Source organism: Hakea prostrata, chromosome 7, assembly GCF_041222555.1.
Source record: "Hakea prostrata isolate BN-2017 chromosome 7, UWA_Hpros_2, whole genome shotgun sequence".
Taxonomy (NCBI): domain Eukaryota; kingdom Viridiplantae; phylum Streptophyta; class Magnoliopsida; order Proteales; family Proteaceae; genus Hakea; species Hakea prostrata.
In genome coordinates, this window is record NC_142606.1 from 6,360,803 (window position 1) to 6,504,981 (window position 144,179).

General features: G+C 41.4%; 2 protein-coding genes, 1 long non-coding RNA gene, 3 other non-coding genes and 2 pseudogenes across 6 annotated transcripts; 4 read left to right on the forward strand and 4 right to left on the reverse strand.

Moving 5' to 3' along the window:
* Window positions 1–49,911: 49,911 nt before the first annotated feature.
* Window positions 49,912–51,342, reverse strand: LOC149009295 (protein ANTAGONIST OF LIKE HETEROCHROMATIN PROTEIN 1-like; annotated as a pseudogene).
* An 11,570-nt stretch (window positions 51,343–62,912) lies between these two features.
* LOC149009296 (uncharacterized) lies at window positions 62,913–64,632 on the forward strand. Its single transcript, XR_016174592.1, has 3 exons — window positions 62,913–63,523; window positions 64,051–64,171; window positions 64,335–64,632. It is a non-coding gene; the product is annotated as an uncharacterized LOC149009296 (long non-coding RNA).
* On the forward strand, window positions 64,329–64,397 carry LOC149009297 (small nucleolar RNA snoR60). The gene has a single exon (XR_016174907.1). It is a non-coding gene; the product is annotated as a small nucleolar RNA snoR60 (small nucleolar RNA).
* Window positions 64,491–64,560, forward strand: LOC149009298 (small nucleolar RNA snoR60). Its single transcript, XR_016174905.1, has one exon. It is a non-coding gene; the product is annotated as a small nucleolar RNA snoR60 (small nucleolar RNA).
* Window positions 64,633–65,371: 739 nt separating the features above from the next.
* On the forward strand, window positions 65,372–65,494 carry LOC149009299 (small nucleolar RNA snoR83). The gene has a single exon (XR_016174929.1). It is a non-coding gene; the product is annotated as a small nucleolar RNA snoR83 (small nucleolar RNA).
* A 2,393-nt stretch (window positions 65,495–67,887) lies between these two features.
* On the reverse strand, window positions 67,888–108,413 carry LOC149009300 (zinc finger CCCH domain-containing protein 44-like). Its single transcript, XM_089161077.1, has 7 exons — window positions 108,395–108,413; window positions 107,443–107,921; window positions 107,057–107,295; window positions 106,233–106,312; window positions 92,063–92,250; window positions 69,443–70,286; window positions 67,888–68,057 (listed from the first exon to the last, which is right to left on the reverse strand). The coding sequence occupies exons 1-7, from the start codon at window positions 108,411–108,413 to the stop codon at window positions 67,927–67,929; spliced, it is 1,980 nt and encodes a 659-aa protein (XP_089017203.1). The 3' UTR covers window positions 67,888–67,926.
* Window positions 72,811–73,826, reverse strand: LOC149009301 (NDR1/HIN1-like protein 6 pseudogene; annotated as a pseudogene).
* LOC149009302 (uncharacterized) lies at window positions 73,947–90,675 on the reverse strand. The gene is made up of 3 exons (XM_089160782.1): window positions 90,436–90,675; window positions 74,399–74,541; window positions 73,947–74,228 (listed from the first exon to the last, which is right to left on the reverse strand). Exons 1-3 carry the CDS (start codon window positions 90,673–90,675, stop codon window positions 73,967–73,969), a joined length of 645 nt encoding a protein of 214 aa, XP_089016908.1. The 3' UTR covers window positions 73,947–73,966.
* Window positions 108,414–144,179: the final 35,766 nt, after the last annotated feature.

A 144,179-nucleotide genomic window follows, 5' to 3' on the forward strand; every position in this document is an offset into this window, starting at 1 on the left:
GTCATATGGTCTCGTACTACATATGGTCCGGATATTTCCCCTCACGCCTAGTGCTCTGTTGGTTCAATACCTTCCCACCTATGAATGGAATCCTCAATGGAGGCATCTGTTGGACCCCATTCATTAACCTAGTGGTCATCCACATATAATGGACAGGATGATCTCCATGTCCTCTCACGGGTCATGGTGGCGGCCTTTTTTCGGTGTCTTTTCTTAAAACTGTATCGTTGGTACCGTCGTTCGCGTTTCGTTCGTTATTTTGATCTTTCATCATAATCTTTTTCGGCGTTTCGTTCCTCTTGCGTCCTTCCTTCGGTCGTCCCGGCGGCCCGCCCCCGGCCCCACGGTCATTTCACCGGTCTTGAGTGTCCATGAGCCCTTATCTATTATATGCAACCCTACCTCTCTATGATGATAGTGGGCCCTGCTTGACATACGAGGACCCAGCCACTAACATCACGGGTTAACCGGCTTCAATACCCCCGCCGAAAGGGTAGTAGTACTCATGAGGTCACCTAACCAAACACTTCTAGACATGCCCTAAATATGTAAATTAGTAATCGGGAAAGAGCCAAGGGCACCATAGGAATGCGTCCCATACCGCCTCCTTTGGTATCCTATGGCAGAAATGCCAAAAAAGCATTCCCCATTCCCAACTACAATAAAAACAATCATATAATGTCACTAGAGCAATGAGTGAACCCATTACCCTAGTAGAAAATACAAGGTAGAAGAAATAATAATATTTCTCCTCTCATACAATCACATTCCATTTCATAACAACAATAATAGATTTCAAAGCAAGGAGCAACATCAGAAGTAATAATAAACATAAATCATAGCAATTCATATTTAACAAAAGACATAAAATAACCACAAGATAATACTAAAGCAATACAAGATATCAATAATGAAAAGTAACTGACATCATTACACATGTAATATAAAGTTAAGTATATTCCTCACCTTTTACTTTATTCTTCCTCCAATGATCAATAATTCCTTCTCACAAATTAGTGACTAAAGATATATTAACCTATTCATGCAAAAGAAATAATTATCACAAATTAGAGCCAATTTGGGTTTCAAATGATATCCTAAAATCTTCCCACAAAAACCCAAATCTGAAAATTAGGTTAAAAAGGGTAGTTCTCAACCTCACTAGTGAATAGTTTTTAATTCGTCACCAATTCGAAGTCTAAACGAAACGAAATTTTGGGGAAAGCTAATTGACAACAAAAGGATCTTACGGGTACCTTCAATTTTATTAAATTTGACCAAAATCAAAATGCCCCAAATTTGACTCTCATAAATCACCCGTGGGTGACCTAGAGAATCAAAATTCTAAAATCTTTTGCAAGAGGATAAAGCATTACTCCCAAACTCAAGGGAAACATTAATATAAGAAAATATAAGCATCTAGGGTACCTATCATTATTCCCTTTCACAGATCCCTCAATAGAAGAGAAAAGATATCACTCCCACAAACTAGGAAGGGACATTAATACAATAAAGGAAAGCAACCAAGATACCTAACAACCTTCCCTTTCAAGATTCCTCAAAAGGAAAGGAGAGAAAATACTCACAAAATTGTGAGTAAGAGAAGCATTAAAGAAAACTAACCTTTCGTAATGATTTTGCAAAGATTCGGATCACAGACACCTTCGGAAGAATGGAAATCGCTCCTCTCTTTCGTTTCTCCTTTTCTCCAAAGTTTCCGCCTCTTTTTAGCCTCCAAAAATCCATTTACGGATGAGATAAAACATAAATAGGGTTTAAAAATCCGAATTTCCAATTTTGCCCCTAAATAGAAAATAGGGTGGGGGTTGGTTCACCCAAACGGCTCAAACTTCTGGCTCAAGGTTGGACCCCCAAACGAACTCCGATTTTGATGATCTTTGGCTCGTTGGAAAGGTCTTTCGATGATCTTCGATTTGATATCTTATTTATGTCAATTGGATTCTCCATCACTGATCTACAGATATTCCAAAATTACCCTTTTTACACTATCGAGACTAATCTTCTCTCTTCACTTAAACTCTAGGAGAGTTTTGAGTCATTATAAGGGTCATCTACCAACATTTGTTTAATTTCCAATCCTTCGGGCTCGAATTGAATGGTCCAAAATTGTCGCCGAAACAAGGCCCAGGTTCTCGGTCTTAAAACCACGGGTTAAAGGGGTAGAAATCTGGGGGATTTCACACTTGTCCCAATGGAGGTATTAGCAGAATCAAAGAGATATACAGAGACTTCAATGAAGAAGCAAACGAAGAAGGCTTGAAGAGCAATCTTGATCTAATAGACGAAGTACGGAGCATGTCAGAATATTGAAATCAAAGATATCAGAACCGAGTAGCTGGATACTTCAATGCTCGGGTAAAAGATAGAAGACATCGTGCGGGTGACTTAGTGCTCCGCAAAGTTGCGGCATCAGACCCAAGAAACCAAGGCAAGCTCTCACCAACATGGGAAGGGCCATATCTCGTCGAGCAAGAGACAAAACCAGGGACTTACAAGCTAAAAAGCTTAGCCACAGGCGAAACGATAGACCGAACTTGGAATTCCATGAATCTCCAAAAATTCTATCAGTAGAAGTAGTCAAGATGTGTAGCATTTGCAAGCAAGTTGAAAGACCATTTGACTCTCAATAAAGTTTACGTCTCCATTTTTGACATCCCTTTTCTTAAAAAGAAAGTTATAGCGAAGATCACACGAGCATTTCTTCAAAAGAACCCATAAGAGTTCTTGACAAAATTCAAGAACCCTAGAGTGTTCCTAAGAAGAGCCCAGGAGAGTTCTTAACAAGTTTAAGAATCCAGGAGGGCTCTTCAAAGCAACAAATAACCCAAGAGAGTTCTTGACAGAGTTCAAGAACCCCAGAGTGTTCTTAAGAAGAGCCCAGGAGAGTTCTTAACAAGTTTAAGAACCTAGGAGCGCTCTTCAAAGCAATAAAGAATCCACGAGAGTTCTTGACATACTTGAGATAGAATTTCTCAAAGGCGACACACTCGAGACCTTACTCAGGTAGCCACTCGGGAGAATTTTTCCACTTATCATGAAAGTCTAAGGAAGGCTCTCATGAACTGGAATTTCTCAAAGGCGTCACACTCGGTAAGCCTCTCGGGAGAATTTCTAACCTGCCAAGAGTACTCAGCACATCACAACCTCTAAGGCATTCCGCTAGGGGAGTGACTCGGGTTACTCGGGACAAGTCAAAGAAGCACAATGCCTCAGTGGGAAGCAAACAACTACAAATTACAATTCCAAATACTTTGCCACAAGGACCAATATTACAAAAATTCCAAAGAGAATTCCAACGACAATTCCAAAGAAAATTCCAAAGATAAACAAAAGTTCAAGTATTCAAGTTTCTCAAAGACAGAAGAAAGAAAAGGTTAAGTCTTTCAGTTCTCAAGAGGATTCCCAGATTCGGGAAGCTTGTCATCATCAGGCCCATCATCACCAGGAGCTTCTTTCTCATGACTCTCTCTAGAGCCCACCTCTTCATCTTCATCAATATAGAGAAGAGGATCGGGAGGGCTAAAAGGTTCTTTGCATTCAATCCCTTCAGGTACGGCTCTTTCAAGAGTCTCATAAACATTACCATCCAGCATCCCGGCCAATTCCTTTGGGTTAGGAATGTCAACCCGTCGAAGAACTTCTGTGAAAGCATTAGGCCGAGATGATAGGTTGAAGTAGAGAGAGCCAATTGAAGTTTCTTGAACTGAGAAGTGCCAAGGTAAGAAGTAATGATTTCCTTCTGGACGACGTCGGGGACCTCGTCGGCACTAAGGGGAAGTTTTCCTACCCGAACTTCAGAGCGAAGCTCAAGGGCAATAGACTCCATTTCGGCCTTCTCACGTGCAAAATTTTCCTTTTCTTTAAGGGCCTCGTCCAAATCATTCTTCATCTGAGAAAGTTCTTCTTTAAGGGCTGACTTTCTCTTGGACACCTCCTTTAGCTTTAGACCCTTTTCTTCATCCCGTTTCTTCAGAGCCTCAACTTTCTTGATAGACTCAGAAAGTTCCACGACAGATCGTTCGCGAGCCTTCTCAACATCCCGAAGCTGGTTAGTCAGATGCTCAGAGCGAATCATGCATTCTCCCATATAATGCACGGTTCCTGAGAAATACCTGAAGAAAATTTGGAATACCATATTACAGAAGTTACTTAGAGAGCTACATAGGAAGAAGGAAAGAGAATTACCTATAGGCGTTGGCATAAAACTTGTCATCCGAGAGATCTTTCAAATGTTGGCGATCAAACGGGATCATCCCTTCAAGAAGTCAAGTCCTACCTGCGTTAGGATCTCCCAGAACGGTGTCACTCGAGGTTAAGTCCCACCCAGGAACGAACACGGGAGACTTTCGGGATTCTCCCTCAGCAGCATCTTCACCATCCCGAGGCCTCTTGGAAGGTCTACCCGAGCGGCTGGATGGGGACGCCTGAGGGATGCCTATCTCGGGAGGGCCTCCTCCAGCTGAAGAACTCTTCTTGGCCGTCTTCTTCAAATGGCCCGAAGGCTTGGACGAGTCGGGAGCACTGAGGGCTTGGACGACGGGGCCAGTCTCTTTTGCTCCGCCTTTCTTCATTGGCTTTCGGGCAAAAGCCTCCTTGGTATTCCCACTTGTAATGGCCCGGAGAGCATTGATATCCAATTTGCTAGCCACTGCGACAACAAACGAAGAAGATTAGAAAATGCAAGATAAGAAAATTCACAAAATTGAAGAACGTCAATGAATAAGGGGCTCACCTGGAGAAAAGCCCCACAACTGAAGAATAGACGGATACTCAGACAAGTATCCATAAAATGCGGCTGAATCTCCTTCAACCTGGATGATCTTTTCTAAAGCCGCTTCTTCGGCGGCGAACAACTCAACAAGATTATTGGGTTCTTTAAGATCTGATTTGGATTTCTTCACAAAAGCAGTCGGGAATGGCGGCGGGACTGGGGGCTTGCAGAAAAGAAAGTGATGTCTCCACCCCTTGGTGGACGTAGGCATAGACCCCAGCAAAATAATGTTGTCCGACTAGTCAACCGCGTCAGTTGCCCGACGATGAAGAGAGAGCCAACCCCCTTTGATTGACTCTTAACTTCAAAGAAACGTTGAAGAAGGGGGAATGTTGGTTCAACTCCAACATTATAACAGAAACCAACAAAGCAAGCGACATTTCTCCAACTATTTGGAATAAGGTTAGAAGGAGAAATTCCATAATGAGTTAGAAGGTCTTCAATAATTTTCTGGATGGGAAGGCGAAGACCTCCTAAGAAGGCATCATAATAAAGGAAGAAGGCCCCATCAGGGGGCTCTACAACCCGACTGGACAGAGACGGGAGCAAGAAGGAATAATCCTTTGGAATCTCACAGAAATCCCTCAAACGATTAAGATGGTTTGGGGTGAGATCTCCGGGATAGAATTCGGGACCCGAGAGCTTGAGGTCATAGTCAATATGAGAAGGCGTTTTTGGCTTGTTCCTTTCTTCAAGAGTTGCCTCTTCAGAAAGCAACTCAGTAGGGAGAAATGGTGGCCAACGATTCCTGCAATCTTGAGGACTAGAAAGGGGTGGACGAGGCGAATAATGCCTTTGACTAACAACTCGGAATTTAGCAAGAGACTGACTAATACTATCAACCTCCTGCTCAGCCAAAGAATCCACAGAAGGATCAAAATTGACTAAGTCCATTCCTAAATCAGAGCATAGGGGTTCTTGGTCAAGAGGGTCGTCCCTAGCTAGGTTAGCCGCTACTCTCACAATATGAGGGTTAGGAGAATCCGAGAAATCATCTTCGCTAGAATAATGCATAAATTGAGTTTGGGAAGACATCTCGAGACTGGAGATCTCAGTAGTCGGGACCTCCATTCGAGAGGTGGCTCGGGCTATTTCCTTGCCTTTTCTTAACTTATCCATAATGCAGAAATGACAAAGGAAAGAAATGGAGAAAAGTTAAAGATTACTTACTGGTTGAAGGATTGGAATAGCAGGTTGGAGAAAGCAATAAGCTAGCAACGCAGTCAGGATACTCTAGAGAGAATTTGCAAGCAAAAAAGTGAAAATGAGGATTGAACCTCTATTTATAGTGAGGAGTAGGAAGATGAAAAGACGCATCCAATGGTTGGGAATCAAGCAAAGCGATGGTCGCGATCCAACGACCAGTGATTAACAGACACAACGGTTGAGATTGAGGGATTCAAGATCTCAATCGAACGGCCCACGATCGAGTATATCAACGGCTGAGATAACGTAACCATTAGCATATCAGGAGCTACAATAAATGTGAATTAACACAATGGTTGGGAGTTACAAACCCCAACTTTGAAGAAAGGCTTTGGAGAAATAATGAATATTATTCAAGATGATGTCTTAAAGTTTACCCAAGAGAAAGGAGACTCTCTAAGAAGCCTGAGAATAACATTCCATACGTTCGAGAAGTCAATCGCACGGAATGGGGGGCTCTGTTGTGGACAATAGAAGTCCCGAGTGACCCCCTCGGGAGAGATACACACCCTCTCGGGATGATGTATCTCTTCCCCCACAAAGGTCCCGAGTGACCCCCTCGGGAGAGATACACACCCTCTCGGGATGATGTATCTCTTCCCCCACAAAGGTCCTGAGTGACCCCCTCAGGAGAGATACACACCCTCTCGGGATGATGTATCTCTTCCCCCACAAAGGTCCCGAGTGACCCCCTCAGGAGAGATACACACCCTCTCAGGATGATGTATCTCTTCCTCCAGAAAAGTCCTGAGTGACCCCCTCGGGAGAGATACACACCCTCTCGGGATGATGTATCTCTTCCTCCAAAAAGGTCCCGAGTGACCCCCTCAGGAGAGATACACACCCTCTCGAGATGATGTATCTCTTCCTCCACAAAGGTTCCAAGTGACCCCCTCGGGAGAGATACACACCCTCTCGGGATGATGTATCTCTTCCTCCACAAAGGTCCCGAGTGACCCCCTCGAGAGAGATACACACCCCTCTCGGGCTGATGTATCTCTTCCTTAGGAAGCCACAATCAAAGCAGGTCTCAGAAGACCCTCTTGACTAAGTCAAGGAGAGTTAGTTACGAATAACTACTCAGCATATCTGTTCTGAGAATTGGGGGGATGAGTCAGCAAGATAACGGATCTATCTGGTGCAAAAAAGGAGCCGTTATTCCAAGGATACTCCACTCACTCACCAACAGTCGATCCGAAATTGAAGGAAGCGCCGCCTCCAGTAACTTCTATATAAACCCATTTCTCACATGGAGAAAGGTACAAGAACACTATCTGAGTCATTTATTCATTACGTTCTTGAGAACTCTCTCAAGAACTCTTATTGTTGCCTAGGCTGACTTGTGCGTCGGAGGCGGTTCCCCGGCCAAAACTAGGCCGGACCGTTCTTGCTCTCTTTGTGTGTACAGGCATCCTAGTTATTCCAACTTGGTTGGAGAACTCTAAAGGCGGTCATCTCGATACCCGGCCTTCATAGAAGTTCTAGACGCAACACTTACGTACTTGAGGAAAGTTGTGGCCGAGCTTGTGTCTCCAAGTATGAGACCGTTGTTGGAGAGATAACCAGAAGAGGTACCCAACATTGTTCCTATGATGGTACTTAATGTAAGGCTTATCATAGCTAAATAAATCACACCCCAGATATTGATATCACAGCTAGTGCATGCTATGCTTGTGTTACTCCCACCCTGCAAAGTTAAACCAGATTAATTTCAAATACAAATTCATCAGAATATAATTTGACTGAAGAGGGGATTGAAGCATATATTCATTCATCAAACCTGGATCATCATATGGTGAACCCATGCTATCCTGTTGAGGTTCTCATAGCCGATTACTGTTTTTTCAGGAAATCTTAGGAGGATTCTATAGAGGAGGAAGAGATGGTAAATGAACATAATCAAGAGCTAGCCGAGATGGGACTAAGACCAAGTCCAGGTTTGCTTGTGAAAACTACATTCGCTACCTCTTCTGACCTTGTCAGCTTTTTTTGGTTATCAGAGAACAGAAGAATACCGATCCTAAATGCAGAGACAGATCAATCAATCCAGCATAGTTGTGTAAGTCAATCGATCTCTACAAGCACTGCATGTGAGCTCTCTTGTGAAGAATTTAAGGGTTAGGTTGAAACTTGGAATATTCTTGGCCACCAGCTAGATTGTTGCTTACACTAAGTGATAAAATAAACCCATATGAACTCACGTACGTTCCTTACCAATTACTCTCCCTCAACGTTGTTTCTTGATTTAATTAATGATAAGGAGAACGACTTGCAAAGGTACGTAGAAGATCAAAACTCTCATAAGAGTCCACCTAATCACGTAATTGATGAGGCATCTAATGTGGACAACCTTGTTTATAGTTCATAATTACCTATCTAGTCATAATAATAAGAATCCAATTGGTCCTTTATTATTAAAACCAAAACTAGAATTGGATAACAACGTTGACTGATCCTAAAAAAACATGGGTAATTTTCATATGGACCCCTGAGGTTTGGTCTATGTCATTTTTGGCCAAAAAAATTGATACTTTGCATATGCCTCCCTTGTGCTATAGAAAAAATCAATTTAAGGACAAATTATCGTTTCTATGACCAATTTGCCCTTATTCTTTTTTTTTTGGCAAAATTCATTTGGACCCCCTGAAGTTTGGTTTATGTCATTTTTAGTCCAAAAAAACTGAAACTTTGCATTAGCCTCCCCTATACTATAGAAAATGTCAAGTAATAATTTGTCCTTAAATTGACCTTAGCTATAGCACAGGGGAGGCAAATGCAAAGTCTTAACTTTTTTGGACTAAAAATGACATAAACCAAACCTCAGGGGTGCAAATGAAATTTGCCCAAAAAATAAAAATAAGGGCAAATTGGTCATAAAAATGATAATTTGTCCTTAAATTGACTTTTTCTATAGTACAGGGGAGGCATATGCAAAGTCTCAATTTTTTTGGACTAAAAATGACATAGACCAAAGCTCAGGAGGTCCATATGAAAATTACCCAAAAAACAAATATATAAAGATTCTTGCGGCAATGGATCATAGGAATTTCTCTAATGATCAAATTTCAAGAGCAATCAAGTATTGTTCTAATGCCAGATTTCCTCTTCAAAGCTTCTTCAGCGGCCAGATTTCAACTTAAACAGGTGTGCGAATCTCTCGCTTTCCAGTTCACCACCAAATGCATGTTCACCTCCCATGAGCTCAAGTGCAACGGTAGCCTCACAGCCCACATCGATAAGGAAGGCCCAAGGCCCAATTGCCCAAGTCCTATGAGATCCATCAACATCTATATATTGTAGCTAGGTGGCCCAACGAGTAGTTTCTTAGACCCTTTGGATCATTTTCTTTTTCTCCTTTTTTGTGGTGGTGGCCAACTTTGCATGGACTTTATGTAGATTTCATTAAATCTCAGCAGCACAAAAGAATGATTTGGTTAGGATTGAGGAAAAATCAATTTATTTCACTTGAGTCGGTATAATCTACCGATGTTCTTTAGTGCGGTGGAGATTTGATGGAGCACACATGATGTCCATCCAGTGTTACCAGGCACTAGCACGTCAAATCCACCAGTCTAGCAAGATCAAGTGAGATCTACCTTATTTATTAGTGATTCATTTTATGTATCTTAGTCACCACCCATATGATTCATTTTCTAACATAGTAGCGGATTCTCCAACCCAAAGGGCACAGTCTCTTAGTAGCATGATCGACTGGCCCATCTCCACTCCTTGGATTGTAGATCATTCTATGTCCTCGGCTTTGCTATTTAAATAATGAAAAAGAAAATCACTGGAAATCACAATTTTGTCCAAGAAGGGAAAGTCATTATTCTTTCATACCCTTTGTACATTTTCACTCCTATGCCAGTATGGTCAATTTTAGGGGTAAAAATGTTTAAAGAGGTGAAAAAACATTATTTTAGCTAGTTTCAAATGAATATTGTTCCTTTGACTAATATTAAAAATCCTATTGGACTAGAATCCCAAGATGTCGGCGCTGAATGCTATTCACACGGTAATCATCATGACAATACTCTTCCGACTTTAAGATTTACGGAGTCCAGAACCTCTCCATTCAAATTGGCCATAGAACTATACACCCACACTCCCATTAGAATGTGATCCACCCAGATTTTAGCATTTTCGGAGTTCAGATCTTCTCCACCCAATCTACAGATGCAGCCATACACCCGCATTCACCCAATTAGATTGTAAAATTTCCGAAGACAAGACCACAAACGAGAAGATACTATGACTAATATTGGTGAAAGTCTACCATACGGATGATGAGGTTAAAGATGTATCAAAATCTATTTGGAGGGAAAAGAGGAGACGCAGAACAGGTCCCAAATAGAGGAAGGAGATGACTCATGAAACAGTTGAGATGACCGTGATGGTGATCATCTGACTAAGCTTTGCTGTTACCCTCTTATCTTTTAGGTGTATTAGAACCTCCTTTTTGCTGCTACTTAGTGGCAAAAATGTTCCTGAAAACCCAATGGATATCAAATTGGATTGTTCGTTTCTTTTTGGGTGTGATGATTGTTCATTTCTGCTGTATGAGTTTTCCTTGGTAATATCGGCTGTATGAGTCAAAGATTGTGTAAAGCTATCAGGGATTCTGGTTTTCTGCTTTTTCTGGCTAGCTCGTTGTATAGAGGTGTTGTATTTTTCTGTCAATCATGTACTCACAGAATGTGATACATTTCTCCTTTTTATGAAATTCGAAATGAGGTTACATGATACTTAAGAGGTCGACCGTGCTTATAACATGATTTTGTAACTTCTGCGTGGAAGATGTCAGTTGAGTTTTCTTGATATATATATATATATATATATATATATATATATATATATATATATATATATCATACTACTATTATAAAAGCATGTACTCTACCTTTTTCGCAAATCTTTTTCTGTCATTTTCTACCCTTATCATTGTTTCAAATACCAATAATGTTGTACTATTTGTTATTTCTTTACTTATTTTTACAAGGATAATTTAGACATTTTAGTCATAAATTATTATTAATTTATCAATAATTATAATCTCTTAATTTCTCTCTCGATTTATCTCTCGACCTCTCTCAATCTCTCTCAAAGTCTGTCGCTCTCTATTCCCCTCTCCCTCTCCCTCTCAAACTCTCTCTCAATCTCTCTATACCCCTCTCCCTCTCCCTCTCAAATTCTCTCTCAATCTCTCTCTCTCTCAATCTCTTTCAAAGTCTGTCGCTTACTATATCCCTCTCCCTCTCAATCTCTCTCTCTCTCAATAATGTTTTTTTTTTTTTGAATTAATCTATTTAAGTTTTGAGTTTTGGACTTCCATTCTCCTGCAAATTTCAATTGCATGATCTATTTCCTTCGGCTTAATTTCGTAGTTTATTTTCTTTTTTCCGAGATGGGGTTGGAAGTTGTATTTTTTTTTTATTAGGTTATTGATGCGTCCAAAATCTGCTCAGCCCTTGGATCTCCACGTGATGTCCCTGCAAAACGAAAGCGTCAGATGTGGCCCGACCGCTGGGGTCGGGAGTCCACCTCCGAAGGCTAAGTCAGTTGATGAACTTAATCACAAACGGCTCTGCTAGAAGCGCAGAGCTAAGGAATGAAGAACTGGGAAAGGTGATCTAGATAGCAAATCGCTGATAGTTTAGGTCTATCAGTATGTATTTGAACCTGAGTCTCAGATAGTATTCTTTTCCATCCCCTCACCTTGTATGGTAGTGAGGTTTATATAGAGTGTACCTTCGAATCTCCTTCGTTGGATGCACTTGAGCCTTCTTCGGGTAGTCGTTGGATCTTAACAGTTAGATCCGTTGAGCAATAGACTTCTACTAGTTTGGACTAGTAGAGGACTCCTGAGATAACCTTTAGGTTATGTGATGTTTATCCCTTCGATAATGATTATCCGCAGCCGTCAATTCGAGTATGCCATCATTAGGGTGATTACCCTAATCCATAAGTAGGATTAGGGCACGCTTGCAGCCGAATAAGCTTTCTTCTTCAGCAAGCCATCTTCTGGATCCGGTTTGCTCAGGAGCGAATCGGTTCTCTCCGTCTCGACCGGGGTCGAGGGTCGGACCAGGTATGAACCCGGTCTGATCATAATCCCTCCGTATCACGAGCCCCCCGGCACTAGCGTTCGGTTGATCCCGAGGGCTTGGTTTTTAAACTGGGTTCGTCGTCGATGATAATCTCTGCGTGCTTCATTAAATGTCATATCACATTTAATGCGGTGGTCACTTTTCCTCGAGCGTTGTGAGTGTAAGGCCACATATCTCCTTGCAGTTGATCTGTTGTGGCTCACGTCATCCAAGTGACGGTTTCCGAACGCCTATTTCGGATTCGTGAGTTCAAACTTTCAAAACGTCTTTCAATCTTGATCGCTGATTTTGAATCAATCTCGATCGTTCGATTCCCGAACACTCGTGTGGGAGTTTTAAAAGCGGTTCGTTGTCTTCGTAGGTTTCATTCTTCCCTGTCTGGAATTCGAACCTTTGTTGTCCGCTTCGCGCCTTCCCGCTCTCAAGCTTCCGTCTCACCGAATCAGTAAGTTTACTTGGTCTTTTTCTTTTTGTAGTTTATCGAAACGAGTAATGGCGGACGATAGGGCTTCTTTAGTACCCGAGTGTTGGTAATAGCAGTGATGCTTTTGCTTCTCCTGCTCCCGAACAATCGGATAGTGATAACAAAACCCTAATCGTCCCTCTCGGCGCGAGTTCGCTGAAGTTTCTCAAAAAGGTTTTGAAAGAAAAACCGAAACTTCTCCCCGTCCTTCTCGAGTCCGGATCTTCCAAGATTGTCGAGTCTTCTAGGCAGCCTCAAACCTCCGGGTCCAATGGTGGACCCGGCTCTGCTCCCTCCATTTACAATGAGGAAACCCTTCTTTCAGCTGTCCAAGATTTTGATCTTCCTTCCTCATATCAGGTTAGGGCTCCCCACCCCGATGAGATGGTTGATTCATCCCTTTCGGGTGAATTTTCTCTCGTATATAGATGCACCGGAAAGCGGGGTTCGCTTTCCCTTTTTTAATCCTTTGTTCTCCGTAGCTTCGAATCATTGGAACATTTGTCCCGGAATGCTCCTCCCCAATAGCCGGCATCTCATCGTCGGCTTCTTGGGTTTGTGTTTTGAGCTTGGCATTACGCCATCTCTTTCTCTCTTTGTACATTTTCATGTTCTTTCTATCTCCCATCCTCCCGGATGGGTTTTTCTGTCCAAACGCAATAAGGCTGAACTTGATTGGAGGGGCAGCATCCTTGTCAAAGGAACTTGCCCTTCTAACCACAAAAGATGGCACGAACGATACTTTTTCTGTCGAGCGCCTCCATCAGATCTTAACTTCCCAACCACCTGGAGGAGGTGTACTTCTTCTTCCGAGAGTAACTGAGGCCTTCCCTTATCCAGAGAAGACGAGGCGGCCATCAGGAAGATCAAATCCATTCCGTGGTATCAAGAGATACATGGATTTGAAGTGGAGTATAACTCCATCCTTCAGTACTGGGGCTTGGCTCATTGTGAGCTTCTAACCATCATCCTTTAATTTGACTGAAGTGATATGTTTTGAATTCTGACTCTTGTCCTTCTTCTTTGCAGTGCCTCCAAGAATGAACCCTGAAAGCATGCGGGTGAAGGCCGCTAGGGCCGTTGTGACAGCCGAGCAACGATCGCCCAAGGTCTTGACCGTAGATCAAGAGGCTTCTCTTCCCTCTCCCGATCCCTCTTATAGGGGTATCCGGAATATTAGGCCCGTAGCTGATGCTTCGGGTAAAGGGAAGAAACCGATGGTGGAGAGGTCTAATGTCTCTTCCTCCGCCCGAACCAAGAGGAGGCATGACACAATTGATGCTCCCTCCAACAAAAAATCCAAAGCTTCAACGGATGGTGAGGAAGTCTTCACCCCCTAGTGGACCCTGAAGCTGACCGACAGGGTGACTCGGGGTCCCGAGAAAGCTGCAGAATGGAGCTCCCTCGCTCTTGCTCCTTCGATCGCCAGGAGTTTGAAGCCCCGGATGACACCTCCCTTGTTAGTCAATCTACAAGGTACCGGTCTTCTTGCTTAGTTATTTTCTCATAATTCCTTATGACTTCTTCTGATATTTTCCGCCTTCCCAGGAATGCTGTGTTGAGCTTTTATCAACACATGGAAGCATTGAGCCGGGTTGGTCGCACCAGCTCCTTGCTGCAAACCTGTGAAGAGAATTTGGCTAAAGCCAATTCTGAAATAGACCAGCTGACTGCAGCTGCCGTGGAGCTGCAGAAAAAGCATGAGGAAGAAGTGATCTCCCTTAAGGAGGCCCTCGAAGCGTCGAAGATTCGTGCCGCTGCTGCCGAGCGCGAGGCCAGGAAGCAAAAAGCAGCTGCCACGTTGTTTGGTGACAGGCTTGAAATCAAATGTAGGGAGCTCGAAGAACATCTGAAGTTGGCGATCCCTAGCAAGCCCGAGCATATAAAGCCAGAGCTTCGGAAGGAGTGCATTCGGAAATACCTGAACATCGTACCTTTCTCCGAGCTGCTAGGTCTCTACAACCTTCAAGCTTATCGCATGGGGCAGAACGACGTTTGGGAGCGAATCCTTGGATCGATCCCTGCCTTCGACACTGCTCCCTTTCGTGAAGTGTGCCACAAAGAGGTCTTCGGGAAAGTTGGTATGGATCTCCCGGACTGGGCTCAAGAAGAAGATGATCCTTTTCCAGCTGACCCTCAATATGAGGCATACCTGACTGACGAGCCGGCACTTCCAGAGGAGAAATCACAAGCCGAGTCTCAAGTTGCTGCTGTAGAGGACTCAGCCGATGCCATTCTTGAGGAAGGCTCTTCTAATGATCCTGAGAAAAGTCCTCCCGACCAGGGTCCCTCGGGCAACAATGAAGAAAAGGCTTAGGGAGTTATCTTTTTGTACAGATTTACCCTCTATTTAATGAATAGACATTTCTTTCTCATGTTGGCCTTTATATTTCCCCATCTCCTGCCGAAATCTTGCCTTGAATATCAAAGTATTAATGGTAAAACTTATCACTTAACTTTTCATTCCTCGCCGAATAATAATCTTGTAGAAATATTGTGAAGATGCGTTTCGGGAAGATGCATTAATCTTCCCCACTACTTCATTTATTGCAAAGTCCGCACGTTTCCCTTCTGCGAAGTTCAAACGTTTTCCTGCCTTTGTATACCATTCACTGTTTCCAATGAATCGGAAATACATCCATTATTTTAATGGCGGTGCGACGATTGGAGGTATCTCTGCATAAGATGCTCGCTTCCACATGTTTCCATGTGACATCCCTCCGACCGTTGATCTTGCTTTCTGCGGATTTCGAAGCATCATTTCGATCTAGGTCGTCGGTTGTCCTTAGCCTTCAACCGTCGTCTTAATACCTGAGGCTATTTAAAGCCTTCGTGGGTACTCTCCATCTATCCTGACTACTGCAAGTTAGATTTGCTAAAGTGCTAAAGCGACCTTTCGTCCTTCGGCATGCTTCCATATTCCTCGTACTCCAACAACAGCTCTATCAACTTCTGAACAAGTGAGTTTTTTGATTACTCATCTCTTTCCCCACTTCCCCCCTGAGTAAACTGCACAGTAGTTATACTTGGGGTTTAGTTTGTTGTTTTGTCAGAAGTTATAGAAAACTAGGGTTTCCCCCTTGTTGTTGTCGTTTGTTTCGTACTTGATACGGCTTGTTTTTTTTTGCACAGTGGCTCCCAAGATCAACCCGAACTTTATCAGAGCAAAATCTTGCAAGAAAATCGTTCCGTCGGTGGTGGTTGGGGCTAGTGTGGTGGTTTCGGCTAGTGAATCCTCCAAGCGTAAGGCGACTGCTGCCGGTGAATCTTCAAGTCAGATTCCCGCAGTTTCTGTTGATGCCGTCCCTGAGCCTCCTTTGCCCGAAGTGATCACTCGTCTTTCCCAGGAAGATCTTGATCACTCCGTTGCCGATGGTGCTGCCGGTGCTCTCGCTGGTGAGCTCGTTGGTGCACCCCCGAAGGAGACTCTTCGGGCATCCGAGGCAACTATGTTGGCGTCTGATGAAGGTGTGGTCCCAGCAGGTGCTGCTCCTATTTCTAACTCTAGTGCTCTTTTGGCATCCTCCTCCTCTCCTTCCGAGTTGGAGGATTTTGCCACTAGGAAGCGCCATCGGGTGACAAGTGATGCAGCTCATCCTTCTCATCCTTTGCCTGAATTAGTGTCAAACGAGTTTGACAGAGCGTTGGAATGGTGTACTGCTGCTCGAATGACTTCGAGAGAGCGTAGTTCTTTCCAAACTTCCAGGATGAAGTCTTTACGAAGTCACCGGTGATGTAAGTCTTTCCTCATTATCCTCTCGATTCTGAAAAATTACTTTTTTGCTCCTAGCTAACTTGGAAGTTGTTTGCAGGAGTCTTGCTGGTAACTTCCACAACCAAGTGGAAGCAGTTTCTAGGCTCGATAGATTGAGCAATGAAGTTTCTAGGCTTCGGGAAATCTCTGAAGCTAAAGATGTTGAGATTGCTCGCCTTCGGAATCTAGCTTGGGAGGTGGCAGGAGAAAAAAATTCGATGATTGGTCGTCTTCGGTCGACTTGGATGATGCCGGGGAGAAGATCCGACGATCGGAGCGAACAGTTGGAAAGTCAGGAGCCAAAGGATTTGAAACGTTACCCGAAAGGCAAGCTATCGTTCCTTTGCCCGAATCCCTTCCAACTGATGTTCGCAGAGCCTGCGTCTTCAAGTATTTACACAGTAAGCCTTTTGTTGATATGCTGAATGCTTATAACTTGCAAGCATACCGGGATGGTGAGAATGAAGTATGGGAATCAATATTAAGGAAGGATCCTCATTTTGATACGACTCCCTACAGTGCTGTTTGTCATCCTGAAGTATTTACCGACCTAGGTATTCCTCCTCCCGATTGGACCAAGGATAAGATTGATCCTCCACCTTCCGATCCAGATATTATGCAATATCTGGAAGATTCTCCTGTTTATTCTCCCCTAGAAGAAGTCAATTATGACGAGCTTGTACTGAATGCGAGTTTGGTTGAGGACCATACTTCTCCTGGACAAGCTGGACAAAGAGTATGAAATTGCGGAGGATTTTATGCATATCGAAATATTTTTGTAATCCTCATTTCTTCTCTTCTTTTCCTTGAATCCCCACCAATGGTTGACTCATATGTTTGTTCTAGCAAAGTCGCGTCGATCTTGTATAACTTCTTAACAGTCACCTATGATGACTTTCTTTTTTGATCGAAGATTGTATCCAGCTCTTGTAATTGTTTTGATACTGGCCTCTTTGGATCTTTTGAAGAAATAAGAAATTACTTTATCTTGAACTTTGCTAGCCACTTGAATCGTCGTTCCATTAGGTCTTAGTTGTTTGAAACAATGCCTTTACTTAAGGATTTCCAGAGAAATACAATAAGTTTGAGAAGGAACTCACTCGGGTTTTAAACCGATGCCTTTACTTAAGGATTTCCGGAGAAATACAATAAGTCTGAGAAGGAACTCACTCGGGTTTTAAACCGATGCCTTTACTTAAGGATAATTCAAAAATTCAATAAGTCTCGAAGGAACTCACTCAGGTTTCAAACCGATGCCTTGCAAAAGGAACTCACTCAGATTTTCATCCGATGCCTCGACTTAAGAAAGTTCGAAAAATTTCCATAAGTGTTGAAGGACCCACACGAATTTTCATCCGATGCCTTATAGTTGGATCTTGTTCTTGAATGTGGTGTATGATGCCCCCCAATCAAAAGATAGTTTGTTGAAAGCCAAAAATTGCATTGATTGAGTTGAAAATGATTACATCGCGAACAAAATTGAAATCATCCTCAAGGATAAAACTTTTTGAGATGCCTAGCATTCCACGAACGATCCAACTCTTTCTCGGGTATTGATGTTCTTCAGCCTGTAAGCTCCTCGAACCGACCGGTTTCACAACCATATAAGGTCCTTCCCGGGAAGGGTCCAATTTTCTTTGGTGACGCGGGTCGGAAGCTAGGGTGTTTCTCAACACCAAATCTCCGGCTAAGTACCGACGATTCTTCACTCGAGTATTATAATGAGACGCTATCCTTCTTTGATAATGTTGAGTTCGTGCTATTGCCTTTGCCCAAACTTCGTCCAACAAATCAAGACTATCAAGCAGTCCTTGTTCATTTGCTTTTTCCTCGAACTCACGATCCCGTAACGTCCCCGCCATTATCTCCACTGGTGCCAATGCTTCGGATCCATATGCCAACCTGAATGGAGTTTCTCTCCGTGGGTGTTCGAACCGTAGTTCTATAAGCCCACAAGACATTATGAAGTTCTTCGACCCAAGAAGCTTTGTCAGCTTCGAGTCTTCTCTTTATTCCTTCCAAAGAGCGTTTGGTTAGTAACCTCTACCTGTCCATTGCTTTGGGGGTATGCCACTGAGGACATACGATGCTCGATCATATATGTTACACAGAATTGCTCAAATTGTGGACAATCGAACCGAGTACCATGGTCGGTGACAATAATCTTTGGAATCCCAAAGCGATATATGATTGATTCAAGCACAAATTTCTCCACTTTTTTCTCGAGTAATTGCCGCCATTGCAATCGGCTTCTACCCATTTTGTGAAGTAATCAATTGCTACTATCAGATATTCCCGTCCGCCTGATGCCTTGGTGAATTTGCCCATGATATCAATTCCCCACATTGCAAAGAGAATGGGATTTAGAATTGAAGTCATAGTTTCCGCCGGGCGCTTCGATATCTTGTAGCATGAATTTGACAGCTTACCACATCGACGAACGTACTCCATAGCAGCCTCTTGGACCTTAGGCCAATATAACCCAAGTCTTAGAATTTTGTGGGCCAGGGCTCGGCCACCCATGTGAGCTCCACAAATTCCTTCATGAACCTCAGCCAAAGCTGATTTTGCTCCTTCGGGGCCTATACATCTCATAAGGGGTCCAACATAAGATCTCTTGTATAGTCTCCCATTCTGAATGACAAATCTAGCTGATAGAATCTTGATCAACCTTGCCTCTACTGGATCCTCGGGTAATTTGTCATCCCTTAGATACTCGATTATTGGATCCATCCAAAGAACGTTCGCTTCAATATAAGAAATTTCTTTCTCATGATAACTTGGAAAAGTTATCTCTTCAATGTAGACCGAAGGGTCTAGATTCTTTTCCTTGGCATTGGTTAGTCGGGATAGCTCATCTGCCACTGAATTTTCATTCCTCGAAATCTGAGATATCTTCAAATTCCGAAATTGGTTTTGAAATGCCTGCACTATCTCTCGATATTTCTGCAAGCGTGGTTCTTTAATGCCATACTCCCCCTGGACTTGGTTGACTATAAGCTGAGAGTCACTATAAATAGTAACATCTGCAATAGATAATGCTTTTGACAACCGAAGTCCTCGCTATCGTAGCCTCATATTCTCGCTTCGTTATTACTTGCATCAAATGCGAATCTCAAAGCATATCGAATAATAAATCCTGCTGGACTTTTTAATAGAATTCCAACTCCTGCTCCATCTTTATTACTCGAACCATCCACATATACCTCCCAAGTGGTTGGTATAATGGGATCCTCAATGGTGGGTTCCACTGGTGCAGTAGTTTCTACTACAAAGTCGGCTAATGCCTGAGCCTTGATTGCAATTCTGGGCTTAAAGCTCACTTGGAACTCGCTGAGTTCAACCGACCAGGACACCATTCTTCCAGACAAATCAGGTTTGTTAAGAACTTTACTAAGAGGAAAAGTTGTAAATACCTCAATTGGATGAGCCTGAAAATATGGCCTTAGCTTCCTGGCGGCCATCATGAGAGCCGAGCCCGCTTCTCAATCTGCGAATATCTCGTCTCCGCATCTAGCAACACGTGGCTTACATAGTAAATCGGCCACTGTTTTTTATCTTTTTCCCGAACAAGTACTGCACTGACCGCCGAAAGGGACGTCGCTAGATATAGCTGTAATATTTCCCCCTTCTCCGGTCCGGACAGGATCGGTGGTTGTCCAAGTGCTTCTTTTAATTCCTCGAAAGCTTTCTCGGCACTCTTCAGTCCACTTTGCTTCCTTACCGCCCTTCAGGTCTTTAAGTGCCTTGAAGAAAGGCAAACATTTTTCTCCGGACTTGGAGATAAATCGATTTAAAGCAAAGCAACTCTCCCTGGCAAACACCGTACATCCCGAACGGTTTTGGGAGCCTCCATATCAATCGAGCTTGTATTTTGGCAGGATTAGCCTCAATTCCCCTCTCGTGATACCATGAAGCCCAAAAATTTGCCCGAGGAGACTCCAAAGGCACATTTTTCTCGGGTTTAGCTTCATTTGATGTTTCCGCGATCTTGAAAAAACCTCGATCAAATCTGCAATATGATTTGCTTTTGTAAAGCTTTTCACTAGCATGTCGTCAACATAAGCTTCAACATTCTTTCCTATCAGCTCTTTGAAAATCTTGTTGACGGCCCTCCGATATGTTGCTCCCGCATTCTTCGGGCCAAAAGGCATGACCTTGTAATAATAGCTCTCACGATCAGTCATGAAAGCCGTATACTTCTCATCCTCTTTATTCATAAGGATCTGATTATACCCTGAGTAGGCATCCATGAAACTTAAAGTTTCATATCCTGCAGTCGCATCTATCAAAAGGTCAATCCGAGGCAACGGGTAGCAATCTTTTGGGCAAGCTTTGTTTAGATCTGTGTAGTCTGTACACATCCTCCACTTCCCATTCGCCTTTTTTACCATTACCACGTTGGCCAACCAAGTTGGGCACTCAATTGGTTTTATGAAACCAGAATTCTTAAGTTTTTCAACTTCGCTTCGAACGGCTTCATACTTTTCAATGGAGAAATTTCTTCTTTTCTGTATCAATGGTTTCGCCTTAGGGTCTATCCAGAGTTTGTGCTCTGCAATGGCCTGATCGATTCCGGGCATGTCCTCAGCAAACCATGCGAATACATCTTTATTCTGTTGAAGAAATAACTTCAACTCATCTTTAAACTCTTCCAGCTGTTCAGACCCGATATAAGTAATCTTTTTCTTATCTTCGGTACACAGCTGGATTTGCTCCAGCTTCTCCACTGGTTCGGGTCTTTGCATCTCTGTCTCTTCCCGATCATCTCGAACTTCTATAGGCAGGGCAGTTACCTTCCTCGGGCCCTCCTTGTCTTTTAAATAGGCAACATAACACTGCCGAGAGATCTTCTCGTCAGAGGAGACTTGACCAATTCCCATATCAGTCGGGAATTTTATCTTCAGGTGCTTTGTCGAAACAATAGCACCTATCTTGGATAAAGATGGTCGCCCGAGGATCATATTATAGGCTGGTAGTTCCCGAACCACCAAAAAATTGATTCGGACAGTTGTTTCCTTAGGAAAACTTCCAATGGATAAATCCAACTGGACCGATTCTTCCGCCACTGTAGACGACCTTGCAAAGCCATATAGATGTGTGGATGAAGGTTTCATCAAGTCCTGATCCACCTTCAATTTTTGATACACTTTGTAGGAAATTAGGTCAGCTGCAGACCCTGTATCAATCAAAACTCTATGCACTTCCCGCCGTGCAATCTCTACCTTGATGACTATAGCATCATCATGAGGTAAAAAACATCTCTTTCGTCTTCCTCGCTAAAGGTGATAGAATCTTCACCATTCAGCTTCTTCCGCTTCTGCGTCTCTCCGGTTCCAACAAATTTGGATTTTGTTTTCAGACTCCGGAGTGATTCGGGCTCTGGTCCCCCGAAGATGGTAAGGACCGGTGACCGAGTAGCTTCAATCACCTCCTTGCGTTTCTTAGACTTCGGGGCCTCCCTTGATCGTTCCGAACTAACTGAACGATCCCTTTTCGGAGCAGCCGCACGTGGCTCACGTGGCTCCTCCCTTCTCCCGCTAACAAAATCGGACAGATGTCCCCGAGATATCAATCTCTCAATATCCGCCTTCGAGATGACGGCGCACATTAGTATAATGACCATAGTCCTTGTGGAATCGGCAATACTTTTCCCGATCCTGCTGCTCTCCGGGTTTCAAAAGAATTTTAGGCGGCCACTTTAAAATATTTTTTCTTTTGAGGATATTCAAAATATCAGCCCGAGGAGCATTCAATGGAGTGTACTCACTTTTACCGGGGGACCTTTGGCGCCAAGGCTGGGATTTTCCAACCCGATCGTGAACATTTTTCTTTGGCTTCGCTTCGTCGGGGAGCCTTTTGTTCCTTATTGGAGACTTTATTATCTCCTTGGCGCGCATCTAGAATCTCCATGACTTTAGCTTGCTTTTGGCATCTCTGTACCAACTCAGCATAAGTCGCAGGCATATCCCGTAGTAATAACTCCAGGAGTTTCCGATTAGTGAGTCCCGTGAATAGAGCAATTCGGCTACTTGTTCATCCAAATTTTCTATCTCCATCGTCACTTTGTTGAATCTTTTCGAAACTCTCTCGATTGATTCGCTCTTTCCTTGTTTGACAGTAAACAACGTTTCTTCCGTTTTCTTGACCTGTATCCCACTCTGGAATCGCCCTATGAATTGGCGCGCCAATTCGTCAAAGTTTACGATCCTTCCAGAGGAGAGGTTAGAAAACCACTTTTGTGCTTGCTCCGATTAGAGATGAACCAAAAACCGCATAAAATTTCATCGAATTACCTGAAACTACCATGGTTTGTTGGTAATAGCCGATGTGAGCTGTTGGATCTCCGGAGCCATCGAATGTTGAGAAGGTAGGCAAACGGAAGTTATGGGGAAACCGATATCCCGCAATTGGCTCAGCAAAGGGAGTCTTCCGAATGACTGAGTAAATATCCTTAGTTATTCTTCCCTTAGCCAACTGCCCTAATTTCTCATTGATGTTGGCCAATTCTTGACCAATCTGGGTCGGGTGATCTTCAGCAATATGATCACGACCTCGATTAACACGATCATCCCGTGCTACTCGATCATCACGAACAACCCGTCCTTCCCGAGCATTCCTCTCGTCGCGAACTGCTCGATCATCACGAACGGTTCTTCTGACAGTGGGCGAGTGAGTTCTTACCCCTGTATCCAACCTTGTGTTTGAATCAGTTGTACTCTCTTGCGGTCTGTCGAACCGATCGTCTCGCCTTGGTTGATCATCGATCCTCCGAAGTCCTTGGTCTCCTTCACGGAAATTCTGATCAATATTCCGGTCTTCAGCCAGTCTCTGGTCATGTGGCAATGCACGTCTCCCTAAATCGCGCTGATCAGGCTCTTGTGGTACAACCAATCGTCTGGTGAGCATGCGGAGTGCTTGGATCACCTCCAAGAGTTGAATCTTTACCTGATCCAATTGATCTTGGATTGTATCAGGAGGAGGATTATGTCCTCCCTGCCACCATCCACCCACCTCGATAGGATTTTGGCTTTCATGGGGAATATCTGGATTATTCACTCCAGGGATCTGAACACCGGAATTGCGTTGTGCAGCGGCTGCTGATCTAGTCACCATGGCTTTTCAAGTTGTTTCCCACAGACGGCGCCAATTGATGCGTCCAAAATCTGCTTAGCCCTTGGATCTCCGCGTGATGTCCTGCAAAACGAAAGCGTCAGATGTGGCCCGACCGCTGGGGTCGGGAGTCCACCTCCGAAGGCTAAGTCAGTTGATGAACTTAATCACAAACGGCTCTGCTAGAAGCGCAGAGCTAAGGAATGAAGAACTGGGAAAGGTGATCTAGATAGCAGATCGTTGATAGTTTAGGTCTATCAGTATGTATCTGAACCTGAGTCTCAGATAGTATTCTTTTCCATCCCCTCACCTTGTATGGTAGTGAGGTTTATATAGAGTGTACCTTCGAATCTCCTTCGTTGGATGCACTTGAGCCTTCTTCGGGTAGTCGTTGGATTTTAACAGTTAGATCCGTTGAGCAATAGACTTCTACTAGTTTGGACTAGTAGAGGACTCCTGAGATAACCTTTAGGTTATGTGATGTTTATCCCTTCGATAATGATTATCCGCAGCCGTCAATTCGAGTATGCCATCATTAGGGTGATTACCCTAATCCATAAGTAGGATTAGGGCACGCTTGCAGCCGAATAAGCTTTCTTCTTCAGCAAGCCATCTTCTGAATCCGGTTTGCTCGGGAGCGAATTGGTTCTCTCCATCTCGATCGGGGTCGAGGGTCGGACCAGGTATGAACCCGGTCTGATCATAATCCCTCCGTATCAGTTATATATCCTGGTTGCTGGAATTCTTGATAGATTTTTGCTAGGTTTTTGTTGTTGAGATTTTGGTATGTTCTATCACTAGAAGTGTTAATACTTAAGTTCCTCTTTGTCTGTTAGCTCAGCTTCCTTTCCAACCCCCTTCTTCGTGAAGCATGTAGAGAAATTTTGTGCTTTTTTTGCGAGGAAAAGTTCCAAGAGACAATGCTGATTATTTGGGCATGTTACATAAGTTAATGCATTATACTTTTGGTTTAGAAAAGGTTTTTCTTTTGTCCAGGGCTTCGGAGACTTAGGCTGGAAGTGCTATAACTCTTTATTGGCAGATGAAATTGAGATGGTAGTTGCTCATGACACTTGGGCATGGAACGTCTCTTTTCAGCTAATTGTTAGCATCACTAAGTTCTATAACAATATGCACCGATTAAAAATTGATTACAGTTCTAAAACAGAACAAAAATAACCTCATAACTATTAATAGAAAATGCCTTAAGTTTTCTAGAGGCACTATGTTTAAAAGCAAGAGAGAGTTTCTACAGGCACTATGTCGAAAAGTGAGAAGAATAGAACATTAGTATTGCAATATAGAGATGAAATCAATTAGCTGTTTTTGGATATTACGGTTTCTTGTTTGGCAACTTGTCACTATTTTACGTACTGGTTTGTATGTACTCATGAACGTGATGGTTAGATGTTATTTGTTTGGAATTGTCAAATGTATTACATGAGGATGACTGGATATAATAATGTGAGTCAATCAGCATTATGGAATGCGTTTCTGTTTGTGGATATTTTCTTTGCAAGATATGTTTTTGAATATGCTTGGTTTTTGCTTATTGAGGCCTACGTCTTTCAGTGCTTTCTCCAATGAAGAAGATTGCAATCAGTTTGGTTGAGGGACTATTAGATTTGCCTCTGGAAATCGATTGACTTAAATGTTATTGGGAGATAGGCTTGAACTGCAGGATGCTAACAGTTCAACCTCCACTACCATCATCAAAGCCTTTGTTGACCTATTTTTATTAGGCTAAAGTGAATCTAGGAGGTGAGAAATCTCTCGCTTGATCTCTCTCGAACCTCTCGATCCCCTCAATCTCTCTCAAAGTCTCTCGGTCTCTCGATGCCTAATCCTCTGTTGCGGAAGGCCTTCACCCAACCCTGAAATTACACGAACCAACCTCCTCTTCCACTAGACCTCTCAAAGATAGCTGATCAAACCATTAAATTGGGCGGCGGACTGCGTCAGGTATGTGCTATTGTACCGTTATCTTTTCGTTTTTTTGACAAAGAGTAATAGTAATGTTGAAGTCTATTTTTCTCCTTTGAACCCTAACCATTGTCCTTTCAAAGGCGATTTCTCCTCTTTGTCTTCTCTGTTTCCAGTGCCAATCCATTTTCTACATCGGGGTTGCAGTGGCTCATCTTTCTCCATCTCCTGGTGCAGGGATTGTGAGAGGCAGAGCAATTAACTGTAGGTCAGTTGCTCATCATGTACATCGGAATGGCAACCCTCTTTTGAATAACTGGTTTCTCATCATGTTTGACTTCCGTTTATTTATTTCCTTTTCCATTATTTCCTTCTCTTGATCGGTAAACAGCATAAATCAACTAAATCTTGTTTCTCTAATACATAAAATAAATTGTTCTTTCTGCTGATTCAGAATTTTCAGGGTTCCAATCAAATCAGATTCCTATAAGTTGAATCAGTGGAGGGTAATTACCTCACGTTGCTTCCTGGAAGCTGCAAGATGCAAGATTGTGTTGCCCTGTTCGTCCTTCCTGTTTAGGAAACTCTTCTTCTTGAGTCTCTTCAACATCTCCACCAAGACTCCAAAGGCATCCAATTTGTTGTCTTTCACAACAAGGTGAAGTGTAGTCTCACCTTGAATCTCCCTTCTCTTGCAGATTTATGTTTCTGTTGGTGGATTATTCTTTGCTTTTATTCACTTTGTTAATTATTTAGAGATAGAGAAAAAATATGTTACAATATTATTCCTACATTTTTAGTTAGGATATTGAATTTAAAAATGGGGTATTCCCAATATTCGGTTAGAATGAAGGATTAGAGATTATAGAAGGCACGACTCTATCTTTCCTTTAATTATGATGCAGGCCATTTTCCTTAGAAAATTATCGTTTTTCCACTTGTGGTTGCTTTTATTTTATTGCATATCAAAATATCTCACAAAATAATTTTCAAGATTTCACTCTCTTAATCCTTCATACATGGTCACGTGCATTTGCACGTGTGTAAGTTTGCTAGTATATATATATATAAATATATATTAATAAAGCTATTGGGATTTCTACTTCTCTATTCAGCAGAAATTGAGGTCAGTTGCCATCCCATTACCAAGGACAGACAAGGTCATGGTCTTGAAAATTTACTATGAATATTGGCGGCACACAAACCATTTCAGTTGAAAAAGGTTTATGATAATTAAGTTCCTCTCTGGATGTGGAATTCATATTAGATTTTTCCACTCTTTGAGGGTCTCCTAGGTCGTACCATTTTCGATCACATTGAAACCATATTGTATAATATGATTTTTTTTTTTCATTTATATCCTTAACCATAGTGTTTTATACTTGTATTCACAATATAATACATTATGGTTTCAATACGAAAACAATATGTAAAACTGGCCGTATATAAAATTAAATGGTATAACGTAACTTTGATGTATACGTGGTATAAAATTTTTTTTATAGATGAAGTAAAAACAATATTCCCTACGAAAACAACATAAATATTACGAAATTTAAGTATATCATAATAAAAGCTCATTTTAAAAAATCGTATCATACCATTTTTAAATGATTTAGATTGATACATCTGAGTACCAAATTGACACCCTTACACTAGGGCTTATCCACTACTACGTGTTCCAGTACCATACTGCTCTTGTTGCCTAACACTTTTTTTTTTTTTGAATGAGGTTCATCTGGGCCAGCTTGCGCGCACCACGATTACATCCTCAAGGCGCTTTTTATATAATTAATTAATATAGATGGGGCTTTGCCCCTGGCCCCGAGGGGATTCGAACTCTGACCTCCTATGTGGAAGCGTTGGGCTTTGCCAACTGAGCCACCCCTCGGGATTCCTTGTTGCCTAACACTTTGCAAGTGCAAAAGTATACTCAAAATCCTAGTTCCTAATAATATATTTCTGTCCACATTGTTCCCCTCCCATTGACCCCTCATGGGACTTTCTCTCAATCATCGTTGCTCTCTTGTAGGATTCCATCTTCGTGGCATCTCATTATTGCATCTCTCAATCTACAACCGCAATCTTCACGGCAAACTTAAGAACATTGTTACCAACTACCTAAAAAATGTAAATGTTCTTAAAATAGTGGAAATGATTTTTTTTGTACATATTTGAGCATAAATACTTGTGGGTTATTAAATAGATCCTAAATTGATTGCATAGATGTCGATTGAGAGTGACCGTGATGCAATGCTCCAATCCAAGGGTGAAAAAGCTGATGGAAACCGTTGATTTTTTTTTCAATTATAAAAGTGAGAATATTAACCAACGGGAGTTGGTCCAAGTGGTAAGCAACTTGGTCCGCTTAAGCAAGGTTCCGGTATCGAAACCTTGTGGATGCAAAAAATTCCCGTTGGAAGACTCACCCCCCCCCACCCCCCCCCCCCCCCCCCCCCCCCCCCCCCAAACACCACCCACCCCCCCGCCGCCGGGAAAAAAAAAAAAAAAAAAAAAAAAAAAGAATATTTTTTCTACTCTATCTATTTTTTTTTTCACAAAAAAAAAAATTTTTGTTGTTTTAAAAGCCCCCTTCCCCCCCCATTTTTTTTTTATAATAATGCCCCCCATTTTGCCCCCCCCCCCCCTTTTTTCCCCCTTTCTATGGAGCGTCATTAATGCGCTCCACCGTGCAGCCGGCCGTCCGATTAGATCGGCGGCTGGCATCATCCTCCCATATAAAAAATGAAAATATATTAAAACCCACCTCATTAAGTGTGTGAACGTAGTTCGGTTCGGTCTGATGCAAACCCAGCGGTCCGTCTGGACGGTTCGAGTGGGTTAGTATAAGCTGGGTTAATACGTTTTCATATACTACACATCCAAACCCTATACGTATATACAATCCAAAACAGTATATACGATTTCAAATTTTGAAATCAAAATATACGATTTTTCAAAATCTTTTGAAAAACACAAAACCCAAACTGTTCAGCTCCAAACCTCATTTTGTGATATCGATAGAAGCTCTAACGCATCTTGGAGAAGAAGAAAAAGAAGAGGTTGAACAAGAATCCAACTCGTTCCAGCATTTTTCGTGTTACACCTGATTTTGAAGAAGAAAACGCCCTAATTTCGTTTAGGGCCCTGATTTCAGAGAAAGCTACGATTCTTGAGGAACTTTGATCGCTTTTTTCTTTTTTTTTTTTTTTTTTTTTTTTTTTTTCTTGATGGTTGTTGCTTTTGTTGGTAGCATCGATCTCTGATTCTGCATCTCCTTCCTTAGTTAGTTAGTTTCCATCACTTTTTTGGTCATCTTCGGTGGTTCTTGCCTTTTTTTTTTCTCTTTCTTTTGGATCCTCTCATGGCTTCCTCACCTACGATCTCTGGTTATGCATCTCCTTCCTCATCTACGGTGGCTCGGCAGCAGTTTGTTGCTGCTTTAACTTCATATTGCAAATTTGGATTGCCAGTGTGTGGAAATAGAACTGAAACGGAGCCTGATATCGGAGTGTCAACACCTTTACTTAAGAGCACATACAGTACAACAGAATATTGTAGGAGTCATTACCTCAACGGAGGTTTGGCAGCACCTTGCTGCTTTTATGTTAATGTGTAAATATATTACTCAGTTACTCTGCTTAATGATCGGGCAACTAAATTTCTTTTCTATGCTGAATCATCTCCTGGAGGCAGCTGAGTTTCACGAACTTTTATGGCTCGCAGTGTGAAACGGAGCCTGATCAATTTAATACTTATCTGCAAGTTTGATTTTTCATGATTATTGATTTGAGGGCCTCAGTGCTCAAAGACTGATGTTCTTGATGCTTGTTACAGAATATCTGTTTGATTTTTCTACTCATAGCACTCTTTTCGTCTAAAGTTATTGCATATTAACTTGATCTCAACCTATGCAGTTTGGAGCAGGCTACTGGATTAGCTTTCCGTTTTGTCATTGACGATCCAAAGATGCAAAAGAGATGGCAGATCTTGAGGATGAGATAAAAAGATACAGTGATTTTCTGCTTATAGATGTTGAAGAAGACTAATTAAATCTGCCAAATAAAACGTGAGACTTGAAACTCTTTGAGGCTGCTCTTAGTTTTTCAAATTTGTTACTTGCGATCTTTTTTTTTCTTTAATATATTTTATTCTTATTTTTCGTCTTCTCATTTTCATATTTATTGTAGATTGGCGTTTTTCAAAGCAACCTATGATCAATTTGAAGCAGATTATTATGTCAAAGTTCGTGATGACATCTATTTACGACCAGGTAAGTGCCACTTATGCATTGCAGATTGCATTTAACTGATTAGTTTGCTCATTAAGTTTTTGTTGAGGTCTATGCCTAGTAAGTTGCATATCTCGAAAGAATCACAGTGGCTTTAACTTCTTTTTCATTTACCCTCACCTAGTCGGTGATAGGCAATGCATATAGGTGTGCAATAATTTGCATGGTGTACAAAAATCCAGTTGCAAATACTGGATGATTTACATTTTAAAGGTTGAGGGTTCAATTTGATACAATAAATTTCTGTAATGGCTGTAATTTTCTCAAGTCTCTCAGAATAGGCATGGGCTCTATGCATTTTCAATATTTAGAGTTGTAGTTCAAGTAAATATTTTTGTTTGATATTCTTTGAGTGTTTTTTTGTTGTTTTCCTGTTCCCGTATCCACTAAATAACTTGGTTCCTTCCTTCATCATTTACAACTCCAACCCTCTATCTGTGGCAGTAAGCTTGTGCAAAACTAGAGCCTCTCCGTAAGATTGCGACTTCATTATCTTTTGTTGTGTACTCTAATAACAGTTAAGAATGTAATACTTTTGCATTCTTTTCCGTTGCTGGCTAATACATGCATATTAGAGTTAAACCCCACTATGTTAACGACACATTCTAAAAATCTGCATTAGTGTCTATACATACAAATATAGCCATAGAGAGGGGGAGGGTTTCTTTGGTAGTAAAATCTGGTCTTCTAGAAATCTCTTGTCCGGTCCTGTAAGTTTTTGGGTGTTCTCTGTTCCTCATTATGGGTCTTGGTGGTTGGACAAGCAGGATGAAACTTTGCCAGCTCTACTGTGCTGTCCTAACTTGCTTTTAGAACCACTCCAAACAAAAGTTGCTTCTCTCTTGAGATTTTATTTTTGGATGAGTAGCCCCTAGGAAGTTGAATTCCTAAGCTTTTAATTATGGGACCTGGTCCTTGCTAATTGAGCTACTTCCTTGTGGTTATACCTATGTGAGGGCCCGGTAATCTTGTTTCTTGCATCACTAGGAGAAAGTGGGGTCTGTAGCATTGTTTCTGACAGTAAAGAGGCTATTGGAGTCAAAGGAGAGTTTTTAGGCAATAATTGGAAGTTATATGCTGTGAATGATGGCATGACCTTTTGATATTAAATGTATGACAGTCACAGATAATGATAATCAATTAATTTGAAGGACTCCCCAGATCACTATAAATTGAAGCCCTCATAAAAGGTCAGATGAGATGCAATGAGGATGCCTCAAAGAAAAAGAAAATAAAAAATAAAAAAAAATCTCTTCTTTGCAACTTCCTTCAGATAATGTGTGGAGTAAATCAGGTTAGTTGTAGTTGTCAATGTTCCAAGGCAGGATAAGATTCATCCATGTATGTCTGATTGTTAGCTCAGTTATGAATAAATACACATTTTAGTGCAAATATTTTGCTATTTGAAATCCTTTCTTTTGACGCTCTTATTCTGGATGATGATCCCAGATGTGTATTGTTGTTTATGTTATGTTTTTCAGCAAATTCTTTCATCGCTTGTGCTATTATTCAGTTGGTGTCTTTAGTATTTCAGGCTAATATTATTTTGATGAGCAACAGATGCAGAGAGTGACAAAATACCAATTATAGCACATAAGCCCTTTGTGAGAGAACTGAAAAGTGAATTTCAATATTCCCATGTCTTATCTTTGTTGGGGGAGATCCAGTGGGAATGCTTATGACAACTTGCTAGAGATTTAGTTTTGAGGCTGTTTTAGTGTTACAATTTTGTGAGTGTAACTTTAACTCATGTTTATGAATATACCCCAATCACATTATATTAACTAGAGTATTTTGTACTGGTTGAAGTGACTAATCATTCTCTTTCTTTGCCAAGTGATTGACTAATGACTTCAATCCTTAAAGAATGGTTTAGCAGCGGCTATATATGATGCACAACATTTTCCTTCTTGTCCAGTTGTCAAATGGAGAACTTTCTAAACAACACATTGGAAAAGTGCATCTACAATGGAAGAGCTGCTCCGTGAGGCTGATTTGGTGAGGTCTAATATCTGGTGCTCAACTGGGACATTTAAAGTGTTATTAGTATTCAATATGTATATTAGATAATCAATCAGTGTGCATATATTTACAAACTTAGATTTTCATAGTGTTAAACTTGCACTGTTGGGGCTTTTCCAATAATCTAAAATCAGATAATCCAATTCTAATAAAATGGTTTTGTTTATGCTCTTTACAGATAAGTCTTCATCCTGTGTTGGACAAAACTACTTATCATCTGATCATCAAAGAGAGGCTCTCAACAATGAAAAAGGTGAGTTATCAATACAGACTACTTTTTCCCAAGATTCAACTGAGTATGAGCAGCATATAAATTTAGAGAGACAAACAATATTCTTTACAGGAAGCGATCCTTATGAACTGTAGTAGGGGCCCTGTGGTTGATGAAGAAGCTCTGGTTGAGCATCTAAAAGAGAACCTATGTTTAGAGTTGGTCTTGATGTCTATGAGGTGACTCCCATGTCCATGAGTTTGATTCTTTGTTCAGGTCAAAATTCCAAGTCATTTTTTGTTCTCAACCCCTACTGTTTGTGGCTTTTTCAACAGGATGGGCCTTTCATGAAGCCTGGACTTGCTATCGGCAATGAGTCTGGCCTTGTAGAGAATATGCAAGAAGGAAAATGACAAGTATATCTTCTTCTTTCTTAGATGTAAGCCGATTGATGGAATTGGATCTTCATTTGTGCTTACAAGCTGAGTTGTTATATTGGTAGAATTGGATTTCAGTTGTGCTTACATTTTGGATTGTTGGTATATGTATAACGGAAAGTAGCACATTTACATTTGTAAAATTGAATTTGGATTGATGGAATTGGATCTTCATTTGTAAAATTGAATTTGGCTTTTTCGAACCAATTTTTTTTTAATTAAAAAGATTATCCCGACATTATCTGTATCATTGCATTGATTGAAGGATATTGGTTGAAGACTTTCGATGATCTTTGGCAGTTTGTATTGTTTGATCATATTTGTTTTGTTTTATTTTGACATACTTGATCATAAAACTTTGTCTTAAGAAAGGGGTTAGAATTATAGATCTTCATATTTGACTCACTAATGTGCTTGTGGACCTGTGAATTTGGTGTAGTTGTGTGATCATTTATCCGGAATGGGTGGATGCTATTGTGAAGACGGGTCATCTACAAGTATGAAGCAACCCACTCCATTATGTTACTGTGGGCAAGGGAGGATGTTGCTGCTGACTTCAAACACAACAAAAATCCAGGTCGGAGATTTTATAGGTGCCCAAATGGTGTAAGGCATCCACATTCTTTTATTTGGGTAGATGAGATGTGTGGCAGTGAAGCAGCAACGTACGTCCATTGTAGAGCTTCAACGTCGTATGACAATGTCAATAGTAGAGGACAATGTAAACGCCCTACGTTCAAAGTCAGTACTGTAACATAGACAAGAGGACAAGAGTAAAGTGGTTGGGTATTACTGAAATTTTATTTTAACAAAATGTATTGTATCTATGTGAAAGACTGATCACATTGTATTTCAAGGGTTGTAAGTACTTGTCAAAACAATTTCACCTATAATATATGATATTGTACAAAATCAATTATATAATCTTTCATCTATTGTCCATATGACAGTTAGACTGTGATGAAACAAATAATTGAAACCAAAATATGGTTTTTTTTTAAAATTATTGATTCCCTTTTATTAGTGATACAACAGGCTTTAAACATTATTGTAAGTCTTCAATTTATAATTTCAATGACTATAACAGTGTGATGGAACATATTAATGGTATGTTGTGTGGTTATTACAATTCACCAATATTGGGAAGTTTGTGCCAGTTCATCATGTGAACACAGATAGCAAAGGGGCTGGTTCCCTTTTAAACGGCACCAATCCGTTTCATCTCTGTCAACACAGAGACCAAAGGGGTTGGTACCCTTTAAAAGGAACCAACCCATTTCATCACTGTGAACACAGAGACCAAATGGGGTGATTCCCTTTTAAAAGGAACCAACCCCTTTCATTATGTGAACACAGAGACCAAACGGGCTGGTTCCCTTTTAAACGGCACCAGCCCCTTTCGTCATGTGAACACAGAGACCAAACGGGTTGGTTCCCTTTTAAAAGGAACCAACCCCTTTCGTCATGTGAACACAAAGACCAAACGGGCTGGTTCCCTTTTAAAAGGAACGAACCCCTTTCGGCATTTGAACACAGAGGCCAAACGGGCCGGTTCCCTTTTAAAAGGTACCAACCCTTTTCAGCATGTGAACACAGAGACCAAACGGGCCGGTTCCCTTTTAAAGGGTACCAACCCCTTTCGTCATGTGAACACAGAGGCCAAACGGGCCGGTTCCCTTTTAAAGGGAATCAAACCGTTTAAGCATGTGATCACAGGGACCAAACGGGCCGGTTCCCTTTTAAAGGGAACCAACCCGTTTTGTCATGTGAACACAGAGGCCAAATGGGCTGGTTCCCTTTTAAAGGGAACCAACCCGTTTAAGCATGTGAACACATAGACCAAACGGGCCGGTTCCCTTTTAAAGGGAACCAACCCGTTTAAGCATGTGATCACAGGGACCAAACGGGCCGGTTCCCTTTTAAAGGGAACCAACCCAGTTTTGTCATGTGAACACAGAGGCCAAACGGGCCGGTTCCCTTTTAAAGGGAACCAACCCGTTTAAGCATGTGAACACAGAGACCAAACGGGCCGGTTCCCTTTTAAAGGGAACCAACCCGTTTAAGCATGTGATCACAGGGACCAAACGGGCCGGTTCCCTTTTAAAGGGAACCAACCCGTTTTGTCATGTGAACACAGAGGCCAACACAGGCCGGTTCCCTTTTAAAGGGAACCAACTCATTTAAGCATGTGAACACAGAGACCAAACGGGCCGGTTCCCTTTTAAAGGGAACCAACCCGTTTAAGCATGTGATCACAGGGACCAAACGGGCCGGTTCCCTTTTAAAGGGAACCAACCCGTTTTGTCATGTGAACACAGAGGCCAAACGGGCCGGTTCCCTTTTAAAGGGAACCAACCCTTTTCAGCATGTGAACACAGAGACCAAACGGGCTGGTTCCCTTTTAAAAGGAACCAACCCATTTCATATATGTGAACACAGAGACCAAACAGGCTGATTCCCTTTTAAACGGAACCAACCCATATCATGTATGTGAACACAGAGAACAAACGGGCTACTTCCATTTTAAACGAAATCAACCCTTCTTCATCACTGTGAACACAAAGTATCAAATTCCGTGTTACCAAGTAATTAAAAAAGTATCAAACCCGTTTTAACATAGACGAAACGGAATGGGTCCCTTTTAAAAGGAACCACTCCGTTTCATAAGACTCACAGACGAAACGGAATGGTTCCTTTTTAAACGGAACCACTCCGTTTCAGAAGACTCATTTACCAAACGGAGTGGTTCCTTTTTAAACAGAACCAATCCATTTTATAAGACCCATAGACGAACGGAATCGTGCCTTTTTATACGGAACGACTCCGTTTCGTCATCCTTTATAGATAAAACGGAATGGTTTCTGTTTAAACGGAACGACTCCGTAACGGAATCATTCCGTTTAAAAAGTCTTCGTATTTGGGCACAGAGGCTAACATTGGACGTTGGCAATGACAAGAGAATACCATATGAAGGTGAGTTTTGGTGAAGGTGATGTCACTAGTAAGGTATTTGATCCTCTGGCATTAAAATGGTATTTATGATCTTGGATTATCCGGATCCCACCTAGTATCACAACCTTCAAGAATGGAAATTTTTGAACCATAAACAAGATTTGCTACACAAAAGTATTTGTACACATTCAATGAGTCTAGTTGGTTAACAAGGAGAATACAATGTTCATATCAAACTAAATGTTTATAACAAACATCAAATCCATACCTTCCCGCCAACTGTGGGATGACGAACCAAGGTGTCAAAACTGCAGGAATTCCAACCAGAACCCTACATGTCAACAACCGAAAACCTACATCGGGACATCGGTGTTGTCCAATTCCCATAAACCATTCCAACCACCAGCAAGCAGAACAGCTGAAATCTCCATAAGAAAAAAGACCACACAAATTTAACAAACAACAACAGAACATGAAGTAACACAGGACATTGAGAAATGCTATCTTCAATGTCATCTTCACCTTCAAAATCAGTGCAATGATGAAACTGCTATCTCAAACCCAATCAACACTTTCTCAGTTCAGGCATGAAGGCAATGTAGGTCCATGGCAAACAACTGCAACCACAATATAAATGACAACCAACAAGATGACTATCAATGCGACCCTGCAAAAAAAGTATATAAACAGTCAGTGGAGCCATCAGGAAGCTGGCCAATGTAGCAACGAATTTAAGAGCTCATTTCTCTTTTCACTAATACAATCTTTTGTTTTTTTTTTGTTTTTTTTTTTTTTGGCAGGGGTGGGGGGTTGTATGTCACACACACACAGATTGCATCAGAACTGAAAATAACCAAATCACCACCCACCCCCGAATTTTTCTTTTACACCACCAAGAAAAGAAAAAAAATAAAAAATCAATAAGGTGAAGATATAACTTGACATTTGCTATTCAGCTCTGCTGTTTTTCCTCTGAGATTGTCTGCTCTGAGTCTAAGATTGGATCGGTAGCTTGATGTTTAAAGTCCAAGAGGCCTCATGCCTTACTCTAATTTGTATTGACACAACCTCAACCTATACATTGTACAAAAAGATTTCAGTGGTCCTTATTGAAGAAACAAAACTCTGGGCATGGCTTGCTGTGGAATTTAAGAGCTCAAAAAGTTGATATGTTAATATCAGAACCTAATAGTGCAACATTATTATCAATATGAGCTGAATCTTGTCCTTGTCCCACACTTTGTTTCTTAGTTGTTGGATTTGGGTCCTTTTCTCGATCGGCTCTTTCCGTAGAAAATTAAAGAAAAGAAAAGAAAGAAAGCAAGACAATTTGATCTCAGCTTGAAATTAACAACTTGCAGGAAAGCATAAACATGGATGCTACCTGGATCCCAATTAGTGTGCCATAGAAAACCATAACAAGAAGATGGTAGGAAACCTTTTCAGAATTTATGAACGTGAATCATGTACTAGAAGATTTGTACCCAAAAAAAAAAAAGTCATGTTATTGGATATCCACCAGAATAAATAAACATCAAGTCCAAGACTAATTTACATGTGAAATTACAAACAAGAGAGCAATTTGATGAGAGCGGACCCAAATGAAATGTGTAGTATTGCTTTTACTAACAAAAGGAATTCTACAAAACTGAGACAATGACATGGTGTGAATGAAAATCTGTTTTGCTCTGTTAAACACTTCTATTGCTTTCCTCATGGATTTACTCTGTTAAACTACAGATAATTATAAAATAATACTAATTTCTGCACCCATTTGACAATACCCACTTGTTATTATTAAGTAAGCCAAAGGTTGCAATCAGAACAAAAACTTCAGGTTCAATCATAGTTCTACTAGATCATGTCCAAGCAAGCCTAAATCCAGAATACAGCTGCAACAAGGATGGCTGTTGCATTGAAGGGCTTGGGCCAGCTCCTTGTTGCCCATATCGCCATTGGACCCACTGTTGAACATGGATCACCCAAAACAGGGGCTACACATGCCATGTGTAGTTGTGTACTCACCTTAAAAGAGGGCAACAAGTGAGGAGTTTTTCCCCGATTGGAAAACTTCGGGAGCTTGAATGACTTCATGCACTAGTTGGACATCTCTACCTCATAGCTTAATGTCTTAAGTTGGATACTTGAACAATTAGAACCAATAAAAATTCATAGACACACATACACAAAAAGATGTCTATTTAACCAAAGGAGTCTTATGTAAAATTTCTACTTGAAACATTTTAGACCGAAAGACCATAAAAAATGAGCAGATTATTTAAGAGATTTCAATTGTATAGGTCACCAACCCTATAAGAACCACTGAATTCAATAATTGTATATGCCTTGTGGATTACCTTGTATAAAAGCATGAAGCAACATTCAAGCCCAACTTTGCATTAGGATCAAATGAAAATCTGCCATAATGTGAAAGGTCATACAAAAGTTTGGAAACTTCACTGATATCCAGAACATTTACACACAGTAAACGTCTACCAACCCTAAACCAGAAGCAAATGCTACTTACATGTCCATTTGATTATCTAATATACATATTGAATACTAGTAACACTTTAAATGTCCCAGTTGAGCACCAGATATTAGACCTCACCAAATCAGCCTCACGGAGCAGCTCTTCCATTGTAGATGCTCTTTTCCAATGTGTTGTTTAGAAAGTTCTCCATTTGACAACTGGACAAGAAGGAAAATGTTGTGCATCATATATAACCGCTGCTAAACCATTCTTTAAGGATTGAAGTCATTAGTCAATCACTTGGCAAAGAAAGAGAATGATTAGTCACTTCAATCAGTACAAAATACTCTAGTTAATATAATGTGATTGGGGTATATTCATAAACATGAGTTAAAGTTACACTCACAAAATTGTAACACTAAAACAGCCTCAAAACTAAATCTCTAGCCAGTTGTCATAAGCATTCCCAATGGATCTCCCCAACAAAGATAAGACATGGGAATATTGAAATTCACTTTTCAGTTCTCTCACAAAGGGCTTATGTGCTATAATTGGTATTTTGTCACTCTCTGCATCTGTTGCTCATCAAAATAATATTAGCTTGGAATACTAAAGACACCAACTGAATAATAGCACAAGCGATGAAAGAATTTGCTGAAAAACATAACATAAACAACAATACACATCTGGGATCATCATCCAGAATAAGAGCGTCAAAAGAAAGGATTTCAAATAGCAAAATATTTGCACTAAAATGTGTATTTATTCATAATTGAGCTAACAATCAGACATACATGGATGAATCTTATCCTGCCTTGGAACATTGACAACTACAGCTAACCTGATTTACTCCACACATTATCTGAAGGAAGTTGCAAAGAAGAGATTTTTTTTTTTTTTTTTTTTTCTTTTTCTTTGAGGCATCCTCATTGCATCTCATCTGACCTTTTATGAGGGAGTCCTTCAAATTAATTGATTATCATTATCTGTGACTGTCATACATTTAATATCAAAAGGTCATGCCATCATTCACAGCATATAACTTCCAATTATTGCCTAAAAACTCTCCTTTGACTCCAATAGCCTCTTTACTGTCAGAAACAATGCTACAGACCCCACTTTCTCCTAGTGATGCAAGAAACAAGATTACCCAGGCCCTCACATAGGTATAACCACAAGGAAGTAGCTCAATTAGCAAGGACCAGGTCCCATAATTAAAAGCTTAGGAATTCAACTTCCTAGGGGCTACTCATCCAAAAATAAAATCTCAAGAGGAAAGCAACTTTTGTTTGGAGTGGTTCTAAAAGCAAATTAGGACAGCACAGTAGAGCTGGCAAAGTTTCATCCTGCTTGTCCAACCACCAAGACCCATAATGAGGAACAGAGAACACCCAAAAACTTACAGGACCAGACAAAAGATTTCTAGAAGACCAGATTTTACTACCAAAGAAACCCTCCCCCTCTCTATGGCTATATTTGTATGTATAAACACTAATGCAGATTTTTAGAATGTGTCGTTAACATAGTGGGGTTTAACTCTAATATGCATGTATTAGCCAGCAACGGAAAAGAATGCAAAAGTATTGCATTCTTAACTGTTATTAGAGTACACAACAAAAGATAATGAAGTCGCAATCTTACGGAGAGGCTCTAGTTTTGCACAAGCTTACGCCACGAGATAGAGGGTTGGAGTTGTAACAGACAGAAGGAAGGAACCAAGTTATTTAGTGGATACGGGAACATGAAAACAACAAAAAAACACTCAAAGAATATCAAACAAAAATATTTACTTGAACTACAACTCTAAATATTGAAAATGCATAGAGCCCATGCCTATCCTGAGAGACTTGAGAAAATTACAGCCATTACAGAAATTTATTGTATCAAATTGAACCCTCAGCCTTTAAAATGTAAATCATCCAGTATTTGCAACTGGATTTTTGTACACCATGCAAATTATTGCACACCTATATGCAATGCCTATCACCGACTAGGTGAGGGTAAATGAAAAAGAAGTTAAAGCCACTATGATTCTTTCGAGATATGCAACTTACTAGGCATAGACCTCAACAAACTTAATGAACAAACTAATCAGTTAAATGCAATCTGCAATGCATAAGTGGCACTTACCTGGTTGTAAATAGATGTCATCACGAACTTTGACATAATAATCTGCTTCAAATTGATCATAGGTTGCTTTGAAAAATGCCAATCTACAATAAATATGAAAATGAGAAGACGAAAAATTAGAATAAAATATATTAAAGAAAAAAAAAAGATCGCAAGTAACAAATTTGAAAAACTAAGAGCAGCCTCAAAGAGTTTCAAGTCTCACGTTTTATTTGGCAGATTTAATTAGTCTTCTTCAACATCTATAAGCAGAAAATCACTGTATCTTTTTATCTCCTCCTCAAGATCTGCCATCTCTTTTGCATCTTTGGATCGTCAATGACAAAACGGAAAGCTAATCCAGTAGCCTGCTCCAAACTGCATAGGTTGAGATCAAGTTAATATGCAATAACTTTAGACGAAAAGAGTGCTATGAGTAGAAAAATCAAACAGATATTCGTGGAACAAGCATCAAGAACATCAGTCTTTGAGCACTGAGGTCCTCAAATCAATAATCATGAAAAATCAAACTTGCAGGTAAGTATTAAATTGATCTGGCTCCGTTTCACACTGCGAGCCATAAAAGTTCGTGAAACTCAGCTGCCTCCAGGAGATGATTCAGCATAGAAAAGAAATTTAGTTGCCCGATCATTAAGCAGAGTAACTGAGTAATATATTTACACATTAGCATAAAAGCAGCAAGGTGCTGCCAAACCTCCGTTGAGGTAATGACTCCTACAATATTCTGTTGTACTGTATGTGCTCTTAAGTAAAGGTGTTGACACTCCGATACAAAGCATCTTGATTTAATTTGGAAAGTAATCATGTTTCAGTTCTATTTCCACACACTGGCAATCCAAATTTGCAATATGAAGTTAAAGCAGCAGCAAACTGCTGCCGAGCCACCGTAGATGAGGAAGGAGATGCAGAACCAGAGATCGTAGGTGAGGAAGCCATGAGAGGATCCAAAAGAAAGAAAGAAAAAAAAAGGCAAGAACCACCGAAGATGACCAAAAAAGTGATGGAAACTAACTAACTAAGGAAGGAGATGAAGAATCAGAGATCGATGCTACCAACAAAAGCAACAACCATCAAGAAAAAGAAAATGAAAACAAAAAAAGAAAAGAAAAAAGCGCTCAAAGTTTCTCAAGAATCGTAGCTTTCTCTGAAATCAGGGCCCTAAACGAAATTAGGGCGTTTTCTTCTTCAAACTGCTACTGCTTCTTCTTCTTCAAGAGGCAATCGAAATCAGGTGTAACACGAAAAATGCTGGAACGAGTTGGATTCTTGTTCAACCTCTTCTTTTTCTTCTTCTCCAAGATGCGTTAGAGCTTCTATCAATATCACAAAATGAGGTTTGGAGCTGAACAGTTTGGGTTTTGTGTTTTTCAAAAGATTTTGAAAAATCGTATATTTTGATTTCAAAATTTGAAATCGTATATACTGTTTTGGATTGTATATACGTATAGGGTTTGGATGTGTAGTATATGAAAACGTATTAACCCAGCTTATACTAACCCACTCGAACCGCCCAGACGGACCGCTGGGTTTGCATCAGACCGAACCGAACTGTGTTCACACACTTAATGAGGTGGGTTTTAATATATTTTCATTTTTTAAATGGGAGGATGATGCCAGCCGTTCGATTAGATCGGACGGCCGGCTGCACGGTGGAGCGCATTAATGACGCTCCATAGAAGCAAAAAAATTTGGCCCCCCCCTTTCCTAAAAAAAAAAATATTTTTTTTAAATTTTTTTTTCCAACGGGTGTTTTGTGGGGGGGGGCCCCCCCCCCCCCCCCCCCCCCCCCCCCCCCCCCCCCCCCCCCCCCCCCACAACAAAAAAAAAAAAAAAAAAAAATAATATATAAAAAAACCCCCCCCCCCCCCTTTTTTACCCCCCCCCTTTTTTTTTTTTCATTAGCCCCCCCCCCCCCCCACCCCCCCCGGGGGGAGCCCCGGACCTGATGTGTTGAAGGGTAATAATGTATGGGGCAAGTGGGCAACCGCTTTAGTTTCTTGAAAGTTTCGATTCCATCATTTACTAATTTAAAGAACATTTGTCCCATGAAAAAATGATCATGATTCAACGTCGTCCATTAATATTGAGTTGCCTATGGTCAGAATTCAAATTGGTGGTGAGATTCGTTCTCGACCACCCCTTTTTTTTTAATTATAGTTTGTGTAGTTCAAAAAATAAACAAAAAAATACAAAACGAGAGGTCGAGATCGAAACTATTGATTCTCACAATTTGCAATTCAGTAAAGAAACACGAGATAAATGATCTTAATTGGTCAACATAAATAAATGATTTTTTTAGGGCACCTCCTTAAATGGGGGCTAAATTCTTGACAGCCCCCTTAAAGGCATTTAATATCACATTGTTCCCCAGACATAATTCAAGATATAAAGTTACATTGAACATTAAGTGTGGGTTGGAAAATAACCATATTACTCTTTGTGCGTAGAGATGTAAACGTGCTCTAAACCCAACCCTAGGACCTAGGTAGGTAAAGGGATTCTTCACCCATCTTGGATGGAGTAACCCTTCTACATCCCCCAGTGAAAAAATAAAATGCAAATTAGACGACACCCGCTATAAAGGGGGTAAAACTCTTGACTACCTGCTATTATTTTTTAAATTACATATACCCACACTCAAAATTACAAGGTTACCTGCAGTAATATTTTCAGTTAAGTGGATGTGTAAAATGACCAAAATACCCTCTAGGTAATAAAATGACAATAATATCCCATTTTGGATTCAGAAAATTACACTAATACCGTCACCGTAAATTTATCAATCATATAGTTGAAATAAAATTACAAAAATACCCTCTTCTATGCAAAAATTACCAAAAAAAATCATCCAAGATGACCCTTGTAAGTAACCAGTGAAATCTACTATTCCAAGGAATCTTCGCTTCACTTAAAATACTTACTTAAATCTTTTCATGAACACTCAAAATTATTATAATACTCTTAATCCCCCTCTAAAAACATGGCAAATGCCAAAAGTCTTCGGAACCTTCACTTCAGTACAAGCTGTGTTTGGTAGCCAACAATGACAATACATGCAATCTCAATCAATGGAACAACAATAAATGATATCAGAACAATGTACATTAAGAAAACAATATAAATATTACGAAGTTTAATTGTACTATAATACAAATTGGTTTGGAAAAGCTGATTTGGACCGCTCATTCTAGTACCAAATTGACACCCTTATTAGGTTCACATGCATCCTCTACAATTCCCACTCCCTGCAATTTTCTGTAATTCATTTATAAGATTGTGATATGTGACAGTCAATAATCCAATGCTTAGTATTAGAACCCAATTGAGAACTGAATTTAATAAATTATTAAAATTAATCTTTAAGAAAAAAGGAAGAGATGAAATTAGGAGAAATTTTAGGAAATTTTTTAGATTCAATATTTTAATTGAATTTTGAGTGTAACCGTTAGATTATTGACCGGCATGTATCACAATCTTAAATATGAATTATAAGTAATTGCAGAGAGTGAGAATTATACAGTATGTAAATTCCACCCGCTTATGGAGCTTGCCTACTACTATACGTTCTGGCACCGTGCTGTCTTAGTTTCCAATATTGAATTTTGGTGGACACTATTCCCCACCCATTGAGCCTTTGTTAGACTTTTTCTCTCTCAATTGTCGTGCTAATGTTCCCCACCCAGCACTGAAGCACGACCCCTCTGCTTCTTGAAGTCCCATTATTGCATTTTCTCTCAATCTGCAAGTCGAATCTTTACAGCAAATATGAGAATAGTAAACGCCTAAAAATTGTCACTGCTTTTTAAGAAAAAACGCTTGATGGGTTGTCAAATGAAATTAAATTATTGAATCTTTTGGTGTCCGATGAGAATGATTATGAACAGTGACATTTTTTAAGAAAAAAATACTTAATGAGTTTTCAAATAAAATAAAATATTAGTTTACTGAATCTTATTGGTGTCGGTTGAGAATGATCATGATCCAATACCAATCTAATAATGCGTGTAAAAACTGATGGAAAGCTTTGAATTTTTTTAATTATAAAGATGAGAATATTTTAAGAAGTTTATCTTAAGCAAAGCAACAGATACTTTGACGTCAAATAAAATTCCGGATCAGAACTTAAGGTCGAAATTTTAGTCCGATGTCTGAATTTTTTCGGTTGACGGCGATGTGTATTAATATATATATATATATATATATATATATATTTTTTTTTTTTTTTTAAGCAGTGACGTGCATTAACCAAAGCAAGTTCCAACTTCCAAGAAACTGAGCAGGTGCTCGTGTCTGGTGTCTCTATAAGAAGTATTAAAAGACGAGATAACCAGATCTCCCGAGGTGGGCCTCGGCAAATTAGAAAGACGTAGAGAAAACAGATGAGAATCCCTTAGGTGGCGTTTGGTTCCGCAATTTCCTGGAATCCGCTTCTGTAGGGAATCATGAGTCTGTGGAATTAGGTTCTCTAGAATCATATTCGTAAAAAAAAACTGTTTGGTTACCCTGATTCTGGAAAGTGAATCTGTCTGAAAAATCATTTGGTTACCCTGATTCTGAAAGTGAATCTGTCTGAAAAACTGTTTGGTTACCCTGATTCTGAAAGTGAATCTGTTTGAAAAACTGTTTGGTTACCCTGATTCTGTGAGTAGATTCAACCTGAATCACTTTGAACAACCATTTATTACTGGGTTGAGGGCTAATGATATGACAATTTTTTTCTTTAATTTGGATAAATTTTTTTCCCTGTTAAGTATAATATATAATTTTATATAAGTGTAACTACATAATATAAAACATGGCAAGACCAAAACTTTATGAGAGTACCAACCACCACCACCAACAGCTTCAAGTACTGGATCCAATGTTGCATGATATTGCACTTCTAAAATGTTTATAGTTGGTGAGAATATAAATATGGCTAAGAAGATTCGTAAAAAATGTTTGTAGAAAAAAAGTGATTCAACCAAATTGAAGAACGTCCACGAAAGAAAGCCATCAATGGAGATCTCTTGGAAGATCCAATTAATAGTGATGGATGTAAATCTTTGGCAAATCTTGAGTTTTGATATATCACACCAGTTTTCTTTTATGGAGACCTCACAAATGCTTTGGAAAAAAAAAACCCTCTTGACGTTTTATAGATTATGACTGAATTACATTCCAATACTTAACCTTTTAAGTGGGTAAATGAATATTTTCTTTACTCATCTTTTCTTCTTAGAAGTTAGACCTTGCTTGAAACTGCTCACCCACCACTGGAAACTTGCTCTGTTAGTGATTACCGCTCTTATCTTTCTCTCTCTTATCCTTCTCTCGCCATAAATCACCCACCCAAAACCCTTCAAAGTTATAAAAAAAAAAAAAAAAAAAAAAAAAACGTGCATGCAATCTTTGGTATTGCACTAAATAGATATTATTGATGTGATTATCATAGAGCAGCTAAGTTGGTCTCATTTAGACCTCAATATAATCTTATACAAAGACTTGTTATGGTAATCTCATCTTCTCTGAAATTTGAATGCCCTATACAATTTTTGTAGGGCATCGGAAACACCAATAGCAACATTTATCACAACAACAGCAAGCAAAAACAACCGGCAACTGAGAAATATTAATGTACCCTTACAATACATGTTGAAAAGACAAATGTTTTTACCTATTTGTTGCAAACAAAAATACATAACAAGAAAGTAAAAAAACCCACACACATAAGAACAAGAATCCATGATACAACATTGTGATTCGATTTGACAGAATTTCAATGTGCATGATATCAGTAGGGGCTCGGCACGCAACACCCAAATTCTTCTTGTTGATGTCATACGATGCTGAAGCTGTAGAACCCTCATCCATTGTATGAATCTCAGACATATTATCTAGCCAAATAAAAGAATTTGGATGGTTACTACCACTTGGGCACCTATAAAATCTTCGACCTGGATTTTTCCTAATTCTTGAAGTCATTAGGATCATCCTTCCTTGCCTACAATAGCACAATGGAGGCTGTTGTTCCATTCCAGTTGAAGTTTGATCTTCACAATAGTAACCACCCATCACTTCACCTGTAAAACAAATTCAGTTGGTATATATCAAATAAAAAATATTTTAAATGGAGAATCTCTAGGCTGTAAGCTGAAAATATATTAAATAAAGTTTTTGATGTTCTATTTTCTTAATAAACTAGGTGATCCCTGCCACTAGCATGACATAAGTACATGGCTTCCCTTCTTTCTCCTGTTACCTCTATCTCAAACCTCCATTTTCGAAAAGTGATGCAGGTAAATCAGTAAGAGTGGACTTTCTCAATTAGAAATGAGTCCATGGGCTGTGTTCGATACATGTTGGGCCTTCGGTAATGAGGTATGCTAGGTTGAGAAGAAGCAAAACTAGACAGAATCACATTGAAACTAAAACACGGAGAAAGAAAATGTTTTTGGAACTCTCAATCCATTCAACTGGTGGGGATGCCATATATAGAATCGAGGCCTTAATGGGGCTGGCTAGTTAAAATTTCAAAGCAAATTGATGGTTAGATTGGGAAAACCAAGCAAGGACAGAAACAGAAACTATACACCCAGAATTAGAAACTTGAGAGAAAAATAACTAGAATTCGCAGTCGCAAGTGGCTGGTTGGGTGAGCACCAGTCTTGAACTGAATCCAGATTGGAAGGAGTGCAACAACATACTAATAATTGTAGATTATTTGGCCATAGGTTAGAGAGAAATGCATGTCTGCTCTGTGGGACACAATGGATGGAATACGAATCATATGCAAGTAATATAAAGCCTGTTGAATATCAGTGAGGAACAAAACAGAGATAGATATAATGGTGAGTAGAGATCAAAGTCGCCCAAAATAGATCTACGTTGGATGAGGAAGCTTGTTAGGAAACACTGCATGGTAAAGGAACAAAGAGAAAAGAAGAAGATGTGAAGATGGAAATCAATAATGTCCAAAGGTCCATCTATGGGTATAGCAAAAGCTTCACCAGTTAGGAGCAGCTGATTCACCACAATGAATCCACACTCATGTATGGCATAGATTCTCAAATATCCAATTTGTGGACAAGTGAGCCCTTTCTCTTAATCTATTGTTAATATGTACATGGTACATCAGTTCTTAGTAGCTGTCACAATAAGGGGGAATGTTTGTTGTACTATGAGTTACTAGCTAAGTCTTAGAATTCCCTAATAATCTGTTTGCTCTCCTATAAATAGAACAAAGCGTCACCGCAATAGACAAGTTGAATCTTTTGTGGTTCAGAATATCTCCTTCTCCAGTGTTTTCTGTTCTCTTCTCTGTCTTCCACTCTGCAAGTGATGGTGTCTGATCCTGATTAATTACAGGGGTATCATAACCAATCCTTGATAGCTGTTCTGAGAGTTGTCCAACGTTTCTGGTTTTTAGTGTAAATCCTCCAGCTATGTTTTGACTTTGCATTTCTGAAACTCTATTTGATTGAACAAGAACAAATAGCTTGTCAGAAGATTGATTTGTATGAAAATTATAACTGCTACTGCTGAAGTGAAAATAAAACATGTAAGCTTGGTCTTCATATCAAAAAGAATTCGAGTGGAGACTAAATCCTCCATCAATGAGGATCAATGAGGATATATCACCAATACCTAACCCCTCACACTGATAACAAACAGCATACCTTAGCTTTAACAACAACAGACACCATCTCTTTAAAGTAAAATACTTATGTGGCCCTTCCAGCTTCTGCATGTAACAAGAGAGGTTCACATGATGTTTGTAATTCTCATTCCCTTCCAGCATAACTTCTGCATTGGCAGGGGATGTTCACATGATATTTGTAATTCTCATGCTCTTCCTCAAAAAGAATACATCCAGCAGAAAGTTAAGGCATGAGAACTGAAATCTAGGAGCAACCAATCTATATGATCTTTTATAGAACACGTGGGCATGCAAGCTCATCAGAAAACCCTACTACAGAAATGGCTAAAAATAAGAACTGCCACAATAAAATGTTTTATCTGGAAAACCAGGAACATGAGTTTAGATCTCAGAATAGATACCCTTAACTCTGGGCAAATTCTTCCGTCTCATTAAAGAATGGGAAGAAATTACATGTTTAAATGACTAATTCACCCATTCACCAATACCTAACCCCCCACACTGATAACAAACAGCATACCTTAGTACACACAGAAATCACTCAACAACCATTACAATTTTCACATGAGGATATATCTTAAGCTCCACTTTGCAAAGAATGTATTGGCAGGTGAGGCAATAGATACCAACAAAGGAATAGGAGTTTATGATTCAACTTACTGAGCACCACCTTGTTGTTATGGCAAGACATGAAAAAACTAAGCAGTACTGCATAACCAAAGTCATAGCTATTTCTCTTTGACAGAAAGATACAGAACAGTCATCAATATCAATTAGTCTTCATTTAAATAAACACCTAAATAAAACCCAACTAACTAAAATTAAGGAAAAAGGTAACAGCATAGTTGTCATAACAAGTAATTAAATATCCACATAGTTTTGTACCCGAAATGAAAAAATATCCACATAGTTAAGCTGAACCCAACTAAGTAAAATGTTAATACCCTAAATTAAATCTTAAAGTCATGTTATCAAAACATCATGATTGTTTGGGTGATTCAATAGCACTAAACATCAGCCATATTTATCTAAGAAGTACTTGATGACGCTTGGCCTAGCCTCCTCTTTCTCTGAAAGTAGTGCATTCCTAAACCGGATGTGATTTCCGAAGAGGTCTTTTGCACGCAGCCGAGCCTCGAAGTCAAGCTCTGCTGCATTAATGGCATTTTGTAGAAGTTCATCCTTGTCTTGACCTTCTCCTCAAGCCGCTTCTCGGCGGCGGCGCCTTCTCATGGGAAAGTTTCACCATGTCTATGAAAGTAGCAGAGATATTCTCCAAGGGAGCCAATGCTTTATCAACTGCAGTTTTCTTCTTCTTCTTGTGGGAATCATGAGACTGCTCATCACCTCTTGGCCTAATTCGAGAACGACTACTCTCATGTGGTGTAGATTGGGTACATGACATGTCAGGTGTAGTAGTCCGAGGCTGAAAACTGGAGTTGCCAATGTCATTGTCATCCAATTGGATGTTGAACTCATAAGCTTCATGTGAATTCAGGTGGGAGTCATTGAAGTAGTCTGTAGCTGTTCCAGCTTCAGTGCAAGTTGCCATCTCATTACCTAGGGCTGCAGCAACCTCTAAGTGAATGGGACGCACTGAATGGTCCTTCCAGTATTTTTGCTCCTTCTTCTACAAATACAAATTATACATTTTCAACTTTGAATCAACTATATTAAAACTTCACATTCACTCACTTTTTTCTTCTAATGTGCACAGCAGCGAGGAAAGTGTTTTAATCTATAAAAATTGATGGTTTGTCAATATAGTTGTTACCTTAACTTTAGACCAAAAATGTGGGGCAGCTTCAAACCTCTTCTCACTTGGATTCCATCCAAGTCCACTTTGTTTTTGCAAGTCTGATAATGCTCGCAACCTAGTTTTCCAAATCCTGAAATGGTTGTGGCATTGCTCCCAATCATAATTCGAGCCATGCTTTTCAGATATTTGTCTACTAATTCCCAACCAATGCTCTTTTCTGAGTCCATTGTCTCCTGCCCTACCACTGCCATGAATTTGTAGGAAAAACTCTAGTAATGAAAGAGACACCTCTATAGGCCATGAGGCTATGTCTCTTCCTCTTGAATTTGATGTATTTTGAGACTCCATCTGGTAAAATCATAATTGAGGGACAAAAGTAAATAGATATGATGCATTGCTAGTTATGATCAATCAAATACATATGGTACAAACATAATTGCAGCAATCATATGATGACACTAGTATTCATGATCAGTTGCAATTCTAACATTTGAAGCTAACATTTGAAGCAATCAAAACGGAGACATGAAATAATACCACAAAGTTTAAGACAAAGTAAAACAAAATAAGGTACAATCCAAAGTCAAACTCAAACAGTTGGAGTCATACAAATTGAAGTACATTAAAAATTTAATCATTTCATTCTGACTCAGTCTCTGATCCCATGTCTTCATCATCTGCAGCATTTGTTGTTGCATATGCATTCCACATCTGTATTGCCAAGTCATTCCGGAATGCTTCTGCATCGAATGACTCTGCATGGTTCTCTTCATCTTCATCAGAATCACTACTTTCCTCATCTTCCTCCAACTGTGGTGCAGAAGAGGAAGCAGTTGTTGGCCCTGACCCCTCCCTCGACTCCCCGAGCAAGCCATTCCTCCTCTTCTTCCAATGAGTTGTGGTTTAAAATGTGGTTGTGAAGCAATACACAAGCTATCACAATCTTAACTTGAGTTCTGAAAGGAAACTCCGCTCGAGTTGCCAATATCTTAAAGCGACTCTTCAACAAACTAAAAGCACCTTCAATGACGTGGCGTAACCTTACGTGCCTCAAGTTAAACAACTCCTTTTCATTTTTGGGTCTTAGATTTCCCCTCTTCCATTCCTTCAGATGGTACCTAACATTTCGATATGGCCTCAAAAAACCTCTTTGGTTGGCAAAACCAACATCAGCAAGATAGAATTTACCATTTGGAACAACTAATCTTCCATCTCCTTCTCTATGGAGAGCATCATCCAAAATGCGGGAGTCACATGCAGACCCTTCCCAACCAGCAAGTATATACGTGAATTTTTTGTCATGGTCGCATGCAGCTAAAATGTTTTGTGTAATAAGACCCTTCCTATCTCGAAACCTCCTATGTTTTTCAACAGGTACCCAAGCTGGTATATGAGATCCATCAATGGCTCCAACGCAATCTTTGAAGAATGGGTAGAAGGCTGTGATGGTTACACTATCTTCGGATGTGTGGTGAGACTAGGGGTTTTTAAAAGCAACGGGTGCAGTTTCATCATTGCATTTAACACTTTATTAAAGTGTCGACTCACTGTCTCCCCAGAATGCCCAAAACGGCTCTTTAAAGTTGAATTTTTAATGTGGTGTCCAAGACAATGTAGAAACATCGTTACTTGTTCCTCAACTAACACCAATTTGTTGTCTTCTAAGTGCCCCGTCGTACGCAATAAATTCACCAAGTGGTAAAAGGATCTTTGGCTCATTCTTGTTTCTGAACGACATGTATTCTCGGTGCCACCAATAAAACGTTGGGTTTCAAGAAACCCACGTCGGACATCTACTCGATATGGTTGCCTCTCACCATATGTTATTCTAATATATTCAATGATTGTGAGAACTGCTGTTGCCACCATAAGAAGTATCAAGTCATCGTCATTCATGTTGATCTAGGTGAGGGTGCCTTATCTAAATTTATGCCCTGAAATAGATGACCCACCAACAAGATTGAATACCTTATTAATAGCAAAACATACAGATTAATAACCATTCAATCAAAATCAACCAATCCACCAATGATAAACTCATATAGTCCCCAGCATTGACAATAAAACCATCCATCCATTCCCCCCCCCCCCCGATCAATAAATAAGAACTGAAACTGCATATCCCAATTAAAATAAAAGAACACAAGTCATTCGTTTGATTCCTGAATTTCAAATTAGATATAAAACTCAACTGCCAACACATAGCTCCGACAAGTCAAGTAACATGGCTAATGAATTGATACAAAACCACAAGTAAAACAAGCAAAACAGATGCATAGTGTTTTGTTGAAAGTATGAAAATATGTATACATGGTCTTCTAATTTCTTGGCTACGTACGTAAGACTCTAGAGCAAGCTACTGATCAGATAACAGAGACTGCTTAATTATACGCAGATCTATACCTGCGAAACCCACTTTAATTTATATGCTCAAATAAGATTTTATTATGTACGGTGCTGGTACGCGAGCATCCACTTACTTTGTTCTCCAACATCTGTATTAGAAAGCAGCAGCAGCTAGGAATATATATGTTATTAATAGAATTTATGTATGTTAATTAAGGTTAAGGACACATATTAATCATGGGTTTCTTTTCCGGATTACAGAAGATGACCCATGTGTGGTTTTCAAATCTTATCCCAAAACCCACCCTTGTAATTCAAGCTTTCTAGTGATGCATGGTTTAAACCAATTGTCTATATATAGAGAGTCTCTCCTTGTTTGGAAAACTCATTCATTCATCTGCTGCTTTGATAGCTAGCTAGCTACAGAAGTTACAAGTTCGGCAATTACATAATTTTAAGTGTGAGGAGCAAAAAAAATATGGAGAGTACCCGCAAGCAGAAAGGTTTCATGGGAGGTAAGCTTCTCATCAAGTATTTGTTCAACAAAACAGATGCATAGCCAAGGGATATTATTGTTTAGAAATAAGTCAAAAACCCTTCATTAAGAAACAAAAGAGATGGCCATTCTTCTGGATTTTGCATGTATAAGAAGGAAGATTAGTTCCACATCTAATCAAGTCTGTGAACCATAATGAGCCAACAGGAGTCAACATAACTCATTAAATTGGATTTCTTAAACTTATGCAAGTAGGGGAATAAATTATGCAGGAGCCAAAGTAAGTGTCCTAAAGACCATGTGCAGAAATGATGCTATAGACAATTAAAAGGAAGAAGCAGAGGGTTTCTATTCTTTTTGTGTGTCTAATTTTTTTTTTTTTTTTTTTTTTTGGGTGGGGGGGGGGGGGAGGCAAGTTGGCTGCATTTGTAAGAAATTTAATTTTCATAGACACAATTGAAACAGATATAAAGATAGAAATTCACACCATATTGAACAAATTCACACAGCACTCTATACATTTTGGTTTCTATAAGCAACAACTGCTAAATTCAAAACAAAAATAGGAAATCAAAGAGAAGAAATGAAATGGACTAATTCATCTTCAAAATAGATCTGAAAAGAAAATAACCATAACCAATATCGATATTCATGTAGAAGAAAGGTCTCCAGTCAGATCTTTGTACATTGATGTACACCACTTAAATCAGATACTCAATCAACATGGATACAGGTGGGAATATATCTCCACCTGGGGTATAGGACCCACACAAAAAAATTTAAGAGAGATGCTTACTTGCAAGGTCTTAGCCCAAAAGGAGCGCATTATGTGGCAAATAATGAACATATACAAACAAAAGAATGTGTGGTGGTTATAGATGAACCCATCTGGCTAATCAGTAATACATTTGAAATATGGCTACAGGGGCATACATGGAAGTGTATTTGATTAAATTGAGTCTTTCCATGTTACACAGGCTATTTATCCCATGGGATTATCCATGGCTACAAGGGTTTTAACTTGCTGGAACCTCAGACTGAGCATTGTAAGAGGGTTAGATCAAACCCATCAATGGCAACGTTCTTGACCTCTTACCAATGCCAAATGCTAGCCCTTGGCCTCTGAATTAGTTCCAGTTCCTTGACCACAACTCATAAGATAACTAATACTGAATTGACTGTGTTACCAACCCCACCTTGTTGTTGTTTTCCCTTATCAAGAGATTCAAAAAGCATTGAGAGGTTTCAGGATCCCACTTTCAACCACTTGCTGATACTATTAAAGCTGGACAAATCAAATTTTTATATACAACTCAAATTTTTGTGAATATGTAGACTTGAATGTCTCCTACCAACATTAAGTTTCTCCCTTTGAAAGAAGCTTACTAGCAGACAAAGAAGAATTTTAAAAATCTAAGGACTATGAGAGGATGCATGAACTGACTCGAAAGTAAAAGCACCGATCTGCACCAGATCTAAAAACTTATATTGTAAGAATAACAAATAAAATTACAAACACATTATCATTTTCAATGGAAATGGTATTTGAAAAAATTACATGTATATTTGATAGTTTAGTTATCACCTATCAATACAAAATGAAATAAAAGATGCAACCGCAAGCCAAAACCAAACAATGGATCGGATAACAGGACATTAGAGCTTAACAAAGAATAAATCATAGATTGCAGTGAAGGCATATAAGAGAGAGATGTTACCTTTTTGCAGAAATGGGTGTGAATGAAGCTTAGAAGAATAAAAACCAATGGAGCTCAACGAAACACCAGTGCTCGACGACAAAACGGAAGCCGTAGCAGAGACGAAGAGGTGTTGAGACAAGCTGAGCCCTCGAAGCTGGAGATCAACAAGCTGCTCGCCGATGACGATGACGGAACGGAAGCCCTAGCAGAGACGAAGAGGTGTTGATCAAATTTGTTGTACAATGACTCAATAACATGAACCTCTTACCTATAAGACTCACAAACCTTACAGAACCATGCAAGAGAAGCGTCAATCTTCACTACAGAAATCACCGAAACACACAGAAGAAGAAGAAAAAAACCCCTAGAAACAACACCCTAAACCCTTCAGTGCACAAGATTTTTTTCCCCAACAGGAAAAGCGATGAAAATGAAAATGATCCAAACAACTGGGTACTATACTCTCTTCAATCAAAATAACTTGAAAAAGGAGACCCGGAAATGATGATCCAAACAAGCTGCTCGACGATGACGATGACGATGACGGAACCGAAGCCCTAGCAGAGACGATGATGACGATGACGAAACGGAAGTCCTACCAGAGACGACGATGACGTGACGGAACGGAAGTCCTACCAGAGACGAAGAGGTGTTGATCAAATTTGAGACCTCGAAGCTGGAGATCAACAACCTGCTTGACGATGACGATGACGGAACGGAAGCCCTAGCAGAGACGAAGAGGTGTTGAGGATCTTTCACGACAAAAGTGATTCTGAAAGTGAGTCGATCTTATTTATACCCCCGCTTCAAAACGATGAGTCTATTTGGAAACCACCTCAAGAGGTGGTTTCCAGTGGATTTCATTTTTTAGGCAAAAACGTGGATCCGAGCTGATTCATGATCCCCTTAGAATCGGACTCATTTTTAAACCAAACACGTTTTTTTGTTGGACTCATGATTCCCTGGAATCTAATTCCAGGGAATTGCGGAACCAAATGCCTCCTTAGACATGCTAGTTGACTATGACCTGGCAAGATTCGGATTTGAAAAATTATGTCTTTTCTCAGTATATTGCAACTGCCGAGAGAGATGGGGACGACTTCAGTGAACCTCATTGTCTTGTCCGGTGCGTGGAAATGGCAATCTCGCCAATAACATTTTCTCTTCTTATTTCATTTTACATTTACACACCTGACGCCACTAGTAGCGAAAGCAGGAGAACCAAGCGGCATTCTTCTTGCATCAATCGTCTGTCTGTCTTCTTCAGACCTATGTTACTCATCTCCCACCGACCGATAGAGCTTCTTCCTTCGTTGACCGATCCAGAATCTTATCCATCTACTACACCTGCAAACCTTTATGGAGCTCCAGCTTGGATCTTCAAATTATGATGTCTTCATCAACTTCAGAGGTGAAGGCACCCGTAATTCCTTTGTTGGACACCTTCACATGGCTTTAAAGCATCGGGGAATCCATGCTTTCATTGACAGACAAGATCTATGGAAAGGAGAAGATATTGGAGCGGCACTTCTCGGAGCAATAATAAACTCTAAGCTTTCCATTGCTGTCCTGAGTGAAAGATACACGAAAAGCAGCTGGTGCCTCAGGGAGCTCACTCAGATTTTGGAATGTCATACAACTGATGGTCAAATCATTTTTCCCATCTTTTTTCAAGGTTAACCCATCCAACGTCGAAATCAAAACTGGATGTTTTGAGATTTCACCTCAAAGACATAGGAAAGAGGCGCCTGAAACTCTAGAGAGATGGAAACAAACCTTGGGAGCGATTGGAAACAAGAGTGGATGGGATTTCAATGATGGGTCAGTCTAATTTGTCTCTCAATTAGTTAAAAAGCCAGCATTACATATATGTTTCATCTTGTATGTTAAAGTCATTTTTTTAATCACTCACAAATTTCTAGTATCACAGCAGTGAAAAGAAACATGTCTTGATAAAAGTTTTCTAACCCCAAGAAAACTTGTCTTGATAAAAATTTTCTAACCCCAAGAAAACTTTATCTAGTTTAGATGTTACTTTACTAGGCTTGGTGTAAAATCCAGCTTTTACCTAACCTTGACCCGACCCGGTCATTGGTATGTTTGTAGGTCCAAAGACCCGAAGTGGTGGTAGGAGGGACTTATGGGCCCTACTGGTTGATGACGTAATGTCGGGATTCCAGTTTATGGACATTGATGATGCTGCTCCTTCCTTGAGCACATTACCAGTGCTAAGTTAGAATCTGCGCACTGATGAAGAGCGAGACAGTTGAAATAGCAAACGGACTCCTGTGCATAATCCGAAGGTACTCCCTGAAACTAGACCTCTTGAGTGAACTGTAGGAGAAAACCCCATGCAATTTGACCTTGTATAGCCCTCCAAGTCCGCACCTAAAGTTGCTGAACTATTCTGTAAAATTTCTGCAGAGATTGTTTTGATCGATACTATTGGTCGATACCATCGACCAAAGGTATCGACCAACAAGTCTGCTGAGCCCAGATTTAAAGATTCTTGGAATATTCTTTTCTATTTATTTATTCCTCGAGATTGGAGCCCTATTCTCGCGTCTTTAACATCTGGGAACGTGAGAGAGCCTCCCAAGAACTCCTCCTTGGTAGTGGTGAAGCATCTTCTTCATCAATCATTGCCAACCACTCATTCATACTTTCTTGTTCCACTTTAAAGGTATGACTCTCTCTCCTAATCACTTTCTCACTCATCTTTTCTTTATTTTACTGTTGGGACCATGGTCAAGGTGCTGCAACCTTGCATACACCTTGCCATGAACCTTCTAAACCCCATACAATGATGTTTTTACCAATATGACTATGATTGATTCACCTCATGATCATTGACTACACATTTCCATGATTTATTGCTTACCAACTTGCTTTATTTACCAAAACTGAGATGAAGCTCGTGATTAACCTAATCTATACCTTGCATATGTGCTCCATGTTACTTCTAAACGATTCCCTACCTAATCCCCCATGTTTTCCCCTAATTTGCATTGAGTTATAGCCAATGCTATGATCTACAACTCTTAACCTTAATATGTCAATTTGGGGATTTCCAAATGGACCATTGGATTATGAAAGTTTCTTGATAATTAGTGTCCCCATGTTGTGCTTAGACTATCCTCCAAGTTTCATGTCAATCCGAGACCCGGAAGACCAAATCGGGCAAGAATCCGAAAAGCCAGCTTGCTGTCCTGGAATTGATTTGGTCGATACTATTGGTCGATACTATCGACCAAATGTATCGACCAATAGAGTTGCCGTCGACAACTTTTGCCCGATTCCGATTCGTTTGATCTCCGATTGTTCTGATTTCTTCTCTAACCTTTCATATATGCTTGTTTAGGACTTTAAGACTATTTGGGCCACTGCTTGTGATCTTGGACCATTCTCTTCTCCGATTCAAGGTAAGGATAGTTATCGATGTAATTACCTAGGATATGGAAATCTTGACTTGGTATTCCTAACCTAGTAAATATAGTTTCTATTTCATATTCTTATCGTGTTAGACTTGCTACATATATCTTTTTTTGTGTTTACATTATATTACTTCAATGTTTTATCATGTTTATCAATTTCAATATATGATGACTTATGTCAATGTCATGAATTGAATGTTTATTATGACGTTGTATCTTGTGAACTGATATGATGAACTTGGGCATGTGATTGCTTAAGTATAACTTGGGATTGAGGGGTACCCTACGGGTGCTTCTGTCCTTGGACATCGGAGGGAATAGTATGGGATGTTCTCCGAAGGTGTCCATTGACGCTTTCCCGGGTTATTGAATGACATACATATGATTTGTCTAGATGTATGGCTAGGATGTCCCCATCATATCAGACCCGATTCGGAAGGGCATTGAGACCGAACAACCCGTGGTAGTAGTGTGGATTTGTGGGCGCTCAAGACCGGTATCCACTCCGTGAGAGGACATAAATTGCATTACGGTTACCCGAAAGGGGCCATTTATTGGTAGGGTTATAAATGGCTAGACTTGGGCTCACGGGCACTCAAGACCGGTGAAATGATCCGTGAGAGGGACGTGAGAGCTTCCCGTTTACCATTTGTGGATGACCAATAGGGTTGATGAGTCCGGTGAGTAATATCCGTGACTCTAGTGTGAAGGATACCGGAAAGGATCCCGAGAGGGGAGGAATGGAAGTATCTGGAACTGGCATGATATGATTAAGTAGATGACTTGCATTGGGCTAGGCTATACCCTGACATGCGCCAATACTTAGACCAAACGGTGATGTGAGAGAGCGGTGACCGAAACCCCCAACCATGGATTTGTCCGAGAGGGATGCAGGACCCAATTTCCCCCGGTGATGAGTGACTGAGACTACCTAAAGAAGTATGGTGCTATGACTTAAAGCATGTCTACCATAGATGACCAACATACTTAGAATAAAGTCATATTGCATTATATACCTCATATCATCTGCATCGTTTTATGATTATCTTGTGGTTTATGTTTGGTGGGATAACTTCCTTGCTTGAGTTCTTTTGAACTCATTCCTTTTCTGTTGCAATATTTTGTTAGGCTATTCTACAGGTGATTACTCTGATGGCACCCTCCCTGAGGCGGACCCGGATACCTCATACTACCATCCGGAGGCTGGCTACGTTGAAGACTTCGGTGACCATACCGAAGAAGATTACCAGGCGTACCAGGGTTAGCCCCAGAGTTGTATGGGAGCAGTCATGTTGGGTCTCCATGGTCCTCCACTTTGAAGAAGATATATTTATTATGGAGGAGACTTATGAGTAGTTACCCCTTCTTTTGTGATAGTATACTTAGAAGAATTGTAATAACTTTAACTTACCTTTATAACTTGAGACTTGTACTTAACTAAATTTTGACCTCACTTCCGTTTGGTGAAGGAGTGGATTCCGCCCACTACCTTCTTAATTTATCTGATTTGATATTTATTTCCGCACTCTGATTATGTCTGACACCTTATTTCTGAATTCCATGATCATTCATTGTTAGTTTATGATTATTATCTGTTCATGATTGTATTATCGTCGATGTGGATTATGTGGTCCCTGAACTATGGATCTTCGGGGCTGTGGATCACATCCCGGGTATGCCAGATAGGGTACCGGCTGGGTGGATGTGACACTTGGAGTTTCATTCTAGCTCTTTTGTGATCTTGATTTCCTTCTCTACTAATTGTAGGGATGATGAATCAAAGTTGGTTGAGGACATTGTTCAAAAAACTTTGATTCGACTGAACATTAATGTTTCTTTGATTAATACCAAAAACCCGATTGGACTAGAAACCCATATAGAATCCGTGTTATCTCTTTTGTCAAATACATCAAATGTTGGCTCCAGGGATGTTCAGTTTATAGGGATATGTGGTCCAGGTGGCATAGGGAAGACTACCATAACAACAATAGTTTACAATTGCATCTCTAAAAAATTTAGCAAGAGTATTTTTATTGGAGGTGTTAGGGAGAAAGCATCGGTAGCCAATGGCATCGTTTGTTTGCAAAAGGAACTTCTTTTTGATGTCACTCCCAAAGAAGCAATAATACGGAGCTCTCAAGAAGGATCGAGATTGATTAAATAAAGGTTTCAGAATATAAGAACTCTGCTCATTCTTGATGATGTGGGTGATCGTACACAAATAGATGCCTTGGCTCGTAATCTCAACTGGTTTTGTTCTGGAACTAGGATAATTGTAACAACTAGAGATCAATGTGTTCTTGGCGGAGTTCCTAAAAGTTGTAAAAAGATATTTGAGCCTAAGGAACTAAATGTGCAAGAGAGTCTTCGACTCTTTAGTTTGAATTCATTTTCAATGGATGAACCTCCTAATGATTATAAAGTTCTTTCAGTTAATATAGTAGCCACCACAAGAGGGTTGCCCTTAGCCTTGGAGGTTATTGGTTGTGATTTATCTATGGTAGAAAATAAAGAAGAATGGGAATCCAAACTTCGGATATTACAACAACTTCCTGATGATACTGTTTATGAAAAGTTGAAGACAAGCTTTGATAATTTGCATGATATTGAGAAATCCATGTTTCTCGACGCTGCATGTTTTTTTATAGGATGGAAGGTGGAAACTATAATTTCCATATGGGAAGTTTGTGGCTTTGAGCCTAAAAGCCGTTTGGAAGTTTTGAAGAGAAAATCCCTCTTAAGGACTCAAATGTCAAATTATGAATGGAAAACTGAAACTTTGTGGATGCATGACCAAATTAGAGACATGGGAAGGAGAATTGCCTACAATCAAAGGCCTGACGATCCTAATTGCCATAGCCGATTATGGTCTCATGATAATATCATGAAGGGATGTAAGGTAATAGCTACTCAAAGTGACAAAATGCATCAGTGGCCTAACGGAATCTTTGACTGAGCTTTCCTTGGTGTGGACGAAGATTAAAGCATTGCCTGATGATGTTGTACTGTTAAAGAAATCGGAGGTGTTGGTTCTTTCTGATAACCATGAACTACTGCATCTTCCCAAGTCAATGGTGAGTATGACATCTTTGCGTGACTTAAATCTTTATGGTTGCAAAGGGTTACTTTCCATACCGGAGCTGCCGTCTAATTTAATTAGATTTTGTTTCCGGGAAACAAATTTGGAAAGCATACCATATATATAGAATCCGAAAAACCTGAAGTTCATTGAGATTGGAACTCATTATGTAATGGTAGACAAGTTTAGGGGCTTTGTGGAGATGTGCAGGATCGGCGACGAATTCAGTGAACTGATTAGCAAATTGGGTGGAAGCTGCTGTGTGGTAACAGTACCAAATCATTCGAGGCTGACACAAGTCCACCAGGTCCTTAGTTTACTTCTCCTCTCGATGTAGCTAGGAATCCTTATTAATGATTTAGTTTATTATTTTCTGGTTGATAACGCTAGTACAGAGGCTGATTCTTTTCCTCTAAACTACAGGAAACAATTCTGGGAGATAGAGAGATTTGGATACCTTTGCAACGAAAGACAGCTGAGGAAGGTTGCAAATGTACCCTGGACATTGGTGATAGTGATGTCTCTAGCAATTTCTGTAGTTGTAGATGTTTCCTGATCCCTGACGATGATGAGATCAAAAGCAGTCAAGTTGGTTATACATGTTTCTCTTTCTCTACGTGTAAACATTTGCCTCACGCAGGGTTGTCTAGAATGTGAATCCCAAATGGTCGTGGGGGGTGGTGGCGGTTATAGAGGTGATTGTTATGGAGGAGGTTATAGAGGAGGTGTCGGAGTTTATACAGAACCTATATTGTGTTATGCATCTCGTGATACCCAAAGAACACTGGATTATCAACCATGGGAGCCGGCAAAAGGTAGTATCGATATGGAAGTTGCAGGTTGTATCCACAAAAAAAATAGAAAAATTGAGCATGAAGTCAGCCTGGCAATTAGGGAAACCACCAATTTTTACCTTCCAGATGGTGTTATAGAATTCATTCATGAACACCAAGGGATTGATTGGTTCGGGGTTCCGCTAGAGGGCAGAGATACCATTGAGGTAACACATGTATTTCCCACGTTGTTGGGAGGCCTAAAACATAAATTTACCGGAATTCTACAGTGTAAAAGCGGTGAATTTATTCCTGATCAAAGAGGGGCAGACGATGTTTGACGATGAATGCCATTCATATTCATAGAATCATATTCATGTGGTGAGCATGATAGGTTTCTTCAGATTGTAAGACATCCCGGGAAGCCATGGTTTGAAGATAAGATGATGAAGATGTTGCACAGGAATCGAGTCTGGCGAAATGGAGATGCCAAGGTTGGTGAGATAATAAAACATATCTCTATTACGTGATCACATAGCATTTAAACTCACATTTTAATTGAATAATATCTCTTACTTTCCCTCTTAACTAGTAAATATATCAATTATTATCTCTCTGTTAATTTTTTTATTTAAATTCAATTTTTACTGTTAAATATTTTCTTATATTCCAAACTAAACATATTTTAATTTAAATCTTAAATTACCTTCAATTAAACTCCAAATCATCTTCAATTAATTTTATTATTAAAACCCTCAAATACCGGTATATTATTTATTTAAGTCTTTCATGAGAAACGCTTGGAATAAATGGCCTCAAAATAACGTAAGCTAGTGGTATTCGTGTTTTATTTTCTCTATCTTAGAAGTTTTCTTTCCATTTGAGAATATTATTGAATGTTATCAATTAGTAATATGTTTATTCATGTTTTTGTTTGTTTCACAGCTATTGCAACAATTGTACGATCTCAAACTCAATGATTGGGAAATACTTTATGTGAGAACTCTTGACTTCTCGAGATTTCCTCAATTGCAGAGGCTGGATCTTTCTTGTTGCTTAAAATTGGTTACTTTGCATGAATCCATCGGGAAGCTAAAACAGCTTGTTTCGTTGGACTTGTCTCGTTGCCATAATCTTAGAGAACTCCCTGACAGTACATGTGCATTGAGTTCTCTCAAGAAGTTTTTCCTTATGGATTGCAGTTCACTTGAGGAACTCCCGTGCAATATAGGTAGGTTGAGCTCTCTTGAGACACTTGATCTTGATAATTGCTGCTCCCTCAAAGGATTGCCTTGTTCCATGAGTGACCTAAGAGAATTGACTTACCTCTCCTTGAGGGGAATCAGGATCACAACACTCCCTGGTGATATTGGACTGTTGAACAAGTTGGAGGTGTTAGATCTTTCTAACAACAGTGTACTAGTGCATCTTCCCAAAACAATGGTGACCATGACGTCTTTGCGTCGGTTATGTCTTTCTGGATGCCAAAGCTGCCTCCCAGTTTAATTCAATTTTGTTGAGGTCCTGCGTAATTAATGTGCAAGACCGTCAAGCCGGCTGTCCGATCTAATCGGATGGCTGGATTCATCCTCCCATTAAAATATTCAAAACCCACCTTTATTCCTTGTTTTTTGCTGACGGTTCGGTTCAATGAACGACCTAGCGGTCTGAGTTGGGCAGTTCGAGTGAATGGATAAGTAAAGTATTGGTATTACATACCAATTAGTTAATACTTTTTTAAAACACAACATACATAATACACGTATATACGAATTCAAAAACCAGTGGTTTGAGTTTAGATTTTCAAAATATTTTGAAAACACACAAAATCCAATCTAGAACCGCCCAACCCTCATTTCGTGATTTCGACTCTGATGCATCTGGAGAAGAAGAAGAAGCAGGAGCCAGGAGGTTGAAGAAGCTGTTGGTGCAAGAAACGGTTAGAACAGTTCTTCGATTTTAGGGTTCCTGCTTCTCAAGCTTGAGTTTATGACGGAGAAACATTAGGGGCCTCCACCCAAACCCCTTTCCTTGACGTTGAAGCATCACAGCCAGTTAAAGAAGAAGAAGAAGCAAAAGAAAAGGATTCCGATCTTGATCGAACTCTCCGAAGGTTGGAAACCTTCCTCTGTTTCTTTGGTTTCCACCACTCTTCCAGGCTTTCTATTAGCTTGGTCTGCTTACCTTCTTCTGGGTGTTTCGGTCCCTGTACTGATACTTCAGATTTCCGACTGTTCTGGGTGCGAGAATTATCAGATCTTTAGTTTCGAGCTCGATGCCATCGTTACTCAGTCTTGTCTTGCCGCAGTCTCTCTGGCCTGTGCTTCTCATAATCTCCGTATGGAATTCGGGACTTCCTCTTTGTTGATCGTTATCACGGCCATATGCTCCGATTTCGCAAGGAATATATTGACAAAATCCAGGTGAGCGATTACTCTACATCCCACCCAATCCTTTTCCTTAGAATATAACTGTCTATTTCTAATTGCTCGGGTAATTCTCCCCCATATGTATTTCATCCCTGTTATGCTTATCAAACAAAAAAATACGTTTATTTCAAATGGATACATCTTGATCTTTTCTTTCCTTTGTTTTTTTTTCCTCAGAAATTCTCTTTCATCTTTTCTCTGATTTGCCAGCTAATTCTAGACCCATCATGAGAGCTCCTATGGTTGAACTTTTTCTGCTCACATATTAATCATTTGTTTATTATTTCCTTTCTTTGTACCTGCCCGGTCTTGCTACCCTGTAATTGTATTGATAAGGTTGATTGGTATTCTTTTAGTTTTCCATGTTTTATCTGTTCATTAAATTTTAGATCTAACTTCTGTCTACCCATCTTTGTTAACATTCCATGAAGATCTTATGATGAATTTTAGATTTTGTTGTTCATCTTTAAAATATTCTCTCTTTTTATTTATCTTTAATCTTTGGAGGTACTTTCTTGCAGTGCGATGTCTAGATGCATTTTCTGAGTTATGATTCTTGGTGAATGAGGGGTTTGAATCTGTGCTGGCATACCCCCAAGAATAGTTATGCTGTTTGATTTTGGGATTTTCCATGACCTTCAGGTTGGCTATGTGTACTTTTCCTTTCTATCCACCCCCACAATAGAGTATTAATGTATTCCCATTGTATATAATACACAATCTGTTTTTCATAAAAAGATATTATGTTTTGGAGATCACAATATATATACATTACTTATTTCACTCTGTTTCTGAAATCAAGCAGATGATGAGTTACTCGGATTCCCCTTCAGACATTTGGATGATGTAGTCTCGAGTTTCTGATGCAAATGCCTATTCTGAATTTTGAATTTTGTTTTAGTTTCATTGTTGTGAATGCTTGTATTATACATTGGCTTATTTCAATCAGTTCTATGAGATCAAGCAGATGAAGAGTTACTCGGATTCTCCTTCAAGACATTTGGATGATGTAATCTCGAGTTTCTGATGCAAATTCATGTAATAACCCCTGAGTTATTTTCCCCTTATATTTGCTATATTGAAATTTAAAGCAAAGAATGTCATGGTTCACTCCCTTGTGCTTGTTATTAGTCACTTATTTGCTCAGAAGAAAATGCCCTTCATATATTTTCTTTTCATAGGCAAAAAGAATTCAGCAGTTATTAGGCTAAAATTTTATTAAATATAATTTTGGTAAGATTCTTTGTGTTTTTAAATGGTAATTTCCTATATGAGGATGAGATGCTGCCTGTTTTAACCTCAGACTTTATTACCTTTAGTATTTTCTCTACTCTTCTGTTATTGTTTATTATAGCGAGAGAAGAGTACAGAGTTGATTGGTAAGGCTTTGCGCTTCCCGATGCTTTGTAGTCCACTTTCCCCCTAGTCATTTCCTGCAGTAATCATCTCACAGATCTGGTGGTCATCTAGGCTTGTTTGGGTACGAGAGAAATTTTTTTGGGTGTGAGTAATTACCTTCCTAGAGTTTGTAGTTCTCCTACGACCTTGATTATCCAAAAAAGGCTTGGAATAGGTTGGTTCCTTGCACATTTCATCTCTCTTGCTCCCATGCATGCTAACCATAGAGCGGATCTTAGAAGGCTGGATCTAACTTTGATGACCCAATACTAGTTTGTTTTTCTTGTTGGGGATCTATTGCAACTTATTCCTTTCTACCCACCCCCACAATAGAGTTATTATTATCATGGATTTTCATCATTTTGCTGACACATCGTTGCCCATTCTTTGTATTCTTCTTGATGCTAATGCTTCTTAGAGAAATGCATTAGTCTTGCCTCCATAATCCCAGATAAAACTATTTGTGGTGTTTATCTGATTCATGGGAGGCCAATATTAACCATGGAAGTTTCGCTGATAACACCTTTGTAATTAAATGGTGTTTTACTAGTAACTTGCCAAACATGATGGGTTCTGCTCCCAAGTGTCCCAATTTTCTTATAATCCTTTCGTTTTGTTGGGTGACTTGACCACGATGGAAGCTATTAAGATTATGCGCCTAGTTTACATTTAGAAGGGTGATGTCTCAATCCTGATATGGTGAATGGTCTTGTCATCCTCAAATATAGTTGTCATCCTTAAATCCAATCATGAATATATCAGCCTTGTTGGGTTCAAGGTTGGCTGTTTTCTATGTAAAACATATAACCAAGTAACCAACTTCCTTGTTCTGTGTCAGTTCAATCCTCCGCTGAAGGAGGGATCTTCTGGGAGGTGTTTCCCTCATGTAGTTGTAGAATTTTCCAATGGTTTAGTTATCCACTTGTCATTTTGTTCAGCTCACCCCTCTTCGGTGTGCTTTCTAATTCTCTCTCTCCTCAATATATTTTATTCCACATCTCTGGACTCATTCTTCAAATCATTTGTTTTTGGGAATGAGATACCCAACGACCGTTAACTGGACAGTTGGTTGTTTCTATTTTCTCAAGGTTCTTTGGAGTATTAGACTTAGTTGTCCATAACACGGATAAGGACAATTGGTTCCCATTCTTTGACTTTGTTACATGGCTCCCGCTACTTGGTTACACATGTTTCCAAGTAAAACGAATGGTTTTTCATTATCTTCAGTCGCTGATCTAAGTTGTAGGTTGATTGTTGTAAATTTGAAGTCGGTCAGTGGTATAATTTATGTAAATCAAAGGGGAGAATGAGAACTGAAACAATATGAAAGGTAAAACCCTGACCCTTTGCCCCCTCTCCCTCCCCCCCCCCCCAAAAAAAAAAAAAAAAAAAAAAAAACCCGAGAGAGAAACCGATCCAATTCTGAAATGAAACTCTATGACCTGCTAACTTCATTCTACCATAGAATGAATAAATGACTCAGATAGTGTTCTCATACCTTTCTCCATGTGGGAGATGGGTTTATATAGAAGTTACATGGAGGCGGCGCTTCCTTCAATTTTGAATCGACTGTTGGTGAGTGAGTGGAGTATCCTTGGAATAACGGCTCCTTCTTTTTTGCGCCAGATAGATCCGTTATCTTGCTGACTCATCCCCCCAATTCTCGGAAACGATATGCTGAGTAGTTATTCGTAACTAACTCTCCTTGACTTAGTCAAGAGGGTCTTCTGAGACCTGCTTTGATTGTGGCTTCCTAAGGAAGAGATACATCAAACCGAGAGGGGTGTGTATCTCTCTCGAGGGGGTCCCGAGGGGGTCACTCGGGACCTTTGTGGAGGAAGAGATACATCATTCCGAGAGGGTGTGTATCTCTCATGAGGGGGTCACTCGGGACCTTTGTGGGGGAAGAGATACATCATCCCGAGATGGTGTGTATCTCTCCCGAGGGGGTCACTCGGGACTTCTATTGTCCATAACAACTGCAATACAATTTAATGTCAATGAATTCAACATGTTATGTATTGATTAATTTCGGTTCTTGATTGATCTTTCATGACAGATTGCTATGATTTAGTTAATTGTAAAGTTAATTGAATCTAGATGCTTGTTGAATGGTGTGGGTTAGCTTTATCTTTAATTAGATTGAGTTAATTAGTAGTTGGGTAGGAGTACCCAATTACCTTACATTGCCATGATTGAGATTGGGTTTAAATTGCAATCGTATTTCATTTCTTCATAGGAATATGCAGATGTTGAATTAGGATGCTAAGCATATGTGTATGGGAAAATACTATTATGCCATTTCATTCCAGGTTCTTGATATATTTTGGGCTGTAGTATTACTTTAGTATTTGCATTATAAAATTCAGGCGAAGGGAAATTGATTCCCAACACTCTTTTCATTCACTAAGTTCTTTCTATTGCTCATTCTCCATTTCGGTTATTTAGGTTAATTACCTGTTATTAGATTATTTAGTTCTTCAATCACAAAATCAATCTTGTTAATCTTGTTTAAATCACTTTTACTTTTACATTGAAAGTTAAAGATAGAATTCTCCGAGGGATCAATACTGTACTTATTATTTATTACTTGATTGTGATACGCACACTTGCATAACATCTTGAGATACAAGCAACACATATCAATTTCAAAGTTAGGGTCGAGCTGGAACCATATATATATATATATATATATTATATATATATATATATATATATATATATATATATATATATACACTTGTTTTCTCTCAAATCTAAAGCCACCACTATGTTTAGAAGGTCTAAAATAGGTTAAATACCAAATTCCAGCCCAAATTGAGCCTGATATCCACTGAGATGGGCTATCGAGTTGGGTCGGCTTAACCGGGGATTTTTACCAAATCTCAACCGAGATCTCAACTTTTTGACAGATCTAGATTGAGATCTCAAACCATAGCAGGGCATTTAGAAGTGTTAATTAGAACTAATCAAAACTTTTTGTTCAAAATGGGAAATTGTTATCCAAAAATTCTTACCTCAAGAATGTTATCATCTGACAACAAACGAATACAAGTCTCCTTTTTCATATTAGAAACTTGAAGGATGATCTCTGCATTGGAATTCCCCATCCCTGAGGCGTTCTTTATGCCTAACAATAAACACATAAAAAATGAGCTGCGACATGTTCCATTGATGCAAAAGGACAAATCTGTGGTCTGAATAAAAAAACTAACAATGTAATTTTTACTTTGTTATTCAATGGTACACATTGACTTGCAGCAAGAAATACCAAGCTAAAGCTAATGAAACTCACCTAGAAGAACTGCAAAACCTAGATGGCCAACTCAAATTTTCACAAGCCCTCACAGTCACAGTCACAGGCAGGTCAGGTTAAAACTTAAAACTCGCTGACTAGCAAGCGGGCTTGGGTACAGGAAGAAAGGAATTAAGCAACAAGTTCCAAGTCCCTAGGCTAAAACTAAAAGCCACAACACCCAACACAAAAACTTCACAAAACGAGACAAATTTTTCAAAGTTTAAGAGCAGGTTACGGTTGAAAACACAGGACGACAGAAATGTAATCCAACCTCATAGTGCCACCAATGACAAGTTTGAAAGTCATATATAAATATAATGATCAAATTCAAAATAATAATAATAATAATAATAATAAAATCATTAAGAAAAAAAAAAGACAAGAGGATTTGCAGCAAGAAATAGCTTGTGGCTAAAGATTCCAATCATTCCAGCAGGCCAATAAAGATTTGAATTATATAAGATATAGACATAGAGTTAACCTGATATTGAAAGTGATGATACATAGAGCAACCTTCAAACTAGTCTTGCATAGTTATGCACATCAAAGCGTACTAGCATCTCTTAGTGTCTGTCCTAAATTTCGCTGAGACACCTCATAAAACCAGCTTCCCAATACAAACAGCATTATCCAGGAGCATTTACAGAAAAAATAATCAAAATGTGTTTGATTTTAACATTAACAATTGGGAATCCAAAATAAGTTTACCTTATGATGACACGGTCATGGTAAACCACAGATTTATAGCATTTAATAAAATGTACAAACAAATATTTATTGTTTGACAGAAGTCTTGTTGAACCACAAATTGACATAAAATAGGAAGAATCAAAGACCTTAAAAAACATATGTAAGTTTAATTACAGTTCAAAGTCACTCCATTTCCTACTAAAAAGGTGGTTGCTGGGACAGTAACAGATCTACCTGCGTCACCTATATCATCATCAGCTATCATCCATATTATAATGGAGCCAAGATACACTAAAGGCATGTGTTGCTGAAATCATCAAATTTGTGCCCAACATGCATCAGACAGGGCACTTCAACCACAGGTACCAGTGCAACATAGGTAAAATATAGAAAAATGAGGGACCTGCCTCATTGGTGAGTATCATTTATAAATATTGACTAATGGATAGATAACCTTAACAGTTCAAGGCAAAGTACAATTCCAATAAGAGGTCATCAATAAAATACAAATTTACAAAAACTATTACCTGTAACTTGAACAAGCTTGTGAGAACATCTCTGCAAGTAGTCGTTGGGATCACATTTGACCCTCACAAAACTACTGACCACTTTCTCTTCAAACATCTCTGGATTCTTTAAAAGAGACTCAACCAAACTCCTCTTCAAGTAAACCAACTTAATATTTCTAGGTGTTATAGATGCAAAACAACTTTGTGGAACTTCCAAATCTTTTTTTCTTTTCTGAGGTCTTTCTGAGCTTGATATCCTCCGCTTTTCACTGGCTTTTGAGGTATCCTCTTCCATGTCCTCTGAACTGCATTTGAATTCATCTTCCTCTGAATCTTCCATGTTCTCAGAAAATTGTGATTCCAACAGGTCATCAATTTTATTTCGGCTGATGGATTTCCTTCCAAAAATAGAATGTAACCTTTCATCGCACAGAACCCTTTTCTTCCTCACGGGATGCATGAGACTGTTCTTATTGACATATTCTCTGATGATAGAACTCACTTCATCTGGAGAAAATTGTTTGCTAGTATCAATTCCTACTGAAGTAAGAAATTCAATAAGTTGCTTTGAACCCCACCCAATAAACTCCTTCTTCGACCTCACCTTCCTTTTCATCATCTTCATTGAAAAATAATTCTGCCCCTCAGGTTCCTCCATCCATTGCAATTCTCCATCTTCCATTGTACCATCCATCTTCTCACAATCAGAATCCAACTCACTTTGATAATTATCACCCTTTTTCAAGAGGTTATATGCCACCTGGAGAGCTTCCAATTTTAAGTGTTCTTTTTTCTTTACAATCTCCCAATACTCCATAAATAAGAACTCACAAGTTTCTCTGTCTTTAAAATCGACCTTGCCCTGAGGATACCAGGAGAAATTAAAGCCAGAAACATACCACAGGTTTAATGGAATGTTCCAGTCACATGCACACTAATTATCGTATCATAGATGACCTATAATTTTCAAGTCAGTAAGCACAAGAGTTCACTTATAAAATTTTCAAAGAGTAGCATTTTCCAAAATGTAAGCTAGAACCAATGGTGGCAGATGAGGGAACATCATCTAAGACGTTAAGATCATGAATAGTAAATACCAAGACTAAAGCAGTTCATGGGCAAAAAATAATATGCCAAAAATGTACACTCAAATTCGTCATTGGGGGGAGTAGAATTGCCAAAGGCATTCGTGTTTGAATAGCCATGAACAGGTCATATCCTAAATACTGAATTGGTAGGGTTCCAATTAGGGGCAGTATGGATGACCAGAGAGCTTATTCAGGCTCATTTGTTATGTCTGGTGACAGTGCATTTCCCAAGGATACACACCCTTCTAGAATAGTTAACCACAAGAATGGCTTCAACAGATGATAAAGAAACATTATTGTGCTGCAATGCCCTCATCAAGGCTAATCAGAGCAAGAAAATTTTGCAAGGCAAGAAACACATGTAATAGAATATTGTAAATTCGTAAGTTTATCAAATACAAGATAAGGACTTAAATTGGTCTTGAGATTATAAACACTGAGTTTAACCTTAATCTCCACAGCTGAAACTCCACAACCAGAGGTTGAACTCTCTCTACCAATCCAGATGCTCCTTCAAGAGTTACTGCCAAAGGAGATTGATAAGGGCAACAAGGCTAAAATAGTGGAGGACCAAGAGTTGACTCAAGCCCTTGATGAAGAGGATGGGAAAGCTGAAGATGGTACCACAAAAGCTTACAAGGAAAAGATTGAAGCAATAACACTAGCTGGAGATGTGCCTAAAGAAGACCTCACGGACATAGCAACTGATTTTGAGCACGAGCACATCGACTTTGTCATGCCACCATGGTTCTTTGAAAAGAAAATCCCCAGAATTGAAGACTTCATTGTTAGTGTTCCTACATTGCCCAAGTTTTGCCTAGGAATGGTACAAGCTGCCACTCACATGTTACTTCCCCCCCCCCCCCAGCCCCATATAATTGCAAAATTTGAGGACAAATACACACTGAAGAGAAGTGCCTTCACGAATTTTACGGCTTTAAATCCTTTCCCCTGCTCACGCGGGTTTTCCATCAATCTCTGCTCCAAGTCAAGTATTTCCTTGAAGAGATCTCAAGAGAATTGACCAAGATTTGCATGAAAGGCGTATGGCCCTCACCCATTCATCGGTGATGAATGTTTTCAAGGGGAGAGCTGATGAAATTCAGGAGGACCCCTATGACCCAAAATAGCACCTCGCCTCAGCATCCTATGGCCTAGTCCAGCCACATGGAGTCTTTTTCATCAATAGGGGCATTTTGGTCATTTTTGACAGTCCTAGTCCAGTCCAAGTTGATCTGGTTAGATGCAGAACTTTATCAGGAGTCCAGTCCTATTTTTATTTTGTTATTTGAGTCAGTCCTTGTTAAGTTAAGAAAGAATCCTAGTCAAGTAAGGAGTAGTCAAGTAGGAATCTTATCCTAAAACCTAGTCAAGTAAGGACCAAGGAGTAGTCAAGTTGGAATCTTATCCTAAAAAGGATTCCTTCTCAAAATAGGAGTCGTCCTAATTTTTGCAATTTTATTTATTTAGTTAGGAGTTCTCTTTTTGCCTTGCCTTTTAAGTTCAGTCCAAGTAGGAGTCCTTCAGGTGGCGTTTGGTTCCGCAATTCTGTTGAATCGGGTTCAGAATCATGTTTCTAGGGAATCATGAGTATGTGGAAGTAGGTTCTGTAGAGTCAAATTCCTAAAAAAAATCGTGTTTGGTTACCCTGATTCTGAAAGTGAATCTGTCAGAATTAGCATTTGGTTACCCTGATTTTGAAAGTGAATCTGTCAGAATTAGCATTTGGTTACCTGATTCTGAAAGTGAATCTGTCTGAATTAGCATTTGGTTACCCTGATTCTGAAAATGAATCTGTTTGTTATTTTATTTGATTAACCAAATACCATAACAATAATTTGTCAAAATTCAATACATCAACCATGAAATTATTGAGCCACATTTATAAAATCCCTCTCTCTTATCTCCATTTGTATCTGAGCATGGTTGACTCCATTGAATGCAATTAGTATTTAAAAAGTTATCTCAGTCTGAACGAAAACTACAACTGGAAAGCCTCAATTACCACCAATCAAATAAAAAGTTGTGAATGGTGAGGTCATTTACATTGAATTGTTCATCAATACATTTAGTACTTATCATCCCTTCCCACTGAATTCTTGGTATATGAAAATTTAACAACTAGAAGGGTGAAACAGAGGGCACTGTTGGAGTTTCTTGCAAGTGTGGTAGATATTTATTGTCCTTGTGGGATATGAATCTCATGTAATGCCAGCATAGAAAAATTGTTCTTGTGTGAGTCCAAAATTGACTTTAAATTTTTTTCTTAGGCCTGGCACAACACAGAGGCCACTCAATTGCAAGATGGGTTTGGATCTGAAAGCATTTGTATATATTATTCACTAAAAAGATACAAATGAAGTAGAAAGATACCTAATTCCTACATTGGGAAAATATGAGTCCCTCTAATATGAAAGGCCACAAAGTGACAACATAAGATGAAAAAAATAACAATAATAATAAACTAAAAATTAACAATAAGAGAAAAGAATATATCTTAAGCTTATTTCATCCCAAAAAAGGAGAAATAATCTAAAGCTTAAGCTTCAATTTACAGTCACTAGTTTTAATGCTAATCAAATTATTCTGACTCAAGCTATCCACCACCAAATTGCACCTGACATTGGGCTTCACCTTTATAAGTTTCAGTCTTCCAACTTCAAACTCACTGGTACTTTAGCATTAAGAATCAATGGAATATTTCCTGTCTGTTGTTGTTGAGATAATGCTTGAAGAACAACATTTCCATTGGGAATCTGACCTGTTAATTGAACATCAAGAACAGTTGTGTTCTGGTGACCCTGATAGAATTGTGGTAAAGACCCTTCACATAACTTAGTGTTTGTGTACCAAGCACTAATGTTGCTTCCATCTTCATAGTAAATTCCTATTTTCTTGTTTGGGTTTGTTGCTGTAAGCCTGACTACAAATGCAGCAGAAAGGGTCATGTATGTGTTGATCATGAACTGATTGATTCTCAGACGATCTATGGAGTATGAAGGGACCTTTGGTTGAAAGACAAGATAAAGAACACCAACTATAGCTGCAATGATAAGCACTAGAAGTAAGAGAAGGCCAAATGTACAGCACAAGCATCTGCAACAACTGCAACTTTTCTTTCTTGGTGGATTCAAGTGCACCACCGGAAATGTCCGCCGGAGCAATGGTGGAGTAGGAGGAGGACAAGGAGGGGGAGGAGGGTGTTGCTCTACTGGGTCACCTTTCTCTGATCTTGTTGAACCCTCTGGATCTAATGGCACAGTGGGTGGTGGCACTTCTGGATCCACTGGGTGTATTTTATGATGTTCAGCCATTGCTAGGTTGAGATCTCTTCTGAAACAAACAGTGATGGCTTCTGAATCCACTGGGTTTTGTGTTCTCTTGAGAATATTGTATGGTTTCTTGTTACTTCTATTTAAGGGTTTTGTGTTTTCTTGTTTGACTTGGTGTCTCTTCAGGAAGTGATGCAGTGTTGGGAGTAGGTATAACCTTCCACACCTACTCTAAAGCTGAAGTGTATGGGTGGTTTACCATAATCAGGAAGAGGATCAGTTAAATCTGAGTCAAGATCATCGCCCCATATGAGCTCCCTCACAGTTGCAGAACCCCGCACATCACTTTCAATCACACTAGTTTCAACATTCTTCTTAAGCAATCTCAATCTATCTGGAAGATCGGTAAGAATAACTTCAGCACCAAGAAGAGCTGCAATACAGCTGAAAACAGAGAAGAACCATTAGTCTTTAAAACTAGACAAGAAGACATCGGTTAAGCAGATAGAAAGAGAAATTAGAAAACTAATATCCTTCTTGAACAGAGGAATACTCTGATACAGATTGCTCATTATTATTAGACATTAAAAGTTGAAGAAATTAGATTATAATACCCTACTAGTCCACAGCCGGCACCCAATTCAATAACCTTCTTGCCTTGAAGAACAAGCTTCCCTGAGTCCACAGCTTGCTCCAAGAACTTCCCTACAACAATGCCACTGTCCCACATCACTGCTCCAGTTACCCCTGGTGTGCTCTACAAGTTCATAACCATTAAAAAGAAGAGAAACTTAAGAAATTTCAAATTTTGTAAATAGATTCAATGAAGACTTTATTACATCAATCACATACAGGTAAAATATCCCAAAAAATACCACCAACAACAGCAACACTAGAGACGCACAGAACTACCCATTAAAAGACTATTATCATCTTCATCAGAGTTAAGCTAATTATCTGAATTTGGCCCAATGAATCCATCTGGTATTATTGGGTGATGCGTCCAAAATCTGCTCAGCCCTTGGATCTCCTCGTGATGTCCTACAAAATTAAAGCGTCAGACGTGGCCCGACCGCTGGGGTCGGGAGTCCACCTCCGAAGGCTAAGTCAGTTGATGAACTTAATCACAAACGGCTCTGCTAGAAGCACATAGCTAATGAATGAAGAAACGGGAAAGGTGATCTAGATAGCAGGACGCTGATAGTTTGGATCTATCAGTATGTATCTGAACCTGAGTCTCAGATAGTATTCTTTTTGGTCGATTGATCCGTCTCTCACCTTGTATGGTAGTGAGGTTTATATAGAGTGTACCTTCGAATCTCCTTCGTTGGATGCACTCGAGCCTTCTTCGGGTAGTCGTTGGATCTTATCAATGAGATCCGTTGAGCGATAGACTTCTACTAGTTTGGGCTAGTAGAGGACTCCTGAGATAACCGTTAGGTTATGCGATAGTTATCCCTTTGATGATGATTATCCGCAGCCGTCAGTTTGAGTCTGCTGTCATCAGGGTGATTACCCTAATCCATAAGTAAGATTAGGGCACGCTTGCAGCAGAATAATCTTTCTTCTTCAGCAAGCCATCTTCCGGCTCCGGTTCGCTCGGGAGCGATTCGGTTTTCTCCGTCTCGACCGGGGTCGAGGGTCGGACCAGGTATGAACCCGGTCAGATCATAAACTCTCCATATCACGAGCCCCCCAGACCAAGAGTTCGGTCGATCCCGAGGGCTTGGTTTTTAACTGGGTTCGTCGTCAAGTGATGATCTCTGCGTGCTTCATTAAATGTCATATCACATTTAATGCGGTGGTCACTTTTCCTCGAGCGTTGTGAGTGTAAGGCCACGTATCTTCGTTGTAGTTGATCTGTCGTGGCTCACGTCTTCCAAGCGACGGTTTCCGAACGCCTATTTCGGATTCGTGAGTTCAAACTTTCAAAACGTCTTTCAATCTTGATCGTTGAGATTCCCGAACACTCGTGCGGGAGTTTTAAAAGCGGTTCGTTGTCTTCGTAGGTTTCATTCTTCCTGTCTGGAATTTGAACCTTTGTTGTCCGCTTCGCGCCTTCCCGCTCTCAAGCTTCCGTCTCACCGAATCGGTAAGTTTCTTGGTCTTTTCTTTTTGTAGTTTATCTGAAACGAGTAATGGCGGACGATAGGGCTTCTTTAGTACCCCATGTTGGTGATAGCAATGATGCTTTTGCTTCTCCCCGCTCCCGAACAGTCGGATAGTGATAACAAAACCCTAACCGTCCTCCTCGGGCAGAGTTCGCTGAAGTTTCTCAAAAAGGTTTTGAAAGAAAAACCGAAACTTCTCCTGTCCTTCTCGAGTCTGGATCTTCCAAGATTGTCGAGTTTTCTAGGCAGCCTCAAACCTCCGGGTCCAATGGTGGGCCTGGCTCTGTTCCTTCCATTTATAATGGAGAAACCCTTCTTTCAGCTGTCCAAGATTTTGACCTTCCTTACTCTTATCAGGTTAGGGCTCCCCACCCCGATGAGAGGGTTGATTCATCCCTTTCGGGTGAATTTTCTCCGTACATAGATGCACCGGAAAGCGGGGTTCGCTTTCCCTTTTTTAATCCTTTATTCTCCGCAGCTTTTTGAATCACTGGAACATTTGTCCCGAAATGCTCCTCCCCAATAGCTGGCGTCTCATCGTCGGCTTCTTGGGTTTGTGTTTTGAGCTTGGCATTACGCCATCTCTTTCTCTTTTTGTACATTTTCATGTTCTTTCTATCTCCCATCCTCCCGGATGGGTCTTTCTTTCCAAACGCAATAAGGCTGAACTTGATTGGAGGGGCAACATCCTTGTCAAAGGAACTTGCCCTTCTAATCACAAAAGATGGCGCGAACGATACTTTTTCTGTCGAGCGCCTCCATCAGATCTTAACTTCCCGACCACCTGAAGGAGGTTTACTTCTTCGTCCGAAAGTAACCGGGGCCTTCTTATCCAAAGAAGACGAGGCGGCCATCAGGAAGATCAAATCCATTCCGTGGTATCAAGAGATACATGGATATGAAGTGGAGTATAACTCCATCCTTCAAGATCGGGGCTTGGCTCATTGTGAGCTTCTAACCATCATCCTTTGATTTGACTCAAGTGATATGTCTTGAATTCTGATTCTTGTCCTTCTTCTTTGCAAGTGCCTCCCAAACGAACCCCGAAAGCCTCGGGTGAAGGCCGCTAGGGCCGTTGTGACAGCCGAGCAACGATCGCCCGGGGTCTTGACTGCAGATCAAGAGGCTTCTCTTCCCTCTCCCGACCCCTCTTACAGGGGTATCGGGAATATCAGGCCCGTAGGCCGATGCTTCGGGTAAAGGGAAGAAACCAATGGTGGAGAGGGCTAACGTCTCCTCCTCCGTCCGAACCAAGAGGAGGCATGACACAATTGATGCTCCCTCCAACAAAAAATCCAAAGCTTCGGCGGATGGTGAGGAGGTCTTCATCCCCCGGTGGACCCCGAAGATGACCGACGGGGTCACTCGGGATCCCGAGAAAGCTGCAGAGTGGAGCTCCCTCGGTCTTGCTCCTTCGATCGCCGGGAGTTTGAAGCCCTGGATGACACCTCCCTTGTTAGTCAATCTACAAGGTATCGGTCTTCTTGCTTACTTATGTTTTCATAATTTCTTATGACTTCTTCTCGATATCTTCCGTCTTCCCAGGAATGCCGTGTTGAGCTTTTATCAACACATGGAAGCATTGAGCCGGGTTGGTCGCACCAGCTCCTTGCTGCAAACTTGTGAAGAGAAATTGGCCAAGGCCAATTCCGAAATAGACCAGCTGACCGCAGCTACCGTGGAGATGCAGAAAAAGCATGAGGAAGAAGTGATCTCCCTCAAGGAAGCTCTTGAAGCTTCGAGAATTCGTGTCTCTGCTGCCGAGCGCGAGGCCGGGAAGCAAAAGGCAGCTGCCACGTTGTTTGGTGACAGCCTTGAAATCAAAAGTAGGGATCTCGAAGAACATCCGAAGTTGGCAATCCCTAGCAAGCCCGAGCATATAAAGCCGACCTTCGGAAGGAGTGTATTCGGAAATACCCGGACAGCGTACCTTTCTCCGAATTGCTAGGTTTCTACAACATTCGGGCTTATCGCATGGGGCGTAACGACGTTTGGGAGCAGATCCTTGGAACGATCCCCGACTTCGACACTCGCTCCTTTTCGCGAGGTATGCCACCCGCAGGTCTTCGGGAAAGTTGGTATGGATCTCCCGCACCGGGCTCGGGGAGTAGATGATCCTTTTCCAGCTGACCCTCAATATGAGGCATATCTAGATGACGAGCCGGCACTTCCAGAGGAGAAATCACAAGCCGAGTCTCAAGTTGTTGCTGTAGAGGATTCAGCCGATGCCACTCTTGAGGAAGGCTCTTCTCATGGTCCTGAGAAAAGTCATCCCGACCAGGGTCCCTCGGGCAACAATGAAGAAAAGGCTTAGGGAGTTGTTCTTTTGTAAAGATGTACTCTCAATTTAATGAATAGACATTTCTTTATTCATGTTGGCCTCAAAATTTCCCCGTCTCCTGCCGAAGTCTTGCCTTGAATATCAAAGTATTAATGATAAAACTTATCGCTTAACTTTTCATTCCTTGCCGAATAATGATCTTATAGAAATATTGTGAAGATGCGTTTCGGGAAGATGCGTTAATCTTCCCCACTACTTCATTTATTGCAAAGTCCGCACGTTTCCCTTCTCGCGAAGTTCAAACGTTTTCCGCTTTTTGTATACCATTCACTTGTTTCCAATGAATCGGAAATACAGCCATTATTTTAATGGTAGTGCGACGATTGGAGGTTTCTCTGCATCAGGTGCTCGCTTCCACATGTTTCCATGTGGCATCTCTTCGACCGTTGATCTTGCTTTTTGTGGATTTCGAAGCGTCGTTTCGATCTGGGTCGTCGTTTGTCCTTAGCTTTCAACCATCGTCTTATACCTTAGGCTATTTAAAGCCTTCGTGTGTTCTCTCCATCTATCCTGACTTCTGCAAGATAGATTTGCTAAAGTGCCAAAGCAACCTTTCGTCCTTCGGCCTGCTTCCGTATTCCTCGTACTCCAACGATAGCTCTATCCATTTCTGAACAAGTGAGTTTTTTGATTTCTCATCTCTTTCCCCACTTCCCCCCGAAGTAAACTGCACAGTAGTTATACTTGGGGTTTAGTTTGTTGGTCCTGTCGAAGCTTTAGAAAACTAGGGTTTCCCCATTGTTGCTGTTGTTTATTTCTGTACTGATACGGCTGGTTTTTGTGTTGTTTTGCATAGTGGCTCCCAAGATCAACCCGAACTTTATCAGAGCAAATGCTTGCAAGAAAAGGGTTGCGTCGGTGGTGTTTGGGGCCAGTGTGGTGGTTTCAGCTAGTGAATCCCCCAAGCGTAAGGCGACTGCTGGCGGTGAATCTTCAAGTCAGATTCCTGCAGCTTCTGTTGATGCCGTCCGTAGGTCTCCTTTGCCCGAAGTGATCGCTCGTCTTTCCCAGGAAGATCTTGATCACTCCATTGCCGATGGTGCTGCCGGCACTCCTGCTGGTGAGCCTGTTGGTGCACCCCCGAAGAAGACTCTTCGGGCATCCGAGGCAACTATGTTGGCGTCTGATGAAGGTGTGGTCCCAGCAGGTGCTGCTCCTATTTCTAACTCCAGTGCTTGTTTGGCATCCTCCTCCTCTCCTTCCGAGTTGGAGGATTTTGCCACTAGGAAGCGCCGTCGGGTGACAAGTGATGAAGCTCAGCCTTTGCTTGGTGTAGTTCATCCTTCTCATCCTTCGCTCGAATTAGTGTCAAACGAGTTTGACAGAGCGTTGGAATGGTGTACCGCTGCTCGAATGACTTCCGAGAGCGCAATTCTTTCCAAACTTCCAGATGAAGTCTTTACGAAGTCACCGGTGATGTAAGTCTTTCTTCATTATCCTCCCGATTTTGAAAAATTACTTTTCTCGCTCCTCGCTAACTCGAAAGTTGTTTGCAGGAGTCTTGCTGGAAACTTCCACAACCAAGTGGAAGCAGTCACTAGACTCAGTAGGTTGAGCAATGAAGTTTCTAGGCTTCGGGAAATCTCTGAAGCTAAAGATGTTGAGATTGCTCGCCTTCGGAATCTAGCTTGGGAGGTGGCAGGAGAAAAGAATTCGATGATTGGTCGTCTTCGGTCGGACTTGGATGATGCCGGGGAGAAGATCCGGCGACCGGAGCGGACAGTTGGAAAGTCGGGAGCTAAAGGATCTGAAACATTACCCGAAAGGCAAGCTGTAGTTCCTTTGCCCGAATCCCTTCCAAATGATGTTCGCAGAGCTCGCATCTTCAAGTATTTACACAAGTAAGCCTTTTGTTGATATGCTGAATGCTTATAACTTGCAAAGCGTACCGGGATGGTGAGAACGAAGTATGGGAATCAATATTAAGGAAAGATCCTCATTTTGATACGACTCCCTACAAGTGTTGTTTGCCATCCCGAAGTATTTACCGACCCGGGTATTCCTCCTCCCGACTGGACCAAGGATAAGATTGATCCTCTACCTTCCGATCCAGATATTATGCAATATCTGGAAGATTCTCCTGTTTATTCTCTGCTGGAAGAAGTCAATTATGACGAGCTTGTACCGAATGCGAGTTTGGTCGAGGACCATTCTTCTCCTGGACAAGCTGGACAAAGAGTATGAAATTGCGGAGGATTTTCTGAATATCAAAATATTTTTGTAATCCTCATTTCTTCTCTTCTTTTCCTTGACTCCCCACCAATGGTTGACTCATATGTTTATTCTAGCAAAGTCGCGTCGATCTTGTATAACTTGTTAACAGTCACCTGTAATGACTTTCTTCTTTGATCAGAGATTGTATCCAGCTCTTGTAATTATTTTGATACTGGCCTCTTTGGATCTTCTGAAGAAATAACAAATTACTTTATCTTTGAACTTTGCTAGCCACTTGAATCGCCGTTGCATTAGGTCTTAGTTGTCTGAAACAATGCCTTTACTTAAGGATTTCCGGAGAAATACAATAAGTCCGAGAAGGAACTCACTCGGGTTTTAAACCGATGCCTTATACTTAAGGATTCCGGAGAACAAGTCGGAAGGAACCCCGGGTTTTACCGATGCCTTAAAAGGACCGGAGAAATACAAAGTAGGGAAGGAACTCACTCGGGTTTTAAACCGATGCCTTATACTTAAGGATAATTCAAAAATTCAATAAGTCTCGAAGGAACTCACTCGGGTTTCAAACCGACGCCTTGCAAAAGGAACTCACTCGGATTTTCATCCGATGCCCCGACTTAAGAAAGTTCGAAAAAGTTTCCATAAGCGTTGAAGTGTTGAAGGACCCACACGAATTTTCATCCGATGCCTTATAGTTGGATCTTGTTCTTGAATGTGGTGTATGATGCCCCCCAATCAAAAGATAGTTTGTTGAAAGCCAAAAATTGCATTGATTGAGTTGAAAATGATTACATCGCGAACAAAATTGAAATCATCCTCAAGGATAAAACTTTTTGAGATGCCTAGCATTCCACGAACGATCCAACTCTTTCTGGGAATCTATGTTCTTCAGCCTGTAAGCTCCTGAACCGACCGGTTTCACTACCATATAGGGTCCTTCCCAGGAAGGGTCCAACTTTCTTTGGTGACGCGGGTCGGAAGCTAGGGTGTTTGTCAACACCAAATCTCCGGCTAAGTACCGACGATTCTTCACTCGAGTATTATAATGAGACGCTATCCTTCTTTGATAATGTTGAGTTCGTGCTATTGCCTTTGCCCGAACTTCGTCCAACAAATCAAGACTATCAAGCAGTTCTTGTTCATTTGCTTTTTCCTCGAACTCACGATCCCGTAACGTCCCCGCCATTATCTCCACAGTGCCAATGCTTCGGATCCATATGCCAACCTGAATGGAGTTTCTCCCCGTAGGTGTTCGAACCATAGTTCTATAAGCCCACAATACATTATGTAGTTCTTCGACCCAAGAAGCTTTGTCAGCTTCGAGTCTTTCTCTTTATTCCTTCCAGTAGGCGTTCGGTTAGTAACTTCTACTTGGCCATTGCTTTGGGGGTATGCCACCGAGGACATACGATGCTCGATTATATATGTTCCACGAAATTGCTCAAATTGTGGACAGTCGAACCGAGTACCATGGTCGTGACACTGGACCCAAGCGATAAGATTGACGCCATCTCCCTTTCCCCCGCGGCCCCTTTGTGGCGCCCGTCCCGCCCCGATGCCTTGGTGAATTTGCCCATGATATCAATTCCCCACATTGCAAAGGGAATGGGATTTAGAATTGAAGTCATAATTTCCGCCTGGCGTTTCGATATTGTAGCAGGAATTTGACAGTTACTACATCGACGAACGTAGTCCATAGCAGCCTCTTGGATCTTAGGCCAATATAACCCAAGTCTTAGAATTTTGTGGGCCAGGGCTCTGCCACCCATGTGAGCACCACAAATTCCTTCATGAACCTCAGTCAAAGCTGATTTTGCTCCTTCGGGGCCTATACATCTCATAAGGGGTCCATCATAAGATCTTTTGTATAGTCTCCCATTCTGAATGACAAATCTAGCTGATCGAATCTTGATCAACCTTGCCTCCACTGGATCCTCGGGTAGCTTATCATCTCTTAGATATTCGATTATTGGATCCATCCAAAGAACGTTCGCTTCAATATAAGAAATTTCTTTCTCATGATAACTTGGAAAAGTTACCTCTTCAATGTAGACCGAAGGGTCTAGATTCTTTTCCTTGGCATTGGCTAGTCGGGATAGCTCATCTCCCACTGAATTTTCATTCCTCGAAATCTGAGATATCTTCAAATTCCGAAATTGGTTCTGAAATGCCCGCACTATCTCCCGATATTTTTGCAAGCGTGGTTCTTTAATGCCATACTCCCCCTGGACTTGGTTGACTATAAGCCGAGAGTCACTATAAATAGTAACATCTCGCAATAGCTAATGCCTTTGACAACCGAAGTCCCGCTATCGTGGCCTCATATTCCGCTTCATTATTACTTGCATCAAATGCGAATCTCAAAGCATATCGAATAATAAATCCTGCTGGACTTTTTAATAGAATTCCAGCGCTGCTCCATCTTTATTACTCGAACCATCCACATATACCTCCCAAGTGGTTGGTATAATGGGATCCCCAATGGTGGGTTCCACTCGGTGCAGTAGTTTCTACTACAAAGTCGGCTAATGCCCGAGCCTTGATTGCAGTTCTGGGCTTAGAACTCACTTGGAACTCACTTAGCTCAACCGACCAGGATACCATCCTTCCGGACAAATCAGGTTTGTTAAGAACTTTACTAAGAGGAAAAGTTGTAAATACCTCAATTGGATGAGCCTCGAAAATATGGCCTTAGCTTCCCGGCGGCCATCATGAGAGCTAGAGCCTCGCTTCTCAATCTGCGAATATCTCGTCTCCGCATCTAGCAACACGTGGCTTACATAGTAAATCGGCCACTGTTTCTTATCTTTCTCCCGAACAAGTACCGCACCGACCACCGAAAGGGATGTCGCTAGATATAGCTGTAATATTTCCCCCTTCTCTCGTCCTGGACAGGATCGGTGGTTGTCCAAGTGCTTCTTTTAATTCCTCGAAAGCTTTCTGGCACTCTTCAGTCCACTTTGCTTCCTTACTGCCCTTCAGGACTTTAAGCGCCTTGAAGAAAGGCAAACATTTTTCTCCAGACTTGGAGATAAATCGATTTAAGGCAGCAACTCTCCCTCACAAACATTGTACATCCCGAACGGTTTTGGGAGCCTCCATATCAATCGAGCTTGTATTTTGGCAGGATTTGCCTCAATTTCCCTCTCGTGATACCATGAAACCCAAGAATTTGCCCGAGGAGACTCCAAAGGCACATTTTTCGGGGTTCAACTTCATTTGATGTTTCCTCGATCGAGAAAACCTCGATCAAATCTGCAATGTGATTTGCTTTTGTAAAGCTTTTCACCAACAGATGTCGTCAACATATGCTTCAACATTCTTTCCTATCAGCTCTTTGAAAATCTTGTTGACGGCCCTCTGATATGTTGCTCCTGCATTCTTTAGGCCAAAAGGCATGACCTTGTAATAATAGCTTTCACGATCAGTCATGAAAGCCATATACTTCTCATCCTCCTTATTCATAAGGATCTGATTATACCCTGAGTAGGCATCCATGAAACTTAAAGTTTCATATCCTGCAGTAGCATCTATCAAGAGGTCAATCCGAGGCAATGGGTAGCAATCTTTTGGGCAAGCTTTGTTTAGATCTGTGTAGTCTGTACACATCCTCCACTTCCCATTCACCATCACCATGTTGGCCAACCAAGTAGGGCACTCGATTGGTTCTATGAAACCAGAATTCTTAAGTTTTTCAACTTCGTTCCGAACGGCTTCATACTTTTCAATAGAGAAATTTCTTCTTTTCTGTATCACTGGTTTCGCCTTAGGGTGTAAAACCCAGCCCTAACCTTGACCCGGAAACCTTGTTATTTGTAGGTCCGATGACCCGGAGTAAAGTAAGAAGTCAGCTTTGGGCCATCCCAGTGGAGGACTTGGTGTCTGGCTTTGAATCCATGAGAGTTGATGATGAAGTTCTATTTATGGAAACTGAATCTTGATGAAGATCGGATTAGTTGATGGACTTGGAGTGCTCTCTATCTTGGTTTGAAGGCATTTCTACCTATTAGGTAAGTCACTTGACTTGTGTGCAAAACCCCTTTAGGATTGGATTTGATCTGGGCCTTCAATTCCCTGTTTTGGACTTGCTGTCAACATTGGTCGACTAATTGGTCGACTGGGCCAGTCGACCAATCCACTCGACCAATGAGTGCTGTCTTTGGCAATTAGGTTTTTCTTGCTCTATTTAAGTCCAATCTCGAGTCCACTTCGTATTTGCTGCCTCCAAACTCTTTGGAACGAACCAAAGACCTCTGCAAGTCATCTCCCTTGCATCCTTGGTGTTTTCTTGACGGATCTTCGTCGAAACTCTTCCTTTTGCATCAAAAGGTATGTCTACTCTCTCTTCTTCTCCTCCATCTTTGTTTTTCTTTCCTTTTTGAGTTGAGATAGTAGAAGAGATGCTGCATTCTCTGTTGCAAACATCTCTGAACATGTTCTCATGATCATCCTAAGGATTTGAGGCTAGAACAATGATCTTAACCATGATCATTGCATGCTTTTGAAGGAATCATGATCAAACCATGATCTAACCTGGTTAAACTTCTGATTTGAATTCTGATCTCTTTGGATCTTCTATATTGATCATGTTAGTAGTTAATTACTGTGTTTTCTTTCCATGATCCATGATCTATCAATCTCTAGTTGTTCTCTTCTACCATACTATGTGTTTTTCATGAAGCATGGTAGTTACATATATGGTAGGTTTTATTTCCTTATTTAGATTTATGCTTCTAAGCCTTTTTCCTTGAAGATCTAAGTATGTTTTCATGATACCTTTACCTGAAGCAATGATCCATCCTCCTATTGTTCTTGTCTTTGATTTCTATTTCGAATTCATCAAGATCCATGGTTGATCTAATTATGGTAACTTTTTGTTTCCTAATTTGGATCTTGATGTCTTGATTTGATTGGTGTTTTGAGGTCCCCTATATGTTAGAATACTACTGATGTAGTTTACCCCTTGATTAGTACCCTTTTGAACCACCAAATTCGGATTTCATATCTTAAAACTCTGTTTTTAGGCTACTGTCTGCATTGGTCGACTGATTGGTCGACTAGGTCAGTCGACCAATCCACTAGACCAATGAGTACAGCAACTCCAGAATTGGTCTGTGTTGGATGTTTTGGTATCTTTTCTGTTAGGGATCTTTCCTAATATGTTGTATATACTTGTTTAGGACCTTCTTCTCAAGTTTGCCAAGATCTTACTTGATTTCTTAGGATCCCTTTGCAAGTTATAAAAGGTAAGGATGGTTATTTCCTTAATTACATAGATAGCATGAATCTAGTTTCTATATTTGAATATCATTGACATGTTTCCTAAATTAGATTCTTACAATGATATACTACTGTTGTATAACTTTGATTACAGTAGCATTACTTGTTTATGATTAATTGATTCATGAATGATTTATTTACCAATTATATACAAGTTGATTGTACTTATTGATTTCTTTCCATATATGAAGTTACCATATATGTGATGATATGAATTGATGCATGTGTATGCTTAAGTATGGTTTGGAAAGGAGAGGTGTCCTTTTGACACTTCTGTCCTTGGACTACTATGGGAATATTATGGGATGTTTCCGGAGATGCCCTCTGGACACCTTCCTAAACTGTTGGATGACATATCTAGGATTGTCTAGTAGTGTTTGGCTAGGATGTCCTGTTATGTCGACCCTAATCGGAGGGGTATTGAGACCGAACGACCCGTGGTAGCAATGGGGGTTCATGGGCGCTCAAGACCGGTAACCAACCCGTGAGAGGACAGGAATCACATTGTGGGGGCCATTTATTGGTAGGGTTGCATATGGTTAGACTTGGGCTCACGGGCGCTCAAGACCGGTAACCAACCCGTGAGAGGACGTGAGAGCTTCCCGTTTACCATATGTGGATAACCAATAGGGTTGATGAGTCCGTAGTCGGGGACTATGAGGACTCTAGTGTGAAGGATACCGGAAAGGATCGTCGGGGACGAGGAATGGACGTATCTCGGATCCGACTTGATGTAACTAAGTAGAAGACTTGCATATGGCTAGGTTTTACCCCGACATGCGCCAGTACTTATACCAAATGGTTGTGAGAGAGTGTGTTGACTTAACCCCCGCCATGGTTTGTCCCGAGGGATGAAGGACCCATTACCAATCGGCTGCTCAAGACCGGTGAAATGATCCGTGAGAGAATCCAAGATATCTTAAATGGTTGAGGATGTGAGTGGACTTTCCTAAAGAAGTACGGTGCTATGACTTAAAGCGTGTCTGCCAATAGAGACCAGCATACATAGAGTTAGATTCATTCATTCATTGCTTGTCTCATGTCATATTGCATTTATGTTTGTTCTGGAAATTCTGCCATTTATGTTATTATGGATTTTAATCGCCTTTACCGAGTTTCTTTGAAACTCATTCCTTTATTGTACAATGTTTGTTAGACTATCCCGCAGTGACTGAGTACTATGACGGTCCCTATGAAGAAGCGCAAGGCGAAGAGGCATATCTCCAGGAAGGTGATTGCGGTTACCACAATTACACTGAAGATCTCGCGAGTGGTTATGCTCCGTACGATGCTTAGTCCGACCATTGAGTGGAAGCGTCCTTGTGCCATTTATGAGATTTACACTTATAAGGATGTTGTCTATAAAGTGGAGAACAATTTAGTTACCCAATGTACTTGCTACTGGGATTAGATTTTGTCCTCGGTACACAGCTGGATTTGCTCCAGTTTCTCCACTGGTTCGGGCCTTTGCATCTCTGTCTCTTCCCGATCATCTCGAACTTCTATGGGGAGGGCAATAACCTTCCTCGGACCCTCCTTGTCTTTTAAATAGGCAACATAACACTGCCGAGAGATCTTCTGGTCAGAGGAGACTTGACCGATTCCCATATTAGTCGGGAATTTTATCTTCAGGTGCTTTGTCGAAACAATAGCACCTATCTTGGATAAAGATGGTCGCCCGAGAATCATATTATAGGCTGGTAGTTCTCGAACCACCAAAAAATTGATTCGGACAGTTGTTTCTTTAGGAAAACTTCCAATGGAAAGATCCAACTGAACCGATCCTTCCGCTACCGCAGATGACCCCCGCAAAGCTATATAGGTGTGTAGATGAAGGTTTCATCAAGTCCCGATCCACCTTCAATTTTTGATACACTTCGTAAGAAATTAGGTCAGCTGCAGACCCTGTATCAATCAAAACTCTATGCACTTCCCGCCGTGCAATCTCTACCTTGATGACTATAGCATCATCATGAGGTAAACAAACGTCTCTTTCGTCTTCTTCGCTAAAGGTGATAGAATCTTCACCATTCAGCTTCTTCCGCTTCTGCGACTCTCCGGCTCCAACAAATTTGGATTTGGTTTTTAAACTCCGGAATGATTCGGGCCCTGGACCCCCGAAGATGGTAAGAATCAGTGACCGAGTAGCAGCTTCAATCACCTCCTTGCCTTTTTTAGACTTCGGGGCCTCCCTCGATCGTTCTGAACTAACCGAACGATTCCTTTTAGGGGCAGCCGCACGTGGCCCGCGTGGCTCCTCCCTTCTCCCCGCTAACAAAACGGACAGATGTCCCCGAGATATTAATCTTTCAATATCTACCTTCAGATGACGACAGTCATTAGTGTAATGACCATAGTCCTTGTGGAATCGGCAATACTTTTCCCGATCCTGCTGCTCTCCGGGTTTCAAAAGAATTTTAGGCGGCCACTTCAAAATATTTTTTCTTTTGAGGATATTCAAAATATCGGCCCGAGGAGCATTCAATGGAGTGTACTCACTTCTACCGGGGGATCTTTGGCGCCAAGGTTGGGATCTTCCAACCCGATCGCGAACATTCTTCTTTGGCTTCTGCTTCTGCTCAGGAGCCTTTTGTTCCTTATTGGAGACTTTATTATCTCCTTGGCGTGCATCCGGAATCTCCATGACTTCAGCTTGCTTCCGGCATCTCTGTACCAACTCAAGCATAAGTCGTGGGTATATCCTATAGTAATAACTCTAGGAGTTTCCGATTTGTGAGTCCCGTGAATAGAGCGATTCCAGCTACCTGTTCATCCAAGTTTTCTATCTCCATCGTCACTTTATTGAATCTTTTCGAAACTCTCCGATCGATTCGTTCATTCCTTGTTTGACAAGAAACAAGGTTTCTTCCATTTTCTTGACCCGTATCCCACTCTGGAATCGCCCTATGAATTGGCGCGCCAATTCGTCAAAGTTTACGATCCTTCCCGAGGGGAGGTTAGAAAACCACTTTTGTGCCGCTCCCGTTAGAGATGAACCGAAAACCCCGCATAAAATTTCATCGAATTACTCCGAAACCGCCATGGTCTCGTTGGTAATAGCCGATGTGAGCTGTTGGATCTCCGGAGCCATCGAATGTTGAGAAGGTAGGCAAACGGAAGTTATGGGGAAACCGATATCCCGCAATTGGCTCAACAAAAGGAGTCTTCCGAATGACCGAGTAAATATCCTCGGCTATTTTTCCCTTAGCCAATTGCCCTAACTTCTCATTGATGTTGGCCAATTCTTGACCAACTGGGGTCGGGTGATCTTCAGCAATACGATCACGACCTCGATTAACACGATCATCACGTGCTACTCGATCATCACGAACAGCCCGTCCTTCACGAACGTTTCTCTCGTCACGAACCGCTCGATCATCACGAACGGTTCTTCCGACAGTGGGAGAGTGAGTTCTTACCCCCGTATCCAACCTTGTATTTGAATCAGTTGTACTCTCTTGCGGTCTGTCGAACCGATCGCCTCGCCTTGGTTGATCATCAGTCCTCCGAAGTCCTTGGTTTCCTTCACGGAAATTCTGGTCAACATTCCGGTCTTCAGCCATTCTTTGGTCACGTGGCAATGCACGTCTCCCTGAATCGTGTTGATCAGGTTCTTGTGGTAAAACCACCCGTCCGGTGAGCATGCGGAGTGCTTGGCTCACCTCCAAGAGTTGAATCTTTACCTGATCCAATTGATCTTGGATTGTATCGGGAGGAAGATTACGTCCTCCCTAGCCATCATCCACCTCGATAGGATTTTGGCTTTCCTGGGGAATATCTGAATTATTCACCCCAGGTATCTGAACACCGAAATTGCGTTGTGCAGCGGCTGCCGATCTAGTCACCATGGCTTTTTCAAGTCTTTCCCACAGACGGCGCCAAATGATGCGTCCAAAATCTGCTCAGCCCTTGGATCTCCTCGTGATGTCCTGCAAAACGAAAGCGTCAGACGTGGCCCGACCGCTGGGGTCGGGAGTCCACCTCCGAAGGCTAAGTCAGTTGATGAACTTAATCACAAACGGCTCTGCTAGAAGCACAGAGCTAATGAATGAAGAAACGGGAAAGGTGATCTAGATAGCGGACGCCGATAGTTTGGATCTATCGCATGTATCCGAACCTCGAGTCTCGAGATAGTATTCTTTTTGATCGATTGATCCGTCTTTCACCTTGTATGGTAGTGAGGTTTATATAGAGTGTACCTTCGAATCTCCTTCGTTGGATGCACTCGAGCCTTCTTCGGGTAGTCGTTGGATCTTATCAATGAGATCCGTTGAGCGATAGGCTTCTACTAGTTTGGGCTAGTAGAGGACTCCTGAGATAACCGTTAGGTTATGCGATAGTTATCCCTTTGATGATGATTATCCGCAGCCGTCAGTTTGAGTCTGCTGTCATCAGGGTGATTACCCTAATCCATAAGTAAGATTAGGGCACGCTTGCAGCAGAATAATCTTTCTTCTTCAGCAAGCCATCTTCCGGCTCCGGTTCGCTCGGGAGCGATTCGGTTTTCTCCGTCTCGACCGGGGTCGAGGGTCGGACCAGGTATGAACCCGGTCAGATCATAAACTCTCCATATCATTGGGTTTTTACAATGGTTCACGGGTATATAACCTCCTTCAATAGTAATCATTTTTAGGTTCCTAAACTCAGAAAGTTGTCAGGGTTACATCACAAGAAAGTAGTAGAGCCAAGGTAGCAAAAATATTGGAAAAAAAAAGGACTAAAAGTGTTCGATTTCAAAGCATACCATGGACGAAGGCGACTGAGAAATAGTGAGACGATGCCCACAAGCCTCCAATTCAAGCTTAAGAGAAGATTGGCATACAAAGGCATTTTGCTTAGATAGGGTTGCTTGTTGAATCGCCCACAACACAAAGATCTCCTCTGACGAGTCCTGAACGAGTCGAACTGGGTCTCCATAGGAACCTATCTTGACCAGAGTCTCAATTTCTTCTTCTCCATCGAAGACCACCATCACTGAATCCATTATGCTGCGAACTTCTCAGTCCAGGGTCTCAACCAGGTGCCGTGACACCGATTTGCTTCGGTAAGAACAAATTACGCAGAACCAAACGGATGAAAAACCTTCACGGAACTGCAAGGAAGAGAGGAACGAGAACCAGATGGAAGAGATGAGCGAGTTCAGTAGCTGCGATGGAAGAGAGGAACCCTAGCTGCGACGGAACAAACTTCGCGAACGAGAACGAGAAAATGATTCACGATGGTTTTCAACCCCTATTTATACGTGGGTTCCAAAAGGTGAGTCTATTTGGAAACCACCTCAGGAGGTGGTTTCCAAGTGATCCTAAATTTGTGTGTTAAAAGTGGATCCTAGCTGAAGCTAGGTTCCGACTCAACTTTCAACCAAACACAATTTTTTTTCAAATTTCATGATTCCCTGGAATCTAATTCCAGGGAAACGTAGAACCAAACACCACCTCAAGGTACGCTATAGACACAGCCTAAACATGTAATAAGACAGTTTTATGTTGAATAAAAATTGATTGGAAGAGAAATCGAGTGGAGAGTTTTGTGGCTTCCCTAGGGCAGAAAACCCTGCGGCTGCATCGGTTTGGTGTTTTATTCAGCAAATTTTCATTCCCCTTCTTCTAAAACATCCCCTTCTGGATTCATCACCCCTCCCCCCCCTCCCGAGTCTTCGATCCCAACCCTAAACACCCACCAAAACCCTAGAATCAGAAAAGCCTTCTTCTTCCTTCCTGAACCCTAAAATTCAATAGCTCTCATTCCCCTCCATCAAATCCCATTTCCCTTTAGGAAACCTCACCCCATTCCCTTTCTTAGCGCTTGACCCTAATCCTAAGCCTAGCCACACCCGAGAAACCCTAGAACTAGAAACCCTAATTTCTAAAAACCCAAAACCCTTGAAGCTTGAATCTGAACTTAGAAATAACAAAATTCAGATTAGGTTTCAATAATCCCAAGCTCATAAACCCTAGCCGAACCCTGTCTGCCCCTCCCACAAACCCTAAATTACCTGAAACAGCCCTAAAACCGCAACCACAGGGTTTAAGAAACCCTAATGGCATGTTGATTCTCCTTATTAGATCCAGGATTCTGGCCTCACCCCAGTGACGTTACATCAGATTACAAGAAACCACAGAAAGAGTATACAAGTTAGATACAAGTTTTCTCCTATCAAGCCTCTAGCAAATCATTACAATTTTTGTTATCATAAGAATTTGTAGAATAAACTTCAAGTTTTTGAAGAACTCTTAATTATGGTATTGTCAACACTGAGAGTTTACCTTTACAAATTAAGAAATCCTATGAATAATTCCAAAAAGAGATATATAAACACAAATATTGTTGAAGTTTAAGGTATAATAAATCTTATAAGAAAGGTAGCATACCCCATCAGAGTCAATATCCACATTTTCTTCTATGAGTAGAGCAAGCTTTAGGCAGTTGTTGCAGAATCCCTTGTTTCCTCTAACTTGTACAAACTCCGCAACTCTTATGCAACGTTGGCAAACAGCATTTGGACAGCAAAAACAATGAAATTTGGGTTTCTTACTGCAAATGAAGCAGGAATGCCAACCTATAAAATAGAAGTTAATCTTTGATACTTCCAATATGAAAAAAACTGAGAATTATATTGCCCCAACAAAAATTTAGTAGTAACTAGTAAGACATTATCTGTTACTTAAAGTACAAAGCCCGTGTGGAGAGTAGGAAAATTGAACAGAAAAAGAGTTTGAAGGTGGACACTTACGATGTTGTTCAGTCAGGCTAATAGGCTAATTTGTCTTGAACATATCCTCAGGCTTATCCTATTTTGTTACCATGGTAATTATATTTCTGTCCTCATCTCTAAAGACAAAAAATAGAGGAATCAATGTAGTGCACGATACTCTCCAACTAATAAATTATGCATCCTGTGCCCAAAATTCATCTCTTCTTGTATGACTCCACTATTCAACATCAACAGTGACTGCAAAGTAGACATCCTTGGCCCAAAACTAACCTATTCCCATGATTGCCATCATCCATTCAATTGACCTATACTGCTGAGTACTTTCCACTGCAATAGGAGGCCCAAAAGGAGCACTATTCACAAAAGAAGATTCACCATTTGTTGCGTCTAGAACTTCTTCGAGAGCTGGATATTGAGAGGACCACCTTAAGAGCTCTCCAACCAAGTTGGAATAACTGGGATGCCTGCACACACAAAGAAAGCAAGAACGGTCCGGCCTAGTTTTGGCCGAGGAACCGCCTCCGACGCTCAAGTCAGCCTAGGCAACAATAATGGTTCTTGAGAGAGTTCTCAAGAACGTAATGAGTAAGTACTCAGATGAAAGTTCTCGTTCCTTTCTCCATGTAGGAGGTGGGTTTATATAGAGGTTACCTGGAGGTGGCGATTCCTTAAGTTCTGGATCGATAGTTGAAGAGTGAGTGGAGTAGTGGAATAACGGCTCCTTCTTTGTCGCACCTGATAATGCCGTTATGCTGACTCACCTCCCCAATCTTCGGAATAGATATGCTGAGTGTTTATGCGTAACTAACTCTTCTTGACTTAGTCATAAGAGTCTTCTGAGAAATGCTAGAGTTGGATATAGATATATATTTTTCCCAAGTGTGGCACTTCTCCAACGAAGAAATGAACCTGCCCAAGAGGGAGGTATCTTTCCCGAATGAGGCCCTCGGGACCTTCTTCAAGGATGAAGTGAGCCATCCCACATGGGAGGTGTCTCTCCCGAATGAGGCCCTCGGGACCTTCTTTAAGGAAGAAATCAGACAACCCAAAGGGGTGCATTTGTCCCGAGTGAGTCACTCGGGACCCTTCTCCAAGGAAGAAATCAGACAACCCAAAGGGGTGCATCTGTCCCGAGTGAGTCACTCGGGACCCTTCTCCAAGGAAGAAATCAGACAACCCAAAGGGGTGCATTTGTCCCGAGTGAGGCACTCGGGACCCTTTATGAGGGAAGAGATGCACCAGCCCGAGGGAGGTGTATCTCTCCCGAGGGGGGGGGACTCGGGACCTTAGTTCCCCACAACAGAGCCCCCCATTCCGTGCGATTGACTTCTCGAACGTATGGAATGTTACTCCCAGGCTTCTTAGAAAATTTCCTTTCTTCTTGGAGAGACTTTAAGACGTCATCTTGAATGATAGCCATTATTTCTCCAAGGCCTTCGTAACTCCCAACCATCGTACTAATTCACATTTATTGCTGCTTCTGATATGCGAATGGTCATGTTTTCTCAGCCGTTGATTTACTCGATCATGGGCCATTTGATTGAGATCTTGAGTCCCTCAATCTCGACCGTTGTGTCTGTTCATTGTTGGTCGTTGGATTGCGACCTTTCATGTGCCAGATCTCAACCGTTGCTTTGCTTGATTCACAGCCGTTGGATGTGTCTCTTCATCTTCCTCCTCCTCACTATAAATAGAGGTTCAATCCTCATTTTCAATTTTTTGCTTGCAAACTCCCTCTGAAGTCCCCTGACTGCGTTGCTTGCTTTCTCCAACTCGCTTATTCCAATCTTCAAACCAGTAAGTTTTCTCTAACTTTTCTTCATTTCTTTCCTTTGTCATTTCTGCATTATGGATAATTTAGGAAAAGGCAAGGAAGTAGCCCGAGCCCCCTCCCAACTGGAGGTCCCGACAGCTGAGATTTCCAGTCCCGAGTTGTCTTCCCGAACCCAATCCATGCATTATTCCGGTGAAGATGCTTTCTCAGGTTCTTCTCACTCTCGTATTTTGAGAGCAACTGCTGACTTAGCTAGGGACGACCCTCTTGACCAAGAACCTCTATGCTCTGATTTAGGAACCGACTTAGTCAACCTGGGCCCTTCTGTGGATTCTTCGGATGAGCAGGAGGTTGATAGTATTAATCAATCTCCTGGTAAATTCCGAGTGAGTCAGAGACATTATTCGCCTCGCCCACCCCTTTCTCGTCCTCAGGATTGCCGCAATCGCTGGCCACCTTTTATTTTTTTCTGAGTTGCTTTTCGAAGAGGCAACTCTCAAAGAAAGGAACAAACCCAAGATGCCTTCTCACATTGACTATGATCTCAAATCTTCGGGTCCAGAATTCTATCCCGGAGATCTCAACCCAGATCATCTCAAGCGTCTAAGGGATTTCTGCGAAATTCCAAAGAGTTATCTCTTCCAGCTCCCGTCCTCCTCTAGTCAAGTTGGAGAGCCCCCGAGTGGGGCCTTCTCCCTTTATTATGATGCTTTCCTAGGAGGTCTTCGCCTTCCAGTTCAAAAAATTATTGAAGACCTTCTAGTTCATTACGGAATTTCTCCGTCCAACCTTATTCCAAATAGTTGGAGAAATGTTTCCTGCTTTGTTGGTTTCTGTCATAATGTTGGAGTCAAACCATCATTCCCCCTCCTTCAGCGTTTCTTTGAAGTTAAGAGTCAATCAAAAGGGGGTTGGCTCTTTCTTCTTCGTCGGGCAACCGACGCCGTGGATTGGTCAGGCAACATTATTTTGCCGGGGTCTATGCCTACCTCCACCAAAGGGTGGAGACATCACTTTTTCTTCTGCCAGCCCCCGGTCCCGCCGCCATTCCCAACTACTTTTGTGAAGAAATCTAATTCTAATCTTAAAGAACTCAATAATCTCATTGAGTTATCCGCCGCCGAAGAAGCGGCTTTAGAAAAGATCATCCAAGTTGGCGGAGATTCAGCCACAGTTCACAGATATTTATCTGAGTATCCGTTTGCTCTTCGCTAGTGTGGGGGCTTTTCTCCGGGTGAGCCCCTTCTTCATTGATATTCTTCAATTTTGTATATTTTTCTTATCTTCGCACTTTCTGACTTTCTTCGTTTGTTGTCGCAGTGTCTAGCAAATTGGACATCGACGCTCTTCGGGCACTTACCACTGGGAATATCAAAGAGGCTTTTGCCCGAAAGCCAGTGAAGAAAGGTAGTGCTACAAAAATGGTCCCGCCGTCCAGGCTCTTGGCGCTCCTGGCTCGTCCAAGCCTTCGGGCAAGAAGACTGCGAGGAAGAGTATCTCTTTGGGAGGAGGGCCTCCTGAGATAAGTGTTCCCCAAGCGTCTCCATCAAGCCGCTCGGGCAGGCCATTGAAGAGGCCTCGGGAAAGTGAGAAGGCCGTCGAGGAGGACTCCTGAAAGTCCCCTGTCTTCGTTCCCGGATGGGATCTGACCTCATCTGACATAGTGTTGGGGGACTCTAACGCTGCCAGGTCTTGGCTTCTTGAGGGGATGATCCCTTCGGACCGAAAGCATCTAAAGGATCTTCCAGATGACAAATTCTATGCCAACGCCTACAGGTAATTCTCCGTCCTTAGTCCTTTATAGTTCTCCAAGTGATTTCTGTTACATGGTATTCCGTATTTTCTCCATGTTCTTCTCTAGAGGGGCGCATTATATGGGCGAGTGCATGATTCGTTCCGAGCATTTGAAGGATCAGCTTCAAGAGCTGAAGGCAGATCAGGAACGAAGCGTCGCCGACCTCTCTGAGTCTATCAAGACTATTGGGTCTCTGAAGAAACGGGACGAAGAGAGGAGCTTGAAACTGAAGGAGATGTCCAGAAGCAAGGCAGCTCTTAAGGAGGAACTTTCTGAGGCCAAGGAAAATTTGGAAGAGGCCCTTCAAGAAATGGAGAAGTTGAAGCGCGAGAAAGCTGAGATGGAGACTATTGCCATGTAGCTTCGCGAAGAAGTCCGAGCTGGTAAACTTCCCGTCAGTGCCGATGAGGTGCCCGAGGTTGTCCAGAAAGAGATCATCACTTCTTACCTCGGCACTTCTCAGTTCAAGAAACTCCAGGTGGCTCTCTCTGCTTCTACCTACCGCCTCGGGCTTAATGATGCTTTCACTGCTGTTCTCCGACGGGTAGATATTCCTAACCCGAAGGAATTAGGCGGAATGCTAGACGGTAGAGTTTATGAGACTCTTGAAAGAGCCGTACCCAAAGGAGTTAAATGCCAAGAACCTTTCAGCCCTCCCGATCCTTTTCTCTATGTTGATGGGGATCAAGAGGTGGGCTCTGGAGGGAGTCTTGAGAAAGAAACTCCTGGTGGCGATGGGCCTGGTGAAGACAATCTTCCCGAACTTGGGAATCCTCTTGAGAACTGAAAGACTTCAACCTTTTCTTGCTTCCGTTTCTGAGAAACTTTTGGAATTTTTTATAAACAGTGTTGAATTTTGCGCAACTTTGCGCTTTCTGTAATATTGGTCCTTGTGGCCAAATGTTTTGAATAGTAACTTAACTTGCAGTTGTTTTATTCAAACTGAGGCATTAAGCTTCTTTGTTGACTGGTCCCGTGTGTCTTCTCCCCTAGCGTAATGCCTTAGGGTTGATGATGTTTTGATTTCTCCCGAGCCTTTATTACAAATGGTCCCGAATTTTGTCCCGAATGAAGGTCTTGGAGAGAAATGTGTCTCATGGAAAAAATTCCATCTCATGAGAGTCTCACTTGGATTTTCACAAGAGGTGGGGAAATACTCCCGAATGGCTACCCGAGTGAGGTCCCGAGTGTAACGCCATTGAATAATTCCATCTCATGAGAGTCTCACTTGGACTTTCATAAGAGGTGGGGAAAACTCCCGAGTGGCTACCCGAGCGAGGTCCCGAGTGTAACGCCATTGAATAATTCCATCTCATGAGAGTCTCACTTGGACTTTCATAAGAGGTGGGGAAAACTCCCGAGTGGCTACCCGAGCGAGGTCCCGAGTGTAACGCCATTGAATAATTCCATCTCATGAGAGTCTCACTTGGACTTTCATAAGAGGTGGGGAAAACTCCCGAGTGGCTACCCGAGCGAGGTCCCGAGTGTAACGCCATTGAATAATTCCATCTCATGAGAGTCTCACTTGGACTTTCATAAGAGTTGGGGAAAACTCCCGAGTGGCTACCCGAGCGAGGTCCCGAGTGTAACGCCATTGAATAATTCCATCTCATGAGAGTCTCACTTGGACTTTCATAAGAGGTGGGGAAAACTCCCGAGTGGCTACCCGAGCGAGGTCCCGAGTGTAACGCCATTGAATAATTTAAAGAGATGGATGTCGACAATGAAGACGTGGATTTATTGAAAATCAAATGGTCTTTCGACTTTACCTGCAAGTGTTACATATTTGGACTAATTCTATTGATAGAATTTCCGAAGGTTCATGGAATTCCAAGTTCGATCAATTGTCTCGCCCGTGGCCAAGCTTTTTATCTTGTAGGTTCCTGGTTTCATCTCTTGTTCGACGAGATAAGGCCCTTCCCATGTGGGTGAGAGCTTGCCTTGGTTTCTTGGGTCTGAAGCCGCAACTTTGCGGAGCACTAAGTCACCCGTACGATGTCTTCTATTTTTTACCCGAGCATTGAAGTATCCAGCTACTCGGTTTTGATATCTTTGATTCCGGTATTCTGACATGCTCCGTACCTCGTCTATTAGATCAAGATTACTCTTCAAGCCTTCTTCGTTTGCTTCTTCATTGAAGTCTGTATATCTCTTTGACTCTGCCAATACCTCCACCGGGACAAGTGCTTCAGTGCCGTAGGCTAGCCGAAAAGGTGTTTCTCCCGTAGGAGTTCTAGCCGTGGTGCGATATGACCAAAGGACGCTTGGTAATTCTTCCACCCATTTGGTTCGACTTGTCTCCAAACGCTTCTTTATTCCATCTAAAAGCGTCCGATTGGTTATTTCAACTTGCCCATTGCTCTGTGGATATGCCACGGATGAAGTTCTATGCTCGATGTGATATCTTTCACAAAAATTCTTGAAGCCGGCTCCGATAAATTGCTTTCCATTGTTGGTCACAAGGATCTTTGGAATTCCAAATATGTAGATGATCCTTTCTTGAAAGAACTTCTCCATTTGTTTCTCAGTAATGGATGAGAGAGGTTCAGCTTCCACCCACTTAGTGAAATAGTCGATTGCCACGACCAAATATTCTCTATTGTTGGCGGCCTTAGGGAGCTTTCCCACCAGATCCATTCCCCACATGGCGAAGGGAATCGGACTGGAGACAGATGTAAGAGGGACAGCCGGAGTCTTCGGAACAGATGCATGAAGTTGACATTGCTTGCATTTTCTGACATATTCCACGGCATCTTTCTGAATAGTCGGCCAATAAAGGCCTTGGCGTATTATTTTATGGGCCAAAGCTCGGCCTCCCATATGCGCTCCACATATTCCTTCGTGTACCTCAGCTAAGGCATATTGGGCTTGAGAAGGGCCAACACACTTTAGAAGAGGTCAGTGGTGATCTTTTGTAAAGCTGTTCTTCAATAATGGTGAACTTCACTGCTTGATTTTTAACTTCCTTAGCTTCCTTGACGTCTTCTGGGAGGATATCATTCTTCAAATATGCTATAATTGGGCTCATCCAACTAAGCTCTTCTTCAATGTCCATCGCCTCGGCCTCCCGAATGCTAGGAATTTCTAACTGTTCAATATAAACGGCTGAGCCTAAAGTCAAATATTTGGATAAAGCCAACTTAGATAACTCATCTGCTACTTCATTTTCCTTTCTCGGAATTTGCTTTATCTCAAGATGATTGAAATAATGGCGACAATCATCAATTTTGGCTAAGTAATTTGCCATTCTTGTTTCCTTTGCCTCGTACACGCCACGAACTTGATTCACGATCAACTGCGAGTCGCTTCGGACTTCCAACTCTAGGACTCTTAAGGCTCGGGCAAGTCTTAATCCTGCCAGTAGGGCTTCATAGTCGGCCTCATTATTAGAGGCTTTGAAGTTGAATCTTAAAGCATAATGAATAGTGAATCCATCCGGGCTGATTAGCATTAGCCCTGCTCCACTCCCCGAAGAGTTGCTCGAGCCATCAACATGCAAAGTCCATAACTCCGGACCGGGTGAGTTTTCTACTCCCGAACTGGGCATGCTATTCTCAAGAATAAAGTCGGCCAGAACTTGTCCCTTTATGGCTGGACGAGTTCTGTACTCAATTTGATATTCGCTTAACTCAATAGCCCATGTGACCATTCTTCCGGCTAAGTCTGGTTTCTGTAGTATCTTCTTCAACGGGAAGTTGGTCAAGACTACAATTGGAGGAGCTTGGAAGTATGGTCTGAGTTTCCGAGATGCGATTACTAGTGCTAAGGCTTGTTTATCCACATCCGGATATCGTGTCTCGGCATCTATTAAAACATGACTTATGAAATAGATAGGGTTTTGTGATGTACCTTCTTCTTTTACTAAGACCGCGCTTACTTCCGCTGGAGAAATGGCTAAGTATGTGAATAATTGTTCTCCCGTTGAAGGTCAGGCTAAGAGAGGTGGAGTCCCGAGCTTCTCCTTCAATTTCTCGAACGCTTTCTGACATTCATCGGTCCATAAGGTATCCTTTGCCTTCCCGAGCTCTTTAAGAGCTTTGAAGAAAGGCAAACATTTCCCACCCGACCGTGAGATAAATCTGTTTAAGGCTGCTACTCTTCCAGTTAGGCATTGGATGTCTCTAACCGTCCTTGGTGACTCCATCTCGAGCAAGGCTTTGATTCTCCGGGTTTGCCTCAATTCCTCGTTGAGATACCATAAACCCAAGGAATTTTCCGGAAGAAACTCCAAAAGCACATTTCTCTGGATTTAGCCTCATCTGATATGTTCTCAAAGTATCAAAGACTTCTTCAAGATCTTCTAGATGACTTCTTCGGACGATACTCTTTATAAGCATATCATCCACATATACTTCCATATTTCTTCCTATTTGGTCTTTGAAGACTTTGTTTACCATTCTCTGATAAGCGGCCCCAGCATTCTTCAATCCGAAGGGCATTACTTTATAAAAGTAACTTTCTCGATCCATCATGAAGGCCGTATCCCTCTCGTCCTTGGGATTCATCATTATCTGATTGTATCCCGAGTAAGCGTCCATAAAGCTCAATACTTCATGTCCTGCTGTGGCGTCGATCAAAAGGTCGATCCGGGGAAGTGGATAGCAATCCTTTGGGCGTGCTTTATTCAAGTCTGTGTAATCTGTACACATTCTCCATTTGCCGTTGGCTTTCTTCACCATGACTACATTCGCCAACCAAGTTGGGCATTCTATGGGTTTTATAAAACCCGATTGCTCTAGTTTCTCCACTTCGGTTCTGATGGCAGCATGTTTCTTGAGCGAAAAATTCCTTCTTTTTTGGATCATTGGAATTGCATCGTCCCTGATCCATAAGCTATGTTTTGCAACTCTTCGATCTATTCCGAGCATGTCTTCGGCTGACCACGCGAATACATCTAGGTTGTTTTGGAGAAACTTGGTGAGTTCTTCCTTGAATTCTGTAGGTTGTTCTGAACCAATCATTGTCCCTCTCTCGGGAAGATCCGGATGAAGTTGAATTCGCTCAAGTTTCTCAACTGGTTCGGCTCTCTGCATAGCTTCTTCATCCCGGTCATCCCGAATTTCAATACTCATTGTATTGCCCGATCTCTCGGGTTTTTTGACTTTCTTAAGATAATTCACATAACATTGTTTGAAGAGTCGCTGATCAGAAGAGCACTCCCCGACTCCTGCTGTGGTCGGAAACTTCAACTTCATATGTGTTGGAGAAACCACCGCCCCTAAGGCGTTAAGAGTTGGCCTCCCGAGTAAAACGTTGTAAGCTGAAAGGTCCCAAACCACCATGAATGTTGCTTGGACGACTGCATCCCGAGGGGAGGTCCCGATCCTTAGATCCAATTGGATAGTCCCTTCGGATATGGCGGACGACCCGGCGAACCCATATAAGTGAGTCCCGTATGGAGTCATCATCTCGTCTTCAAATTTCAATTTCTTAAATGCTTCATAAGATAGTAAGTCTGCGGAAGATCCCGTGTCCATAAGAACTCGGTGAACTTCTCGATTTTCCAATTTCACTTTGATAACTATAGCATCGTCGTGAGGAGAAGTGACACCCTTGAGATCTTCGTCGGTGAAGGTTATTGGATCTGGGCATAAGTCATTTCTTCGTTTTCTTGGCAACTGCATCAATCCAACGAACCGTGCCTTTTGCTTCGCCTTCTTAATGGATTCTTCCGTCGGATTTCCCAAAACAATGTAAATGGGGGAAAACTCCCGAGTGTCGGGTTTCTTCTCGGGATTCTTATCTGCCCTCTCGGGACTTTTGGATCTGAGTCTTTTAGTTGATCTAGGTGGGGACTTCTCTCGATCTTGTCGCTTCTTCTGAAGATATTTTTCAAGATGCCCTGCTTGGATGAGCTTCTCGATCTCGATCTTTAGATTTCTGCACTCATCCGTATGGTGGCCGTAGTCTTTGTGAAAGCGGCAATACTTTGTCATGTTCCTATCTTCGGGTCGGGCTCTTATCTTGCCCGGCCACTTCAAGTTTTCGTTATCTCTGATCTGTAATAGAATTTCTGACCTCTTAGTATTAAGAGGTGTAAAGTCTCCATTGGCGAGTCTTTCTTTCCAAACTCCCTTTTTGTCATCTCTTGCCCGAGCATTTGAATTCTGACCTCTTTCTCCATAATTCTTCTTGTCCTTTACGCCTCTTGTGGACTCTTCTCGGGCTTCAATAACTTCTGCGGCCGTTGCTTGCTTTTGGCATTTCTTAAGAAGTGCTCCATAAGTCCTCGGCTTGTCTTGGAGCAATACCTCGAGCAAACGTCTTTGGGTTATTCCACTCCATAGCGCATTGTACGCTACTGTGTCATCCAACTCTTCTACCTCAATAGCCACTTTATCGAATCTGAGAAGATAGTCCCGAACGGACTCATTTGGTTTCTGCCTAATGGCAAAAAGGCTATCTGCTGTCTTCTTACTCCCGATGCAACTTCGGAATCAGGCAATAAATTTTCTCCCGAGTTCTCGAAAGTTTTGGATGGATCTTGGCGGTAGGCTAGAAAACCATTTTATCGCTGGGCCTTTGAGAGATGCCGGGAAAGTTCGGCATAATAGCTCATCTTCTCAGCCAATAACAGCCATGACAGATTTAAAATAACTAATATGTTCTCGAGGATTGGACTTACCTTCATAGGGAGTGAATGTCGACATGATAAAGTTCGGTGGAAGAGGTGCTCTCATGACTTCTTCTGAGAAGGGTTCTCTATCAACCACATCATAGTCGTCATCGAGGTCCCGATCCTCAAGCCGTCTCTCAATGGCATCTAATCTTCTCCCGAGACCATGCGCCTCTTGACGTTCTTGCGGAGACCGAACACTTCCTAGATCAGAATATTGGGAAGTTGGTCTATGAGAAGATCCATATTGACTAACCGACCCTCTCGAGTTATTAGATCTAGAATGGCCTCTTCCGGTGCTTTTGCCTTCTTGTTCCCGAACTCTTTCATTTCTACGCTCCCTTCTGGGTAAGTCCCGAGTCTGTCTAAGCCCCGCCAAACGATCGAAAACACTTCCCCTCGTCCGATCTCCTCGGGGAAGTGGTTCTTCAATATGAACTCCTTAAGATCTTTCTCCAACCCGTTCGGCTGGTCGCCTTGGTATTCTGGGATTTCTCCTTTCTTCATTCACCGGACGTTGCCTATCCCGAGTTTGACGGACGGCTTCACGCCTTTGTCCCTCTTGGGAATTTCTGGGGGGTCCGGATGGTACCCCGATCTGATGGACTAAGCCTCGAACAAATCCTTGGAGTTCCAACATTTGTTGTTGGACTTCTCTTTGCATATTCTGCAAATCGGCCATTGTCGCTGGAATTGGAGGTTGACTCGAACCGCCTTCTCCAAATGGAGTTGGAATAGTTAACAGGGGATTCTCCGGAACTCCTTCTTGACCTTCCTCTGGAATAGGAATTTGTCGATCTAGAGAAGGGAGAGTTTGTTCTTCAACACGTCCGTTTTCTGTCTCCCTTTCTCTCGCTCGAGTGAGAATTTGAGAACTTGTCACCTGAGGTGTGGTACGTCTTGTCATGACTTTCTGTGACGTTTCCCACAGACGGCGCCAAATTGTTGCGTCTAGAACTTCTTCGAGAGCCGGATATTGAGAGGACCACCTTAAGAGCTCTCCAACCAAGTTGGAATAACTGGGATGCCTGCACACACAAAGAAAGCAAGAACGGTCCGGCCTAGTTTTGGCCGGGGAACCGCCTCCGACGCTCAAGTCAGCCTAGGCAACAGTAATGGTTCTTGAGAGAGTTCTCAAGAACGTAATGAGTAAGTACTCAGATGAAAGTTCTCGTTCCTTTCTCCATGTAGGAGGTGGGTTTATATAGAGGTTACCTGGAGGCGGCGATCCCTTAAGTTCCGGATCGATAGTTGAGGAGTGAGTGGAGTAGTGGAATAACAGCTCCTTCTTTGTCGCACCTGATAATGCCGTTATGCTGACTCACCTCCCCAATCTTCGGAATAGATATGCTGAGTGTTTATGCGTAACTAACTCTTCTTGACTTAGTCATAAGAGTCTTCTGAGAAATGCTAGAGTTGGATATAGATATATATTTTTCCCAAGTGTGGCACTTCTCCAACGAAGAAATGAACCTGCCCAAGAGGGAGGTATCTTTCCCGAATGAGGCCCTCGGGACCTTCTTCAAGGATGAAGTGAGCCATCCCACATGGGAGGTGTCTCTCCCGAATGAGGCCCTCGGGACCTTCTTCAAGGAAGAAATCAGACAACCCAAAGGGGTGCATCTGTCCCGAGTGAGTCACTCGGGACCCTTCTCCAAGGAAGAAATCAGACAACCCAAAGGGTTGCATCTGTCCCGAGTGAGTCACTCGGGACCCTTCTCCAAGGAAGAAATCAGACAACCCAAAGGGGTGCATCTGTCCCGAGTGAGGCACTCGGGACCCTTTATGAGGGAAGAGATGCACCAGCCCGAGGGAGGTGTATCTCTCCCGAGGGGGGGGGGGGACTCGGGACCTTAGTTCCCCACAACACCATTAATGGTCAGAAAGGAGAACCTCCATTTTTTAAAAATTTTTGTCAAATGGCAGATGCATATGTGGTTACTAACGGACTGTCCTAGTGTTTCTTGGTATAAGGTTAGGAGGATTTTGTAGAGTTTCATTTAGGAAAGAATCATGTTTCTGGATCTTTGTCGTGTTTTCAGTCTCCTCCTTACACTTCTTTTAGTTGTTGATATTGTCAAGAACTGGAATACTGGATATGCTTAAATGATCTTTCTCATACCATCAATATATTTCCATGCTCTTGATCAAATAATTCATGCACTTCACAAAGTATCTCCGACTAGGAATCCTTTAGAACCATAGCTGCCAAGGTGCATCAAGGCAACCCCTGGAGCCACGCACCATCAAAGCACCTAGATGCCCCTTTGAAAACTATGTTTAGAAACCATTGCACCAATACAACAACTTTCATGATATGCAACATAAGGGCAACCTTAAAAGGAAAACATTTACAAATTACAAGTAAGAGACAAACATGAAGTTTCTTTTTTTTTTTTCCGGGGTTGTTTGGGAAACCAAGGCAATAGTTGGAGCCAAGGAACCACCAAAGCACTTCACACCTAGGCAATGCCTTGATAACTATGTTTAGAAGCGATGGCACAAACACAACAATCACAATATGCAAGAGACGGTCTACTTGAATGGAAAATATACACAGGGTGTAAGAGGCAACCATGAAACTGCTAATTGGGGGACAAAATAGAGAAGAAGAAAGCAAGAAAGACTCAGAGATGTAGCAGGGGAAGAGGGAGAGGAACACTCATAAGAAGAAGAGATGATGAGAGAGAAGGGGGGCTGCAAAAATACAAACCTTAAGCTTTAGTTCATGTTTTCTATTTTATCCTCAATAAGCTGATTACAGGTGTTTAAATAATAAGAAAGACACACTTCAATAACAAAACAATTAAAGTAGGATTCTTTCCAATTTAAAACTAACTAAAACTGATCCTAAATACCCTACCCAAATAAAAAATCAGATTACATAATTATCCCAATGAATAATTAAAAATCCTACATTATCTTTGAAACTCCCACACAGAACAGCATCTCTTATTTTATTTCTTTGCATGCTGGACTTGGGGCTCACCAGATAGGAAGAATAATCTCCTAGGTTAATATTCACGTTACTGTAGCATGAACAAGAACCAGTTGTGCTGCATCAAGTGTTCCTCTATTAAGAAAAGTTGTTCACGGATTTCATAAAAAAGATCTACCTCACTCGATCGGCACCCCAAAAAAGGATTTGATGGGATCCAGCAAGAGAAGAAAAGTAAGGAAGAGAGATAAAAAGATTGAAGAGTCCATAAGGCATCGTTTGTTTGCAAGATAAAACAGGGTGAGAAAAATAAACATGCGGGACCCACATTTAGTGAGGTGAGGGAATAGGAAATAAAAGGATTTTGTGGAAAAGTTGTAATTGTGGGTCCCACTTTTATTATATCCCTCACTTTCTCACAAAGTCCCACTAAGTATGTGGGACTTTTAAGAGGGATGGGGTGGAAAAAGTGGGATGGCTTGTTAGCAAGACAAGTGGAAGCTTGTTTGCCCACTTTCCCACCCCACTGAACCAAACAATCCGATTTTGAAATTTTTTGTAAAAAGTTTACTGTTTCCCACCCCATTTTTTATCTGACAAACAAATGACACCTAAGAAGGGGGGGGGGGAGAGAGAGAGAGAGAGAGAGAGAGAATAAAAACTGCATGCAAATGAAGTAAGCAAAAAGAAGTGAGAAGCTTACTGCATGTCCAACGTTCTCCAGTTTCCAAGAATGTATCATCCTTCCCCACACATTGAGGATGATAAGCTTTCAAACAATGCCTGGAAACAAGTATGAAGATGCATCTTTAATATAAGTACAAATTCCAATAAAGTAATTGGAAAAAAATTATTTGCAATACATATTGCTAATATATATCAAGCAACAAAGAAAGATAATCTACATTATATATTTGAGAAAACGGTTATACGAGTGAGCCATGGTTTGAATCTACAGATGAGTCTTTCGAATCACCAGAGAGTTTCGGAGAGGTCTTCTCACGTTCAAAAAGTGTTTAGGAGGCAGCCGTAACTAAGAAACTTGAAGTAGGGTTTAAATAGAAGTGAAAAACCCTAAAATTGCATTTTCTCGGATTTAACAATCCTTTGGTTGAGTGCTTGGTCGAGTGGCCCACTCGACCAAGGAGTCGACCAAGGCAGACAGTAAGGCCAAAATAGGGAATTGGAGGATCAAATGGGCTCTAAACCTCAAGGGCTTTTGCACACACATCAAGTGACATATCTAGTGTGTAGAAACACCTTCAAACCAAATCAGATAACACTCCAAGTCCTTCAACTAATCTCAACTTTAGACAGGTGCAGCTTCCTTTCCAAATCTGCACAGACTTCCAAGTATGGAACTCCATCATCAACATCCATGGGTTCAGAGTCAAACACCATGTCTTCTATTGAGATGGCCCATAGTTGGCTTCTTCCTTTACTCCGGGTCTTCGGACCTACAAACAACCGGGTTACCAGGTCAAGGTCAAGGTTAGGTTAGGGCTGGGTTTCACAGTAATGGCTTGCCTTTGAGGCGTATGAGCTTTGGCTCTAGACCCCTTCAGCTCTCCCGAAAGCCTCTCAACTTCCCACTCCAACTTACGGATGCAATCCTTAGCACCATCCAAATCCGAAGAAAGCCACCCGATTTCAGAATTCTTCACTCGGGCAACTTCCCAAAGATTGTCATGAAGGCGAGCAATCTTAGCATCCTTGGCTTCGGATATCTCCCGAAACCGAGAAAGATCACTACTTAAGCTACTAAGCTAAAAGGCTGATTCCACTTGCTTGTAGAAGTTATCAGCAAGGCTTCTGCAATACCGTAAGAGTTAGTCGGGAGCAGAAAATATTTCAGAAGGAAAGACAATGAAGAAATATTTACATCACAAATGACCTTATAAGCCTAGAACAACATTAAAAGCTCTGTTCTCGGCGGGCATCTGAGCAAAAGTGCACCATTCTAGCGCCTTTTCAAAATCGCCCGTCACCAAGTCATACCTCTTCAGCGACCAAGAAGGCTTGTATACTTCATCATCAGACCAGGGACACTTCCTCTTGGAAGCGGCACCCTCGGCCTCTTGGAAAACCTCCTCCACTATCAGAGGAGCAGCATCCATGACTGTTGGAGGCTTGGAGGAAGATGCCAACAATGTGCCAACCGAGGTTTTGGAGACCCGAGCGGCAACAAAAGGACCCACATCTTCCTTAGTAGGCCGAATGGTCTCCATCATGGAAGAAGATGCAAATGAGGCACCAGCTAAGGCTGTGGGAGTCTGAACTTTGGAAGAATCAACAACATCAACCTCTTCGCGTCGAGTAACCTTTATTTGTAATGGAGTAGTCTTCTTGGCAGCCTTTGCCCTAACTGCATCCAAGTTAAGCTTTGGAGGCACTGCAGGGAAAGACGGACATCACCAGTTACAAAAGGTCAGCAAGCAAAAAAGAAAAAGGGAAAACCCTAGATTTTTGAAATTCAGAAATACCCTCTAATATTAGAAAGGGATATTCCAGCGACAGCTCAGAGCTTCTAGAATGAATAACCCCAAACAAACTACTTTGGAGTTACTCAGGGGAGAGAAGTCAAGAAACCAGACGGAAAAGAACGAGAAAAGGGAAACTTACTTGTTCAAGTTCTATTTAGAGTGTCACTACAAGTCTTTAGATAGAAATGCAGAAGCAGAAACAACGAAGAGAAAGTATTCAGACGAAGAAACAACTGTTTGAGCAAAGGACAAAGGCAAGTTTGAAGCACACCTGAGGGATTTAAAAAGCCCTAGGGGGTGATGCGACGGGTTAGGGCTCGTATGGATCAAGGGTCAAGGAAGAGGGACGATTCAAATACTGGAAACCAAATCCAAGATTAACGGTCAGGAGACAACGGCATTTCAAATTCAAAACGTAAAGTTGTCCCAAGTCCACGTGGAGCGTTGTGCACCTGATTCGAAGGAGCGCAACTAAAAAAAAAAAACCAACCGTTGCACCAATATTAAATGAAAAGAGCCTTTTAATTTCTTGGGAAGGATAACTCATAAACCAATATGAGGAGACGTTTGGTTTTCGTCATAAAGTGGGTGCAAACTCGGAGAGAAATGCTCCAAGTAAGCCACAGAGGCTTCGGATAGAACCGAACCATCTCTAAGGCAGGGGCGTATCCCAAGATTCCCGTACGTCAACCTCAACCAAAGTTCCCGAACATCAACTTCGACCAAGGTACGAAGTTATTTCAGAAAAAAATTCTAGTTCATATCCGAACGTGGCTCCGAAAGAAGAAAAGGAGCAAATTCTCTAAGTACATCAATAACATAATCCTACTAGTTCATCACAACAACTATTGCAAGAGCTTGAGGATAAAGAAAGAAAAAATTCATTTCATTATCCAAGGGCCATGGGGGCCAACCCTTACAAAAACAAAAACAAAAACGAAAAAAATATTTTAGGGGGTTGTTTCCTATTTTCCTTGAACAGGCTCTACAGAAGGATCCGCGGTAGGAGTAGGTTTTTGAGGCTCCTCGAGGACAGGTGGCGAATCACTAAGAAATTCCTCGATGTCTGGATTCGCCGGGTAAGGATCCTCATCTTCCTGAGCCCATTCAGGGAGAGGCAACTCAAGCTTCCCAAAGACTTCTTTGTGGCAAACACCCTGAAAAGGAGTCGTGTCGAAAGAAGGGTCTGCCGTGAGGATAGCCTCCCATACATCGTTCTGCCCCGCTCGGTAGGCTTGAAGATTGTAAGGAACCATCAAATTGCTGAAGGGGACACTGTTCAAGTACTTGCGAATGCAGTCCCTCCGAAGATCTTGGGAGAGATGTTTAGGTTTGCTAGGAACGATCGTCTTCTTAAGACGTTCATTTTCAAGGGCCAAAATCTCAACCCAATCGCTACACTCGGAGGCGAGCATTTTCTGCTTCTTCGCTTCATGTTCCAAAGCACCAATACGGCTAGCGGACAAGTCAAGGTCCTTCTTCAAGGTGTCGACTTTCGCATTCTCCTCCAACACGGCAGCTTCCTTCTTCAGCCGATCAACTTCGGAATTCGCCAGCGCCAACTGTTCCTCATAACTTTGGAGTCGGGAGCCACCACGACCAATTCGGTTCAGAGCCTCAATGTGCTGGTAGAAATTCACCACGACAGTCCTAAGAAGGTAGACAATTATCAAGAAGTCCTAGAAAGAGTCACAAAGTAAACAACAGAAAACCAAGGAAGTGAATTACTTGGTAGAGAGACGAACGAGCGTGTCGTCACTCAAAGACTCAAGGGCCTAATGGTCGGCTGACATTAAGCAGAGAGAACTCCACTCCGCATCTTTTTCATGTTCTTGCGTAACCCGGTCTGACATACTCAACGTCCATTGAGGAACAAATATTTCCTCAGAGTCTTGGCTTTTCTAAGATTTCTTCAAGACGAAAGCCTTTGTCGGGTCGTGTTTCCTTTTGGTTCAGGCAGGAGAGGGAACTTCTGCCTCTTTCTCAATTGGCCTTTTCCCTTTTCTCGAGGCTTCACCCATTGGTTTCAGATTCCTGATACCCTTGTAAGAAGGGTCCGAAGGAGGAATGGCAGCAATCTCCTCTAACGTTAGTGTCCGAGGAGACCTTTTCTTTGCGGCCACAACCGCCTTGGCCGCCTTTGCCCGAAGGGCATCCGGGTTAATCTTGGGAGGCACTACAAGGAAGACTAAAAGTCAGATAGTGGAACAAGGCTGCAATACATTTAGAAAAATAAATGCAACGGTTAGAAAGCTCACAACGAGCCAGCCCCCAATATTGAAGAATCGGAGTATATTCCATCTCAAAACCATGTATCTCTTGGTACCATGGAATTGACTTGATCTTCTTGGCAGCTGCTTCTTCGGCTTTGGATAGAGGAAGGACACGGTTACCCTCAGAATATGAAGAAAGCAGCTTCTAGATGATCGGGAAGTTAAGATCTGATTGGGGCGCTCGGCAGAAAAAGAACTGTTTGCACCATCCTTTATGATTAGAAGGACAGGTTCCTCTAGCGGGATACTGCCCGACCATCCAAGCTCGACCTTATTGCACTTAGAAAGAAAAACCCAACCCGAAGGGTTGGAAAGAGACAAAGCATGAAAATGTACAAAAACAGGGAGAGAAGGTTCAATACCAAATTCAAAGCACAAACCTAAAAAGCCAACAATGAGACGCCAACTATTGGGGAGAAGCATTCCGGGACAAATGTCCCAATGATTCAAAATAGCAGAAAACAAAGAATTGAATAATGGAAAGCGGACTCCACTCTCCAGAGTATCCAAGTACAAAGAACATTCTTTAGGCAAGTTTGAATTGGCCCTCTCATCAAGATTGGGGGCTCGAAGGAAGTATGAGGAAGGAAAGTCAAAACTCTCAACCGTTGAAGGGAGTTCGACTTCGGTGCAGGTAAAAGGAACAGAATTAGGTTCCTCCTTGGGTCTGTTAGGTTGCTTAAGTTGCCAAGAGGCCTCGGCAGTCACCTTAGGAGTTCTGGATGGTCAAGACTTAGGAGGCAAGGAAGGAACTTCAATACATTTTTCTACATTTTTCTTTTGGCCCACTTCTTCGAACTCACGCCAAATCGCGGTTAAAGTTTTCTTGTCACTATCCGACTGTTCAAGGGGGACAGAGACAGAAGCCTCACCACCAGAGTTGCCATGACCGGTGCTATGTCCAGAAGAACCTTCCTCAGAAGTATTACCGCTTCCCATCACTAGGAAGGTCTGGCTCTGGTTTCTAATCGAGAAAAAAGCGAAAGGAAAAATCAAGATCAATGAATGATACAACAGAGTCAATGAACTTACTTGTTTACCAAAGTAGAGAACTTGAGAGCAAGAAGGTCGTTAGGGCGCAAGGAAGGTGACGAAGTTTCAAACTCTTGCAAAGAGAATGAAACAGGCGAAGACAATTAATAGCTTTTAAGCACACAAATCATCAAGGACGTGTATGGTCAGGATAAGTTCAGAATCGACGATCGTGATCGGGAGATGTTTCAAAAAAGTTTGAACAAATCGAATGATTACAGACGTTTTGAGAAACCGTCATTTCGATGTCATAAGCAATGATGATTTCAGTTGCAGCAGACACGTGGCATCACCCCCTGGAAAGAGGAAGACGTTCGCGAAACTCGAGAAAAAGCGATGCAGTAGAATTAAATGTGATTCGACATTTGATCATTCAAAATCCTCATTTGATAGTCGGGTCCAGTTCAAACCTAGCCCTCGGAGTTATCCGAACGCTTGGCCTGGGGGGCTCATGATACGGGAAAAATCATAGTCAAACTGGGTCCGCTCGTGGTTCGACCCTCGACCCTAGTCGGGAAGAAATGGACCGACCAACATCTGAGTGGGCCGGGTTTGAAGGTAGCTTGCTAAGGAAGAAACCTGACTCAGTCAACAAGCACGCCTGAATCCACAATTCTAAGAGTGGATGAATCGTCAAGGAGACGGTTAACGGCACTTACGGGAGTAGACAATCGTGCTAATAAGGGAAGTTACCCACTACCCCCACCAACGGATCTAACCGTTAAGATCGGACGGTCACCCGAAGAAGGCACGAATAGATCCAACGAAGGAGATTAGAAGGTAAACACTATATAAGACATGACCTACGTACAAGAAAGGTAACTGAATCGTATTCCCAATATTCGTATTCATACTTCTGCTCTATACTGAAGCAAAGCCTTTGTGATCAGTTCATCAACTGACTTAGCCTTCAGAGGTGGACTCACAACCCCCACGGTCAGGGCACATCTAAAGATTGTTTTGCAGGTCATTCTTCAGTGATCTAAGGGTTGAGCAGATTTTGGACGCATTAGGAACCTATCCCAATTTTAGGCTAATCCAATCTAGCACTCATATTTTTTCTGTTTTGGCCAAAAAAAAGTGTTCTTGCACTCATACAACAAAGTGGACCCAATTAGGCACATAAAAGTGGTCAGTTTGTTTGAATACACAATTATTGGGAGACTAGGTTTTGGCTTGACAGTGCCACACAAGACGAGTCAAAATTATGGACAATTTGATCAAGAGTTCGATTAACTTGTAAGGGTGAAAAGAACCATAATCTTTCACGATTAGTTCAAGTTGAAGAAGACTCAAGTGTTTTCACTTAAGTTAGTATAGATTCAAACTCAAGTGTTTTCACTTGAGTCTGTATACAGTTGGTGAGTCATATACAACAACAACAAAAACAAGTAGTCTTGTCCCAACTAACTGGGGACAAATACATGGATACTTGTCTTTCAATCAGCTCTGTTGGAGGACATATGCTTTCTCACCATTGATGTTAAGGTTATCACAGGTCCACTCAAGCTCTTCTAATTTCTTAAATTTGTATTAAATTGCTTCTTTGTATCCATTGAACATGATTGTACCACCTCAAACAACTTTCTCATTCCTTATCATTTATCGGAGAAACACCCTAATTGGGAAGGCCAAATTGGTTTCATATACAATATATTGACCTATGTTATGATACTAGTCAAGAGTCATGCGAGGGGTTATTTTGTAAGCGTATGTGTGGGGGATGAATATATAGGTTATGTCAGGGATTATTAGGGGTAAAATTGTTCTAAGATTAGGGAAGTAGTCTTGTCTATAAAAGTAAATAGGGTGTGCCAATTAGAGGCAATGAAGAACAATTTTCCTAATTCCTGACTCGTAACTCTCTCTTTTGTGTTTCTTCTTCTTCAATCCTCAATCTTCTGAATTATACTCTCAATCCCTTTGAATTTCCTTTGCTCTAGGTTCCCAAAATTGGTTCACAACTTTGGTTTGACCTATTGGATCGGATGGACAGTAATATGCAAGCATGGATAACAGAGTATCAAGCAAGGAGAGCAGAATTTCGTGAGATCACAGAGACAATATTTACTCTCCTATCTTTGATGAATAGGAAGCTAGATCAGTACTTTTCAAGAAAGGGTATTGCTCCTCTACCTAGTCACCCACAGTCTGAGTCACCACCTACAATATCATTTGGGGTGACCACAACGACAGAATTGTCGGCACTAGTTTCGGTTGAAACATCAGAAGGTTCACATCATAGAGTTGCTGTTGCAATAGAATTGCTGAGAGGAGAGTGGAGCCATCGAAGGACAAGACCCCTGATGTCTACCTGGAATTGGATGGGGAACAGGAAGGTTTGAGCAGTGGCGATCTGAGTAGTGTAGTAGTGGATGGAATCACCATTATGGAATGTTGAACAACCTAATTCTAACAACGAAGAAGATTCCTTAGACTTGGATGGGGTTAATGGTGAGTCAAACAATATTGTCAAGATGAATCAAGAACCACGGCTAGAGGTTGTAACAAAACCTCAATCAAACGTCAGAAGGAGTGAGTGTAAAAATCCTAGGTCGAGCCGTGGAATCGCCATAAATTTGCAAACATTTAATGCACCCAATGAGAATACCTCCCAAGTCTCCCGAGAATGTGGAACAACACTCGGGATAAGAGTCTTCTTAGCGATCGGGATAAGCAACAAATTTGATTATGAACTGCTACATTCTCCAAAGTTATGTAGAGTAATGATCGGGAGAAAGGATTGAGAAGGAAGACCTGGGGATTACCCTCAACACTCGGGACAACATCTGATTGTTACCACAATCACGGATAGCCAGTATTCTCTTAGAAATTCGGACATTGGATGGTCCAACTCCCAGCTATCCCGAACCATGAGAACAACGACCGGGATAGGGGGCTTATGATACAGGAAGCTTATACCTAAGCGGGCGTAACCCGACCCAACCAGGTACAACCCGAATGACCGGGTGTAACCCGGACTAATCTAGACGGGTCATCTCATTGGTACCTCTTCCTATATCAATGGGATACGCCCGACTGGGGCTCTACAGGCAATCGGGACATGACCAATTATGTTGACCAAAGCGCACATCACGCTCTTACAAATAAGGCAGTCTTCCCCTGTTGAGAAAGTCAACTTCGTCGGATATTGTGCTGGAACCAATAACGGAAAGGCATATTCCCAGGAGATATGATGGCTCTTGTCGGGCAGACTTACCAAAAACGCATTAGGTAAGTAACACGATATAAGGTAGGGGACGCACACCCTTGGTAAGCAACCAATACACTCTGAGTATTATCTTGTGTAGCTTTTGCATGAGACCTCACTCTCTTCGTCATCTGACTTTGTCATTGGAGGCGGCTGCCAAGCACACAAGCCGGCCCGCATCTGACCTTTCTTGCAGGGCTCATCGTCCCGGATACGAGAGGAGGCTCAGTCGGATCCAGAAGCATAATTGATTCGCATCAAATAGTTTAAAGGCTCTAGCTAATTAAGTCTACTTAGCTGTTAAGCCAGAAAGTCATACAAGACAAACAAAGATTTAGTTTAATTTTCAGAGCTAGCAATTTACTACTCCAATCCAAAGAGTTTGGCTTGCCAAGTAAAATATCGCGAATGGCTTCTAGTTCGACTGAAGCTGCAGAAAGTGCCCATCCACGTACGCAGGATCAACAGTGAAAAACTTTGCTTCCCAATGCTTCAACAAACTCAGCAGCACATTTGTAGGAGTCACTTGTCCAATTACTAACATTTTCTACCCTATCATATCGACGGAGATGGAAAGATTCCTACAAGAAATTAAAAAGACCAAAACTTTAAAAAAAAGAACCATTTTTTTCCTGTTTTTGGTCAGGAATTGAAGTTAACTTTTGGAGAACGAAATCGATACCTGGAGCACTTGAGAGTGTTGAGACTGCTTTCATGGCCTTTTTCATTTCTCTCATCATGTACATCAACCTTCACCACCACTCTCCATAAATTTTTCTAGCCATGATCAGAGGAAATTCACTCAATTAAAATAGGGAAAATAAAATCTCTGGTGCAATCAATTAAAACTCATCAAAGAAGTGGTCTAAAGTACATATGACCTGAAATATAGAAAAGTTTATAATTAAACGATGCATCTAATTTGGATTTAGGTCGAATTAAGAGGCAAACGAAGTACTAGCCTTCATTTCTATATGGATTTCAGGTATCTGACCAGGAAAAGAAGAAAACAGGGAAGGATCTCAAAACTGGAAATAGAGAAGATGAAAACAGAAAGAGAATTGCAAGCTAAGCAATGTCTCTTTGAAATTAGAAAGGAAGATCTCTATCCCGAATTTATAAAGAAAAAGAGTACCCTTTGATGCAACCAAAATCTGCTCAACCCTTAGATCTCCTCATGATGACCTGCAAAACGAAAACGTCAGATGTGGCCCGACCGCGGGGGTCGGGAGTCCACCTCCGAAGGCTAAGTCAGTTGATGAACTTAATCACAAACGGCTCTGCTAGAAGTACAGAGCTAGGGAATAAAGAACTGGGAAAGGTGATCTAGATCGTAAGCCACTGATAGTTTACATCTATCAGTATGTATCTGAATTTGAGTCTGAGTCTCAGATTGTGTGTGTTCTCCACCTTGTATGGCAGTGAGGTTTATATAGAGTGTACCTTCGAATCTCCTTCGTTGGATGCACTTGAGCCTTCTTCGGGTAGTCGTTGGATCTTAACAGTTAGATCCGTTGAGCAATAGACTTCTACTAGTTTGGACTAGTAGAGGACTCCTGAGATAACCTTTCGGTTATGTGGTGATTATCCCTTCGATAATGATTAGCCGCAGCCGTCAATTCGAGTCTTCTATCATTAGGGTAATTAACCTAATTCATAAGTAGGATTAGGGCATGCTTGTAGCTGAATAAGTTTTCTTCCTCAGCAAGCCATCTTCTGGATCCGGTTCGCTCGGGAGCTAGTCGGTTACCTCTGTCTCGACCGGGGTCGAGGGTCGAACCAGGTATGAACCCGATCTGATCATAATTTCTCCATATCACGAGCCCCCCAAGACCAGCGTTCGGTCGATCCCTAGGGCTTGGTTTTTAACTGGGTTCTTCGTCAGGCGATAGTCTTTGCGTGTTCCATTAAATGTCATATCACATTTAATGCGGTGGTCACTTTTCCTCGAGCGTTGTGAGGGTAAGGCCACGTGTCTCCTTGCAGTCGATCTGTCGTGGCTCACGTAATCCAAGCGACGGTTTCTGAACGCTTGTTTCGAATTCGTGAGTTCAAACTTTCAAAACGTCTTCCAATCTCGATCGTTGATTTTGAATCAATCTCGATCGTTCAGATTCCCGAACACTCGTGCGGGTGTTTTAAAAGAGGTTCGTTGTCTTCGTAGGTTTCATTCTTCCTGTCCGGAATTTGAACCTTTGTTGTTTGCTTCGCGCCTTCTTGCTCTCAAGCTTTTGCCTCACTGAATCAGTAAGTTTACTGGTCTTTTTCTTTTTGTAGTTTACTGAAACAAGTAATGGCAGATAATAGGGCTTCTCTGGTACCCAGTATTGGTAATAGTAGTGGTAATGAAGCTTTTGCTTCTCCTCCTTCCGAACAGTCGGATAGTGATAACAAAACCCTAATTATCCTCTGGCGTGAGTTTGCTGAAGTTTCTCAAAAATGTTTAGAGAGAAAAACCGAAACTCCTTCTATAACATCCAGCCCAACCCTAGCCCGGGGCACCCTTTTTATTTTGGGATAAAGAAAGACTTGTTTGATATTAGACCTTAAAGTTGGACTTTAGTTTCAATATTATTATCTTTGAAAACCTTAGGAAGCCATGTCAGACTTTTCCCTTAGGGTAGATCTATAATGTATGGCCTTATCCTAACCTTGACCCGGCCCGGGACCTATTATGTTTATAGGTCTGAAGACCCAAATTGGGGGAAAATATACTTGTGGACCCTTTTGGTTGTTGATTTGGTGCCGGAACCCAAGCCCGTGGACATTGACAATGATGCCCCTCACTTGAGGGCATTGTCAGTGTTAGTTTTGAATCTGCGCACCGAAGAGGGGTGAATTAGTTGAAATACCAAATGAACTCCTATGCTCAATCCGAATATATTTCCTGAAACTAGACTTCTTGATGAACTTGTAGGAGAAAACCTCACTCAATTTGACCTTGTATAGCCTTTCAAATCCCTACTTGAAGTTGCTGTTCTAAACCTGAGTTTTCTGCTGAAAATATTTTGGTCAATCATTTTGGTTGATACCATCGACCAAGGACCATCGACCAAAATGTCTCATCATCGTCACCACCATCATCATCAGCAATACTATCGTCCTCTGAGTCGTCATCTCTTGATGCATCATCAATATCATCCTCATCCTCTGATCTGACTGCATCCTGGAGCCCCATCTTCTTGATCAACCATGTATAAATGGGCTCACCTAAATCTCGACCCTGAATCGTAGTTGTATGCTCCAAGTCCACACCAAAGTACTCAAAGATACGAGTCAAGAGTCGACCGAAAGCCAAGTTCCTATCCCCAGGAAACTCGATCCGATCAATCATGACATTTTGCATGATGTATGCTAAATCGATTTGTACTCCAGTATACATACTATAAATGATTAGTGCCTCCATCGCCGACACTTTGCTATGATGCCCTGCCTTCGGAAGGATGTTTCGCCCGACGATGCGAGCGATAACTCTAGCTGAAGGACGCATTTCAGTACCACACCGGGGCATATAACAGTCAATGTCATCCCATAGAGTCAGGCACACCTCGTATACCTCATAAGGAAGAAGCACCTCTGTGATATCTGTACCAACGGGAATCCACCAACTGGAATCTCGTACTATCGGTACATCTAAGATGCGAGCCAGTGTCCTCGTAGTGAAACTGATCTCTCTACCTCCGACCATGGAATCTATGACAATCCTAGAACCATCCCTCGGATCATCCTCTATACGGTAAGTAAGATTACTATAGAAGTATCTAATAAGATCTGGGTAGACTGGCTGTGCCGTAGTGTATAAGTGAAGCCAATCCATAGCCTCTAATCTCTCTCGGATGCGAAATACCTCTAAATCATCCACATCCACCAATCGTCCGTGCTCGATCGGTATATCATGAAAATAGTACTCATATAGAAACTCAGCTGTAGGGGTAGTGAAATGCTCCTCGTCCGTAACCTCCGACCGGGGAACATGTCCTCGACCCCTATCCACCCGTCGCCCTCCTCTAGGCATAGTAAGTCTGTTGAAACAAAGAAAGAAATTCATTTGAATTAGTCCCAGTGTGTGATTGTTAGATGAAGGGCACTTTCATAAATTTTCTGAAAATTTCGTTTTTGGTAAAATTTTGATTTGATTATTCTAACATGTGCATAAGACCTGCACAAACATGCGGGAATACTTTGTTTGGTGAAAATTGATCTTTTTGGCATCTTCAAGGTGAAAATTCAGCAAGTAGGAGAGAGAAAATCCCTCTTTTGGCTTGCATTTGTGATTTTTGAAAAAAAAATTGGAATTTGACCGAATGGAGAGTGGGAACACCTTCCCCATAGTAAATCAGTATTGTAGAAATTTATTTCATGTTAAAATTCATTTTGGTTTGAAAATGAGACAAGTTTTTGTAAAGTTGGGTTTTTATGAAATGAATAGTGATTTGATAACTAAAATGAGTGTAATCTTGTGTTTGAAGCTTAGTCTTACTTGAAAATTAATGGAAGCATGTTTCTAATCACCTACATGCATGATCCTAACCATTAGCAACAAGCATTATTCTGTTTTAATGAAAAACACATCAATGGTAATAGAAGTTTTCAAGAAAAGAGAAAAAGAAAGAGAACCTACTTGTGTTAATGATCAAGAGAGGGTTGCAAGTGTTTTTGGAGCCTTGAATCAAGCTTGGAAACCCTTTGAAACCCTAGGAAGTCATTTTCCCCAGAGCTAAACTCGAATTGGTAATGTGAGAAATGAAAATGAAAAGAGAAGTGGCCCCCTTAAATCTGATTTTTCGCGCAGATTTTTTTTTGGTCGATCCTTTTGGTCGATGCCATCGACCAAAGTGCATCGACCAAGAAAGTGAAAATTTGCTGCTTTGGCCAGTTTTGAGAAAAAATGATTTTTTTACGCATTGCTTGGATTTTATTTACCTGTACAACTGATATAAGTGTGGTTGACTTGTTGGAAGTGTGATGTTTATGGAAGACCTTTGAAACCCTTGAACCTTTTGAGAAGCCTAGAAAACTTTTCTCTAAGTTCGTTATTCGTAACCTTCGTTCCTATCTTCGTTTGATTTGTCACCTATGCATCTCTTGCATTCTTAACGTCTGCTTTTTGTTTTGAGTTCCTATCTGTCGTTTAAGAAGTCAGCCAAAAGTCCAATTTTCTTTACCCATTAAATCTATTTTTCATTGTACCTTCCGTCCCCTTGGTAAAGATTCAGTGGAACAATCACACCCCTGAAGAAGTTTCCTCATCTTTTTGAAAGCCCAAGTGTGCTTTCAATTTCGAGGACGAAATTATTTTAAGGGGGGGAGAATGTGAAATCCCGCCTAATCCTAACCTTGCTACTGTGCCAAATCCATACCTACCATATGCATTATTCGATTTATTTTCTGTTATATGAGTTGCCTAGTTTCATTTGGTAGAAGTTTACCCCGAAGCTGATCTATTTTCCCTACGATTTCTTCTTGTGCCTTCTATTCCCTTTGATAGGAGGGTGATCTTAAGTCATTCCCATGACTAATCCTTCTATCCTTGTTGTTTTAGAGTGGATCTCCATACACCCTATAACCTTGTGAACTCTCCACATGATGATTTCTAAGAGAAATCAAGTGTGATCTTCATGATTTGTTATCCCTTCTAATTGTTTCAAGACTTCAAGCTTTTCATCTCCTGTTCCTCAATCAAAGGTTAATAACCTCTCTTGTGTTGTATTGATCTACTCTTACTATGTTTTATTCTTTGTGATTGAGATTTAGAAGAAGATGTTGCATCCTTGCAACCATCTCTTCTACAATCTCCTGTCATTCTTATGGTTTTATGATCTTCATATTGATCTTTGCCATGATCCTTGTGAAGTCTTCTTGAAGCCATGATCATATTTTCGATTTGATTTCAAAGCATGTTAGATTTATTTCTCGTTTTCTTACAAAAGATTTATTGTTAATTGTTTTCCGAAGATTTTGGGAGAAGAAAGGCAAGGTAAAAGCGATGTATATCCATCACCTTCGAAAACCTAGTACTCTCCCAATTTCGAGGACGAAATTATTTTAAGGGTGGGAGAATGTAACATCCAGCCAAAACCTAGCCCGGGGCACCCTTTTTATTTTGGGATAAAGAAAGACTTGTTTGATATTAGACCATAAAGTTGGACTTTAGTTTCAATATTATTATCTTTGAAAACCTTAGGAAGCCATGTCAGACTTTTCCCTTAGGGTAGATCTGTAATGTATGGCCTTATCCTAACCTTGACCATGCCCGGGACCTATTATGTTTATAGGTCTGAAGACCCAAATTGGGGGAAAATATACTTGTGGACCCTTTTGGTTGTTGATTTGGTGTCGGAACCCAAGCCCGTGGACATTGACGATGATGCCCCTCACTTGAGGGCATTGTCAGTGTTAGTTTTGAATCTGCGCACCGAAGAGGGGTGAATTAGTTGAAATACAAAATGAACTCCTGTGCTCAATCCGAATATATTTCCTGAAACTAAACTTCTTGATGGACTTGTAGGAGAAAACCTCACTAATTTTGACCTTGTATAGCCTTTCAAATCCCTACTTGAAGTTGCTGTTCTAAACCTGAGTTTTCTGCTGAAAATATTTTGGTCGATCATTTTGGTCGATACCATCGACCAAGGACTACCATCGACCAAGGACCATCGACCAAAATGTCCCAGTCTGCCAAGTTAATGATTCCTGGCAGTCGACCAGGTAGTCGACCAAGGCATGACAGCAACTTTAGAAGTGGATTTGAAAGGCTATACAAGGTCAAATTGAGCGGGCTTTTCTCCTACAAGTCAATCAAGAAGTCTAGTTTCCAAAAATACCTTCGGATCAAGCATTGGAGCTAATTAGGTACTTCAAATAATTCAATCTTCTTCGATGTGCATGCAGGATTGGCCAGACATAGTTTAGCAACTTCGGACAGTGATTTAGAAGGCTATACGGGGTCAAATTGAGTGGGGTTTTCTTCTACAAGTCCATCAAGAAGTCTAGTTTTGTAAAATACCTTCGGATTGAGCACGGGAGTTCATTAGGTCCACCAACTAAGCTCACCTTCTTCAGGCTGCAGATTCAAAATTAATACTGACAATGCTCTCAAGTGAGGGGCATCATCGACAATGTCCAAGGGCTTGGGCTTCGACACCAAATCATTAATCAAAAGGGTCCACAAGTCTCTATTTCCCCCACTTTAGGTCAAACACCATGTCTTCCATAAAGAGGGCCCACAAGGACAACTTCCATCATTTCGGGACATGGATCTATACTAAGGGAAAGATCGGACATGACTTCCTAAGGTTTTCAAAGATAGTAACACTGAAATCAAGGTCCAACATCAAGGTCTAATATTAAACAAGTTTTTCTTCACCCGAAACAAATAGGGTGCCCCGGGCTAGGTTTGGGCTGGATTTCACATTACATCTCGTTCATATGATGAAATATCATTTATGTGTGATGTGATGGAATTGAGAATGTGATTGAATATGTATAATTTGGGATTGGGGAATGTCCTATTGACATTTCTGTCCTTGGACATCGGAGGGAATAGTATGGGATGTTCTCCGAAGATGCCCATCGACGCTTTCCTTGATTATTGGATGACATACATAGGATTGAGAGAAAAGAAACTCTATGCTAGGTTGAGAGAAAAGAAACTCTATGAGGAAGAGCATGCGGAGCACCTGAACTGCACGTTGCAAAGGTTGAGAGAAAAGAAACTCTATGCTAAATTTAGCAAGTGTGACTTCTGGCTCTCAAGTGTAGTATTTCTTGGCCATGTTTTTTCAGCCGAGGGTATTCGTGCTGACCTAGAGAAAATCCAAACTGTTACTGATTGGGAAAGACCGAAGACCGTGACTGAGATAAGAAGTTTTCTTGGATTAGCAGGATACTACCGAAGATTCATTGAAAACTTTTCTAGGTTGGCTGCCCCCATGACTAAGCTAACTAGAAAAGAAGAGAAGTTTGTCTGGACTGATTCTTGTGAGAAGAACTTCAAAGAGCTGAAAGTTAGATTGACAAGCGCCCCGGTTCTGACTATACCTGATAGTTCCGGTGGATTGACGGTCTACACTGATGCTTCTAAAATCGGTTTGGGCTGCGTGTTGATGCAACACGGAAAGGTAGTGGCTTATGCCTCTCGACAACTAAAGGATTATGAGCGGAACTACCCCACTCATGACTTAGAGCTTGCAGCTGTTGTATTTGCTTTGAAAATTTGGAGACACTATCCATACGGTGAGAAGATAGCCATCTTTATGGATCATAAAAGTTTGAAATACTTCTTCACCCGAGAAGGAGCTGAATATGAGACAGAGAAGATGGTTGGAGTTGGTCTCTGACTATGATTGTGACATCCAATACCACCCGGGTAAAGCAAATGTAGTGGCGGATGCTCTTAGTAGAAAGAGTCAAAGAAAAGAGTTGGATTTAAATGCTTTGAGTCGGCCTTTGTTGTCCTCGATGGAAAGATTTGGTTTGGAAGTGGTCCCTAAGGGTTCGGATTGCATTCTCTATGCCATGACTGCAAGATCCTCCCTTAGAGATAGAATTGTTACCTTGCAAAGTTCTGATCTAGAGTTGAAAGAGAAGATTGATAAAATTGCCTCGAATTCAGAAATGGACCCTGCTTTTAGTACATCTATGGATGGTACCTTATTGTTTAGAGGTAGACTCTGTGTGCCCGCTGTTGATGAAATCAAGAAGGAAATATTGAAAGAAGCACACCAGTCCATCTTTACAGTACACACCCTGGAAGTACCAAAATGTACAAGGACTTAAGGGAACATTTTTGGTGGAATGGTTTGAAAGCAAACGTTGAAGACTTTGTTGCCAGGTGTGAAACTTGCCAACGTGTAAAAGCTGTTCGCCAACCCCCATCTGGATTACTTCAGCCCCTTCCTATTCCTAGTTGGAAGTGGGAAGATAACTCAATGGACTTTGTGACTAGCTTGCCGCGAACGAGTAAGGGAAATGACACTGTGTGGGTGATTGTTGATAGGTTGACTAAATCAGCCCATTTCATTCCTATGAAGATCACCTACTCTTTGGATAAGCTAGCTAGACTTTATGTGGACAATGTAGTTCGTCTACACGGAGTGCCAGTGAGTATCTTTTCGGACCGTGATCCTAGGTTCACCTCAAGGTTTTGGAATGGATTGCAGAAAGCCTTGGGAACCCAATTGAATCTGAGTACAGCTCATCACCCACAGTCTGATGGACAATCTGAGCGGACAATTCATATTCTTGAAGACATGCTTAGGTCTTGTGTGGTTGACATGGGTGGAAATTGGGATGAACACCTAGCCTTAGTCGAGTTTGCCTATAACAACAGTTATCAAGCAACAATAGGCATGGCTCCGTGTAAGGCTTTGTATGGTAACACTTGTAGAACGCCCTTGTATTGGATTGAGACTGGTGAAAGAAAAGTCTTAGGTCCAGAGATGATTGAAGCTACCAGTGATATGGTTGACATGATTCGGGAAAGGATCAAGTCTGCTCAATCTAGACAGAAGTCGTATGCCGACAAGAGAAGAACCGACTTAGAATTTCCAATTGGAGAGAAAGTTTTCCTTAAAGTATCACCTATGAAAGGGGTGACGAGATTCAATGTGAAAGGAAATCTTAGTCCTCGCTTCATTGGACCTTTTGAGATTTTGGAAAGGGATGGACCTGTAGCATACCGCTTGGCCTTGCCTCCGTCACTTGCTGGAGTTCACAATGTGTTCCATATTTCAATGCTTCGGAAATACCTAGAAAACCCGGAGCACATACTACAGCAAGCACCCGAAGGACTTAGTGCCGATCTTTCTTACGATGAAGGACCAGCCGAGATCCTAGATAGAAAGGACAAGCAGTTGCGGAATCGCACCATTCCTCTAGTGAAGATTCGATGGAAAAACCGTACCCCTGAAGAAGCTTCATGGGAGAAAGAAGAAGACATGAAGGAGAAGTTTCCTCATCTTTTTGGAAGCACAGGTGCTTTCAATTTCAAGGACGAAATTCTTTTAAGGGGGGGAGAATATAATATCCAGCCCTATTCTAACCTTGACCCTGACCCGGATCCACTGTTGGATTTAGGTCCGAAGACCCGAAGCGGTGGAAGAAGAGATTTATGGACCATTCTGACTGATGATCATGATTCGGAGACCGAGCCCATGGACATTGACAATGATACCCCTTGCTTAAATGCATTGTCAGTGTTTAAGGAAAGTCTGCACATCGGAGAAGATTAATATGGTTGATGTACCAAATGACCTCCTGTGCACAATCTGAAGGTATTCCATGAAACTAGACTTCTTGATTGAATTGTGGAAGAAAACCTCACTCAATTTGACCTTGTATAGCCTTTCAAATCCCTACTTGAAGTTGCTGTTCTAAACCTGAGTTTTCTGCTGGAAATATTTTGGTCGATCCTTTTGGTCGATACCATCGACCAAGGACCATCGACAAAAATATCCTAGTCTGCCAAGTTAATGATTCCATGGAATATTCCTTTTCTATTTAATATAACCTCGAGCCTTGAGCCTTTTGCAATCATTTTCTCACTTGGGAACGTGGGGAGAGCTTCCCAAAGCAGCTCGTTGGTTAGTGTGAAGGGTACCTCATCAAAGACACTTAGTTTATCATTGATTCTTGTCTTCATCTTCCACACTAAGGTATGACTCCTCATTCCACTCTCTACCCTACCATTTTCTACTCTTTTCTATTGTCACCTTGCTGATGAGACATTGGGAATGGTGCTGCAACCTTGCAACCACCACTCTAAGTCCTACTCATGTTCAATCCATGATTTCCTTAGCTATTCATTGATGCTATGCTTCTATCTCATGCCTAGCATATGTATTCCATGATTTACCTATTAACATCATGCCATTTGGTATCAAACTGAGCTATAGAGTGTATTATGTTCTTGTTTAACATTGCCATATGATTCCAATCGAATTTCTATTAGTTCCTCTAACTATTGCATGCTATTCCTCATCAATGCAATCAATTCCAACTCATGCCATGATGTTTATCACTTGAACTTGATAGCTCAATCTGGGGCTTTTTAATTAGACCATTGGATTGGGTTAATTCCTTGATTTATAGTGTCCTACTACTGTTGTTAAGTATGCCTCCAAGTTTCAGATTGATCCGAACACCGGAAGACTCATTTCGGACCAAAATCCCCAAAATCCACTATTCTGTTCCGAAGACAATTTTGGTCGATCCTTTTGGTCGATACCATCAACCAAGACCATCGACCAAAGTTGTTGCTGACAGCAACCTTGGTCAGTTTTGACCCAAATGACATCTGATCTTCCCGACTTCTTTTCTAACTTATTATTGATGTTTGTTTAGGGCCTTAACAATTCTATTGGACTATTCTTGGTATTCTCAATTCATCATCAATTCATCCAACGTAAGGATGGTTATATCCATAAACATATAAGTCATCAAATATTGAACTGTGCTTTATTTAAAGAATGAAATCCCTAAATTTCCTTTCAATCATTATGAGACTGTTACATATGTGTTAGAACAGTAGCATTTAAATCTTTATACTCTTGTTGTGTTACTTTATCATTTTGATTTGCTTATGTTTATAACGATTCGTTTCAATATCATGATTTGATTACTATTATGAATATGCATAGGATGCATGAGAAATGATGAGATTGGATGTGTAATTGCTTACGTATGACTTGGGATTTGGGGGGTGTCCTACTGACACTTCTGTCCTTGGGCATCGGAGGGAATAGTATGGGATGTTCTCCGATGGTGCCTATCGACACTCTCCCGAGTTATTGGATGACATACATAGAATTGTCTAGTTGTGTGGCTAGGTTCATCCTTGTTGTGTCAGACCCGAATTGGAAGGGCATTGAGACCGAACAACCCGTGGTAGTGTATGGTTGGATGGGCGCTCTAGGCCGGTAGCCAATCCGGTAGGGGACATAAACCATGCTACGGATACCTGAAAGGGGCCATTTATTGGTAGAGTTGCATATGGATAGACTTGGGCTCACGGGCGCTCAAGACCGGTAACCAATCCATGAGAGGACGTGAGAGCTTCCCGTTTACTATATGTGGATGACCAATAGGGTTGATGAGTCCGAAATCCGGGATTTTGCTGACTCTAGTGTGAAGGATACCGGAAAGGATCGCCGGGGGCGAGGAATGGACGTATCTGAATCTGACTTGACCGACTGAGTAGATGACTTGCATTGGGCTAGGTTTTACTGTGACATGTGCCAGATTTGACCAAATGGTGATGTGAGAGAGTGGTGACCGATCCCCTTACCACGGCTTTTTGATGACTTTACCGATCTTCCCCGGCATTCCCAAGATATGGAAATGGGAAAGTGACTGACGACCCAGAGAAGTACGGTGCTATGACTTAAAGCATGTCTACCCTAGAGACTAGCATTCATAGAGTTAGGCTCATATCTACATCATATGTTCCATATCGCATTGCATTATTATATGTTCTGAATGTGTATGATTTCTAATTATGGAATAACTTCCTTGCTGAGTTCTTCGAACTCATTCCTTTTTGTGCAAATGTTTTAGATTACATTCCAGGTACCGAAGATTACGATGGCACCTCCTATGAGGCGGACTATGATTCCACATACTACCCTCCGGGTAGTGGCGTCTGTGAGGATCCGTATATTGGAGCCGAGGAGGATTACAATTCGCACCAGGGTTAGCCCCACAGTTGTGCGGGAGCGGCAGTGTTGGGTTTACTTCATCCGTACTGTTGAGGAGACTACCGTTAGTATAGAAGAAACCCTAGCATAGTGCCCCATTCCCCTGGTGTATTTGTGGAACCTTGGATCTTGTAATTAACTTGTTTTTGGATTATTCTGGTGACACTTGGATATGTAACTAACTTGATTTACTTCTTTTCCGCTGCTCTGAGAGGGTGGCTACCACACCTTCTCACCCTTTATGATTTTGATCACACTCTATTATCATCTATATTCCGCACTCTGATTTAGTTAATCTTATCTTATTCATGATACTTAGTATTAACTGTTTTTACCATTGATTATTACTGTTCATGATTGTGTTACCGTGTATGTGGGAGGCATGGACCTCAGATCATTGATCCTTGGACTGTGGATCACATCCCGGGTATTCCAAATGGGGTACCGGCTGGGTGGATGTGACACCTTTGATGCAGGAGGATGAAGATTTCTTGAGTTCTTGCGAGATATCAACCAAGGATGCAAGGGATCAATTAGAATAGGGTTCTAACTCGTTCTAGAGGCTTAGAAGGCAGATGAGGCGGAGTATTCCCGAGATTAGGCTTAAATAGAGTAGCCATGATTCAAATTTCAAAAACAGAATCAATTGGTCGATTGATTGGTTGACTGGTCCAGTCGACCAATGAGTCGACCAATCAGAACAACAACTTCAAAATAGGGAATTGAAGGCTCAGATCAAGTCCAAACATCAAGGGGTTTTGCACACACCTAAAGTGACATACCTAGTAGGTAGAAATGCCTTCGAACCAATACAGAGAGCACTCCTAGTCCATCAACTAATCCAATCTTCATTAGTGTGCAGTTTCCATAGAAGGGGCACTGACATCCATACTCAAGGATTCCACTCCAGCCATCAAGTCTTCAACTGAAATGGACCAAAGTTGACTTCTTGCCTTACTTCGGGTTGCTGGACCTACAAACAACAGGGTTTCCGGGTCAGGGATAGGGTTGGGTTTCACATGCAGCAACAACAAACTCAGATCAACCAGATGATGGCTTGTTTTGTGAATCTTTCGGAGGAGAACCATGCTGGTGGGCATGGTAACCCCGGCTTGGCAGCCCCGTATGTGAAGAGGTTCGCAGGAACCCCGCATACCAGGTTAATGGAAAGCTTCTTGAAATTGCAGGTGACATCCTTTACTGGTGTATCAAAGGATGTTCTGTTCCCTAACTGATGGCTAAGGGAACTAGAAAAGGCCTTCTAGAACTTGCAGTGTACGGATGCACAGAAAGTACTCTTAGCCGAGCAGAAGCTTCAGCAGGAAGCGGATGCATGGACTTCTTCTCTACCCATTCTAGAAACCCTCCATGCTGGTGTTGTCTCATGGGAGGTATTTAAGGAAGCCTTCTGTAAGAACTATTTCCCCGAGGCAGTGAAGGATGCCAAGGAGACAGAGTTTATGGCATTGGCCCAAGGTTCCTTATCTGTGCTGGACTACTAGCAAAAATTTGAAGAGTTATTCTTTTTAGCCTCTGATTCAATGAAGCCTGACAATGCGAAGGCAAAGAAATTCTTCAAAGGACTGCGGCCATCTTTAAAGACATACCTCACCCTCCTCCCTCTTGAGAGTTATGCCCAGGTGGTTCAAAACGCAAAGAAGTTGGTAGAAGTTGAAAGAGAAAATGCACGTGTTCAGAGGCCTTGGCAACATAGGCATCCCGGTCTTGTAGATTGCACCGAGCGTCAGTTTGTGAGGCCTTCACCATATCCCACTCTTGCCTTCCAGCCTAGGAGTGTGGGTCAGAGTTCCAGTGCTACTCATGTGGGTCCTCGTGGCCAACCTAGTGGAGCTCGACCTACAGGATTTGTGCAGCCTCCTCGGCCTGGTATGGTTCACCCTCGGCCTGCTTTTCAGAGACCCCCTTTGGCAGCCGCTTCTGTTGGACAGAGAGACCTTGTGTGCATCCTTTGCAAGCAGCCCGGACATTTTGCTTGCTTGTGTCCGAAGAAGTCTGCCTTGCCTGGTGTTTCTGCTCCTATCATAAGAGGCGCTCCCGCTCTTGTTTCTACCCCTACCCCTCCTTCTGGTAGAGTATTTAGCATCTCCGGTACTGAGCAGGACCCTTGCCATGAAGTTGTAACAGGTACATTGTTAGTCGCTTCTTTTCCAGCATTTGTGTTGTTTGATACGGGTCATCCCATTCATTCATTTCATCTACTTTTGCTATGAAGACTAACCTAACACCCATATGTTTATCTAGCTGTTTGTCAATTTGTACCCCTGTTGGGTCTGCTATTAAACTAGATAAAGTGTTATAGGAATGTCCTGTTTTTGTTTGTGGTTTGAACTTGAAGGCAAATCTAGTGTTGTTTAATATGAGGGATTTCGACGTCATCTTGGGAATTGATTGGTTGACATCCTACAACGATGTGATCTTGTGCTCTTCAAAGAAGATTCAGTTTCGATTGGAAGGGAATTCAGTTTTCGAATTCCAAGGAAAGAAGGGAAGAGTGAGCAAGAAGACTTTGACCACTTTAATGCAAGTCCACACTTTGGTGGAAGGTGCTTCATCTGGAAGCAAGGTCAAAAAAGGGAAGAGACTTGAAGATGTCATTGTTGCTTGTAACTTTGCTGATGTGTTTCCAGACGATCTATCAGGACTACCCCCTGATAGAGAGGTTGAGTTCTCCATAGACTTGATTCTTGGAGCGTCTCTAGTGTCTAAGGCTCCATATAGGATGGCGCCTACCAAGCTAGAGGAGTTGCAAACTCAGCTGAATGAACTCCTGGATAGAGGTTTTGTGCAGCCAAGTGTGTCGCCTTGGGGAGCTCCGGTCTTGTTCGTTAAGAAGAAAGACGGTAGTATGCGCCTATGCATTGACTTTCGGGAGTTGAACAAGTTGATGATCAAGAATAGATACCCGCTGCCCCAGATTGATGATCTGTTTGATCAGTTGAAAGGCGCGGCTGTATTCTCAAAGATTGACTTAAGGTCTGGGTATCATCAGTTGAAAGTGAAGTCAAGTGATATCTTTAAGACGGCGTTCAGAACAAGGTATGGACATTATGAATTTAAAGTTATGCCTTTTGGTTTAACCAATGCTCCTGCCGTGTTCATGGACCTCATAAACTGGGTATTTCACGATGTGCTGATAAGTTTGTAATCATTTTCATTGATGACATCTTGATTTACTTGAAGAATGAAGAAAAGCATGTGAAGCATCTGAACTTCACATTGCAAAGGTTGAGAGAAAAGAAACTCTATGCTAAGTTTAGCAAGTGTGACTTTTGGCTCTCAAGGGTAGTGTTTCTTGGCCATGTTGTTTTAGCCGAAGGTATTCGTGTTGACTCGGAGAAAGTGCAAACTGTTACTGATTGGAAAAGACCGAAGACCGTGACTAAGATAAGAAATCTCCTTGGATTGGCAGGATACTATCGGAGATTTATTGAGAATTTTTCTAGGTTGGCTGCTGTGAAACCCAGCCCTAACCTTGACCCGGAAACCTTGTTATTTGTAGGTCCGATGACCCGAAGTAAAGTAAGAAGTCAGCTTTGGGCCATCCCAGTAGAGGACTTGGTGTCTGGCTTTGAATCCATGAAGGTTGATGATGAGGTTCTATTTATGGAAACAGAATCCTGATGAAGATCTAATTAGTTGATGATCTTGGAGTGCTCTCTATCTTGGTTTGAAGGCATTTCTACCTACTAGGTAAGTCACTTGACTTGTGTACAAAACCCCTTTAGGTTTGGATTTGATCCGGGCCTTCAATTCCCTGTTTTGGCCTTTGATGCCGCATTGGTCGACTGATTGGTCGATCGGGCCATCGACCAATCCACTCGACCAATGGGTGTTGTCTTTGGCAATTAGGTTGATTCTTGCTCTATTTAAGTCTAACCTCGAGTCCACTTCGTATTTGCTGCCTCCAAACCCTCTGGAACGAACCAAAGACCTCTGCAAGTCATCTCTCTTGCATCCTTGGAGTTTTCTTGGCGGATCTTCGTCGGAACTCTTCTTTTTGCATCAAAAGGTATGTCTACTCTCTCTTCTTCTCCTACATCTTTGTTTTTCTTTCCTTTTTGAGTTGAGACAGTAGAAGAGATGCTGCATCCTCTCGTTGCAAACATCTCTCGAACATGTTCTCATGATCATCCTAAGGATTTAAGGCTAGAACAATGATCTTAACCATGATCATTGCAAGCTTTTGAAGGATTCATGATCAAACCATGATTTAATCTCCGATAATTTCCTAATCTGAATTCCGATCTCTTTGGATCTTCTTTCATTGATCATGTTAGTGGTTAATGGTTGTGTTTTCTTTCTATGATCCATAATCCATAGAATTCTAGTTGTTCTCTTCTACCTTACTATGTGTTCTTCATGATGCATGATAGTACATATATGGTAGGTTTTATTTCCTTATTTAGATTTATGCTTCTAAGCCTTATTCCATGAAGACCTATGCATGTTTTCATGTTTTCATTACCAAAAGCAATGATCCATCCTCCTATAGTTCTTGTCTTTGTTTTCTATTTCAAAATTCATCAAGATCCATGTTTGATTTATTTATGGTAACTTTTAGTTTCCTAATTTGGATCTTGATACCTTGATTTGATTAGTGTTTTGAGGTCCCCTATATGTTAGAATACTACTGATGTAGTCTACCCCTTGATTAGTACCCTTTTGAACCACCAAATTCGGATTTCATATCTCAAAACTCGATTTTCTAAGCTATCGTCTGCATTGGTCGACTGATTGGTCGACTGGACCACTCGACCAATCCACTCGACCAATGAGTACAAAGCAACTCCGACATTGGTCATTTCGGATGTTTTGATATATATTCTGTTAGGGATCTTTCCTAATATGTTGTATATACTTGTTTAGGACCTTCTTCTCAAGTTTGCCAAGATCTTACTTGATTTCTTAGGATTCTTTGCGAGTTATAAAAGGTAAGGATGGTTATTTCCTTAATTACATAGATAGCATGAATCTAGTTTCTATATTTGAATATCATTAATATGTTTCCTAAATTAGATTCTTACAATGATATTCTACTGTTGCATAACTTTGATTACGGTAGCATTACTTATTCATATTGAATTGATTCATGTATGATTTACTTACCAATGTTATACAAGTGATTGTTATACTTGATTTCTTTCCATATATGGAGTTACCATATATGTGATGATATGAATTGATGCATGTGTATGCTTACGTATGGTTTGGAAAGGAGAGGTGTCCTTTTGACACTTCTGTCCTTGGACTACTACGGGAATATTATGGGATATTTCCGGAGATGCCCTCTGGACACCTTCCTAAACCGTTGGATGACATATATAGGATTGTCTAGTAGTGTTTGGCTAGGATGTCCTGTTATGTCGACCCTAATCGGAGGGGTATTGAGACCCGAACGACCCGTGGTAGCAATGGGGATTCATGGGCGCTCAAGACCGGTAACCAACCCGTGAGAGGACAGGAATCACATTGTGGGGGCCATTTATTGGTAGGGTTGCATATGGTTAGACTTGGGCTCACGGGCGCTTAAGACCGGTAACCAACCCGTGAGAGGACGTGAGAGCTTCCCGTTTACCATATGTGGATAACCAATAGGGTTGATGAGTCCGTAGTCCGAGTTGGTCGGTGCCATAGGATACGCCGACTCTAGTGTGAAGGATACCGGAAAGGATCGTCGGGGACGAGGAATGGAAGTATCTGGATCCGACTTGATGTAACCAAGTAGAAGACTTGCATTTGGCTAGGTTTTACCCCGACATGCGCCAAGTACTTATACCAAATGGTTGTGAGAGAGTGTGTTGACTTAACCCCCGCCAAGGTTTGTCCCGAGGGATGAAGGACCCATTACCAATCGGCTGCTCAAGACCGGTGAAATGATCCGTGAGAGAATCCAAGATATCTTAAATGGTTGAGGATGTGAGTGGACTTTCCTAAAGAAGTACGGTGCTATGACTTAAAGCATGTCTGCCAATAGAGACCAGCATACTTAGAGTTAGATTCATTCATTCATTGTTTGTCTCATATCATATTGCATTTATGATTGTTCTGGAATCCTGCCATTTATGTTATTATGGATTTTAATCGCTTTACCGAGTTTCTTTGAAACTCATTCCTTTATTGTACAATGTTGTTAGACTATCCTGCAGTACGGAATACTATGACGGTCCCTATGAGGAAGCGCAAGGCGAAGAGACATATCTCCAGGAAGGTGATTGCGGTTACCACAATTACTCTGAAGATCCCACGGGTGGTTATGCTCCGTACGATGCTTAGTCCGACCATTGAGTGGAAGCGTCCTTGTGCTATCTATGAGATCTACACCTACAAGGATGTCGTCTACAAAGTGGAGAATAATTTAGTTACCCAATGTACTTGCTACTGGGATTAGAATTTTGTCTAGTTTATTCTTTAGAGCTACTTTTCCGCTGGATGTAAAGTGGGATTTTTGCTTCACTTTACTTATCTGTTTGACACTCTGATTATATCTATTATTCCGATTCGTTTATGATTCATTCTTTCATTATTGGATCTATGATTTATCTTCCGCACTCTTGTTATGGTTGTTCATGATTATGTTATTGTTTATGTGGGAGGTTGATCACTCGATACCTGATCTTCGGGCTGTGGATCACACTCTCGGGTATGCCAGATAGGGTACCGGCTGGGAGGGCGTGACAGCTGCCCCTATGACTAAGACTAGAAAAGAAGAGAAGTTTGTTTGGATCGAAGCTTGCGAGAAGAATTTTGAAGAGCTGAAAGTTAGATTGACAAGTGCCCCGGTTTTAACTATAACCGATAGTTCCGGTGGGTTGACAGTCTACACTGATCCTTCCAAGATCGGATTGGGTTGCGTGATGAAACACGGCAAGGTTGTGGCTTATGCCTCTCAGCAATTGAAAGATTATGAGCGGAATTATCCCACTCATGACTTGGAGCTTGCCGCCGTTGTTTTTGCTTTAAAGATTTGGAGACATTACCTATACGGTGAGAAGATCGCTATCTTCACAGATCACAAGAGTTTGAAATACTTCTTCACCCAGAAAGAGCTGAACATTAGACAAAGAAGATGGTTGGAGTTGGTTTCTGACTATGATTGTGACATCTAGTATCACCCAGGTAAAGCAAATGTAGTTGCGGATGCTCTTAGTAGGAAAGGTCAAAGGAAGGATTTGAACTTGTGTGCTTTGAGTTGGCCTTTGTTGTTGTCGATGGAAAGATTTGGTTTAGAAGTGGTTCCTAAGGGTTCGGATTGTATTCTTTATGCCATGACGGCAAGATCTACCCTTAGAGACTGGATTGTTGCTTTGCAGAGTTCTGATCTTGAGTTGAAAGAGAAGATTGAAAAGATTGCCACAAATTCAGAAATGGACCCTGCTTTTAGTACATCTTTAGATGGTACCTTATTGTTTAGAGGTAGACTTTGTGTGCCTGCTATTGATGAAATCAAGAAGGAAATATTGAAAGAAGCACACCAGTCGATCTTTACAATACACCCTGGATGTACCAAAATGTACAAGGACTTAAGGGAACATTTTTGGTGGAATGGTTTGAAAGCGGATGTTGAAGATTTTGTTGCCAAGTGTGAGACTTGCCAACGTGTGAAAGCCGTTCGTCAACCTCCGTCCGGATTGCTTCAGCCCCTTCCTATTCCTAGCTAGAAGTGGGAAAATATCTCCATGGACTTCGTGACTAGTTTGCTGCGGACAAGTAAGGGAAATGACAATGTGTGGGTGATTGTCGATAGGTTGACCAAATCAGCCATTTCATTCCTATGAAGATCACTTACACTTTGGACAAGCTAGCTAGGCTTTATGTGGACAATGTGGTTCGTCTGCACGGAGTGCCTATGAGTATTGTTTTTGATCGTGATCCTAGGTTCACCTCAAGGTTTTGGAATGGTTTGTAGAAAGCCTTGGGAACCCAATTGAATCTGAGTATAGCCCATCATCCACAGTCTGATGGACAATCTGAGCGGAGAAGTCAAATCTTGGAGGATATGCTTAGAGCCTGTGTTGTGGACATGGGTGGAAATTGGGATGAACACTTAGCTTTAGTTGAGTTTGCCTATAACAATAGTTATCAAGCAACAATAGGCATGGCTCCATTTAAAGCATTGTATGGTACCACTTGTAGGACACCCTTGTATTGGACTGAGACGGGTGAAAGAAAAATATTAGGTCCGGAAATGATTGAAGCTACAAGTGCAATGGTCGACATGATTAGAGAAAGGATTAAGTCTACCCAGTCAAGACAGAAATCTTATGCCGACAAGAGAAGGACCAATTTGGAGTTTCCAATTGGAGAGAAAGTTTTCCTTAAAGTGTCACCTATGAAAGGGGTGACGAGATTCAATGTGAAAGGAAAGCTTAGCCCTCGCTTCATTGGACCTTATAAGATCTTGGAGAAGGTTGGACCTGTTGCTTATCGTTTGGCCTTGCCCCCATCTCTTGCTTGAGTTCACAATGTGTTCCATGTTTCGATGCTTTGAAAGTACATAGAGAACCCGGAACACATACTACAGCAAGCACCCGAAAGACTTAGTGCTGATCTTTCTTACAATGAAGGAAGGACCAGCCGAAATCCTAGATAAAAAGGACAAGTAGCTACGGAATCGCACCATCCCTTTGGTGAAGATTCGGTGGAAGAACCATACCCCGGAAGAAGCTTCATGGGAGAAAGAAGAAGACATGAGAGAGAAGTTTCCTCATCTTTTTGGAAGCACAGGTACGCTTTCAATTTCGAGGACGAAATTTCTTTTAAGGGGGGGAGAATGTAAAATCCGGCCTTATCCTAACCCTGACCCGGCCCGGATTTTATACTGTTGCAGGTCCGAAGACCCGAAGTGGTGGTAGAAGAGACTTGTGGGCCCTCTTAGTTGATGATTCGATGCTTGATACAGAGCCTATGGACATTGACAATGATGCCCCTTACTTGAGCACATTGTCAGTGTTGAGTGAAAATCTGTGCATCGATGAAGATTGAATTAGTTGAAGCACCTATTGGACCCCCGTGATCAATCGAAGGTATTTCTTGAAACTAGACTTGTTGATTGACTTGTAGGAGAAAATCCAACTCAATTTGGATCAATCTGGCCTTCCAAATCCACTCCTGAAGTTGCTGTCATGTCTTGGTCGACCAACCAGTCGACCAGCAGTAATGGAATTCGAATTTTTACAAAATCACTTCCCATTTTGCCCCTACCTTTTTGGAACTCGTGAATGAGGACCTAAACTAATCATTGGCACTCCAGAGCTCGAGGTTGGACACTCTCTTGGGCTTTTCTTGATGTTTGGGAAGATCTTTAACTCCAATCATTAGTATTACACATTAATCATCAACTCAAGGTATGATTCATTCTATTCTTCTTCTAATCTATTCTTTATTCTATCAATTTATGATCCTAAAACCATGGTCGAAGTGCTGCAACCTTGCAAACACTGAACCATGAGTTTTCCCCTTTCAACTCCATGATCATCCCCCCATGATGAAATAGGTTGAATTGAAAGGAATCAAAGTAATGAAGTGCAAGTAATCTCGTTCATATGATGAAATATCATTTATGTGTGATGTGATGGAATTGGAATGTGATTGAATAGGTATGATTTGGGATTGGGGAATGTCCTATTGACATTTTTGTCCTTGGACATCGGAGGGAATTGTCACATCCCGCCCTAAATCCACCAAGGGGGTACCCTATCTGGATTACCCGGGGAGTGAATCACAGTCCCACCGATCAAGTTTAGGAACGATCATAGCCACTTAGCACAATAATATAATCAAAAGCAAGAATAATTCCTTGTATTCAAATAATTTAATAATAAAAGTTTAGAAGAGATCTCAGAAGGTTTAAAAATAATATCAGAGTGCGGAAATGATACAAATAGGACAAATATTCAAAGTGTGAAAAGGAGGGGAAAACCCATCCTATAATAATAGCGGAAGGTAGATCGACTAAAATTAAGGGTTACAACTGGTTCCCAACATGACAAGGGAACAGACTAAACTACGGTCTCAACAAATTAACTAAAAGGTTAAAAAGAAAATGGGATGATATCCCAACACTAGCACACAAGTGCAAAGGCCGAACTGCTCCAAATAAGTCCCGATCTCGGACTACTGGTCTTTATCAACTTGTACACCGTGACCAGTGGGGTACGGGTCATCGACTTGGTCTTCAGAGTGTTGACCATCATAGTCAACAGTGGTGGACTGGTGGTACCTGCAGTAGAGTCTAACAAAAATGTTGCAAAAAAGAATGAGTTCAAAAGAACTCAACAAGGCAGGTTATTCCACAATAACATAGATACATAATACAAAACATAGCATGATGCAATATGATATGAAACACATGATACAATTATGATTCTAACTCTATGTATGCTAGTCTCTATGGTAGACATGCTTTAAGTCATAGCACCGTACTTCTTTGGGTTGTCACTCACTCCCCCTCAATCATACAAGATATCTGGGGTCTGCCCGGGGAAGTTCGGTAAAGTCATCTAAAAAAAAACCATGGTAGGGGAATCGGTCACTACTCTCTCACATCACTGTTTGGTATAAGTACTGGCGCATGTGACCGTAAAGCCTAGCCCAATGCAAGTCATCTACTCAGTTGTATCAAGTCAGATCCAGATACGTCCATTCCTCGCCCCCGGCCATCCTTTCCGGTATCCTTCACACTAGAGTTAGCGTTGTAAAATCCAGCTTTTACCTAACCTTGACCCGACCCGGTCATTGTTGTGTTTGTAGATCCGAAGACCCGAAGTGGTGGTAGGAGGGACTTGTGGGCCCTACTGGTTGATGACGTAATGTCGGAACTCCAGTTTATGGACATTGATGATGCTGCTCCTTCCTTGAGTACATTACCAGTGTTAGGTTAGAATCTGCGCACTGATGAAGAATGAGACAGTTGAGATATCAAACGGACTCCGGTGCGAAATCCAAAGGTACTCCCTAAAACTAGACCTCTTGAGTGAACTGTAGGAGAAAACCTCATGTAAATTGACCTTGTATAGCCCTCCAAGTCCGCACCTAAAGTTGCTGAACTATTCTGTGAAATTCTGCAGAAACTGTTTTGGTCGATACTATTGGTCGATACTATCGACCAAATGTATCGACCAACAAGCTTGCTGAACCCAGATTTAAAGATTCTTGGAATATTCTTTTCTAATTATTTATTCCTCGAGACTGGAGCCCTATTCTCGCGTTTTTAACATCTGGGAACGTGGGAGAGCCTCCCAAGAACTCCTCCTTGGTAGTGGTGAAGCATCTTCTTCATCAATCATTGCCAACCACTCCTTCCTACTTTCTTGTTTCACTTTAAAGGTATGACACTCTCTCTCCTAATCACTTTCTCACTCATCTTTTCTCTATTTTACTGTTGGGACCATGGCCAAGGTGCTGCAACCTTGCATACACCTTGCCATGAACCTTCTAAACCCCATACAATGATGTTTTCACTGATATGAGTATGATTGATTCACCTCATGATCATTAACTACACATTTCCATGATTTATTGCTTACCAACTTGCTTTATTTACCAAAACTGAGATGAAGCTCATGAATAACCTAATCTATGCCTTGCATATGTGTTCCATGTTACTTCTAAACGATTCCCTACCTAATCCCCCATGTTTTCCCCTAATTTGCATTGAGATGTAGCCAATGCCATGACCTACAACTCTTAACCTTAATATGTCGATTTGGGGATTTCCAAATGGACCATTGGATTATGAAAGTTTCTTGATAATTAGTGTCCCCATGTTGTGCTTAGACTATCCTCCAAGTTTCATGTCAATCCGAGACCCGGAAGGCCAAATCTGGGCAAGAATCCAAAAAGCCACTTGTCGTCTCGGACGGGATTGATTTGGTCGATACTATTGGTCGATACTATCGACCAAATGTATCGACCAATAGAGTTGCTGTCAACAACTTTTGCCTAGTTCTGATCCGTTTGATCTCCAATTGTTCTGATTTCTTCTCTAACCTTTCATATATGCTTGTTTAGGACTTTAGGCTATTTGGGCCACTTGCTTGTGATCTTGGACCATTCTCTTCTCCAATTCAAGGTAAGGATAGTTATCGATATAATCACCTAAGATATGGAATTTTGACTTGGTATCCCTAACTTAGGAAATATAGTTTCTATTTTATATTCTTATCATGTTAGACTTGCTACATATGTCTTTCAACAGTAGCTTTGTGTTTACATCATGTTATTTCAATGTCTTATCATGTTTATCAATTTCAATATATGATGACTTATGTCAATATCATGAATTGAATGTTTATTATGATGTTGTATCTTGTGAACTGATATGATGAACTTGGGATTGAGGGGTACCCTACTGGTGCTTCTGTCCTTGGACATCGGAGGGAATAGTATGGGATGTTCTCCAAAGGTGTTCATCGATGCTTCCCGGGTTATTGAACGACATACATAGGACTTGTCTAGATGTATGGCTAGGATGTCCCTATCATATCAAACCCGATTCGGAAGGGCATTGAGACCGAACAACCCGTGGTGGTAGTGTGGATTGTGGGCGCTCAAGACAGGTACCCACTCCTTGAGAGGACATAAATTGCATTACGGTTACCCGAAAGGGGCCATGTATTGGTAGGGTTGCAAATAGCTAGACTTGGGCTCACGGGCACTCAAGACCGGTGAAATGATCCGTGAGAGGGACGTGAGAGCTTCTCGTTTACCATTTGTGGATGACCAATAGGGTTGATGAGTCCGGTGAGTAATATCCGTGACTCTAGTGTGAAGGATACCGGAAAGGATCCCGAGAGGGGAGGAATGGACGTATCTGGAACTGACATGATATGATTATGTAGATGACTTGCATTGCGCTAGGCTATACCTTGACATGCGCCAATACTTAGACCAAACGGTGATGTGAGAGAGTGGTGACTGAAACCCCCAACCATGGATTTGTCCGAGAGGGATGCAGGACCCAATTTCCCCCGGTGATGAGTGACTGAGACTACCTAAAGAAGTATGGTGCTATGACTTAAAGCATGTCTACCATAGATGACCAGCATACTTAGAATAAAATCATATTGCATTATATGCTTCATATCATCTGCATCATGTTATGATTATCTTGTGGTTTATGTGTGATGGAATAACTTCCTTGCTGAGTTCTTTTGAACTCATTCCTTTTCTGTTGCAATATTTCGTTAGGCTATTCTTCAGGTGATTTCTCTGATGGCACCCTCCCTGAGGCGGAGCCGGATACCTCATACTACTATCCGGAGGCTAGCTATATTGAAGACTTCGGTGACCATACCGAAGAAGATCACCCGGCGTACCAAGGTTAGCCCTGGAGTTGTATGGGAGCAACCCATGTTGGATCTCCATGGTCCTCACCTTTGAAGAGGACATATCCATTTTGGAGGAGACTTATGAGTAGTTACCCCTTCTTTTTGTGACAGTTAAACTTAGAAGAATTGTAATAACTTTAACTTATCTTCATAACTTGAGACTTGTACTTAACTAGATTTTGACCTCACTTCCGCATGGTGAAGGAGTGGATTCCGCCCACTGCCTTCTTAAATTATTTGATTTGATATTTATTTCCACACTCTGATTACCCATGATATCTTATTCCTAAATTCTATTTTATTGATTGTAGCTTAATATTGATTGTTCATGATTGCGTTATTGTCGATGTGGCTGATGTGGTCTCTGAACTATGGATCTTCGGGGCTGTGGATCACATCCCGGGTATGCCAGATAGGGTATCGGCTGGGTGGATGTGACAAGCGTAATCCCGGATTACGGACTCATCAACCCTATTGGTCATCCACAAATAGTAAACAGGAAGCTCTCACGTCCTCTCACGGATTGGTTACCGGTCTTGAGTGCCTGTGAGCCCAAGTCTAGCCATTTGCAACTCTACCAATAAATGGCTCCTTTCGGGTATCCGTAGCATGGTTTATGTCCCCTACCATATTGGTTACTGGCCTAGAGCGCCCATCAAACCATACACTACCATGGGTCGTTCGGTCTCAATGCCCTTCCGATTCGGGTCTGATACGACAGGGACATCCTAGCCATACTTCTAGACAAGTCCTATATATGTCCTCTAATAATTCGGAAAAGCATCGATGGGCATCTTCGGAGAACATCCCATACTATTCCCTCCGATGTCCAAGGACAGAAATGTCAATAGGACATTCCCCAATCCCAAATCATACCTATTCAATCACATTCTCAATTCCATCATATTATACATAAATGACATTTTATCATATAGAAAGATACATACCATAACATGATTAGTTACATATGGATTTATTAAGAATACATAATCATGATAACAAAAGAATATGTCAACATGGCACTACTATACTTGAAGTACTTATAACAGTCATATACTGTAGGAAATACGATAAAGAAGGTAAATCTACTAAGTCTTTAACATAGAAGCAAGAATCACATAATCTATGTAGTTATGGTAACAACCTTCTTTACCTTAAGTCACGATGATGATAATCCAATAATCTCAAAAGAATGATCCAAAGATGGTAATAAGACCCTAGACAAACATAAATGAAAGGTTAGAAAAGAAATTGGGAAAATCGGAAGTCTAACGGATCAAAACGGAGCAAGGTTGCTGTCAGCAACAAGTTTGGTCGATGGTCTTGGTCGATGGTATCGACCAAAAGGATCGACCAAAATTCTCTTCAGGACAGAATAGTGGATTTTGGGGATTTTGGTCTGAAATTGGTCTTCCAGGATTCGGATCGATCCGAAACTTGGAGGGATGATTAATAACAATGTAAGAACACTACCTAGCAAGTATTATCACAATCCAATGGTCCAAATGAAAACCCCCAAATTGATGTCCTATGTTCTAAAGACAAGAATCCTAGCATTCATGAGAAATTGATGTAATTGAAAGGGAAGCTAGAGAATTAGTTGGGGAATAGGTTAGGAACATGATTACAATCATTTGCAAGCCAGAGATTAGACTAATCATACTCCACATCTCAGTTTAGTATAAGAAATCAAGTTGTTAAGCAAGGAATCATGGTAATGTATATGTAAGGATCAAGATGCAAGTGAGGCATAGCAAGAATGAAGGAAAAGCAAGTATAAATGGGAAGAGACGTTCATGGCAAGGTGTTTGCAAGGTTGCAGCACCTTGGCCATGGTCTCATCAGTAAAAGAAGAAGGGAAGTGAGTAGAATAGAGAGAAAGAGAGAGAATAATACCTTGGAAGATGATAGTTGGAGAAAAGAGACAATGATTATTGTAGAAGATCATCACCCAAGCCAAAGAGGAGCCTTAGAGGAGCCTTCCCACGTTCTCAGGTGTTGAAATGAGTAAAATATCGTTCTAGGTTCGAGGTTTCACTTAAATAGAGAAAGGAATATCCAAAAAGCATCTTTTTCTTGATTCTGGGTAACTTTGGTCGATGGTTTTGGTTGATGGCATCGACCAAAAGGATCGACCAAAACAGGTAACAAGTTTCAGCAGAAAATCCAGAAATAGTTCAGCAACTTCGAACAGGGATTCGGAGGTCTATACAAGGTCAAATTGAGTGAGGTTTTCTCCTACAAGCCAATCAAGAAGTATAGTTTCCAGAAATACTTTTGGGTCAAGCATGGGAGGTCATTAGATCCACCAACTAAGCTCACCTTCTTCGATGCGCAAGCAGGATTTGCCAGACACAGTTCAGCAACTTCGGACAGGGATTTGGAGGGCTATATGGTGTCAAATGGAGTGGGGTTTTCTCCTAAAAGTCCATCAAGAAGTCTAGTTTCAGGAAATATAATCAGATTGACACAGGAGTTCATTTGGTATTTCAACTAATTCACCCCTCTTTGGTGCGCGGATTCAAAACTAACACTGACAATGCTCTCAAGTGAGGGGCATCATCGTCAATGTCCATGGGCTTGGGCTCCGACACCAAATCAACAATCAAAAGGGTCCACAAGTATATTTACCCCCACTTTGGGTCTTTGGACCCACAAACATAACAGATTCCGGGCCGGGTTAAGGTTAAGATAAGGCCAGATATTACAGGTCTACCCTAAGGAAAAGGTCTGGCATAAATTCTTAAGGCTTTCAAAGATAATAACACTGAAATCAAGGTCCAACTTTAAGGTCTAATATCAAACAAGTCTTTCTTTATCCCAAAACAAATAGGGTGTCCTGGTTAGGTTTGGGCTGGATGTCACAGGAATAGTATGGGATGTTCTTCGAAGATGCCCATCGACACTTTCCCGGATTATTTGATGACATACATAGGATTGTCTAGGTGTATGGCTAGGACTAATCGTTGTTGTATCAAACCCGAATCGGAAGGGTATTGAGACCGAACGACCCATGGTAGAGTATGGTTGATGCGCGCTCAAGACCGGTAACCACTCCGTGAGAGGACTTAAACCATACTGCGGATACCCGAAAGGGGCCATTTATTGGTAGGGTTGCAAATGGATAGACTTGGGCTCACGGGCGCTCAAGACAAGTAACCAACCCGTGAGAGGACATGAGAGCTTCCCGTTTACCATTTGTGGATGACCAATAGGGTTGATGAGTCCGTAGTCCGAGTTGAGTCGGTGCCATAGGATACGTTGACTCTAGTGTGAAGGATACAGGACCGAGTTGGTCGGTGCCATAGGGAAAGTATCTGGATCTGATATGATACGACTGAGTAGATGACTTGCATTGGGCTAAGCTTCGCCGTGACATGCGCCAATACTTATACCAATGGTGATGTGAGAGAGTGGTGACTTAATCCTCAACCATGGTTTAATGAGGACCTTACCCAATTACCACGACAGACCCAAGATATCTTATATGATTGAGGGGGAGTGACAGACGACCCAAAGAAGTATGGTGCTATGGCTTAAAGCATGTCTACCTTAGAGATTAGCATACTTATGGTTAGAATCATATATCATCATTGTCTCATATCAT

What these genes read in the sequence shown, in the direction of transcription:
- LOC149009300 (XM_089161077.1), bottom strand. An exon ending in TGGATATTGACTCTGATGGG is followed by an intron (nt 70,287 to 92,062) that starts GTATGCTACCTT and finishes TGGTATCCTCAG; the next exon opens with GGCAAGGTCGATTTTAAAGA. An exon ending in CAAGCTTGTTCAAGTTACAG is followed by an intron (nt 68,058 to 69,442) that starts GTAATAGTTTTT and finishes GTTTATTGTTAG; the next exon opens with GCATAAAGAACGCCTCAGGG.
- LOC149009302 (XM_089160782.1), bottom strand. Translation starts at nt 90,675, where the DNA reads ATGGATTCAGTGATGGTGGTCTTCGATGGAGAAGAAGAAATTGAGACT. An exon ending in CTCAGTCGCCTTCGTCCATG is followed by an intron (nt 74,542 to 90,435) that starts GTATGCTTTGAA and finishes ATGAACTTGTAG; the next exon opens with AGCACACCAGGGGTAACTGG. An exon ending in GCCGGCTGTGGACTAGTAGG is followed by an intron (nt 74,229 to 74,398) that starts GTATTATAATCT and finishes CTCTGTTTTCAG; the next exon opens with CTGTATTGCAGCTCTTCTTG.